General features: G+C 31.8%; 12 protein-coding genes and 3 non-coding genes across 22 annotated transcripts; 9 read left to right on the forward strand and 6 right to left on the reverse strand.

The window, feature by feature from the left end:
- The first annotated feature begins 25,364 nt into the window (after positions 1–25,364).
- On the forward strand, positions 25,365–29,865 carry LOC107916460 (hydroxyproline O-galactosyltransferase GALT2). Its single transcript, XM_016845764.2, has 7 exons — positions 25,365–26,822; positions 27,440–27,672; positions 27,790–28,080; positions 28,356–28,484; positions 28,632–28,805; positions 29,190–29,297; positions 29,376–29,865. Exons 1-7 carry the CDS (start codon positions 25,916–25,918, stop codon positions 29,580–29,582), a joined length of 2,049 nt encoding a protein of 682 aa, XP_016701253.2. The 5' UTR covers positions 25,365–25,915; the 3' UTR covers positions 29,583–29,865.
- A 90-nt stretch (positions 29,866–29,955) lies between these two features.
- LOC107916461 (phospholipase A1-Igamma1, chloroplastic) lies at positions 29,956–31,924 on the reverse strand. The gene has a single exon (XM_016845766.2). It carries the CDS (start codon positions 31,707–31,709, stop codon positions 30,123–30,125), a length of 1,587 nt encoding a protein of 528 aa, XP_016701255.1. The 5' UTR covers positions 31,710–31,924; the 3' UTR covers positions 29,956–30,122.
- A 5,338-nt stretch (positions 31,925–37,262) lies between these two features.
- On the forward strand, positions 37,263–39,003 carry LOC107916458 (phospholipase A1-Igamma1, chloroplastic). The gene has a single exon (XM_016845762.2). It carries the CDS (start codon positions 37,427–37,429, stop codon positions 38,972–38,974), a length of 1,548 nt encoding a protein of 515 aa, XP_016701251.1. The 5' UTR covers positions 37,263–37,426; the 3' UTR covers positions 38,975–39,003.
- A 24-nt stretch (positions 39,004–39,027) lies between these two features.
- LOC107916457 (pentatricopeptide repeat-containing protein At2g35130) lies at positions 39,028–42,008 on the reverse strand. Its single transcript, XM_016845761.2, has 8 exons — positions 41,858–42,008; positions 41,453–41,643; positions 41,130–41,362; positions 40,789–41,038; positions 40,563–40,708; positions 40,237–40,442; positions 40,012–40,136; positions 39,028–39,774 (listed from the first exon to the last, which is right to left on the reverse strand). Coding segments are annotated over exons 1-8 (1,737 nt in total). The 5' UTR covers positions 41,860–42,008; the 3' UTR covers positions 39,028–39,190.
- A 343-nt stretch (positions 42,009–42,351) lies between these two features.
- Positions 42,352–46,041, reverse strand: LOC107916459 (proteasome subunit alpha type-2-A). Its single transcript, XM_016845763.2, has 11 exons — positions 45,783–46,041; positions 45,606–45,682; positions 45,393–45,457; positions 44,892–44,938; positions 44,614–44,689; positions 44,315–44,382; positions 43,733–43,802; positions 43,556–43,641; positions 43,105–43,167; positions 42,886–42,951; positions 42,352–42,581 (listed from the first exon to the last, which is right to left on the reverse strand). The coding sequence occupies exons 1-11, from the start codon at positions 45,821–45,823 to the stop codon at positions 42,533–42,535; spliced, it is 708 nt and encodes a 235-aa protein (XP_016701252.1). The 5' UTR covers positions 45,824–46,041; the 3' UTR covers positions 42,352–42,532.
- A 19,936-nt stretch (positions 46,042–65,977) lies between these two features.
- Positions 65,978–70,980, forward strand: LOC107916456 (uncharacterized). Its single transcript, XM_041102848.1, is given in 5 exon segments — positions 65,978–66,128; positions 66,232–67,409; positions 67,511–67,627; positions 67,721–68,796; positions 68,799–70,980. Coding segments are annotated over 4 exon segments (3,051 nt in total). The 5' UTR covers positions 65,978–66,128; positions 66,232–67,127; the 3' UTR covers positions 70,375–70,980.
- Positions 70,981–71,484: 504 nt separating this feature from the next.
- Positions 71,485–78,298, reverse strand: LOC107916454 (protein EXORDIUM-like 7). 8 transcript variants are annotated; one of them, XM_041102845.1, is made up of 4 exons: positions 78,105–78,297; positions 77,830–77,978; positions 76,443–76,525; positions 71,485–75,267 (listed from the first exon to the last, which is right to left on the reverse strand). In XM_041102845.1, the coding sequence occupies exon 4, from the start codon at positions 72,572–72,574 to the stop codon at positions 71,579–71,581; it is 996 nt and encodes a 331-aa protein (XP_040958779.1). In that variant the 5' UTR covers positions 72,575–75,267; positions 76,443–76,525; positions 77,830–77,978; positions 78,105–78,297; the 3' UTR covers positions 71,485–71,578. The 8 variants fall into 8 exon arrangements, with proteins under 8 accessions (XP_040958779.1, XP_016701244.1, XP_040958780.1 ...); XM_016845755.2 differs by having other exon boundaries at positions 71,485–71,868; positions 71,965–75,267; positions 76,443–78,298; XM_041102846.1 differs by having other exon boundaries at positions 76,443–77,952.
- Positions 78,299–81,637: 3,339 nt separating this feature from the next.
- On the forward strand, positions 81,638–86,555 carry LOC107916452 (lecithin-cholesterol acyltransferase-like 4). Its single transcript, XM_016845748.2, has 11 exons — positions 81,638–82,164; positions 82,448–82,539; positions 82,766–82,884; positions 83,002–83,137; positions 83,270–83,321; positions 83,970–84,070; positions 84,645–84,827; positions 85,057–85,214; positions 85,312–85,366; positions 85,839–85,892; positions 85,979–86,555. The coding sequence occupies exons 1-11, from the start codon at positions 81,927–81,929 to the stop codon at positions 86,390–86,392; spliced, it is 1,602 nt and encodes a 533-aa protein (XP_016701237.1). The 5' UTR covers positions 81,638–81,926; the 3' UTR covers positions 86,393–86,555.
- Positions 86,556–86,719: 164 nt separating this feature from the next.
- LOC107916453 (ubiquitin-40S ribosomal protein S27a) lies at positions 86,720–87,350 on the reverse strand. The gene has a single exon (XM_016845749.2). The coding sequence runs from the start codon at positions 87,348–87,350 to the stop codon at positions 86,880–86,882; it is 471 nt and encodes a 156-aa protein (XP_016701238.1). The 3' UTR covers positions 86,720–86,879.
- A 1,045-nt stretch (positions 87,351–88,395) lies between these two features.
- TRNAK-UUU (transfer RNA lysine (anticodon UUU)) lies at positions 88,396–88,468 on the forward strand. Its single transcript has one exon. It is a non-coding gene; the product is annotated as a tRNA-Lys (tRNA).
- Positions 88,469–88,560: 92 nt separating this feature from the next.
- Positions 88,561–88,633, forward strand: TRNAK-UUU (transfer RNA lysine (anticodon UUU)). Its single transcript has one exon. It is a non-coding gene; the product is annotated as a tRNA-Lys (tRNA).
- Positions 88,634–88,725: 92 nt separating this feature from the next.
- On the forward strand, positions 88,726–88,798 carry TRNAK-UUU (transfer RNA lysine (anticodon UUU)). Its single transcript has one exon. It is a non-coding gene; the product is annotated as a tRNA-Lys (tRNA).
- Positions 88,799–90,702: 1,904 nt separating this feature from the next.
- Positions 90,703–93,297, forward strand: LOC107916451 (vesicle-associated membrane protein 721). The gene is made up of 5 exons (XM_016845747.2): positions 90,703–91,261; positions 91,879–92,020; positions 92,110–92,230; positions 92,639–92,701; positions 92,923–93,297. The coding sequence occupies exons 1-5, from the start codon at positions 91,072–91,074 to the stop codon at positions 93,073–93,075; spliced, it is 669 nt and encodes a 222-aa protein (XP_016701236.1). The 5' UTR covers positions 90,703–91,071; the 3' UTR covers positions 93,076–93,297.
- Positions 93,152–94,708, reverse strand: LOC107916450 (transcription initiation factor TFIID subunit 8). The gene has a single exon (XM_016845745.2). It carries the CDS (start codon positions 94,618–94,620, stop codon positions 93,772–93,774), a length of 849 nt encoding a protein of 282 aa, XP_016701234.2. The 5' UTR covers positions 94,621–94,708; the 3' UTR covers positions 93,152–93,771.
- Positions 94,709–114,507: 19,799 nt separating this feature from the next.
- On the forward strand, positions 114,508–116,018 carry LOC107916449 (BOI-related E3 ubiquitin-protein ligase 1). The gene is made up of 3 exons (XM_016845744.2): positions 114,508–114,797; positions 114,888–115,200; positions 115,321–116,018. The coding sequence occupies exons 1-3, from the start codon at positions 114,742–114,744 to the stop codon at positions 115,897–115,899; spliced, it is 948 nt and encodes a 315-aa protein (XP_016701233.2). The 5' UTR covers positions 114,508–114,741; the 3' UTR covers positions 115,900–116,018.
- Positions 116,019–136,699: the final 20,681 nt, after the last annotated feature.

The raw sequence follows: 136,699 nt of genomic DNA on the forward strand, positions 1-136,699 counted from the left end.
GCATTGAGGTTACCTTTTCAACCAATGTTGGAAAAAGATTTATGATGATATTCCTCCCTCTAAAATGACTTAATTTAGGATTTTTAGAAAGCATTGAGGTTACCTTCTTGGGGTATCATAATTAAATCCCACTATAATCACATAATTTTTTATTATTATTTTGACTAAGTCACTCAAATACCAGCTTAACAACAACAAAGATGGTAAAATTGCAGCTTGAAAAACCATCAAATGAAGATAAAGTGGAGTACAATTTGACCCTATCTTCTTAATCATTGCTTTATAATTCAATTTATTATTTTTAATGTATTTATCATTATTATTTATTCTTAATCAAATATTGGTTAAATGATACTGTTGTAATTTTGAGATGTTGTATAAATCATTAGTAGGTTCTTAAAGTTTCACCATACCTCCATGGTTTGGATTTAAATACATTTTTGGTTATATTCATTTAAAGGGTTAATATTTGGTATCTAAATTTAATTTTAGTGTTTAATTTTGTACTTAATTTTTTGACCCAGTTTGGTAAATAAGTTCAACTCCAATATTCAATTTAGTACATGAGTTTTTTTTTATCTCAATTAAGTATTTGTGTTTTTTTTACTATAGCACATGTATTAAATATTCATTAGGTGGCATGATACCATTTAATTTGGGTACCAATTTAAACATTGAAATCAAATTTAGATATCAATTTGGAGCAAAAGAAACTCAGATATTAAATTAAATATCGAGACCAAACTTAGTTACTAAATGATATATTAATCCTATTTATAATTTTACATGTAGTTAAAACATTTGAGATATGCATATTTATATTCAATTTAATTTCAGAATTCATAGTTTCATGCTTTTTTTTAATTTTTATTATATTTATTTATAGATGCAAGATGAATTTATTAAGTTATATTTTGATGGATAAAAAATCGATGATATTGAATTTCATGTGATGATTTCATCACTTTAGATGTGGTCTGAGTTCAAATCGCGTTAATCGTATTTGTTGTTCGAGACTTTATTTTATTCTTGTAATTTACTAAAAAAATCGATGATGTTGAAATTCGAAACGTGTTATCCTTCCTAAACCACTAATTAATTATTAGGGTTTCAAGATTTTTCTCACAAGTGAGAATGAAATATAAGATAAGAAAAAGAAAAAGGTCCACTAAATGTCACAATGAAGATTAAATCTACTTGCTCTTCATGTAGGGCCGACATATAAACTTCAATCATGGAATCCATGGAACATGACATTGTTTGTTTAATACACGTAATCATAAGAATGTCATGTAGTTAGTATTTAACACAAAAAGTTTTATGTCATAAATAAAATTTAAATATGATCACATAAAATTTTTTATTATTATTTTATTGCATCCTAAAATTTGAAAAAGTTGTTTTATCCCTTTAATATATCAAAAATTATCTTTCCATTCATCATCTTTATTATCATTAATGTTCATTTATGATTTATATTCAGAATTTGTGACTATTTCTCATAGCAATGGCGCTTCCAAATTTGATACCAACTTTTTGACAAATATTATTAAAACATTCTTTTGTTAAAATATGTTTTAAGTCTTTGTATTATTTGTAAATTTGAAACTTAGTCCGACTGCTTTTTTTTTAGAATTTAATTTTTTTAAAATTTAAAATGCAAACCCAATTATTAACTTTATTAATATTCTTCTGTTAAATTCATGTATATTACAATGTAATTTTAGTGGTTATATAACTATTGAGTAAAAAAAATTTTAATGTCACATCAACGAATTTAGCATAATAAATTTAATAAATTTAAAAAAATAGAAAGACTAAATTCATAAAAATAAATAAATTCTAAATATATAAAATTACACATGGTTATTTTTTTTATTTACTTTGTTTTGGCATATTCAGGTTGTGAGTGGATTAATAATAAAAAAGTTTATCTTGTTTAATAAATGTTAAAAGAGAAAGTTAGGTAAAAAAATTTAGTTTGAAGATGAAAGGATTTAAATATTGTTAAATAAAATGTAATATTATTTTTAATCTATTTATCTATATTTATTATATTTAAAGTTTCGATAAAATTGATGTCACTCATTAATCAAGTCCTAACTCAGCTGTAAAGTTACCGAAAGCATTTTACTGTTACAAGGCAACAAATATTATTTCAAAGGTAATTTGTGTTTCTATACAAAATATAGAATGATTCAAACCCAAAAAAACATTATAATTTTTAACAACTCGATTTTACTATTTTAACCAAAATCATATTTAATTATTAAATTAATTTAAAAAAAGTTATTATATACAATTATTACTAATATCATGCCAATATTCTAGATATAAATTAAAATGATATAATTTGAATGGATAAAGAAAACAAACTTTATAATAAATAATATAAATACAGATGAAAGAGTGAGTCCATAATTTCCATCAATTTTTACACAAAATGTTAAAAAAGAAAAAGAAATCTCTTTGAGTGCAACGTTTGATGATTGAAGTTTTGAAAAGATTGTTCCAACTTTAAAAAATTATGGTTGAAACATAAGCATCAATACCACTCATGTTCTTGTTTTGGCTTGGAAATTTTCATGAAATTAAGAGTTTTTTTTTTTAAAGATATTATTGATTTGGACAAACTTCTATTAATTAATGTAAACTATTGAACTAATAATAGAATAATTTTATTGTTTGTCTTTCTTTCTTTCTTTTTTGTCAAATGTGTCAATCATATGGTAGTATCACTATCATCACGTTTTTTTTAACAATTTCATTATAAGTTCTAATTATATTTTTTTTTGACATAATATCTAGAACTACTCAGAGCCTCCCGACCCATAAATAGGTGGATAATATGCTTCAGCACACTCGAACCCACGTCTTCTTGCATTGACAACGATACTCATCTCAATAAAGTTAAGACTCATTCGGTTATTATTACCAAGTTTTAACTTTTAAATTTTTGAGGGATTATAGTAATCCTTTTTATTTTTTTTAATTATGACATTTTTAATTTGGATCCTACGAGCGAGACTAAACCTAATAATCATTTTAAGTCATTTTGAGTTGAATTTAAGTTTAAAATTTTCAATATCAAGATAGTTTAGCTCGTTTTATTGTTTAAAATTAATAGCAGAATTTATTCAAATTAACTTTATATTAATATTAACATATTTTATAATTATATTTAAATAATTTTAAATAGTAAAACGAGATGATAGGATGAGTTAAATTTGGCCGAGTTGGAGCCTAAATTCCTTTTGATACTGGAGCTTTGGTCTAGTTGGCCAATGAACATCTTTACCTAAAATTTAATAAAAAAAAGTTAAATTCGGTAATTTGTATTATATTTATATATTTTAGATATTATTGTATTGAAATAAATGATAGTTAATAATTTATTTTCTATAAAATATAACATGCTTATATTTATATTATTTTATGTTTTATAATTTGAATTTTTATATCAAATAATTATATCGTAGTCAAAAAGTAGCCGAATATCACGAACGTCGGCTATACGACTATATCTCAAATTTCATTCATATTAATTATTATTTACCAAATTTCAAAGGGTCGGCTTAGATATTTTATGCCTCCATTATGAGTTAACAACACCGACTGGGGCAACTCATGTAAATTCCATGCACATGAAGGCTAGGAGAAGAAGAAAGAAAAAGAATTCATTACCAACCAACCGTTATATAAATAGTATTTAATTTTAGGACAATTATTTGGTACATTGGATAAAAATTAAGGGTAATTATTTGGTACACATACGATGAAAATTTTTAACTTCACAAACAAGGTTAAAATTTTATCACATGTTTTATTTATTTTCTTTAATTTTTAAATACAATTTAGAAACTCATAAAAAGATCTTAACCCAAGTTAAGAATATAGAAAGTAAATAATATTGGTTGCAACACTAATTTTTTTATACAATGCCTACTTCTACCCATAACCCCTCATCAACTCTTAGATCAAATGAAAAATGCACTTAAACGTATTTAAACTCAACTCCCCCTGGTTGTTGCAAGAGCAACAATCCAACTGAGTTAAGGTTTAATCAACAATCACAACACTGAAGTTACACAAAATGTTTGATGGTACAGCAGGGTGGTTCACATTGCAAAGGACGCGAATAGTCACTAAGGTTAGGGGTTTGAGAGAACTTGAGGTTGAATCTCGATAGGTTTTGACTATGTCTCTTGCCTTATTTTATCCCAATGTTGAAGGGGTATTGATAAATGAAGATGGTTGGGCGTGGTTCCCAACCATTGAGTTTCCTATTTTATAGGTGTCATCGTAAGGTGGCTATTGTTAGTTTAGGGCACTATTGGAGTCTACCTGAAGGGACTAGATGAGGTATTTGCTGGATGTGATGGATTGATAAATGTTGTCAGGGGCCCTTCCTGATATATCATCTGCGTATTGTGTGGGCCTATTGGCTTGTGACATGGAAGCGTAGGCAAGTCCATGGAGTCAAGTTTTTTTTTTGGCAAAGCCATGGTAAGGTTGTTCATTGTCAAGTTTTTAGAGTGCTTAAATGTTTAGATGTGGGGGTTTAATATGAGGTGTAACATTTTCCCCTTGCCACTAGACGAAAAGGTAGATTATAAAATGGTCTAACTCAAGTCAATTTCATAGGCGAGGCTTACTAAAGTCGTTTGGTGAAGCTTCCAAAAGGTTCTATAACGTCATCATTATTCATTCAATCTTTGCGCCTTCGTATTTATTGTCTTTAGGTGAGTGGCCACCTTTGATTAGAGTTTTTTAGAATGCACCATATATTGTTGCAATCACTTTGTCCAGCATGCCACTTTGTTTTCCCGTCCAAATACCTATAAATATGTCATTTGCTAGATTCCAATAACAGTGTCCTGTATTTTTTCTTCCTGCCTGTAACCATATTTTATTGTTTTCTGTTACAAAAGTTGTCCTTTTATTTTCCTCGTCTTCTTTATTTGTTGTTTCTTTTCTAATATGTCTGACAATCTCTTAATAGATGATATTCTGGTGGAGAGTGAAAAGTTGTTATGTACAATTATTGCGAAGGAGATGATAGCTATGACTTCACTCATTCAATGTAAAGCCGATCAAATTACTGAAAAATTATACTTATAGTGCACCAACCTCAAACACGACAAACATAGCATGATTACCATATTCTGTGTGGTAGTGGTACATAGCAACTCTTCACCCTCCACCAAAATACCATCTATCAAGGGACTCTCTCATTTTAGCCAAAAAAAAAAACCAACAACAAACGAAGAAGGTTGAGATAAGGAAAATGTAACTTTGCGACAAGAAAAAAAAAGGTTAAAAAAAAGAAAAGATAAGACACTATTATTGGAATCCAGCAGATATCTAAAAAGTCCACACAATCTGCAAAAGATATATCTAGAAGGGTTGTAACACCCTATACTTGGTTCGATCATCGGACCCGACCTATAAGATGTTATGATAGTTAACTATATTTAAAACTTATGAATTCAACTTAAATAATCATCTAAACCATAAAGCATTCAATAATTCAATTATAATATGATTTATAGCCAAAATCGAGTTTTAGTCGAGCTTACAAGCTCTTAAGCCAACTTGAAATCAATTCATAACTAATTTGAAACTTTTACAAAAATATAGGTAAAAAGACAAAACATGGGTCACATGACCATGCGACAGACTGAAGTTGTATGGGATTGAAACATACAGTTGTGTAGCCCAACCGTACACAAGAAGTCAAATCGTGTATTATAGAGTCACACAGTCGTGTAACAAACTATGGCCATGTGTGTACCTAATTGTAAAGTATTGCAAATATTCACACGGTCGTGTGGCTGGACCGTGTGAGAGATTGTGACCATGTGCAACATTTATTACCCAAATCATACAGACCACACGACCGTGTCATATGCCCGTCACACGGCCGTGTGTCAGACCGTGTGTGACCAAGAGGTACCCTACAAGGCAAGTTACCATGCAACATACCATTACTCAACCTGTTCAAACACACCAAAAACATGGAAAAACACAATTTAAATCATCCATCCTAAGTGCCTAACCAATATGCCATAGTTGGTACCTCAATTTAACAAGACTAAAAGTAATCGTTCACTTGTAAGCATACCTTAACATCTATACATATACATTCATCATATCATCATCCTTTCTAAGTGTCAAAACTTATCAAGTAAAATACACCATATTGACCAAAACATATATGCAGCTTATGTTGCAAACCAACCAAAATAAGATCATCACTTTCAAATTACACTTATATCCACATCAAAATGAACCAAAACATAGGTTCCAATCTCATTCACATATGCATATCCATTAGCTTGAGTAAATCACGTTTCGAGTTGGCTATTCACTTGCCAATCACATATCTCATAATAATACCAAATCATCCTAAATCACCATAAATATCATTAAACCAAGATCATGAACATCCAAGTCAACTTAAACACAAATACAAGCTTATATACATGCCACATAACCAAATCTAAAATAAATAAAAGACTATTGAATTAGAGGTTGGATAGTGTGAGCTCCGAGTTGATCCGACCGATCCGTTCTACAAAATAACCTATTCTAAGATAGAAAAGAAAACAAGATAAACATTACGAATACTTAGTAAGCTCGTACGAAATTTACACAACATACATTGACCTTAAACTAAATTAAATTATTAAACAAAACTGGTAATTAATATGGCATCATTGTCTCCTCATACTTTCGTAACATTTCTACAAAAACAATCAATAGGTTAGTTTATTTATACATCAAGAAAAACTAATGCAAAATCATATTCGATCATGCTCAAATTGCAACACATAAAATATCCAATTCATACGTATAATATCCAATTCATCCTCAATTTATAAATACATATAATTGAGTTCTCTTTCACATCAGATTCGATCATGCTTGTTTTGCAACATTTCAATTTAATTCATTCACAAACAATTCATACGTATAACACTCAAGTTCACATTTAATCTTTCTATTCATTTCAGAATCAATTACTTATTGTTTACGCTCGGAGAACTATACCAAATTTACTTTGGATACTTAGGATAACTTTGCTCACACAAGTTGTCAATCGAGACATTAACCATTACTCGATGCTGCTCATACAAGCTGTCGAAAATCCACAACAAATGCTAGATTCTAGTCATTGGTATGGTATCCACCACCAGTAATTGTACCGATAAATTTATCCACCATCGGTGCATAGTAGTTGATAAATATAACATCGACACATAGTGCCTGATAGATATAACACTAGTACAAAGTACCTGATAATATGGTCACCGATACATAGTATATGATAATATAAACACCGACACGTAGTGCCTAATAATCCCTAAGGACATGTCATTTGTATCCTAACTATTCGCTAAGTTCACACTGACTTCCATATTTATATTCATTCATTCCAATCCTTTGAACATTTTCATATACATGTAATTCAACCATATACATTTTCATATTCATTCACATTTATTAACTTTATCTCATTCCAATACTGAAGTCGTTATTTTGCAATAACTTAATCACAAAAAAATATACATACAACCCAACATAAACAATATTTAATTGAAATAGACATCGTACATATATCATTGAATTATATAACAATTTCATAATCATCCAATACCACACATCTATGCATTTTATCATATATTTCTTTATTTTTTCGATTTAAACCATTTGATGCCAAACCTTCATATATATATATATTAAATTCCTAACTAACCTTAAAACAAAATATCACAATTGTATCAGAATTTAATAAAGTAAGTCCATACAAACTTACCAAACCAAACCATCAACAAATACGATATCGAAGACTATTTCACAATTTTTCCTTTTTTTACGATTAACCTCTGATTGATTCAATCCTTGATATATATGATAATTAAGTTCAATTTATCAATTTAAATACTTTACAACACTCAAATACATGCATATGACCTATTAATTTCATTTTATATTTTTTTCTTAAATTTTTATATTTTATTCAATTTAGTCCCTAAAAATGAAATAGCTATACCTTTAAATTTTACATTCAATTTTCAATATGATTTCAATTTCATTCCTGTATAGCCCTTTAAATTCAAAAATTACAAAATCAATTTTAAAATATTTTCATTTTAGTACCTAAGTTCAAAACTAACAAAATTCACTTTACAATTTAGTTCATAATCAAATCTATACTTATAACCAAGCTATTTAGCAACAAAACATTAAAAATCGTCAATTACAACATTTCAAAACTTTAATAGTTTTATAATTTAGTACTCAGACTAGCTAAATTGAGCTACAACGATATCAAAAATATAAAAGTTACGAAAAACGGACTAGAAAGAAAATACCCATGCAAAATTTGGAAACTTGACCAAATGGTTGAAGGTTAACCATGACTTCCTAATTCTCTTTCACACCCACGGTTGAAAAAGAAAGAAATACTTTTATTTGCTTAAATTATAACATATAATATAAAATTATAATTATAATATTAACATATTTTAACTTTTAAACATAACATTAACCGTCCAACTCACTTAAGTTTTGGCTAAATTGCTACTTAAATCCCTTTAGATTCATTAATTAAACCTTTTATAAGTTGAAATTCATTAATGATTAACTTTTATGTTTTTAACGATTTAGTCATTGTACCTTAATTAAACACTGAATCGGTAAAATTACTAATCCAAAATCACTGAGTTTTGGTATGCACCACTTGTACCTTGACTAATTAATCAATTAACAAAAATTATCATATCAAAATTCAATAAAACAGTATAATAAACTCTTAAATATTATTAAATAATATTTACTGACTCGATCATCAAAATACGAAAATTCAAAACTGCCATTTTCGATACCATTAAAAAACGAGTTGTTACAAGGGTCCTTGACAACGATAACCAATCCATCACATCCAACAAATGCTTCATCCATTTCCTTCAGGTAGATCCTTATACTGTCCTAAATTGATGATCATCACCCTATTACGACACTCATAGAATAGAGGACTTAATAATTGGGAACCATGCCCAACCATATTCCCTCTATAAATTCCTCTCAACATCCGGGGGAAGAATGGCAATAGATATAGTTAAAACCCTATCAAGACTCAATCCCAAGTTCCCTTAAACCCGCAACCTTAGCAATTCACCACACCATTTGTACCGCTTTCATTCAATAAGTTCTTTACACCCTTTTATGATGTGAACCACCTCACTATACCATCAAACATCTCGTATAACTTTAGGTTACAACAATATTTAAATATATATATATATATATATTTGTGAGAGTTCTACTTGTTAATGTTTTGTAGTTTTTGTGGCATTAATTACTAAAACAAGAACAATTTAATTTTCTTTAAAAAACTATTAATGAAAAGTTTCATTTAATTTTAAGAATAAAAATAGAATAATTTAAATTTAAAAAAGAAAAAAAATACTACTTGAATTCATAACTTCTAAGATAAAAAAAAATCATGGAATAAATATGGTTGCATTTGAACTAACTGCGCAATATGTTTAAAGTTCATTAAATCATATAATATATATTTATGTAATTTATATAATTTTAAAGATACTTTTTATTATCCGTTAAATAAAAAAAGGTTTATATTTTGTAATAATTAAATTTTTATCATTTAACTTTTGCTTAAAGGTTAAATTTTATAATCTACATATAAAAAATATATTATTAAAGGAATTCCATGCTCTTAAATTATAAAATATTTTATTTTGATACACTAAAATTGCGTTAATATATTTTAAATTAACATATATAAATTAATTAAATAGGATACAATAAATAAATTGCTAAATAAAATATATTTATATATAGGTTAATTTCAAAGGTTAACAATGATTAACATAAATATATTACTTAAAAATTTAATTATATCAAATAATATTAAAATATAATATATTAAACTATATATTAAAAAATTATTAATTTTAAAACTAGAATAAATTGTTTTCAGTTTTGTAACAATTTAATGTTAAATTTTAAAAATTCAACATATTGATGATAACACATTTTTTAATACAGAAATTTCTCTTCCATATTTATGTTTATCCTTTGCCTGTATCACAGGTTGCAGATCAAAACCTGTGATGAATTCACGTATGGAGAAATTTATCTATTTGAAGTTTTAATGGCTCAATAAAACACTCTATTAAATTAGAGTTACCAAGTTAATTATTATAAGTCATAAGGGATAAAATTGTATAAAGTTTAAATCTCTTAAAACCCTCATCTTGTAGATAGACACTAATCTCAGCCGTTGATGTAATTCAATTTGTATCGTCAGATCTGAGGAAGCTTAATTATAAATAGAGGCATATTCGCTTTTGAGATACTTTATTTTTGGCGTCTTACAAAATTTTCGGTAGATTTGAAGAAAAAAAATTATTATTTCATGTTGTGGTCAATCTGGTGTCGATAGTGGAGATGAATGAAGAAATATTTTCGATTTAAAGGCTTAATCTAAAGGGTTTGGTGTGTTTTGTTTTGTTTTTCGTTTTTTTTTTAAATCAAAAGGCATATTGGAGAATAAGAGGCGGATAGGAACATTTCGGTATGTCTGCGGTGCGAGAAGACCACCGATCATGGCAGCAACGGCGCGGAACAACTAAGGGGCTAAGAATGAGACCGAGGTAATTTTTTTAAGAGAAAATAGAATAAAAATAATGAAAAAAAATATTTTTAAATTTGAATTGGTGCCAGAGGTTTTTAACATGTATGTGGTTATTGGGATAATTTCGTATTTACATCCTCTTAAATATGAAATGTTTTTATTTAAGTCAATTTTTATTTTATTTCTTTGATTTTTGATATGTCATTGAACTTCAATTTTGTTTTATTATTTTTGGGTGCAATTTTAATTTTTACTTAACTTTAACTATGAAATTAATTTTGACATTTATTTGATTTTGAGTCAATAAAAATTTTATTTTAATTTTAATTCATGTTAATCATTTTTCGATGTGTCATATTTTACTTGAAATATTTTAAAAATATTTTGAACTTCATAAATAATAATAGTATTTAAAATTCTCAATTATATTTACTTAGATAATAATTAGGTTAAAAATGGAAGCCCTAAAATATACAAGAGTATTTTAAGTACTTCTAAATAATTCAAAATTCTAAATAATTAGGTTAAATTTAACAATAAAAATAAAAATTTTAAAAATAGAATATAATTACTACCGTGATACAATAAATTATAAATTTTTAAAAAATATAATTAATAACCATAAATTTATCGGAAATTTATAAAATAATTATGGAAATAAAATAACCATAAATTTATAAATATTTTTATTTTTTTCTTCCAAGTTTTATTCTCATAAACAATTAAATTACCATAATTTTCTGAATATATTGTTATTATTATAAACCTTTTTTAATATTTATACACCATTACCGTATGTAAAAATATCATTTAAAAATTTTAAAAAATCAAAAACAAGATTTTTTATGAACTAATATGCCTAATTTATTTTCACATTATTAATTAAATTTTTTAAAAAATTAAATTAATTAATATATTTTAATTCATGTATACAACTAAATAATAAATAAAGAAATTCCATAAATAATTGTTTTAAAAGATGTTAATGGTATTTTGTTTTCCTCACTTTCTTTTTCGTACAAAAGCAACAGCTCACCTCTTAGATTTGTGGGGTCCATCCACTTTCGCCATCTAGATTTGGTGGTCCCCACCTTTCCCCACGTCGCCACTCCAACTAACCCGGCTTCCCTGCCTCAACAGCTTGGCTCGGCTCGGCTCTAGCCATGTATATGCAATACGTACCATACTATTACTACAAGTCATGCACAAATATAATAAAAATTAATAAATACTATTTTCTTAATATATATATACAGTAAAAAAGTTGAATTCCTAATTTTAGTATTTATGAATTAAAAATATATTTCTTACGTTAGGAAATATTATTTATTCAAAAATAATTGGAAATAGAAATTTCAAATTTTGTTTTCCGAAATTTCAAAGTTTTTTTTTAAAGCTGCATTTATTTGCATGTTATTAGGGACCCACTTGACAGGATCTGAACAAATGGGTCCTGTTTACAAAAGGATCCATTTTCTATGATATATTGTTTAACAATTTAAATTTATTGCATAAAAAAAACAAATTTTAGGCGTTAACAGCTTAGCATTATAAATTAAATTTTTTTTTGAAATTTATATAATTTTTACAAATTAAAAAATAATTTACGATCAATTTAATAATAGTAATGTGTTTTATCATTTAATAGTAGGGTTCATCGAAAAAGCTTTAGCCCATGCTCAAATGTTCGGCTCCTAATATCTCAGCCCATCTAGCATGCTACATGCGTTGTTAATAAAAAGGTCAAATCCTGTTATTAGTCCATGTATTGTGTGTAAGTTATGAATTTAGTCTTAATGTTTTAATTTGATTCATTTTAGTTCTTGTATTTTTTGATTTGATAAATTTTCGTCCTTGTGTTTTTTCGAATATTGAGATTTCAGTATTGACACAAATGAAAACCATTAAATTAATTAACTATTTTTCTTTTGAGCAATTTGAAAATAGCAACGTTCCAACATGTTAGCTAATCAATTACGATAAATTCGATCGGATTTTGTAGTTTTTTCTTCTGCAATACCTCAACGTGACATGAGCATGAAAGGGGTTCAAGAATCAATTTTCTTTTTATAAGGGCTAAGATAATTTATTTTTGCTTTTTGACACCATATTATAGGGTGGATCTCGAAAGATATGAAAGATCTCCCTCCAAGTTGTACATACGACTTTCATCGAATATGGTTTTCCACAAAATTCCTTATGCATCTATGAGATCGAGTTTGAAATTCTGTTTGCTCACTCTAAATTGAGTATCCGTTTCCCTCCCTTTCCTGCTAGGATTAGAAATCATGTATTTTACATATCCATACGATTAAGTCATTCGGTTTCTAAAATAATGTAAAAAGAAGTGCTTCGAATCATTGCTATTTGACCCGGACCTGTTCTAAAAGAGTCCATAAGATTTTAAAAATAGCATAACCTAACTTAATGAATCTAATAGCTATCGTTTTGTGAAGACTAAAATTATAATTTTTTTTAAAAAACAGTACAATAACTAAAAATGACCATATCAAAGTATATAACTTAAATCCATAACTTAACCATAATATAGAGACAAAACAACATAGTCTAACCTAATGAAAAAGATTGAAAAAACACTAAAATATAGCAATTATTCAAATTAAAGCACCGATTTTTTTTCTCCTAACCCCAATAAATGAGATCTTAAATCCAATTTCAGCAAAATTAGGGCAGTGTGCTTAGCTTGATTCCTAAGCAATTTTAGATTCAGTGCACCTAAAAACTTATTATTAAAATTTAAAAGAATAATTACGGTTTTTTTATCAAAATATTACAAAAAAAGTAAAAAATACCAAAATAATATAAAAAATTATTTACCTAAATAATAAAAAAAACAAAGACGGCTGAATGGAGGGCCTGCCACAGGCGGCACCAATGGTGCCACTGCCACAAGCGGCACCCCTATTTGTTCGTATTTCAGCCATTTGTTCGTATTTTTTTCCTCGAATTTTATTACTTTTAAAAAATATACTATTCTCTAATTTATTATTTTACATTATTTTAGTACATTATGCTTGAAATGTATTCATTTAGTGTGTTTTTTTATTGAAAGTAATAAAATCCGGAGAACAAATACGAACAAAGGGCCGAAATAAGGGTTTTTTTTAAAATTTATTTAAAAAACACACTAAATGAATACATTTCAAACATAATGTACTAAAATAATGTAAAATAATAAATTTAGAAAATAGTATATTTTTTAAAGTAATAAAATTCGGGGAAAAACACGAACAAAGATGTTAGGGGCGGTTTGGTATGAAGGGAAATTTGGGGGGTTTAGGGGGCGAAGAGGAGCGCTGACAATGTGATATTTTCTTGTCTTTGCCCATTTCTCAGGGTGGAGCTTTCTGGCAGAACTTGAGGGGGCGGCGTCGATCGGATTCCGAGATGGAAACCAGTGTGAAATTAGACAACAACAAAATTAAAAACTAAACTATATTACCACTATAATAGGGATTTCCCTATCATAGTAGAACTCTAAATTAAAAAAATAGTATATTTTTTAAAAGTAATAAAATCCGGGAAAATAAATACGAACATAGGGCCAAAATAAGGGTTTTTTAAATTTATTTAAAAAGCACACTAAATTAATACATTTCAAATATAATATACTAAAATAATGTAAAATTAAAAAATAGTATATTTTTTAAAAGTAATAAAATCCGAGAAAAAAATACGAACATAGGGCCGAAATAAGGGTTTTTTTAAAAATTTATTTAAAAAACACACTAAATTAATACATTTCAAATGTAATATACTAAAATAATATAAAATTAAAAAATAATATATTTTTTAAAAGTAATAAAATCGGGGGAAAAATATGAACATAGGGCCGAAATAAGGGTTTTTTTAAAATTTATTTAAAAACTCATTAAATTAATACATTTCAAATATAATGTATTAAAATAATGTAAAATAAAAAATAAAAAAGTATATTTTTTAAAAATAATAAAATTTGAAGAAAAAATACGAACAAAGGGGGTGCCGCCTGTGGCAGGCCCTCCTTCAGTATGTTTTTTTAACTATTTTTTTGTATTATTTTGATAAATAATAAAAAAAATTTGTAATATTTTGGTATTTTTTATTTTTTTGTAATATTTTAGTAAAAATCCAGATAATTACTAAGTAAATTATTATGTATTTAAAAATATTTAACGTTAATGCATGAAATAATTATCCAATTATTAACTATTATAAACTAGAAAGCATTCGCAATGAATTTTTAAAACTATCTTAAAAAGTTCAATAGGTAACTTATGTGAAGTATAATAAAAAAAATTACTAAAAAATATGTGTCAATATTTGAAGCTTTTTTTTTAACAAATTCATTATAGATTTTGACAATGTCTATTTTTTGTTATATAACGTCTAGAATCATTCATAGTTGATAGTTTCTCCTTAACTCATAAATAGAAAGATACGTTTCAGTGCATGCTTATGCTAATTGAGTTAAAACTCAATTGTACAATATTTGAAATTAAAATACTGAATATCGTAATATAAAGGGTTTTTACAATGATAAATTGAAATAATATTTCGTAATTAATTTTAACGTTGTTCAATTTTCTTTTAATGATGTTGTTTCACTATTTGAAGCATGCTTGCCGACCCTTTTAGAAACATCTAAGTAGGCAGACAGAAAGAAATTAAGGTTTTGATGGGGTTATTTATTTATTTATGTTTTTTTAGGATAAAGTAACATTTAGTCTTTGAATTATGTAATTTTTTTTAGTTTAGTCCTTGAACTTGGTTTGGTTTAAATATATATATATATATATATATAACATAAACAATTATAAAAAGTTATCATAAAATATATATTGAAAATTTTATGTCTCTTTTTTAAATTCAAGTGATAATGTAATAGAATATCAAAGTACCACAACATCAAACCTTGACGGAATCAAACTTTAAGGACCAAATTCAGGGGCGAAGCCAAAATTTTTTTATAGGGGGTCAAAATAAAATTGTAATTTTACGACAGTAAAAATTCAATTTCATCATTTTAATAGCCTCTGTCTTTATAATTTTTAAAATATTAAATCAAAATTTTATCATTTTCAAGGGAGTAAAAGTGTAATTTTAATTTTACTAATTTAAAAATTTTAAATTTTCAAATGGCCTAAATTAAAAAAATTCCATTTTAGGAGAGACCGGAGCCCCTGCCAGCCCCCTAGTTTCTCTCCTGACCAAATTTAAAAACTGCTAAATTCCAAAACTAACATGAAAAAAAAGGGTTTAGGGACCAATATGAAAATTTTACGAAGTTTGAGGACTAAATATTATTTTATTTTATTTTCAAGTAAGTTAACCTTTACTTTTTCTCATATGGTACTGTTGGTGTATAGTGCAATATATGCTTTTTAGGGTGAGTTTGGATGGGCGATTGGGTACGGTGCGTTTAGCTTATTTTTTGTCTCATGCTACAGTATCGCTACAGTATATAATCTCACTGCCACCGCTGTTTTTATACTAATCGCAGATAAACGCACCACCCATCCAAACTCACCCTTAATGTTGTTTTACTTTTACAGTATCATCAAACAAAAGCAGTTTTGAGGTTGTTAATTACTTCTTCTTCTCTTTTTTTTTTTTTGAAAACTGCTTTTTTTGACCTTATAACAGACAAAAAGCATATAATTTGAAGTATTAATTAAGAAAAGTAAGATGCCCAATCCAAGAAACACCCATGAATATATACATATATATATATGTGCTTATGTAATGGCCAAAATTGGAACTTAGTGAAGTATTAGGTTGACATAATTAAGACAAAAATATATGGTTGTTGTCCATAATCACCCTGTCTGTTTTCAAAAAGATTTCTTAATCCTTAATTTCCCCAAAACATTGAACTTAAAAGTGTGTTTTGTAATAGCCTTTAATTGATATGTATAAGACAAGGGTCATCAACAAAAATGGACTACTAATGGGAGGCCAACATGAATAACATTAATTGTGTTTTAATCATGTTTAAATGGTCTAGTCACAACAACATCACTAATTGATGTTGAAACTTTGAAATCCATCATTAACCAATGATTAAATTGATAATTAATCATATTAATAATCCAAGAGGGGGGCAAGATGGAGACCAAACAAATCCTAGGATCTTTTCTTGATCATGTTTTGGGTGACAAAGAGTCTCCAAAAAAAGAAAACAACAGTAACTTAATTACCTTATTTTCGTTAATCCTGATGTTTGTTGACCATCCTCCTATGTAGTCTAATTGTGGTTTTAGTCCCTTTGTTATGCTGAAATTTGAAATTTTATCCCTCTACTTTTATAATCTTGTTATTATTAGTAGGTTTAAATCAAAGTGAACATCCAAATTAACATAAATTATTATTTTCTCAACCTTGAAAAACAAATTAGTAGAAAATAATGATAATCAACTTCAGGTAGCCCTATTTTTTTATATTTTTAATTTAACCCCCATTTATGGGAATACTAAAATTTGCTATCTGCTCTGCCAAACTGGATTTGAATAATTTGAAGAACATATAGATATTCTAACATTGACCATAGATTATTATTGTTGGGTAAATTATTATTATTATACAATGGGACCACTTTTATTTTTATTTTGAAGCACTTACATTAAATTAGCTGCACAAAAGCATGGGTCAGTTCTTAAAATAATCTGGGTTTCAGATGCAGATCTTCTTATGGAATTTTTAATTAAATGTTGAACAATTAAAATTGTTGAATCGAGTTTTAATTCGACCGGTATGAATATTGTTATTAATGCAAGAGAAAATGGGTTCGAGTATGTTGAAACGCATTATTCTCTTATTTATGAGTTAGAGAAAGGCTATTTGCGGAAATTTTAATATTTATCTATGTTTATTTTTTATGAAAATAATTTAATTAATGAAAACTGAATTTTGGTTTTTTTTTTCAGAAAAAAAAGCAACTTTGAAAAAATATCAATCAATAAGGATTGATTTCTTTTGGTCTAAAACATATTGGTTCCCACTTATAGCAATAGACCCCTTAACAATAAAAGATGCTAAATATATATATATATATATATATAATATTTGATATAATAAAATCATTTAAATAATGATTAATACATTTAAAAAATGTTTTTCTTTCAAAAAAAAATCCAATGGATTTTAAATGTTTGGATTTCTACATGGATGATAATCTAGAATACACATTTCTTCAATGTTGAAATAAATAATGTAAAGCATTGTTTGAGGTGTTGAAAAGGCATCAATGTACATTATAGTGTGGGACAGTGGGGGAATAAATTAAGGTACAAGGGGCACAGCTTAGGTAACATGAATCCCTAGACATTATTTGAGGAAATTTATTTTTTCTCTTTACTTTGGTAGGTTTCAAAATAATGTGTGGGAAAATGTTTCTTTTATAAAGATAATTATATTTTCATAGATGACGTGGATGATAAAAGAACAGGGAGGGAGCAGGCGGGATGTTCTCATCTCATTCATCCTTACTTTATATTTGTATGGATGTTAAAAGTTTCACCCATTTGTATTGTTAAAACCTGACATGGTTGACGGAATACTTAGACAATAACACATGGAGTGCCATGTTCACCTCATACTGATGTACAATGACTAGTTTTAACAGTAGAAATTGATGAAAATTTTAACAAAAAAACCAGTTTGCTCTTTGAGCTAATGTACAGAAACTAATTTACTTTTTTTTAAAAATAAAAGAAACAAAATACAATCTAATTCCTATTACAAATTCCTCTACTATACTTTTACCCACTCGTTTTTGCCTAAGGGAGGTGCAAATTCAATCATGAATGGGATAGGAAATGGAATTAATGGTGTAGGAACCAAAACCATTGACATGTGAGTGAAAGAAACCATGTATGGGCTACCTCACTTCCTCCACTTTTTTCCACCAACTTCCAATTTTGGCCTACCTTTATATATATATATACACACACATAAAAGGCAGGCTTTTGACCAGATCAGTGCTTGAATTGAAGGGCCTCAAATCATTGTGTTTTTTTGGCTGTTCTATTTTATATTCATTTTTAAACTTTGGGTGAGTTATATAGGACCTGTTAATTTTTATTTTTGCCCCCATCAAATTGCTAAAGAAAGGGAAAATATGTTTGGAGTTTTGAGAAATTTAGTAAAATTAGATTGGACACCCTCAAAAGCAAACCCAATAACAAGAGCTTCAAAAATCAACAATTGGGAGATTTCACTTTTTAGCCCAGTTTAGAATGGGTGCTATCATTTTTAGCCCAATTTAGATGCCCCCTTATATCCAAATTAATTAACTCCAAAATCTATACAGGCCTTTTTCAAGAAATTGGGCCAGATTTAGTAAATAACTTAAAATAGTTTCAAGTTTTCCCTTTATAAACAAATACATCTAATTATATTTAAAGTGGAATCCAACTTTTTTTATATAAAATATTTAAAATTACTCATAACCATTTTTTAAATATTTAAATAGGAGGATAAATAGGATGACAATCGAACTAGGGCAGGTTTGGATGGGCGGTATGTTTATCTATATTTAGTGTAAAAATATCGATGGCGATGAAATATACCGTAACGTGAGACAAAATAAACTAAACGCACCACATCACACCTAATCACTCGTCCAAATCCACCCTAACACTAGATCTACATGGTGCTGATATTCAATACTTTGTATTTTAATTCATTTAACTTGTTACAATCCTAAACAAAATTTTAACTTTACCATTTTGAGCCAAATTTGTCAAAATAATTACTTAACGAAAATTGAATAAATAACTTATTTTATTAATGATAGAAGCTCAGTGATATTATATGATGAAAATTTAAAGTTTTCATAATTCTCAATTTCTAAAGTGAAAACATTAAGCACTAAACCCACGTCCTTTAATTTTTTTATTCAATATTTAAACTATACATAACTTCAAATTTTAAAAAATAACTTTTGGGTAATGTTGAATGTTGAGCATAAAGATTGAGGGCTTATCCCAATATATTCCACCATTGTTAAGGCAAGGGATTCTTCACTTTTTGGAATCAAGAAATGGACAAGATGACCAACTTTGTTGTTTACATTCATATCCAACTTCTTTGTCTTTTTTAAGATTCTATCTGCTAAAACGAGATATTGTGATGAGAAATCTTTAGGATATTTCATTACGTTCTCAACATTTCACTTTGTTGATATTGTATATAATGAGAGAAGAGTATAAAAAAGAGGGTAGTGATTATTATGAAGGCCGGTTCACCCAATCAGAGTTAAGAGTTAGAGGTTATGACGTAAATGTTAAGGGCTGAAAGAGTGTAGGCTTAGTATTTTTGAAGGGTTGATAATTTTCTTCATCGTTCCTAAAAATATTTATAGGTAGAGGTCTCATGTAAGACACTGTTAACGTGTGGGATTTGTCATCTAGCTATCATTATGGAGTGCATAGAAGGGATGTCTTTAATGGGACGAGAATGTCTATGATAAGACAAATCTTGTCATTCAATATTCTAACTCTAACGAGATAAAACAGTTGAGCCCATGTGGTGTTTGATCCACCAACATATTTATATTCCTGGTAGAGATTAGATTAATCGTTGTATGAATAGCTATGCCGGAAGAATAAACTTACATGTGACATTCCAATTATCTAATGGCAAACTTACTATTTAAACATTTTCTTGAATTATCACGTTTCCTATCAGGGTTAGAAATATAACATACCAAAAACTGATTCTCATATAATCAAATGCTTAAAACTAAACCAAACAAAAACATGCACCAATAATTTTGGTCTACTTCATATGTCAATTTCATGTTTTCTTTTTATCATCGTTACGGGGAGTTTAGTAACATACGAAGTGTGCCCTAAATCTAATTAAAATGGACCAATTTAGTTTTAGTCCTTCTATTTCTCGACAAAATGGTTTTTTCCCCTTTCATAGCATAACCAGCGAAACAACATATATATATAAAAGGTAAATCATAAACAGCGTCAATACAAATTCGTTCTATTGGCTCAATACTTATTAGTTATAGTATTTTTTATTAAAATTTTAAAAAAACTGTGGAAATAATGAGATTTTTTTAAAATTTTAGGAAAGTGCAATTAATTTTTTTTTTAAAAATTAAAAAGCATAATGAAAATTTTCAAAAAATTAAGAAAACTTAACTAAAGTTTTCAAAAAATTTAGAGGGCCCACCATTATCTTCCCTCCTGGTGATCTCATTGTATATTCTAACCTTAAATTGGATCGTCTCACCTAAACTTTTTCAATGAGGCTTTCATTTAATGACAATATCAATGTCTTAGTAATTTTGTAATGATGTTCAAATTCCATCTTATATAAATAATATGTATATTTATATTTATTTAAATTTATTGTTGGGCTAATATTCTCTTAGCCTAATGGTAAGAACATTATATTGTAGGTATGAGAGTTTAAGTTCGATCCCAAATAATCTCATTCCTTTTTCTCAATTATAAAAAAATATATATACATTATTGTAAATGCATCAGGGGTGTTTTAGATACCCCTTATTCAGGGTTTATTTATGGAGAGATTCTTTATGTAATTTGAGGTATTTGGGGAGGGTGATTTGTAATAATTAGAGTTGGTGTTGGGGTTGCAATTAATTTCGTGTGTAAGGGTAGATTATCGGGCTTAAGCTAATAGGCGATTCAAACAATTGTTGAATAAAATCATTCTTTGAGCGAGGCTCCACATATGTAGGATTGGGAAATTCAAATTGCGTTAACAAATATCATGCGTTGATTCTCTCTTTACTTATTTCTTTGACTCATTTATGTTTTTGGACTGATTGTTCAAACTCTCGAGTTTTGTCCAGCTTTTGTTCTAACAGAAGTTAGAACAAAATTATTATCCTAAAAATAAGTCAAATATCAAGTTTTGTTTAAATGGTTGTAAACTAAATTTTATTTTTCTACCAATAGGTCAAATATCATAGTTGAAAGTGCAAACCGAAGACTTTTTCAACTCTTAGCATATGCAAACATGATTTATGTATTTGCTTTATAGTGTTGTTGCAAAATTGCATGCAATAAAAGGTCAAACACCATGGAAGGTTATTGTGCGATCGTGAATTCAATTAAATAATTTGATGTGCCTATTTTTTAAGTATGTATCAGTATGGAATGTATACATATTTTTTTTGGTCGAGTTAGACAAATATTATACATTTTCTTCTTCTTTTTTAAGTGTGTAAAAAATGTCCCAACTATACAAAAGAATATCAAGGTATACATGTTATGTCATCACATTAAAAAATGATCATATCAAATTATTAACATAATTAATGAAAAAATTAGCCTCGAGATTGACAATGCAATTTTCAAAATATCGAGGGATTAGAAAATATGAAATTATAATATAAAAACTAAATATGTAAAAAAAAACACACGAGTTAATTGGTATTTTTAAAAAAATCTTCAAAAATTATCTAAAAAGTAAAGAGACGAGAGAAAAATTAGACATTTTTATTTATAGTGATCTGGCCTAATTACCTACATATCTATAGTACTTTAACTTTTCACCACAAGATTTCTCACTCTATATTTCTCATAAGACTTAGAATCTTTCCTCCCAAAATTTTCGTCGCTAAATTAAAACCCTCTAATTTTTGTGGCTTGTTAGTAACTCTCCAATTACAAATTTATATAAAGATAAAGTAAACAAATACCCCTCTTGGAAGGTTTGCATTTACAAAGTTTGGTTTACAAAATAAATAAATAAATGAGAATAACAAAATATATTACAATAAAAGCTTTGAGACTATTCTTTTGCTTTTGATGTTTGGACATGTGTCTCTTGTGTCTTATAGTGTTTTTTTACTTGTATTTATATTAATGAATAAATTTGTGAATATTTGGAGCGGTTGGGGTGAAATAGAGTAGTTGAAACAATTAATTTCAAGCCCGAAAAAATATTCTTGCAACTCAGGTATCAACACTTACCAAGGGTTATCGATGCTTGGCTAAAAAGAACCTGTTTGTAGTCATTATAAAGGTACGTCTCAATACTTTTAAGGCAAGTATAGATACTATCAAGTTAAGTCTTGATACTATGCCTTCCAAATGAGTTCTCGGGCTATTGACTTACAATGTATTGTAGACCCCTAGTATTGATACTTAGTAACCAAAATGCCTTCCAAATGAGTTCTAGGGCTATTGAGTTGCAATGTACTAAGACCTAGATCCCTAGTGTCGATATTTAGCTATTATAATGCTTTAAAAACATTTTAAACATTGAAACACTTTGGTATTGACTCAAAAATATTTGGATAAGTTGAAATACATTTGAAGAATGTTTTGAAATATTTTGCAAGTCTCGAAAATGTTTAAACACTAATGTTATATTTAGTAGAAGTAATATTTTTTTACTCATGTTTTAGTATATAGGTTAGCAGTAAACTCATTCAATTGATAATCTTTAGCCGCTTCCATGACTTATTTTTAGCAAAGAGAAATATACGGTAGACTAATTGATATTTCTATCAGTTAATGAAAGAGCCTAATGCAAAAAAAAAAAAAGGAAAAACAAAGCATGTTGGGTCTTTGAAATAGGCCGAATCATTTTGATAATAATCAATTCGATCTGTTTTACTGAGGAAGTCTACAGTTATAACCCTATATTATTTTAATTTTCTATTTTATTAATTTTAAATATTCATTAAATTTATTAAATTAATAAAAATGAAATGAAAATAATATTCTTAAAACTAAAGCAAATTAAAAAAGAATATCCAAATACAGCTAAAAATAAAAAAGTTGTATAGTTTTTTTCCTAATTGAAAAAATTATTACTTATTTTTTATATAAGTTATTACTCATCTTTTTAATTTTAAGTTTAAATTTGTACTAATTATTATTTATTTTATATCTAACTATTGCAATACATATGTAATAAATAAAACTTTTCCTCATATTATTTCATTAGTAACCAAACGAGGTATAAATGATTTAGTGTGGGTTTGGATGGACTGTGTGATGCGGTGCGTTTAGCTTACTTTTTGTCTTACGTTACAATATCGCTACAGTATCTAATCTCACAGTCACCGCTGTTTTTACACTAACTGTAGGTAAACACATCGCTCATCAAAACTCACCCTTAGTCGTAAAGTTCATTTTAAATATTGTTATTTCAAAAGCTTGGGATATCAAAATTAACAACACATAGTATAGTATAAGAACTTACATAGAATTTGACCATAAATGATTGTATTACCCATAAGAATTAATTGCAACAAATATCCTCAAATTATGACTTTCATTTTAAATTGGTTTGCAAATTTTAAAACTTTTTAATTATATTCCTAAATTATTGTGTTTGTATCAATCAAAATTTTTTATTAATAAAATATTTAATTTAACCATTAAATAACACGTCAATTTTTAAAAATAATAACAAAAAACAAAGTAGATAGAGAAAGAGGGACTTTTGTAAATGTTTTTAAAACCTTAGAACTAGCATTGTCATAAATATTTAAACATAAAAGTTTATTAATTTATACTTTTTAAAATAAAAATATATATTGTGAAGCTCCATTGTAGTATGTTCTTTTCTTTGTGTTTTTATTTTATTATAAATTAGAAAAAAAAGAGAGTCAAAAATAGATAGTTGATGGGCATAAAGCCTTTCATAACAATTAAAACAAAATTTATTGGCGTTGAAAATGATCATGACATGGTCCGCACCAAATGTGGATATTGTTACATAATCATCATTTTAATAAAACCATTAAAATACCATAAAAACAATAGTAATAGTGATTATGGGTTGGGTCAAATCGGGTTTGGATTGAGTTTAAGCATGATATTAATATATTTTATGTTTGTCTAAGCTCGGCCCATCCCGAAAAATGAGTTTAAAATTTTGTCTAAATCTATCCATATTTATAAAAGTCTAACCTAAGCCTATTTTAGGTCCGTTTATATTTTTTTTAAAATTTTAAAAAATATTTATATTATATTATATTAATATTTAATAATTTTTATTTATTGAAAATTTTTATATAGTCATATTAATATTATTTTAATGTTTAGATTAAAGTAGTATTATATATTTAGTATATGTTTATTTTTTTAATATGTTCTAAATTACATAATATAAAATATTATAAACTTAAAACCGGACCGGACTTAGACCTTGAATGTTCAACGGGTCTAATTTTTTTGCCCAAACCTATTTTTCGAACATAATATTTTTACACAAACCCTCTTAAATTTCAGGCAGACTTTCGAACCTAGGCGGGTGATCCGGCCCATAAACAAGTCTAATCACAATATTGTCTTTACATCTTAATATATAATTTAATATAGGTTTATTTTTGCACTCTCAGTCCATTTACTTCTCAAACTCTTGAAATATAGTCTTTTTTACTTCTGATTTTAAGAATTTAATTTTTTTTACTTTATTTTAATTTGTCTTTCTTTTAAAAATTGAATATATGACGTTCTAATATTCAAAAATTAAAATTTTAATCGATAACAAATATTCAAATTTAAGGTAAGTCAAATTAGCCATGATATAATTTTTAATTTAATTTAATTTATGAAATTAAAAGTATTGAGATTAAAAATTAAAATTACAAAGAGTATAAGGACTGAGGGAAGAATTAGTCCTTAAATAAAAAGCATAAAACTTTGATCCCCATCCACTTCAAATATATTTCAAATGCTTTGTTTTGCAGTTAAGTCCTTCAACTTTCACTTATTCCCGTTTAGCAGTTTCCAATTTACGCTTTCCGCACGTTAAAGATCTCTCTAATTTCTCTGTTAATTTTTTTTGTGGTTTTGTTCTTTGGTCATTTTTTGGTCTTTTGAAAGTCTCTTATTAACAGACAATCTCAATAAATTTACATTTCTCTTTACAATATAATCTCTAAATATTAGGCTCCTCCTTTCTCGAGATCGAACCCCATTTCAAGAATGCCGGTGAAATATTGAGGGAGGTTGGCTTCCACGTTAAAAAAAAAAGGATCAAATTTTGGTTCCCACGCGTTGTTTAATTCCGACATTGCCTGATTTGGAGGAATAAGGTTTGATTTTTCTTTGCTTTCTTTGTTTGTAAAAAGATTAGGGTTTTATTGATCTGAGTTGGTAAATGTGTGGAATTTTCAAGGCTTGGGTGAATCTAGATTTTGCTATTTTTTTATGGGTTTTTTTGTCTGGTTAAGGAATTTAGTGGAATTTTTTTGAGTTTGATGAAGTTTATTTTGTGGGTTTGCTTGTTGGGTATTGTAAGATGAAGAGGGTAAAATGTGAAATCCCCACTGGGAGGAGATTCAAGTTGTCTCATTTCTTGTTGGGTTTAGGAGGATTATACTTAATCTTCATAGCTTTTAAGTTTCCATATTTTTTGGAGATAGCAGCAGTTTTGAGTGGAGAGGATAGCTATGATGGATGGAATGGGAAAGTGGTTGGGGATGTTAATGATGGAGATTTGAGTAAACCCTTGGTTAATTCTGTTTATAAAGATATGTTTCACCGGAAATTAGAGGATGAGCTAACGCAGGATGCACCTATGAGGCCTACTGAGGAACCTTTAGAGGAAGGGAGAGATGGAGTACAGCCTATTAAGCCACTTAAGCATCTATATGGTCGAATAACAGGTGAGGTTATGCGGCGAATGAATAAAACTAGTGAATTGTCAGTGCTCGAGAGAATGGCTGATGAGGCTTGGACTTTGGGATTAAAGGCATGGGAAGAAGTTGATGAGTTTGATGGAAAGGAGATTGGACAGAGTTCTTTGTTTGATGGGAAGCCCGAGTCATGTCCTTCATGGTTATCTGTCAATGGAGAAGATTTGGCAAGTGGGGACAGGCTAATGTTCCTTCCATGTGGTCTAAAAGCAGGTTCTTCAATTACAGTCGTTGGCACTCCTCGATATGCTCATCAGGAGTACGTACCCCAGCTTGCAAAAACGAGGGGTGGTAATGGCCTAGTGATGGTTTCACAGTTTATGGTTGAGTTGCAAGGATTGCAGTCTGTGGATGGGGAAGCTCCACCAAAGATTTTACATTTGAATCCTCGATTGAAAGGAGATTGGAGCCGCAAGCCAGTCATTGAGCATAATACATGTTATAGAATGCATTGGGGTACGGCTCAAAGATGTGATGGTTTGCCATCCAAGGACGATGAAGACATGCTCGGTAAAATTTTATCAAGCATCACCAGTTTTCAGTTTTTTGCTTCTTTTCTTATTTATTTTTCCTTTTAAATACTGAAATTAATCATGCGTTTATTTGGAGGGAATAAAAGGACTACGAAGTTATAACTGGTTGAACATAAGCCATCTTATGCCAATTTTATGTTTGATGAGAACTAAATTTGTGGTCAAGAAACAAGAACATTATTGAAATTTCTGAATCATATTGGTTTACAGGATGCATTCAATTACCTTGATGTATCAATGACAATGGGATGGAATTATCTTGAAAAACTTCTTATTTTTTCTTAAATGCTTTAATGGTATTTCTATAGGAAGATTACTGCTTGCTATGAGTATTAGAGGAAGGCTTTAAGCTGCTAATTTCCACAGAAGTAGTTTCCGGTTGAAACAATTTGTTGTGCTTATGTTTGCATGTGATTAGACACTAAAATAATAGGAGGGAGGGACATGTTACGAGTGTGGTATTTTGCATGTGGATGAGAGAACTTTCAAGTAGTATTTTTGTGACTTTGTTCACTTTTTGTCTTCTATTTTTGTTTGCGTTTTGGAAAATTCTAAGGACATTTATCAAGTACCTAATACCTATACTTTTGGCAGTTGATGGATATCGAAGATGTGAAAAATGGATCCGGAATGATGTTGTAGACTCGAAAGAGTCCAAGACAACTTCTTGGTTTGGACGGTTCATTGGAAGGGCACAGAAACCAGAAGTTACCTGGCCATTTCCTTTTGCAGAGGGCAGGCTTTTTATCCTGACTCTGCGTGCTGGTGTTGATGGATACCATATCATTGTTGGGGGTCGACATGTGACTTCATTTGCATATCGTACGGTATGCTTATCTTAAGTAAAAAACTGATGTTTGTGCTTTCCAGCATCTCTATCAATGCATCTATATAGCCTTGGAAATCTCATACTATGATTGATCACATAAAAACTCTATTTTCAGGGTTTTTCACTTGAAGATGCAACAGGGCTGGCCATAAAAGGAGATGTGGACATTCATTCTGTTTATGCAACCTCTCTTCCCACCTCTCATCCAAGTTTTTCCCCCCAAAGAGTACTGGAAATGTCACCAAAATGGAAAGCTTCTCCCTTGCCTAAGAGATCTATTCGACTTTTTATTGGGATTCTCTCTGCTACTAATCACTTTGCAGAACGCATGGCAGTTAGACAAACTTGGATGCAATCTTCAGCCATCAAGTCTTTAGATGTAGTGGTCCGTTTCTTTGTTGCGCTGGTAAGGTCATTAAACCTTTCTATAGATTTTACGATCGTGTTAAGTACCTAATTGTTATGCATCCTAATATTTCAATTTGTCTCACAAATATCAACATGAGATTTTGGAAAAATAAGTGTTGGAATGTCTGTTGGCCAGTATGCCTTTTATCTATTCATATACTCTTTATGGCTCTTAAGTAGCTGTTCTTTCTGGACATTCTTCTCCACCTATCAATGTGTAAATTGTTTGTATCACTTATTCTTGTCTTTACTTATTTATGTAATAAATTGCAGAATCCTAGGAAGGAGGTGAATGCAGTGCTGAAGAAGGAGGCAGCTTATTTTGGTGATATTGTAATTTTGCCATTTATGGACCGCTATGAGCTTGTGGTTCTTAAAACTATTGCAATTTGTGAATTTGGGGTGAGTTCATGGTGTATCTTTCTTCTATTTCATTTCCAGAAAGGCTGTTCCTACTTTCTAACCCATGTTTCATTTCATTTTGTGGTGTTTCTCTGAGTTGAATTTCTTTTAAATGTGATTCTGAATCTCCAAATTTTGTCAATACAGGTGCAGAATGTGACTGCTGCTTACATCATGAAATGTGATGATGACACATTTGTTAGAGTTGACAGTGTCTTGAAACAAATTGATCGTATCTCTCCTAAAAGGTCACTTTATATGGGCAATCTCAACCTTCTGCACCGCCCTTTGAGAAATGGAAAGTGGGCCGTTACCTATGAGGTATGTCAGTATATATACATATATACGAGTTTTTCTACCTTTTATGATTTTCCATTCATTTGTCTTCTTCATTTTATAAGGTCGCATTTGCTTCATTTTATTTTAGATTTCTCAGTTACAAAACACAAAGTTGGTGTCTGAAATTGAAATTGTTTACTTTTGTTGTGTAATCATAAGAAGCTGCAAAACGATATTGCTTGCTGTGGTTTCTCATATTTAACATCTAAAATGTCTAAAATGTCTTTACTATTGACTTTGTTGTATTAGAAGCATTTTTGGTAGTTAAAAGCAAGTATGCTCATTGTCTCAGAATTCGGATATGTTGCTTCGATAGTTAAATTAGATACTGTGCATTCCTTAATGTATTATTGTCTGATATAACAGGAGTGGCCAGAAGAAGTTTATCCTCCCTATGCCAATGGACCTGGATACATTATTTCCAGTGATATTGCCAAGTTTATTGTCTCACAACATGCCGATCAAAAATTAAGGGTTAGTTTTAAAAATTCCTGTTTTTTTTCCCATCTACTGCTTCAGTTTTATCAGCTCCATTATTTTATATATTGACAGCTTTTCAAGATGGAGGATGTGAGTATGGGAATGTGGGTCGAACAATTTAACCAGTCGACGACTGTCCAATACTCCCATAGTTGGAAGTTCTGTCAATACGGATGCATGGTAGACTATTATACTGCACATTACCAATCCCCTAGGCAGATGATTTGTCTTTGGGACAAACTTTCTAGAGGTCAGGCACGCTGTTGCAACTTCAGATGACAACCGTCAACTCCTGCCGTTTGTTAGAACGACTTTATGTACGTTACCTTCCTCCGCCCTGTATTTTCGCCACGTTCTACCCATTTTTGTGCAATCAAGTGAGCTCCAGAGGGTTTTAAGTGTTGAGTTACAACCTTCTGTTGCCAAGATACAGATTGTTCTGTGATAACATCGGACAAGTAGGTTCATTTAGCTTGAATTGTATACGCATTTATGATACTCAGGTTGTTGGAACACTTGGTACTAAACCCCCTTTGCCTTTCAAGTTCTTCTCTTGCTTTCATGTTTTGGTTTCTTTAACCTGTTCTCTGAATTGAATTTGCAATTCTTACCTTTATCATTAATTGTAAGGCTGATGGAAAAAAGGCGAATATTGCACATTATATTGCTCAAATTTTATATCAGTTATTTTTAACTATACTATGAATTCAAATCTCATTGTTAAACACATTAATGAATCTTGGATGAATATCAACAGAAAAGAAAAGAAGAAAAAAAAAACCCTCAAAATTTGTATCAGTCTCAAATCAACATTTGTATCTAAAATGGAGGCGGCTCTTGGCAGGATTCAATACGAAGTGGGGAAGGAATGTGCTCAGCTTGTCTTCCTGGTTTAACCCATCTTCCGTATTGGTTCAGCACAAGGCCCTTGAACGGTCTTTCGTACCAACACTCCGGGATTTTTAATTCCGTTATCAGCATATTAGTTGACTTGTTCACCAAGGCAACGTCTCGTCTCGCATTCCAACGGAACTTTGATGTCTTGCTAACATATCCATCTAACAAATGGAGGTATATCTCCAAGTTATGACACCCTGTATAATCAGGATCGCGTCTTAAATAGGGGGAATGGAGCATGTTGAGCTTTAATTGTGTGCCGACGTGCCTGTAAATCCATTTCAATCTCCCGGTGATAGCAGTGAATTTGTTGAGAATGGTGTTGAGTATGAATCCTGGTAATTTTGGGACTATATCTTGCTTGACGACAACTCTTAGCGTCTTGACTCCTAGTTCATTGAGCTTTTCTTTGAAGTGTATGTTCCCAACTCTTGGTGCAGCGTAGGAGATGACGCTGATGAAGAGGTCAGGGAAGTAAGTTGCGGCGTCGTAGGCATTGAGGAGTGCCAAGGCACCACCGAGACTATGGCCACAGAGCGTTAAGCTCACTTCCTCGCCTCTGTCTCGGAAAAACGTTATGAGCCTTCGGATTTCTTCCATGACTTGTTCGGATGCACTCAACTTGTTGTACCTAGTGAACTCACCTTTGGAGCAGTAGACGCCGAGGAATCCACTTTGGACCTTGATATTGGTCTTGCCAAGACGTTGCAGGCTTGTTTTTAAGTCACTATACCACTCGGTTGGAGCCACCGTGCCCCGCCAAGCCACGAGGATATCTCGCCTCCCTATTCTCGTGGTTTCAGCATCACCACTAACCGCAACGTACCCCATCCAGTTCGAATCCTTGCTCCAAGTACAATGTGACCTCTCGAACCATTCGGGAACATCGACATGGGACATAGCATAAATGTACTTGGTAACCTTGTAACCATGTTTAGTAAGTCCTAGTTCTTCAAACAGTTTATTCGGGTTGTACCTACAGCTTCCACAAAACTCCGATAATGGATCGAAATCAAAAGCATCGTAAGTCGCCTCAACGAACTCTCCGTACTTGACAACCTCCCGTCTCAACCAAGGATGGAGTGGCTCAATAAGCCCCTCCCAGTTATGCAAACCGTGAAGCTCACGCCATCTCGTGGATATATTCTCGACAGGTGACTTAGTAGGCGTCATAGCATCCCCTCGGTCGACGAAATCAGCCGCTGTGTACGGCAACTGAATGAGCTTCTCCAACGGCATCGTGGGACGGATCGGCTTCTTCTTTTTCATCACGTGTTGGATCGGCCTAATGATGGCAAGATCATGGTGGTTGATTTTCAAGGTTGGGAGCTTGTTAAGATTGGAAGCAAGATGAACACGAAGACGGTTCCTCAGACCAGATTTCAAGGCCTTCTTCATACGCTGCCATGTAACGTTGAGCTTCAATCTCCACACCCTTTTAGTTCTTCTTGGCTTTTCTGGCTTCTGTTTAGCCATATTTCTCATTGGTGACAATTCCATTTTCTCCATAGAAAAAAAAAAGAACAAGCTTCTAATATCTATATGTATGTATGAATTTATATATATATATACAGTTTATATGCAGAAAACTGAACCTTCTGTTTTTCTTTTTTTGGTGCAAATGCCATGGAAGGGTAGGGTTTATATACACGAAATCTGATATCAGAACAGCCATAGTTTTGTTCTAGGAAGTTTCTGAGTTTCATAGCTGCCTTACTGACAAGTCAATAAGGGACTGAATTAAACAAGTAGGAATTTATTACAAGCGTTAACGTGAAGATGGTTACGGGTTGTTAACCATTCGGGGCTGCGTCTTTGGATAAGAACATAATAGAGGTTTAATTTACTATTTGGTACCTGACTTTAATGTTTAATTTGGAATTTGAGGTTTTTTATCCAATTTAAGTACTTGATTTTAGTTTCAATTTTCAATTCGGTACTTAGGTTTTTTTCTTATCCCATTCAACCGATTGATAAATCCCTAACTTTAGGTCTTTTTTAAATTGAATTAATTTTAAAAAAAATCATGATATGCGTATCTAAGGAATAGTTACTCCAAAATCAAAGTGAATTCTCCCTAGATACATTTATTTAATTTTGGTCCTAATCTATGGATTGTGCTAAAGGTTCAAGATTCATTGGATTAAAAATTTTGGTAAATCAATTTCGAAATGCCTTTTCTACTTTTTTTCTAGAATGCCCAATATTTGTTTTACTACCTAAATTGTCAAATATTCATTGGGATAATGAGTACCAAATTGAATACTTAAATTAAATTCAAGTACCAAATAATATATTAACTCATGATGTGACCAGTAATGGCAGTTAAAGTAACCTTAGTTAAGAAAAATTCTGCATTGGGATGGGGTTGGTTGGGATTTGGTGAGTCAAATTAATGCTAAAAAAAGAAGGGGTCAGGCCAAGCTAACCTCCATGGACCTAAGATCTTTCTTTGGTCAATTTTAAGAAAAAAGAAAACATGTGAGGCGTCCGTTTGCAAGTTGGCCATATTTCAAGACGATATATTCTGCCTATTAATAATATTATACGATTTTCAAAGTAGAGCATGTAATGTTTTAAATTAAGTGCAATTATTACGAGAGATAATATATATAAAAAATATAAAAAATAATATAATTAAATTTGTGAAATGGACTGCAACACTTAAAACCAAATACATTTTCCTTTTTATAAAAGAGACCAAGAGCTACATTTTGTGAATTATATATTTATGAATTATCTATATATTAATAATTAACTTTATATTAAGCTTTTGATGAATTTTAATTTTTTTATCATAATCAATATACTTTTACGTATAATGTAATATTTAATTATTTTTATATTATTTAATTGTATAATGTTTGAAATGATTAGATTTAGTAAGAGTTATGTTAGATGTGCTCATAAGTTGGGTCGAGTCCATGCAAAATATTTAGATTAATTTTTAAGTATGGGCTTAGTCTGGTTTGAAAAATGGGTTTATTTTTTTTATTCAAACCCAACTCAATTTAAGAAAGATAAATTCATGCTCAATCCCACCCGCCCATATTTTATTTTTTTAGATTATTTTTTATTTAAAAAATATAATATATTGATTGTACTAAAAATGCTAAAATAAAAGTTTTCTAACACATTAAAAAATATTTATATTATAAAACACAAATAAATATAACAAATATTTTATTGTATTAAATATAATTTTTAAAATTTTATATTTTAGATTGGTTATTTAGTTGCATAAGTGTTTTTTTTTTAAGTTTTGAATAGTAAGTTTAATTGTTATTGAGTTAGTGATTTAATATAAATATATATAATTATTATTTAACATATATAATTAATCTAATTATCTTTATAACATAATATATTTGGGTTAGGCTGGGCTTGAGCTAGAAATCTTGCCCAAGGCTCGGCCCATATAGAAATGGGCCTTAAATTTTATCCAAATCCATTTTTTGGATCTTACATTTTTGTTCAAACCCTCTTATTTTTCGAACAAGCCTTTAAGTCTGGACGAGTGACCTAGCACACAAGCAGATCTAAGTTAAACCCATATTCTTGTATAATTATTTTTGACCTAATTCTACCCTCAAGCCCTATATTCTTAAAATTTTTTAGATTTAGTTATCCTACTTCGATTTAAGAATTTTAGTCTCTTCACTTGTAAATCCATTTAAAAAATACTACTAATGAACTTCTATTAAATTTAAATATTTTATATTTTATTAATAATTTAAAATTACTGATGTGATAATTTAATATATTAAAAATATACAAATTCATATACAATCAATAAACAATAAAATATAACTTATTGAAAATACAATATACATATATATATATATATATTTAATTTGGGTAATGTTTTTAAATCCACTTAGTAATTGGATTTTGAGTGTTTGGATAACTATTATAATTACACAATGGTTGCATGTAAGAGAATGATGCTGGACACGAGCACTATTGACAGCTATATTTCTTATGTTATACTAATGTGATGTTATTAATATGAGAAATATTTTTTAGAAACCAAATGTCTTCTCAACCACATTACGAAATATTGAATGTGTTCAAATTAAAGAGTTTGCGAGCTGTCAATAGTGCTCGTGTCCAGCATCATTCTCTTAAATGATACCATACCCCATGGTATGATGTAAGAAAACATTTTATTGTTTATTGACTGTATATGAATTATAATAATTATCCAAACACTCAAAATCCAATTACATGCAACCATTGTGTAATTATAATAGATGTCCTATAGCAACATTTCTTTATCTTCATTTTTCTTGAAGTACCAACATCCGACATCCATATCCGATGCATATCCGGACATAGGTAGGGGGGTATGATCTTACTTTGCACAAGTCAGAGCAGCAGGATGCGGACTTAGTATCTCAATTCCCTTGGGAGGATTTCATTTGAATAAAAATAATTAAATTTAAATAAAATTATTTATTATATTATATTTCAAACCAAGCGGATCGACCAAAACTAAAGAAAACCCATCTTAAGCTTAACCAAAATTAGACCCTCCGAGTCTAGTGAGTAGCCTAACGTCCAACCATGATCTTCATTCTTTCGCCAATGATATACATTTTTAATGGTTATGAATGATTGATAGTTAAACGACAATTAAGTTTACGATCGTGAATTACAGCTTGCGATTCTATTTTTCCTTTTACAAAGAAAAACATCAAACGATTACCCTTCTATTTGAGCTACGACTTCGTTCTTGAAAATAAATGTATATAAACTCGGAAACGAAGTTACCGAGGCTAGTGAAAAGTAAAGAGAAGTTTATGTTTTGTCCACAGCCTTTTTAACTGCCTAAGATTGAGAACCGCAGCCACAATATTTTTTAGAACATTAAACAACACATTAAATCTCTTACCCCAGATGAGTCTGGTTTTTGATTTACAAATGAAATCCTCCCAAGGGAATTGAGTTACTGAGTCCGCATCCTGCTGCCCTGACTTGTGCAAAGTAAGATCATACCCCCCTACCTATGTCCGGATATGCATCGGTTATGGATGTCGAGTGTTGGTACTTCAAGAAAAATGAAGATAAAGAAATATTGCTATACGACATCTATTATAATTACACAACGGTTGCATGTAATTGGATTTTGAGTGTTTGGATAACTATTATAATTCATATACAGTCAATAAACAATAAAATGTTTTCTTACATCATATCATGGGGTATGGTATCATTCAAGAGAATGATGCTGGACACGAGCACTATTGACAGCTCGCAAACTCTTTAATTTGAACACATTTAATGTTTCGTAATGTGGTTGAGAAGACATTTGGTTTCTAAAAAATATTTCTCATATTAATAATATCACATTAGTATAACATAAGAAATAAAGTGGATTGTACCAACATGTTGTATATTTTATAACTTCAATCATACGTGAGCTTGATATAATCCATATACTTCGAAGAGTATATAGAAGAAAAAGATTCTAATTATCTTAATGATGTAAATTCAAATTAAGATGATGATGAGCTCGGTCAAGGACTGATAGATGATGATAAGAAACATATGTTAAATATTAAATATGAAATTACCTAACAAATATGCATTAGAGCAATTAGATAAAGTTACATATGATGATGTTTATTTTTCTTGTTATTTTTATTAATAATCGTATTATCATATACTTTTTTAGACTAACAGAATACATATGATGATTTGATTTTAATTTTTGTTACTTGTTTAGAAATTATTTTTTATTATACTAATAAATTTTATAGTAATTAATATTTTTAAAAAAATATGAATTATGTAGCTATGTAATTACAATTTGTACTACCAAATATAACATAGGGAATTACGATGTAATTACACATTGTCAGCCAAACTTGTTTAAGAAATTACAATTTTTTGTAATTACAAAAGAGTGTAATTACTACCCAAATAATTACACTTTTCAAGCAAACCTTAATAACTTTTAAAAGTATTAATTTTTTGATAAAAAATTTAAAGTTATTAATTAATTAAATTAAGATGTGTTTCTATTATACTTCGAGTAGCAAACCTTGTGGACTTTATAATGTATCCATAAAGAAACTTGTCATGTGTCTCTCAATGGAACCAACGATACTATAAACCCAAAGTTAATCCACAAAATCTAAAGCTAGTTTGCAAACCTCAACTAGGCGAACTAAGACATCTCCACTAAAACTAGGTGAAAACTATAAGGAGAGCTAATTGCCATGCAAACTGCTCACTCACGTTCATGTATTCACTCCTTTTTCCTAAACTCTCGACTCTTCCACAAAGAATCTCTTTCTCAACTTCCACCCAACCTTCCTCCGTGTAACCACCGTCCTCCTCCCTTGTTGACCTAACTGCTTAACAATTTCTATATAATTCATCGGCACGATTTCTAACTTATATTTCGTCACTACCTCACTGTCCTCACTCAATTTCATTATTTGAATAGAGACAATTTAAATTAAAAAAAAAAGAGAGCCTAATATAACTATATATTATGAAATTGATGCATGGGACATACCTTTGAAACGTGATTGGTTAAAATAATAAAAATTGAGAATATTAAAGTAACATCACGCGTTGAATGTCAAACTTCTACCTCAACATTTGCTCTTTCTATTAACATAAATTTTTATTATTAACATAAATTTTAGTTATAAATTTCATCTTTATTTTATAAAAATTAAAAAATATTAATATTTTTATTTCAAATTAATTTTTTATAAAATAATTCAAAAAAATTCGATAATGATAATTAATATTCAACAAATTAATAAAAATCAATCCTTTAAGTTCATAAACTAGATTTTCAAGTTTCGTATAGTAAAATGGAATGATGCAATTTTATAATTATATTTAATTTCAATTATATCGGATACAAATATTTAAATTAAAAAAGAAATTCTCCCATTATCCAATGAAAAAAAGTTGACGTGTAAGTAACATGTTTTTCAACAAGTTAACGTGTAGATAGACTAAAGGAAGATGTCAAGTTGTGATCAAAACAGATGGCCTAAAATGTACGGTCACCCTTTAGCTTGTCAGTTCACGTGTGAAAAGTTCAATAACTTTATAATATTTTTCCATAGTCAATACCAAACACGTAACGAGTTTTCAAAACCTCTGCCTTTTCTATATATAGGCTGCTGTTAATCAGTTGATATTGCACTTTGCACACCAAGCATCCAACGGCGACTTCTAGGCTTACTGTTCCATCAATAATGGCCCTTTCAACAATGATCCATACCCATCTCCCACCAGCCCTCAGCGGTGGTGGGATGAATCGGATTTCTGCTGTTTTTGTTCATCAAGGAGTTGCTTCCGATACCAAACTCAATAGGGGTGCTCGACGTTTAGCTGAATCGTTGACTACCCTTCTTAATCTCAATATCGAACCTCTTTGTTCGAGGAAAAATCTTCAATATTCCAATTGGGATTCGTTTGATGATGAGAAACATAACACCCCAACGACGTCTCCCAAGGAGATGATTGCCGATAAGTGGCGTGAGCTTCATGGTTCTTCGGATTGGGAGAAGCTTTTAGACCCACTTCATCCATGGCTACGGCGAGAAATCGTTAAGTACGGCGAGTTTGCTCAAGCGACTTACGATGCTTTCGACTTTGATTCTTTCTCGGAGTATTGTGGGAGTTGCAGGTATAATCGTAACAAGTTGTTTGAGAAACTGGGGCTGAGTAAAAATGGTTACAAGGTGACTAAGTACATCTACGCTATGTCCGCCATTGAAATGCCACAGTGGTTGGAAAGGTCACGGTTGATGGACACATGGAGCAAAGATTCCAACTGGATGGGTTACGTGGCCGTTAGCGACGACGAGGAGACACGTAGGATCGGACGGAGGGATATCGTGGTGGCGTGGCGAGGGACGGTGGCGCCGTCTGAATGGTACGAGGATTTTCAAAGGAACTTGGAACCGATAGGGATCGGAGATGCTAAGGTTGAGCATGGATTCCTAAGCATTTACACTTCCAAGAATGAATTCACAAGGTACAATAAGTCAAGTGCTTCAGAGCAAGTTATGAAAGAAGTGACCAAGTTGGTGCAATTCTATCAAGGACAAGGAGAAGAAGTGAGTTTAACGATAACCGGGCACAGCTTAGGCGGTGCATTGGCACTGCTCAATGCCTATGAAGCCGCCGTGAATTTCCCGGGCCTCGCGGTTAGTGTGGTTTCCTTCGGTGCACCTAGAGTGGGCAACAGCGCCTTTCGAGCCGAGCTCGATGATTTAGGAGTTAAAACTTTGAGAGTGGTAGTTAAGCAAGATTTAGTCCCTAGAATGCCAGGGATTGTTTTCAATGAGAGTTTACAGAGGTTTGATGATATAACAGGAACATTAGAATGGGTTTATACACATGTAGGAGCTGAATTGAAGCTTGATGTTAGTTCATCACCTTACCTTAAACGTGGATTCAATCCGTTGGGATTTCATAGCCTCGAGACGTACCTTCATCTTGTCGATGGGTACCTTAGTGCCGAGTCTGCATTTCGGTCCAGTGCTCGTAGGGATGTTACCTTGGTGAACAAGGCATGTGATATGTTGGTGGATGAACTAAGGATCCCTCAATGCTGGTACCAATTGGCTAACAAAGGGTTGGTATGTAATAAACATGGCAGATGGGTTAAACCAAGAAGAGAACCTGAAGACATTCCTTCACCAACCGGAGAACAAGCACATGACCTTAGTCTCAGAATTGAGATGCAAGAAAGTTATAAATGTTGTATGCAAGCTAAAAACTTAGCTATATGTTGATCAAGAAATGAAAAGCATTTTTTGAAAAATTCTCTCTTGAACTCTATGCCATCTTACTAAAAACTTGGCTATATGTTAGCTATATGCAGGCAATGTCTATCTGCTACTTACACATTGCATGAAAATCTAATTTCAGTTTGTTACACATATATACAACAATTTACTCCACAGTCAAACACATATATGGGTGTGATCTCCTTACAAGGAAGTATCTGGTCAAATCGGCAAGACGGTCTTCATGTCCTTATGCATTGTTCTAATCACGGTCGTGACCTGCTCAATTTGATCTTCACTAGAACATGCAGAGAGAAGTACCTTGGCAGTTCCTCCATCAGGGTAACAGCCAGCGTCGATCATTTCCTCAAAAATTTCTAAGCATCTTTGATATAGTTTCTTCCTAGAGTAGGCTCCGAGCCGTGAAGTCCAGGTTACCACATCAGGTGTCAAATTCTTGGCAGGAAGTGACTGGAACAACTCTTCCATTCTGTTGAAATATCCTGCCCGGCCGTAAACATTGATCAAAATGTTGTATGTACTAATGTCAGCTTCATAAGGTCCTTTTTCCATTGCAACCAAAACTTTCTCCATGTTTTCGAATTGACCTAACTTGCCATACAGATTTAACATACTGTTTAGGACAAAGGTGTCCGGTTGAAGTCCAGATTCCTGTATTTGGTTCACAATATTCTCGCACTTAGCTATATTCCCGACTCTAGAGTAGGCAGAGAGAAGTAGCATGTGAGATTTCATTGTCGGCGTTATTCCTAGCTTCTTCATCTCTTCAAATACCGATTCAGCATCTGAAATATATATATGGTGAGATATTTACAGTCAAGCTGCATTGAGGTGATATTATGTTGGACAAGAGAAATATCATATGCTAACTAATATGACTCCAATAGTTCTTGAAAAGCATGCAAGTGATGATGATATATGTTTTCTTGGGAAAAAAACTTCCCCAGTTTGGTCCGATAACACTAATAACAATAGTTATTTCTGCATATCGGAATGCAAGGTAACTCCTTAGAAATATTTACCCTCGTAAAGGCCAGCTCTACCATAGGCATCAACCATGATATTAAATGAAGCTCTGTCTGGTTCACATCCCATGTGTTGCATGAGTGAAAATACTTCTGCCGCACCATAAGGATAACCTGCACGACTGTTAGGGACAAGAGAGTCAACAAAGCTCTGCATGGACCTGGAACAGAAGCACTATAAAATTATTGATAGGGAAGTATATAATGATAAGGGATTTGAACCTGTAAGCTTCCATGAGCGCATTGTAAGCATACACGTCAGGCTCATGACCGGCTTCTTGAAGCTGCTCGAAAATCTCTTCAGCCTTTTCGCAGAGTCCCTCCCTAGCAAAAGCATTCACCAGAGCAGTGTATGTGCATATATTTGGTTTACACTTTTGACTTCTCATTTCATCAAATAATTTCAAGGCCATATAGGATTTACTTGCCTGCACAGCAAATTAGCATGTATGAACCTTCAAATTAAGTTTCAGCAACAAATCATCCAAGTGAGGGCAATGATTATCAAAGAACCCCAATAGTTTGGGATCGGGATAAATTTAATTCACCTTCCCATATAAGTTGATCATCAGTGTGTAAGTTTCGGTATTCAGTTGGCATCCGTCTCTCTTCATCCTCTGAAAAACTTCTATAGCCTTTTGGGAGTTTCCTCCCTTCATCAACCCGTCAATATAAGCATTGTAAACAGTTGCACCTGAACAGAAAATCTTTTATGTAACACTACTCAACATCAAAGATTACACTTTGATAAGACTATAAGAGAGGCAGACATACTTGGGGAGAGACCATACTTTCTCATCTCGGCAAACACAGCCTCAGCTTTTTGTTTTAGCCCGGCTGTACAGTAGGCCTTGACAAGAAGGGCATAAGTATCTTCAGTTGGTACGCATCGAGCTTCGAGAAGTTCCAAGTACTTAGATTCCACCTTCTTGTATAAAGATTTCTGTCCATAAGCATCTATGAGCAAATTGAAGCACATAACATCCAGCTGAAAGGAACTCCTCTGCAATATCCACTCACAAAGCTGTAGAAACAATAGCAAATCAGCAAATAAATGGCGTACAAGTTGAATTATCATACATTCATCGATAAGGCTAATGGTAATTGTTTCTAACCAGCACAATAGGATCCCATTTTTTGTTTAACCGAAGTTGAACAGCTACATTGATAAGATCATCCCAAGTAGAATGAGAGGGAGAAAGATTATCAAGTGAACCCCAAACTCTATCAGCATCAACCTCCTGTTGAAGAAAATCCAGAATCTGTTGAGCAATGGGGCTCAAAACAGGGAAAACTCCATCCACAAAACCAGAACCATACTTCCATCCTTGTCCTCTTAAAGAACCACCTATAAACGAACAAGATTGAAGCCATAAAAGCTATTCAAAAACTGACAGATTCTACTACTATAAAGCACATATAAAATATGACTATTTACATCGTTTCCTGGACAGTTTTTTGTGATGAAAGGTCCTCAATTTTCCACGTTTGTCGATATAAACACCATCACGTTTCCACTTCTCAATAGCTACATCACTTGAAGAAGAATTCTTTGCCATCCATTTGAAACTCGGCTTATTGCTTCTTGGTTGAATGTAAACATGGTTGAGCGTGTTTCCAACAACAAACCTAAAAAAGGGTATTGTTCCTTACTTACGTTAGTGTAATATAATGGTAATTGAAAGTTGAAAACCCCAGTTTGGAAAAGAAAACAAAGGCCTCACAAACCAGTAACTTTTAGAGATAATTCGAAAACAGTAATATGAAAAACTGCCCCCAGAAAGTCAGAAATTGATATAAAAATGGAAATGCCAGTTTGGTAAAGCTAAGAATTGAACTTAACATGAATTCGACGAGGAGGAGCTTGCAGTTTGAAAGATTGAGAGTTGAGAATTTCCTTCAAGAAGATAACGTGGCAGAGAGAATGACAAATAATAATACAGACAAAGATATTAAAAATATCTTGCAATAAGGCACTGAATGACTGCTAAAGGTGGTCCAGGAACACCAAACTGTAAAGACCGGCATCAATAGAAGAGTTTTAAACTCTATTAACGGTAAATTAAATAATTTTATTCCTTTCAGTAATTTCTGACATTGTTCCATGTTCTTAGGGTGCCTTCCTTTTGATACAACTCTAAAGAAATTAATGACAATCAAAGAGAAATTTGTGTAAAAAAAATTTAATTCAGCGACAGACAGGATGAAAATTCTTTTTCTCATTGGATATCATTTTTTCTCTTTTATCGTACAGGCTAAAAACCTAAAAAAAAAAAGAGAAAAAAGGTTCGCATAAATTCAAAGTTAAATTATCTCGAAAGTGATTGTATAGACCAATTGAAGTAAACCCAAATTTTATAACTCATTCGATTACAGTTCTAGCATCATGCAGACATTGGTGAAGTTTTGTGTTCAATTCCAGTGATGAACTAACAACATTTGACCGAATTGGAAAGTCTCAAAACAAATGTTACATAAAAATAAACACTTGTAGATAAGTCTGGAATAAGAAGACAAGTTACTCCACTTCAGCCAAATAATCATCAATTTCAGCTGGGGTAAGCACCCTGCAAGACAACATGCACAACAAGAGTCATTCAGCCGCCAGAAAACCAACAATTTCATGATTAAAAAAAGAAGCAGAAACAATCATTTTTTAAAATCAGAAATAAAACTGAATGGACAAAAACTGTAATTGCAACATGCAAGATATTGGTGCTGATTGCAAGTAAAACAGCGCCGCTTTCAGAATTGCATTTCACAAGGAACACTTTTGGCACTTCCTAAAGCCAAAAGGTCATTTTTCGCATCAGCATAACGCCACCATAAAGTTTAAGTGAGAAGGGTGAAAGGGTTAAAGCAGGAGCTTGCCTGAATTTTCTGTCAGTTCCAATAATCCCAATTTCAATATTTTTCCCTGAGATTTGTCCTTCAAATCTGCAAAATTGAGAAACGGTTTGTAAGATTAGTATAGATGCACCACACAATAGACTACCTTAGACCAACATTTTCTTCCAAGGTTCTAAACATACAGATTATAGATCTTCCTGAACTGATAAGCAGGTGGAAGAAATTTAAAAATTGACTTACCCCTCTTTGAGAGTCAAAATAGCAGTATGCACAGCATCATCAAGTTCCATATCATCAGTGTATCTACAAAAAAGGACAATAATCGATTGCATTTGCAGTGTTTCAACGGCAATGAAATGTAAAGTAAAAGAAAGTCCAACTCAATTCTCGAAATGATGCATAGCTATAGTACAGTCCTTTGCTGAATAAAATGTCGTGCTAGCTATACCATTCCCTAATCATGCAATGATTGCCTGTCATCTAAAAGGAAGACTCCCATTATAAACTCATTGAGCATCAGTGACAAAATTGAATGCCGTAACCATCTATATGAAGGTTACAAGAAAAGTTAAGACTACTACTAATGGTTATACCACCATCAGTTCCATCACTGGTAGAATATAACATAAGGGAGGACACTTCAGTTGATTTAGTTCTGAATACTATAAACACTAGAATCAATGGCAGGTACCTCTTTTCAAGAAATGTTTTTGCATTAGAGACATTCTTCCCCATTGCTGAGGCTTTCCATGAGAAATACGAGCCAGATGGATCCACCTAGCAAAAAGTTACAGATTCATACCGATGAAAGCACATAAAACATTCTATGCAATGCCTCAAAGAATCCAATATTAGCTATGAGCAATACCTGATACAATTGTGGACCATTGTCGTCATATCCAGCAACTAGTAGAGATACACCAAAAGGCCTTACACCACTACAAAGAAAATGATGCGTCAAAGTTAACTATTAAGTCCAAGGGATTGCAAGAGTTTCAGTTTCAGTTTTTTATCTAATTCAAATCAAACCAAAATGTAGCACCAAGGTATGCAAAAAAGGTAATGAACTATAACGTGCTATTTTCTCAAAAAAAACTTCATTCAAATCTTTCACTTTCAGCCCATACATGAGGCAGAATCATAAGGCCAAAATTAAATTTGAAGGAAACTTGATCTCAAAGGACAACAGTTTTAAGGAGAAGAAATTATATTAGACTCGAGCTACTTTCTTTTTGGCCAAATAAAACTACTTTTCCCCCTAACCACTAGCTAACATGAAGAAAAACACAGCCTGAATTTGACCGAAAAGAGACTACCAAACAACTCAAGCTCTTTGATATAATTCTGAAAGGAGAAGTAAAAAGGTATGGATTATAGTTTTTATGTTTATGTTTATTTTATTATTACTTTTTTTTTTTTTTGTGCATGTGTGGAAGGACATATTTCTTACCCAGACTGAGTGAACTCCTGCATAACAGCTGCAGTTTCCCTTACAAGTTGTGTTACTGGAATTGGTTCCTGCAAACAAAATTGGCACATATTAGAAAACCAGGCAAGGTAGAAGAACACATAAATTTTTATGTTGAAACTAGGAAGTAAAGTTATTGAATAAAATTTATAAAGACTAATGTGACCAACAGATCATGATTGCAAGTTTACAACCATAATGTGATTTGATATTAATTTTTCCTAGATGCGAGGTGAAGTAGTACAATAAGTAAATTAATTATTATTAAGAGCCAAACATACCTTATACAACCTATGGTATTGTTCTGCTTGCTTCCTACTTTTCCGAACCAAAACTCGAAAATCAGGACCCATGCCACTGAAGAACAGTAACACAATATAAGGATGAAAAAGATGTAAGTGTCAAAAAATAGACAAGTTACATCAGCAGAAACTAACAAGATTAAAAGTTTAAAACACATAAGTTATATCAGCAATCTGTGAATCAGATTCTATATAACCCATACCAAAAGAACTAATGAAATTAGCTTTCAATATGATTGAAGACATGAAAAGCAAACCTGTAAACAACTCCAATATTTGGAGTCAGACACTGTATTTTCTGAACCTGAAATCAAACAGCAAACAACCACATTTCGCATTGATTAATAACCGTTCATCAGCTTGGAAGCAGCACTACAAAAATGGTTGAGGCAATATAGTTGTCGGTCATTTTCTTTTGGTATGACCAATGTATCATTCTTGTCTGTTTTACAGTCCATGAAGACTAATACTTTTGAGATTCATGATTGCTCCTCCCAACAACAATTTTATCTCCAGGGTTTGAACTTGAGTTCTCTCCCTAGAGTGCAATATGCCTTACTATTACACCCACGCACCCAACTCTTGGCGGTAGTTGTCAGTCATTTTCATTCTTCAATTAACATGCAAAGTTACTCTCTCATATTTTCTAAAAGGTAATAGATTAAAACAGCAAAAATGAAGTTGTCTAAAAATCCAAAAGTAAAGAAAAAAAATACAGATGGAAAGGCCAAGTATATTGTAAGAAACAAACTACTCACAGATGTTTCATCAACCAAGATTGAAGGCAACTTCTTCTCGGTAGCAATTACAACCCCATTAGCAGCTGTAATTTAAAACCCATCGTCAAATTAAGCCCAATGTATTAATTTACAAGCATAAATATTTAACCAGTTAGCCACTATTTCACTAGTTGTAAAACCCTAAACCGATCACTTAAAAAACAAAAAATAAATAAATTTGAAAAAAAAAACCTTTGATTCCAAGAGATGTTTGACCCGAACCGACAGCCGTCAAGGCGTGCTCGATCTGAACTAGCTTTCCCGAAGGACTGTTCGAAAGCACAAAAGAGAAAAAAAATTGTTAATTCAAAAATTAGTTCTAAATTCAATTCATTAATGAAGTTAGTACGATAAGGAAGGGATTATTACCTGAAAGTTGTGAGAGAAAATGAATACTGACTGTCACCCATGGTATGAGAACTTCAAAAATCTGAACAAATGAAGATTGTAAAGAAAGAAAAGTGATATACTTTGGGGGTGTTTGTGAATGGAACGAAACAAAGGACAGCTTCTTGTGTATTTGTTTGAAGATGGTATATAGATCGAAAAAGGTTTCTTGTTGGGGAAGAAGGTTAGGCTTTAGAGAGATGGGTTGGGCTTAGCTAACTGAAATAAAGATTTGAGCCATGGAAGGCCGTTGGATCAACCCAATGCCTTTTTAAAACAGAACTAAAAAGAAAAGAGTAAACTACGTAGTTGCCCACTTCACTTTTAGAGTGCTTTCAATTTGGTCACTCAAAATGAAATCCTTACAATTTCGACATCCAAATTTTAAGATACTTTCATTTTAGTCACTCGAGTGTTAAATCTATAATGTCAGTTAACTATATATGCCACATCATGTTTACACTTTCATTTTAATCACCCAACTTCTATTTCGTTTTTATTTTGGTCACATAAAAATATCTTTTTTAAGTATTGATATGGGGTAAAAAAATCAAGGACTAAAGTGAAAAAATAATAGAAACTAAAAATGTACAAATTTTTTCAAATTGTACCTATTTATCCCATTACCAAAAAATCTATTTTTTTATATTGAAAATTTAAATTTCAAAACATTAAAATAAATTAAATAGATTTTTGAAAAAAAGTATCCCTTTATAATACCAACTGATTTGTTATTATAAATTTGAAATTAATTAATTTAATCTTCTCCTAAATTTTAAATTTTAAATTTATGTTTCTAAATTATCTTTAATGAAATTAACTCAAATAATTCATATTTAATGTTTCAAAATGAAAGCACTCTAAAAATTAAGTACTAACTAAATAATTTACTCAAAAAAAACCTACATGCTATTTTTTTTACACGTAGGGTGTTGAGTAAATCGATGAAATATGCTAAATTCTTTTAGTATTTAAGTAAATATTTTTTTTATATTTACCAGGATATGTTATTTTTTAAGAGAGAAATAAAAACATGCCATATAATTTTCAAGACAACGGTAATTTTCCCCCACCGATCATAATTTCAATGGCTATACTCCAACAGCCATATTTTTTTTTACTATATAAATCCCTCCAAACTTCATTCTTTTCAATTCAAACTTATTTCTATTATCTCAATTCCCAATTCTCTCGATAATTTCGTTTTAAATCTTTCTCTGAATCCTATTCTCTTTGATTTTATTTTATTCCTTATCATTTGTAAAATGGTAAATCAATTTATTTATTTGGATGACAAGCACATCTCCGGCGTAATAAGAAAATATTATTTAATTATTTAATTTTAATTAGTTAATTATTATGTTGTTAACATTATTAATTTTTTATATTTATATACTCAGGTCGAATATCAAATTTTGGAGATATGCATACACAGTTTAAGTGTGAGTGCATCGGCTGTCATTCATAAACACTTGCGAGATGCGATATTCCTATATGTGGCTCGCATGCTTAGGGGGACTAAATTGGATCCTTTACTTATTAGTGTTTTGGTGGAATGATGGAGACTAAAGACACACACATTTCATCTTCCCCCACTTATCGGTTATATGTTGACAACCTCTGCCGGCCAATTCGTATTTCATCTTTTCTACACCGCACAACAACTCCTTCTCGCTGGAAATCTTGTTGCTCCCAACTCTGCCACAGGTTATAGTAACGAGCTCATCATCTTTGGTGGAGACAAATAAAACGAATTACTTGATTATACTGGAATGCTCTTGTGTTTTTTGCTATGACTATTATCTTAAACTTCTATATGAGTTTTATAAAGCATCCTCCTCTGATGAGGTGAAACTCATTGTTGCATAATCACTACCAACTGGGCATCCGGTTATACTTCATCCCTTGACAACATAACCTTTGTAAACTTAAAGCCCTAGATACACTTCAACTCGTGACCGTATAATCAGTGTCAACTAGGACATTGAGTTGCAATGCAATCCCAACTTCTCGGGTGATAGCTCCATCCTTAGGTGGCAGATAAAATTTGTAGGTTACCGTGCTCCATGGCATCACCGTATATTCAAACATACCTTAATCATGTCTATCTCAAACATAAACAAAAATAAATATATAAAGTTCTAATTTCCGACCACAAAATAATAATAATTTTTAACAAAGTAAAAGCCAGTCTTCAACTCTCTTTCTAAAAACAATGTATCCCGATAAATATAAAAAAATAACTTATTTACTTAAATATTAAAAAAATTCAACGTATTCCATTAATTTACTCGAGGGTGTCACGAGCAAACAATTGTTTTTCTATGTTTTGGTTGGTTTTTTTTTCAATTTAATCCATCATAATTTAAAATAATTAATTCTGTCAACTTTTAAAGTACAAAGTTACCTATTCAAACCAACCTAACATTGGGCAGTTTAGTTGATTAGGTTAATTAACAAATTTATTTGGAATATTTAAATATATGAGACATGTAACACCCTTATACCATGTTTGACTTAAGGAACCTGATATAAGAATATTATATTTGGTGTCAAATTAATTCTTGGCTAATTACTAATATATTTGAATATAAAAATGGACACTTGGAACATGCTTAATATTTTTCCTAAGTACATGTCATTCTATTCAAATTTTGAAAACATACATTGTTGTTGCTTAAAGATGTGATGAGATGAAAGCTTGCAATCTCAAATTCAACTCTTCAAAAAAATTTTATGTATCTAATCTGCGCACGGAAACAAACCGTACACTAAGTATACACCCAGTGGTATTACTATAATTCAAATACTTAAGGTAAAAACAATATATATATACACATTAAATCTTACCACTATTTTACCTTTAATAAATCATTAATGCATTTAAACTTTAATTTTATTTTAATAATATGTATTTTAAATAGCTTCTCTTCATTTTAACTTATATATCTTCTTACTATACCAATATCCATTTCATACATTTCATCAATAACCATTTCATAAAATCATTATTTCATATATTTCATTTTCACATCTCAATTCAATGTCTCATTTCAAATCAATTTAGTTCAATTCAAATCGCTTTTAATTTCCAATCAATATACCTTCAAATATTCACATAATTCATAATTCAATATCATTTCTTACTTCAATTCTTTTATTTTCCCCCTATTAACATAACTCGGACTTTGGCGGATACACGGATCCAACCAAACACACCAGTACGGCACCCAGTGCCTCATCAGATAGTTCGAAGCAATAATTGACACCTAGTATCTCATCGGCCAAGCCAAAGTAAGTTGGTACCCAGTACCTCATCGAATCTATCCGAAGTAACAGTATGACACCCAATGTCTCATCAACTCAAGGTCGAAGTATCCCTGAACACTTCCAATCATATGGCATGCCAACTATATCCGACTCAGCCCGACTAGTTAATAGGGTATTCAAATCTTTTTTCTATTTCAAATTCATTTTCTATTCAATCACAATTCAATTCAAATTCACTTTCCACTTTCTAATCAATACACAATTCAATACCAATACATATTTCAGATATTCACATATAATCATACTGCGATTCAATTCAAACCACTTTTCAATCAATACACAATTCACATATTCACACATAATCATAATTTAATTCACTTTTATTCAATTCATACTTTTAATTCATTTTCCAATCAAATTCAAATCACTAATTATTTTTCAATCAATATACATTTCAAATACTCACGTATTTTCTTCATTCAAATCAATTTGATTCAATTCAAATCACTTTTAATTTCCAATTTGTTCACATTCAACTTCAATAGCCATAAACATTTTTGAATCAATTTCATTTAAATCAATATTATCATTTCAATTGCTTACCTAATTTTACTTACCATGTATTTTAATTAAAATATAACAATTAATAATAAATAGATTTGAATTATAGTAATACAAACCGTGATTCTCGTGTCTACTCCTCGTCCACTTTTTCTTTTCCTTTCTTCGTGGATGCCTCGGGTGCGATATTAGCTACGAAAAATTAGGATAATTTTCATAATCATTAATAAAATATTAATTTATGTCTAATATTTAAATTTTCCTATTCAATTTCTACCGTAAATTCAATTTGGTCCTAATTAAATTCACTTACTTTCCTATCTTAATTCATACTTTATTTCTACTCAAATTTCAACCAAACTTAGACATAACTATCTAAATTTCATCATAAATACCTAATTTCGAAATTCTTGAAATTTAGTCCCTACTATGCAAAACTTATAGCTTACTTTACAATTTACTCCTTTAGTCAATTCTAACTAAAATTTTTATCAATTAAACCACTAATTCATCAATTTGTTCAACATGAATTATATTCAAAAACCTAAAAATTTCCAAAACTTTAACTTGATTTCAACAAAACTTTGTTCCAAAGCTTCTAAAACATCAAAATTAAGTAAAAAGGACTTAATTAACTTACTAATTAAAGCTTTAAGCTTCAAAACCCTAATTTTTCCTTTTCTTTTCTTCTTTCCTTTCCCCTGTTTCGAATTGCTCTCTGTTTCTTTTCTTCTTTGTTTTGTTTCTTTCTTCTTCTTCTTTTTTTATCTCATATATATATTAGTTAACAATAATAATATAATATAATATAATATAATAAATATCTATTTACTTAAAAAGTAAATAAATAAATATATTACAAATGTACAAATACTATTATTACATTTGTATATTTTTATCACCATACACTTGACTTTAATTTAATCCAATTCATAATATGAGATTTATAATAAATTAATTTAGTAATAAATATCTTTAGTTTAAAATATAAGTAAATAAATAATTATACTACAAATGTTTACATATATTTATTATACATGTGTTTTATCATCATCATACACTTGTCTTTATTTTATTAATTATAATATAATTATTATAATTTAACATAATTAAATTTATAACTAATTTATTTTTTTATATTAATTAAACAAATAAAAATATTAGATTTTTGTTTTGTTTGCCGCCTCAACTAATGTAAAATGGCTTATTTGTCATTTTGGTCCTTTTTATTTTCTTTTAATCTATAGTTTAGTTTTTACCCTTTATTCACTTTAGTCCTTTTTACTAATTACTCTTAATTAAGCTAAAGTCACCTAATTAGAACCTAATTAGGCACACCACTAGTCTCATAAATATTTCTAATAATTATTTAGGAACTCATTTCACTAATTCGGAGGCCCGATATTGCACTTTTCTGATGCCCGTGAATTTTGAGTCATTACAAGACATCTTTATAGTTATTGGAAATTTGAAATTAGTTTTTTTTAATCTTGAGATAATTAATTTTTATATTCTTTATTTAAAATTTTTGATCCATTCATGTGGCAATTATTAAAAAAGGTAAATTAATTTTTTTATCCCTCAACGTTTATAATTATTGTTAATTTGGTTTTTACTATTTAAAAGTATATAAAAATTGTTTAAATTTCTTTAAAAAGATTAGAACCAAAATCAAATTAACACGATGTGTAAATGTAAAGAGCTAAATTTTTTTATATAATGACAAATTTAGCTTATAACATTTACCTTTTTTGCCATCAAGGGATTACTTTGGCCCTTAGCCTTCAAAATTTAGTCAATCTGTTTTTTACAGAAAAAGTTAATTGAATTGTTAGAATTTTAATGGCATAGACATGATAGTATGCATGACAGTTCACATGTACTTCATCGCTGACATTGATAATTAAAAAAAAACCTTTTATGAGCTTCTTTAAAATTTTAAATGTTTTTATGTTTTTATGTTTTTTTTTTAATTTTTATGGAGTACATGTGGACTACCATTGAGTTGCCACATTAGTACTGTTAAAAATTCAACATTTCAATCAACTTTTTCATTAAAAAAAAGTTATTTAACTAGAATTTAAAAGTTGAGGGCTAAAGTGACAAAATGGGTAAATGTTAAGGACTAAATTTATCATTATGCCTAAACTGATTAGAGTCAGGACTAAATTGACATAATGTATAAACATTGTTAACTAAATTTATTGTTGTTGATATGGAGTTGATTGATTCACCCCCCCCCCCCGTTTAGGATAGGACAAACAATCAATGATTTTGGTTGCCAGATCATGGAGAAAGTAAGGTATGGGGGATAAGATTGATGGCCCCTCTGATGAGAAATTTTTATATTTGTATATGTATAACAATTATCCCTAGTCGAAGAAAAGATTATAAAGTGACTTTATCCAAGACAAAAGTATAAGCGAAGAAGCCTATGTGTTGTATTCTAATTTTTTTTTTTAGAAAAAAATTATGCACATTCCTTAAGAGTCTAGCAACGATTTTGCTATTAACTTATTAAGTAATATCCACTTTGGGGTGTCTACTTTATAACTTTGTAAAATTTAACTGAGTGCATTGAGAGGCTAGTAGTTTTTCTGCTATTGACTTGATGAATAGTTTCTACTTTAGAGTGTTTGCTTTATAACTTTGTAAAATTTAGCTAAGTGCCTTAAAAGGCTAGTAATGTTTTAGCTATGGACTTAGCGAACAATTTTCACTTTGAGGTGTTTACTTTATAACTTTGTAAATTTTAGCTAAGTACCTCAAGTGGTTAACAATTTTTTTGCTATTAACGTAACAAGCAATTTTCACTTTGGAATGTCTTTTTTTTATAACTTTGTAAAACATAGCTAAGTGCCTTAAGAGGTTAGCAATTTTCTACTATTAACTTAGCGAGCTTGAGAGGTGATGTCAAGCTAAAAAAGGCAATATTGAGCATGAAAAGGCAATGTTGAGCTTGATACCCCAAAATCTTATTAGGAGGCCCATTGATCACATCCCCATATCGTATGCCTTCTAAACAATTACGTAATCATTATTAGAGACCTATATGAATAGATAATAAAAAAAAGAGAGGAAGGGGGGTTCTTCAACTTTTTATTCTCATGTGCATCTTTCTCCTATCTTCTTTATGAGAGAACAAAATTTCTCTATGGTCTGAAAACTAAAATCATTAGTTTTTCGACCTATCTTAAACAAGTTGAATCGATCAATTTCGCTACCAACTAAACCTTGCATAAACAATTTTTTTTGGTAAAAGAAAAACCACAGGTTACATGGACATATTCATAGCTAGATTATCTCTAGCGTTTCCTTCTTATAAAATTCCTTGGATATCTATAGGGGTTTCATCAAACATGAGCAATTCTTCATCATACGAGAGTGCCATTTTTGCTAATGCATCAACAAACTTGTTATCTTCCTTAGGGACATATCTTAGCAACCACTTTTCTTCCTTAGCTAGGACCAGTTGAATTCTCTTGATTAACTTAGAGGTCAGGCCTTCAAGCTTTCTATCGCTTATGGCTATAACGATCTCTAGGTTTTCAAATTGGATGACGACTTTATCATATCCTTGTTTTTGCAGTATAAGTTTTTCGTCCAATATACTCTAAAGCTCAACAACAATGACCGAACACTTTCCCAAGAAGCGGTTGTAGCCCAATACCCAATTTCCTTTCCCATCACATATAACTCCCCCTACAACAGAAAAAACCAGAACCAGAATTAACAGCACCATCAATATTAAGGGAAAAACACATACCTGATTCCGCACTTCCAGATGTTTATTGCATTCACATTATCAAAGCTTCACTATGGATAGAAGAATGTTGTTTCGCCCAACAATAAGAGACCTTAATAATTTCCTCCGGTCTCATTGATTTCCCTTGGAATATGAATAAGTTGCGGTTCTTCCAAATGCGTCGCAGAATTAAACCAAAGAAGCAAGCCCAAGTTGAATCATTTATGTTATTATCCGAATGATCTTTCAAATTTGAAAGTAACCACTCCACATTATTTCCCTCAAAGAATCGTCTAATTTGATTAAGAGGAATGACTTGAGTCTAAATGTAACACCCCTAACCCAAATCTGTTACCAGAACAGGGTTACAGAGCATTACCAAAATTTACAGATTGATTTTCAAACGTTTCATTTCATCAGGCATTCATATTTGAAACCAATCAAAATTAAAACATTAATGAGCCAATGTTGGCCAAAATTAACTTATACATGCCATTATAACTAGAATCAAATCATCCAAAATTACCGGTAGAACCAATGGATAGTGTGATATATCTCTGACAATCTTCCAACCCAATTGAGCTTTCGATAATTTGTAAGGTAAATAACAAAAATACGTAAGCAATGGATGCTTAGTAAGCTCGTGTAGTCTTTAATCATATTAGTTCATTTAAAATATGAAATCTATACATATCAAGAATAATCCAATTATTAATACCATAGTACTCATGAAGCTATATTCATCAACTCACAAGGTGAATAAATTCACAGTATCACTTACATATTATCCCAAGCTTAGTAGGACTTTATATAACTTTAACTATTCATAATTTCTTTATTTTTCATTTTCATTTCTTTACTTTCCACACTTATTCCATATGCGTGATACACAAGTCATAAACATATCATTCAATCATAGTCACAAGCTAGTGCATTTAACTAAAGCCTTTTCCAAATTGATCACATGATAAGTCATTTCATAAGAAATTGCATAATTTAAACCATACCACTTTTTCATGAACACTAGCATATTTTCCTTCAAATACTTATCAATTCAATGTTTCCATTAAATAATCATATTACTATTCAACCAATAGCTTGGCACTTGCCTAAGCATGAAGCAATAACACTGGCTAGTGTACTTGCACACATTACATATAAACTCATCATGCATAATTTTCTTGTATCAATATATTAAAGATAATCATACATTTACATGTCATGATACATATCATTCTATTATCGTTTCTTTATAGGTATATATCATTCATTTTATTATTTTGATATTTCATGTACCATCATTTTCATGAATTTCATGTACATACCGGTAATAGTTCATTTCAAACTCATGTTATCTCACTTCAGAACTTTACCCGTTATATCATTTAAATATTAATGGTTACATTTATTTTAGATCAATACCAATAATAATCTATAAATCTTTCAATTCAACCACATAAGGCTTTTACCATTTCTTTCTGTATCGAAAAACGACTTACGGATATGAGTACATCGTTTTCAGAAGCCCGAAGGCTGAACTTAAGCTTATGAGAGCTAAACAGTTAGTAAACACGAAAGTCCGCAATAAATGCTGAACTTCGGTTTACTTGGGTAATTTTCTGTCAATTCATCCTTTACATTTGTAATGCCATAACCCAGTTATGGTCTTATCCGTCAATTCATCCTTTTGCACAGAACGATTGTACTCAATCCCGCGTTCAATCCAAACTGGGTATTAAATTTGATAATATATTTCCAATAATAATTCAATTCCATGTTTTCTATTACCTTTATTATTTTCCATATTTATCCAGTTGAATTTCTCAAAAATTCGATAGATTTTTAGAGGTACACTTTTAGTGTACAAATTCGGGTCCGCCAATTCATATGCATGTGCACACATTTCCATTTCAGAGAGCACACTCCCGCGAACCTTATCCTTACAGCGAGATTACCAGTCCAGGCTAAATCCCCTATAATATAAACTCATAAAGTATTGTCGGGATTACCAGTCCAGGCTAAATCCCCTGCAATGACAATTGCTCTAATGAGCTTGGATCTGAATTACCAGTCCAAGCTAAATTCAGACCCTAATTCGGATTACCTGTCCAGGCTAAATCCATTTTCCACATATTCTTCGGGAGGGCTATATCAGGATAGGATCACCCGTCCGGGCTGGATCATTTTTACCGTCAATTCCTTTTTAGAGATCCATCGAATTTTCCTTCCATTCAATCGGGATTTATTTTCTCTTTTCATCAAGAATATCCATACTTCATCAATTATCATGCAATAAACATCCAAATCATATTCACATCAAGAAAAATATATTTCAAGCATTTAAGAATATAATTCAAGTTACATGAACTTACCGGGCTAAATTGTAGAAATACCAAAATTTAGGGACATTTTGGTAATTTTCCATTTTCCTCGAATTTTCACCCAATCTTGATCTAAATTAATATTTCACTCAATTTATAATAAAATAATTCATTTCATACAATTTGGTCATTTTTGACATTTTTACAAAATTACCCTTAAAATTTCACTTTTATTCAATTTAGTCCCCGAATCTAAAACATGTAAATTAGCTATTTTAAAATAAACTCATATCAGCTGAATATTCACATATATTTTTCCTCCTACTCCACTCTATTCCACATCCTTGATATATACATAATACCACTATTTACTTGTTTACTCATAACAAGCTGTTCACTTGAGTCATAGTCACTAAATTAATTATATATTAAGCTAAAAAACTTCAAATTGAGATCCAAAATTTTTTCTGAAATTAGACTCACATATATTATTACCATAAAATTTTCAGAATTTTTGGTTTAGCCAATAAGTACAGTTTATTCTTTAAAATTTCCCATGTTTCACTGTTTGACAGTTTCGACCCCTCTTCACTAAAAATTAATTATCTCTTGGTACAGAATTCAGAAGATGTTACCATTTATTTATATTGAAAATAGACTCATTAATTATTTTAAAAATATAAATTTAAGCCTCTAATTATTTTTATTAAATTTTTTATGATTTTCCAAAGTCAGAACAGGGGAACTCGAATTCATTCTGACCTTGTCTCACAAAATTTATTATATCTCATGATTTACAACTTTATTGCTTACACCGTTTCTTCTATGAGAAACTAGACTCAATATGATTTAATTTCGTGTTTTATTAATCCTCTAATTCAATTTCCACAATTTATGGTGATTTTTCAAATTTAATCTACTGCTGCTGTCCAAAACTGTTTTAATGCAAAATATTGATTACTAAGTTTATAACACTTTTTATTCCCTTTCTCTATAATATTTCCCATCACTTTCTCTTATTTTCCTTCACTAATATATCAAAAACATAAGACCTTATATAAGAAAACTCTACTATAACATCATTTCCATACTTTTTCAATAATATCACACTTAAAAAAATATGTTGAAATCTTGATGTTCTTACCTTGTCCTATTGGTTTCAACCTTTAACTTGATTTTCTCTCTCCTCCAGCTTCTATTACTTGAATCTAACTTGATATTCTAGCTCCCCATAGCCTTCTTGTTATTTTTCTCTCTTGATGGCTAAGGAAATTCTTTTGATTTCTAGGTGAAAATGATAAATTTTTGGTGGAATGACCAAATTGTAAAGAAAGCAAAACTTTCTTTCTTTCACTCTTCTTCTCACGTTAATGCATGGAAAAATGGTGGGATGGTGGCTTTTCATATTTCTTTCCACATATATATACTATATAATAAAATAATAAAATATCATTTAAAAATCAAATTAAACTAATATTTATTTATTTAATTAATCTAAAATATCTCCAACATCATCATTATCTTCTAGATTTCTCCCTCTTCTGAATGACCATTTTGCCCTTTATTATTTTTTAAAATTCTATCATTGAGTCATCACTCAATTTGGTAAAATTACAATTTAGTCCCTCATAATTCTTCACCTATCCAATTTGGTCCTAATTCATCCATTTTCCTTAGTTTCTAGATTATTCCACCCTTAAAATATTTACACATTTGGTCCTTTAACTTTTTCATATTTACACTTTAACCCTTAAAATTTTGAATATTTACTCTTAGGCAACAAAACTTTTCTCACTTTTGCGATTTAATTCTTTCTTGAATTAATATGTCATAATATACTTCCCAATGTTGACATAACTCAAAATTACCTTTTTTATCACTTTATTTTCTTATTTTACTATGTCAGTGATATTATCTTACTTTCCTTACTGTAGAAATTTTTAGGTATTACACCAAATATCCCTTGCCCAAGGGCAATCCCTAAGCATAAGTATCCTCAGTGTTATGCACACAAAGTTGACATGATTCATCTTGTACAATTCCCCTTCGAGCCCTTTCAGAGTTAGTTAGCAATCTCTGTTTCAAAATTAACGAAATGAATTGTCTAACTCTTTGAGGGCCAGGTAGTTTCCAAACGATATTTCAATTAGCATCATTCGAATGCCAGGACTCCTCCTTGAGCATCCGATGAGCGCTTTTAACTGAGAAGGTTCTTGTCGTCATCCTAGACCAAGAAAGAGTATCCAAACCTGCTGAGTCCATGGGAGGGGGAACGCTTGTAATACACTAGACGATTTCTTCTGGTAACCAAACTTGAAATATATCCAGGTTTCAAGCACCAGTCCCCAATACTATCTCATGCACTTTACAACCAGTACAAATATTCACATGTCCAGGAACATAGTTAAGCAAAAGTCCTACATCAGGAACCCAAGAATCCTCCCAAACGCCTATTACCCATTGACCAAATCATATTGTTAAGCAATAAAGGCTAAACCTTGGCAACAAATTTCCATATAAATGAGCATATACTTCTCACAATACATTCCATCAAACCTTCACCAACTCCATACTTTGCTATGAGGATTTTGACCCATAAGGCTTTAGTTTTAATGATAAGACTATAGCCAATCTTTATTATAAAAGCTTTATTCTGATCACTCAAATGACAAAACCCGAGACCTCCATATGATCTAGGCTGAAAAATAGTATCCCAACTAACTAGAGTCATTTTCTTTCTCCAATCAAAAGCACCCCAGATGAACTGCATTGTAATTTTTTTGATTGAATCACAAATACCTTTTGTAACTAGAATAGACTGCATAAGATAATTCGGGATAGTTAGAAGAACAGTTTGAGCTAAAGTGACACTCCTTGCCAAAGAAAATTTTTTGGTATCCTAGCTAAATAAACGACTACAGACTCTTTCTACTAGAAAATCTAGAGTGCTTTTAATCACTTGTTTGTGAAAAAGAAGAACCCCTAGATATTGTCCTAGATCATTAACTTCTTGAAAGCCAATGATGTTATTGATACCTTCCCTTAAATCTTCCTTAACACTAGTAGAGAATAAAACGTTGGTATTTCTAATATTAACCTTGTGACCCGAGATCTTACAGAAATTACAGATAAAATTCTCGAGGAGACCACTGTGATTCAAATAAGCTTTACTGAAAATCACTAAGTCATCTACAAAAAATAAGTGAGAGAGATTCGGTCCTATACGCAACAAATGAATAAGGCTCTATTCTCATGAAAAAATAGTCGATTGGAAACAATGACCCAACCACTCCATGTAAAGGATAAAAAGGTAAGGGGATAGTGGACATCATTGTCGGGTTCCCTTTGTAGGCTTGAATTTCGAAGTTGGAACTCCATTCCACAATACCTATATGGTAGACATCGAACTAACATTTATAATAACTTGAATTAAATAGGAGGGAATACATGTTACTTTAAGTGATGCTTCTACAAAATCTCACCGCACTCTGTCATAGGCTTTCTCCAAGTTGATCTTGACCGCCATTCATTGGAGGTTCTTCCTTGTTCTCATAAAGTGTAAGACTTATTGTGCAGTAACAATATTATCAATGGTGCTCCTTCCTACAATGAATCTCGCTTGCTCTTGACCTATAATCTTTGGGAAAATACTTTTAAACCTGTTATCAATGACCTTCATGACTAGCTTATATAACACAGAGCAGAGGCTAATGGGTCTGAATTGCGATAAGTTTTCAGGATTGGAAACCTTGGAAATTAGGACAATAAGAGTATTTTTAACTCCGAGTCTATGGTCTCACTTTCAAATATCTTCCTAACCCATTCGCAAATAACTCTTCCTAAATTATCCCACTGATCCTCAAAGAACAAAGTATGAAAACTGTCGCTACCTGGGGCTTTCAGTGAAGCCATGTTAAAAAGAGTAGTTTTGATTTCTTCATTTGAAACAGCTCTCCCAAGGAAATCAATATCTTTAGAATCATGTCGTGGAAAGCCATTAGGAGGAAATTTTCCAACAGCTCTAGAACCTCTCTATACAGATTCTGAAAGAACTTAACTGCTTTGGATTTAAGAATCTCAAGCTAAAAAATCCACTCACTGCTTGAATTACACAGAACAGTTATCCTATTGAGGTTTCGTCTTTGGATAGTGCGTTTGTGAAAGAATTTGGTATTGCGATCCCCAAAATTTAGCCACTCACATCTCTATTTCTGTCTCCATAGCATCTTTTCGTGATGCATAATATTTTCAATCTCTTCCCTGACCTCCAATTCACACTGAACCAAAAGATTGAGATCCAGAGTTGTCCATGACATGTTGAATGCTAGAGAGCTTATAAATTGAATGTCTTTTCTGTTAACCACTATGTCCATAAACGCATTTATTCCACTCCTTAAGCTTATCAGTGAAACTGTAAACCGTTCTAGACATATCTCCATCAAAGCTCCAATTATCTTTTACAAATTCTGAGAAGTTCGGGTGTTTCAACCATCCAACCAAGAAACGAAAAGGTCGGGCCATTGAGGGATTGGATTTCTGCTATTAAATGCAGTAGAAGTGGCCTATGATCCAAGTTAAATCTTGAAAGATGAATTACCAAACAATTTGGGAAAGACTCCATCCATGATTTATCACCCAAGGCTATCTAGTCTCTCAGAGAGAAATCCCCGATGCCAATTAAAAGGTGGACCCTAAAAGCCCAAATCATAGAGTTGAGCCTTATCCATGAAGTCACCCAAAAAAGGGCATCTACGTCCTTTCACGTGACCTCCTTTCTTATCTTCCAAGGAGATGATGACATTAAAATCACCAATGGCCAATCAAGGACAGTGACCAGACGGAAGTGATAAACTCAAATCTCTCCACAAGTGCTTACTTTTCTATTTATCTAAACTACCATAAGTTAGGGATGAAGAATGGAGCGGATTCGCACCTGAATAAATTGAGGGTGATTACCAACCACCTCAAGATCAATCAGATTTGGCCCCACTGAGTCTTGGCTCAAGAAGACTAAAAGTATCTGACTTGTATTGATTACTATATTCATGAAATATTTGTGGAAATTTAACGTATGCACACCCTTATGTCACGGGCCAAAGTGCAAAGCCCGTAACCATGCCGCAAGAAGCGCTCCATGGAGGTCTATCGATTAGATAGGGGACATTCAGCCCACAAGAACTGGCCCGATTCAGAGAGCTACTAAAGAAGCCTATCAGAATGAAGCCTGGTTGGCCCAATGATGAAGACATGGCAACTTAGGCAATTTTAGTAACTAATCTTAGAAGATAGAATAAAATCATATCTTGTAAGATTAGATTAGATTTGATATGGTAAATCTTGTAAATCCCTAAAATCAAGGGATATAGTGAATCTCATCCATCGATGTACATGTATCTTGACCGTCGATTTTGGGGGAGCTCAGCTATAAATAGAGAGCCTCCCCCTCATTTGTAGATCATCCATTGTAACTTGAATTCTTAAGAGTAATAGAATTCTTGAGCATTTACTCAAACACTTTGTGTGCTTTCTTTCTTTAGCTTTCTGTTGTTCTCTTGTGGCTTCTTTTGGCACAATCGCTTCCGCTATATAAATTGGTGTCTTGGAGGAGTTCTAAAAGAATCCTCTCTTTTGGGAGATAAGGCTGACTTGGGCGAGTTTGGACGAACGGATCACCTAAGGCCGCACGGATTGCGAGACGAAAGGTCTAGCCCCGCAACAAGTGGTATCCGAGCCAAGTTTTGAACCAAGTTATTCGAGTGGTTCGAAGGCACTGTTGGGATGTCGAAAGAAGTCGTTGGTCAGAGTGAGCCAATAGAGACCCGTGGGAGGGCTAGGAAATCCAGTCGCTCGAGGGAAATGCTGACAGCTTTGGAAAATCGAGTGGTCAATCTCGAGGAATCCGTAGAGAACGTGAAAGAGACGCTTGAATTGGTCGAGGGACGAACAGATGGGTTAGACTCAATGGAGGAGCAACTCAGAGATTTTGTGTTGGATTCTCTCGGTGCAAATAGGGAAAAGATAACGGAATTACTTGAGTCCACTTAGGTAAAGCTGGTAGAGAGGGATGAAGCTCTCGAGGATATGGTGCTAGCCATGCAGAAAGAAATGGAGGAGCTCAAAGGGGAGCTCGCGATTTACAAAGCCGCTTTGAGTAATGGGATGTTGTCTTCAAGGCCGAAGCAACATGCAATGGATGTTCCCAAACCGGAGAAGTTTAAGGGTGCACGATCCGCAAGGGATGTGGACAACTTCTTGTGGGAAATGGAGCAATACTTCCGAGCGATAGGCATCGAGAATGATGCCATTAAGGTAAACACTGCTTCGATTTACTTTTTTGATGTTGCTCTCTTGTGGTGGCAACGTAGGTCCACGGATGAGAAACGTAGAGGAACGGCTATTGGAACTTGAGAGGAGTTTCAAGGAGAGTTGAAGAAGCAGTTTTACCCTCAGTTTGCCGAGAAGGAGGCTCGAGCAAAGTTGCGTCGTCTCACGCAACAAGGCACTGTTCGGGAGTATGTTCAGACATTTAGCGAGTTGATGCTTCAAATCTCCGACTTGAGCGAGAAAGAAGCATTCTATTGGTTCGAGGATAGGTTAAAGCCGTAGGCATAACAGGAGTTGCGAAGGCAAGGAATCACCGAACTTACTGTAGCCATGGCCGAAGCAGAGTCCTTTGTTGAGCTTGATCCGGCGGGAGACAAGCTTGAGGCATCTAAGCCCAATGGAATGGGCAATGGTGAGAGAAACCATGAAGAAGATGAGAGGGGACATAGCGATGGGGGCAACAGTACTGATAGCACAAGTGGCAATGGGAAACCACGAGATGCGAAGTGGGGATTAGACAACCCAAGGGACAAGAGGAAGAAGATGAAATGCTTCATTTGTCAAGGACCACACATGGCGCGTAAATGTCCAAATAAAGTGATGATTTCGGCAAAGAAGGATGAGCCGAATGAGGAGGCGAAGCCTACCGAGGGAAACACATCGAAAGTCAATTCGATGGTGCTCATTCCTAGGAAGAGGAATGAAAATGGGTTGATGTTTGTAGACATCAACATTGCGGGTCAGAAGCGGAGTGCTCTTATTGATACGGGAGCATCAGACTTGTTCATGTCGGAAAAGGCTGCGAAGAAGCTTGGTCTGTCGATTAGGAAATCGAATAAGAAGATCAAGGTAGCAACTTCTGAGAAAGCCCCAACTGTAGGAGTAGTTCGTGATGTGGAACTACAAATCGGCGAATGGAAGAGCAAGGAAGAATTCGAGTAATCCAATTAGGTGATTACGATTTTGTGCTTGGCTTAAACTTCCTTGTTAGGATTCAGGCAACTCTGCAACTAGGGGCCGATCAAATCCATATTGCCACCGGTCCATCAACAAAGAGTATTATGCCGGTGCATCAGGATGTGAAAGTTGGGACTAAGGTGTTATCGTCAATCCAACTAGTCGAAGATGTTTCGTATGGGAGAAACATTAAATCGGCAAAATGGAATGCTACGAAAGCCTCTTCAGAAGTGTTAGTGGCGCAAGGGACCGATATGAAGCCTGCGGGATCGACTGTGGAACTGACACCTTTGGGAAAGGTGGGTTGTGCATCGGGCTTCAAGGGAAAAGGAGCGATGCAAGGACAGTCGAGACGAGTAAATGCTACGAGTAAGGTACATTGCAAACACTCTGATAGTGTTTTGAATTCTGACTTGTTGGCTTGGCAAGGTCGTAGGGGCCCTTTCAAAGTTCATAAGCAAGGAGGCCAAGGAACTGTGGGTGGTACGAAGCCGAGGTATGAGAATCGAAGGGATTCCAACAGAAATAAGTCAAAATTGGGGCAAGTTAAAGCGGAGACTACTTGCCAACAGAATGTACCAACGAGTGGAACGGTTCAAGATAAGAGGCGACAGAAGTCGAGGCATAAGTTCCGAAGGAAGGGACAACCTGATCGCAAGACGAGTCGGGAAGAAGCCGAGGCAACGAGAGAGTTTCACAGTAAATCAAGTCAGTGTCATCCAGAAAACGCAACGAGGGCGTTGCGAGATTGGGTGGGGGAGAATGTCACGGGCCAAAGTGCAAAGCCCGTGACCATGCCGCAAGAAGCGCCCCATGGAGGTCTATCGATTAGATAGGGGACATTCAGCCCACAAGAACTGGCCCGATTCAGAGAGCTACTAAAGAAGCCTATCAGAATGAAGCCTGGTTGGCCCAATGATGAAGACATGGCAACTTAGGCAATTTTGGTAACTAATCTTAGAAGATAGAATAGAATCATATCTTGTAAGATTAGATTAGATTTGATATGGTAAATCTTGTAAATCCCTAAAATCAAGGGATATAGTGAATCTCATCCGTCGATGTACATGTATCTTGACCGTCGATTTTGGGGGAGCTCAGCTATAAATAGAGAGCCTCCCCCTCATTTGTAGATCATCCATTGTAACTTGAATTCTTAAGAGTAATAGAATTCTTGAGCATTTACTCAAACACTTTGTGTGCTTTCTTTCTTTAGCTTTCTGTTGTTCTCTTGTGGCTTCTTTTGGCACAATCGCTTCCGCTATATAAATTGGTGCCTTGGAGGAGTTCTAAAAGAATCTTCTCTTTTGGGAGATAAGGCTGACTTGGGCGAGTTTGGACGAACGGATCGCCTAAGGCCGCACAGATTGCGAGACGAAAGGTCTAGCCCCGTGACACTTACACATTCTAGGATAAGATAGACAAATTTATGATAAAACAATTATTATGTGAATTTAAAAAACCACATAATCCTTTTATCAACCATTTAACATTTAAGTAATAAAACAACACAAATAATTAAATAAAAAATTTATAACTTTTTTATAATTTGATTTAAAAATAAAAAACCTACTTATAATTCAATCACCAACAATATAGTTTTACCCTATCGTGAATAAAAACAAATAATTTAAAATGTTTCTTTTACACCTTGTGACATGGTAAGGTTACGAAAAGATAAAAAAATTAAAAATTAAATTCAATGAATAGCATTAAATACTTTCTATGTATAAAAAATATTAATTTTGGTAAAAAAAACCATTAAATAGTTTTCAATGTTAATTAACCAAAAAAAAAAAAGAGAATACTCGCCACAAATTGAATTCCCGACCTCACAGGGAGAAAAGCAAAAAGGCACAACAAACAATGTGTTAAATTATTTATTTTATTATTATATAAATCACATTATAAAGATTTAATCTTAACTCTATTGATATAAATGTTATTATCAATATTGAAGAATGTGAGTTTAAGTCCGTTGATATTTTACTATTTATAGGTTAGGAAATGATTGTAAATAATTCTAAATATTATATCAAAAAGAACAAATATAATCAGAATAATAAAAATCTTAAAAGAAAATTTTTTATTTTGTATAGTTTTGGCTACCAAAAATGAACAGAGGAGGGCATGGACAGAAACCGATTGCTTACTGCCGGTGGTGGATTCCCAGCACCAAATGAAAGAAATAAAGGGAGGGAGGAAGAAAGAGAATGCCCCCACCATGAAAGGGATCAAGGGCGGTGGTCGCCACTCACAAAGCAAAGGCTTTCTCGTTTCTAGCGATTGAAGTTTAGAGAGAGAAGAAAGCAATATACCAAAAAAAATACATAGTACTGAAATAGTTAACTATTCCAAATGGCATTATAAATTAGAAAAAATATTTTATCTCGAATTAAAATATAAATATTAAAATTTAATAATTATTATTGCAATATTTAAGAATATATGAATTTGTATATTTTCCCTAAAACTAAACATTGTAAGAAAAAGATTAAATAATTTTTTGAGGTTTGAACTTATTAGCTACTCTTGTATTGGGGTTTAATTTTTTTAGTTTAAACTGATCTCTAAACTTGATAATTATTCTCATGTTGGGACTTAAACTTTTTGATCCAAGGTAATGCCTAATATTTCTTTGAAAATCCTAAAATTCAGGTTCTAATATGGGAATAATTGTCAAGTTTATGGGCTAATTTGAAAAAAAAGTTCAGGCCCCAACGTGGGAACAATTGTCTAGTTCTGGCTTCAATATGGGAATAATTATCAAGTTTTGGGATTAACTTGAACCAAAAAAAAGTTCAGGCGTCGATGTGGGAGTTATTTCCAAGTTTAGGCCTCAAATAGTGATTTAATCCAAAGAAATAGAGACTAACTCTCAAATTTAAAGCATAAATGAGGGATCAAAACCAAGATTTTACCATTTTTATTTAATTTAAGGGTTGCAACAGAAAAGCTCAAAACCGCCACCTCTACTCAAGCACATATATAAATACCATACCCACCCCAGCGCAGAGAAAGGTTTTATTTTCTTCGCTTTCTCTCCGCAACATAGCGACGTCTTTGTTTTCAAAACTTCCGTTTAAACTTTTAAAAACGCCATTTTCCGGCCCTTTATCTACTCTACCAAACTCCTTTTCTCCCGTCTAGGTAACTTCCTCTTTTTTCTTTTTTTTTCTTTTAATATGCAAATCTTCTATTTTTTATTTTTTATTTTTAAAAAAAACTGTAATGAAATTTTAATTTTCCTAAGGCTTAATATCAATGCGGCGTGGTTTTGATCTTTCATTTTCGATATTCTGAAATCGCCGATTACCAACTCTTCAGTCTTTCGCTTTATTTCAGGTTTTGATCTCATTTTATTTTTCTATTATTGATTTTATTTTGTTTCTTTTTTTCTATTGTAATCTTCTCCTTGCTGAGTTTATTTTTTGCTGATCGATTTTCTCCGGAAAATAATTATGAGAAATTGGTAAGCTTTGTTGATTTATGTATTTTTGGTGGTGCATGTAGTGGTTTCCCGTTCATTTCACTTTTAAGATTTTAGTCTTTATATTGTTATTATATTGCTTAGATTACAGATTAAGATAAGTAGGTTTTGATTGTTGAAATAACTGTGGTTTATGTATATTTTATTTTTTGTGTTGTTAATTCTCATTGGATTGCTGTGTTGGCTTTGGTAATTAGTAGAACTTATTTAACTTTAATTCTAATTATTCATCCCTTTCGTGTGTTTCCTTGTAATAATCAGTGAAATTCAGCTATCTGTTTTTAAGTTAGGGAATTGGTAAATCAGACAATTATAACTTGCTGGTGATTAGATCGAAATATATAATACTTGGTTGCTTGTGCCTGCTCTCTTTGCTTAGTATAGTAAGTTTAATTCAGGTACTTTGGTTATGAGTTATTTTTCCAGTAAAGAAGTTGCTTTCTTGCTTAGGGGAAACAAGAGGTAGGGGGGAAGTAAGGGGAAGGGGTATGTTGTTGGTTGAAGATGCTTAAAGAACTTGGCTACAATATATAGGTTCAGCTTCTGCAATGACTCTGTTTTTAATTTACTCTTTAAGCAATTAAGTTCGACATATACACCTTCATTTGGTTGCTATTATTGTCATTATTATTGAATGACAGTGCTTCTTTGTGAGCAAAATGGGTGATGCAATGAAGAATAGTTTTCCTGGAGGTTGTCCTGAGTTTGGCGCAATCTTCATGTCGAACAATGCAACGAAAAGAGAATGTTTAAGAAGAAAAGTTTTTGCCCTCCCATATTCGCAGTACCACTTTGTGAAACAGGTTAAAGCCGGGATGATTCTTTTCCTGTTTGAATTTGAGAGGAGAGAACTGCATGGTGTGTTTCAAGCATGCTCTGATGGTGAAATGAATATTCTGCCTCATGCATTCAGTTCATCAGGGAAGCAATACCCTGCACAGGTATGGGTATATTTATGTGTTTTATTCTTCTTCCCTCTCTCAGAGAAGGATGGGAAGAATGAATTTCTGGAGTTGGTGTTAATCTTTACAATTTTTTCCAGGTAAAATTCATCTTTATGTGGAACTGCCATCCACTTTCTGAAAATGAATTCCGTGATGCTATCAGGGAAAACTATTTCTCCAAAAACAAGTTTAACTTTGGACTGTCCGAAGATCAGGTCTTCCCTTTTGCTATCAAAATCCAGTTTTTTAAATTGAAATGCCACCTTTTAGAAACATTATAATTTTGTCTCTTTGTTTAAAATGTGCAGGTCCGAAGGCTTCTATCATTGTTCAATTTGAAGAGGATGAAAGATCAGGCACCTCAGAGGTGGTTGACTGGAAGTAAAGTTGCAAGGCCAAGTGGGTACTCTACAAGTAAAACTAGAAGACTAGTTGATAACTCTCCAATGAATAATCAGATGCCACGTGAATGTGGTGTGGACAACCATCATGGACTAGATATTTCCACCATGCACCAAGGGGACTCTTTCTATGATGATGACAGACAAACTGGCGATGGCAGATTTGGAACATACACGGATGTTGAATATGAGCATAAAGCAAGCGCCTTCTTAAATGAGTGTTTTCGGGATCTTATGGGTAAAGTTGAAGGGAACATGGTTTCTGGTGAATATTGCAGAAGTGACAGGGTGGACACTGAATGGAAAACTGGTATGGAGCTACAACCAGCAGTTTCAGCTGGGTATTCTTCAGGTAATTTCAGAAGCATTTCCAAAGATGTTAGGTTTGCAAAGAGTGATAGAACTGAAACAAAATGTTACAAGGATGATGGTTTTGCACCAACCATCTCAACCGCTTATCCTACTTCTTTTCAATCTAAAGTTAATCCACTGGTGTATTCTAGCAAACATGTTCTAGAAACGGGTTCATTTATTGATGATCCAATTAGACCATCCTCAGCTTTCCTTCCCTCAATGGAGATGCAAAACTCTAATGTTAGTTATCCAATGAATTTTGAAGATTCAATTGTTACTAATAGTCTTCCTTATGAACCTGATGTCCCTACTATGAATCATTGGGGCTCCTCATATTCGGGGTTCAGTCAGGAGCATGCTTCATTGCAAGAATATGCTAATCATGATAGTTGTGTTGGTCATGTCATTGGTACTTCTAAAAAACAATCGTTTCCGTCATTGTTAGAGACTAGGAGGACAGTCATAACCTCTGATGTCAACTCTGGTTCTGGGGGCTTTATTCCATTGCCTTATTCTAATTCATATGAATGCTCCAGCAGGACTAGCCTGCAAAGGCCTGACTATTTAGATGACCTAGCAGCTGAATACTCTAAAAAGAATGCTGTGGAGATCTCTCCCTTCTGAAGCCCTCTTTAGCACATGTTACTTCTGAAATTAGAAATAATGTCAGGATCAGTGAGCATTCATCGTCTTATAGAACCAGTCCTAGCAAGTTTCCATCTCTTACCTTTTCTGACAGGTATCCTACATCCATACAAGACAGATATGATTTTCAAGTGCCAGAGCGTGAAAGTGATAATGAATTTGGTAATGTTGGTTTTATGTTTAAAGAGTGCCAGCCCCACGGTGAATATTTTTATAATGATAACAGAACCATTGAGGATGGGAGATCTGCAATATACAAGAAGGTGGAAAATGAGAACAAAGAGGGCCAGCAGCATATTCATGAACCAGTAAACGTGGACTACCATGAAGTTACTTCATTGTGTCCTTCTCCATATCAGAATTCTAATCGCCAGAAGAAAAGGAGCGTGTTCTCTCGCTTGGCTTTGCCTCGTAAGAGACGTGAACCAGAAAATAACACCCCTCTTAGGACTGCTGACATTGATAGGCATTCTTCAGTTGATGAAGTCATGGACATTCTGCATCGAAGCCGTAAATATTGGGTGAAGACAAGTTGTAAGCAGTTACTTAAGCACAATGATGATGCTGACAACTTTAGGGATAAAAAACAGGTCACCAGGAAAGAGGGCTCAGCTATGATGTCAAAGGAGATGAATGTGAAGTCTGCATCATTCAGCAAGGAGAATAGCAACCAAAAACAGGTCACCCGGAAAGAGGGCTCAGCTATGATCTCAAAGGAGATAAATGTGAAGTCTACATCATCCAGCAAGGGGAATAGCTGCCAAAAACAGGTCACCAGGAAAGAGGGCTCAGCTATGAGCTCAAAGGAGATAAATGTGAAGTCTACATCATTCAGCAAGGGGAATAGCAGCCAAAGACCTGGAGAGTCAACTTTTGTTGATTTTAAACGTCGTAGTGCAGTGAGAAAGAACCTTGAAGATGGTAAGATTAAGACCTATTGTGAAACTATGAAGGAAAAGAGTGCACCAGCCGCCCAATGTAAAAAGAGAAAACTGATTAGGCCAGACTTCCGTGAGAATGAGTCATCTGATCTGGGCGTATCAGTTGATGCTCCCGAACTTGTAATAGTGGCTTCAGCAGATTGTTCTGTCAACAAAAATGCTGAAAGTATTAGGATTTCTGTTGTCGATGTAAATGAAAAGGATTTATTGCAAAATGTTAAATTGCCAAATGCTGTCTGCCAGACTGCTGTTAAAGGCAGCAACGACATGGAGGGAAGTAGCTCTAACTCAGAGCAGTTCAGTGCAGAAAGCTTTCTTGCTTCAGGAAGTGCTGATGAAGGTGGAAAAGAATCATTGAAAAATCATTGCACCTCAAGTATGACTTCAATCTCTTGTGGGGTCATGCATGTTGATATTAAGCAAGCTATGACTGCTATAGGGATAGATGGATTTTCTCAAGACCGTAATTATGCAAGCCATTCTACTTTTGAGTCTTCTCCAAAACTCTGTGAACACAATGATGGTGATGGAGCTGCAAAGAGCGAGTTTGTTTACAGTATTGAACAGATGAACGACTTGACTCCTGTTGGTGGTGAGATATCCGTCAGCACTCTGAACTAAAGGCGTGATCTGAGCGCCAAATGAGAAAGGCCCTCCTGTGGAGGCTCGTATTAATGTACATATCTTTGCAGAAATGGGACTCTCCTGACATCAAGTAAAAAGCCATCTTTTGGATTTTTGGTAATAGAGAATGTGTCAAACTTTTGGAAGCCACCAACTGCTTCAACATGCAAGAGTAATGGCATGAAATGCATGATAAAATGTTAAATGTGGAAGTACTTTCTACAATCATTTAAGGGTGAAAGCTGCAGAAACGCAGCGACAAGTTTTTTCGCAGCAGCCATAACATGATCATCATCAGGTAACAAAACTCTGAAGTCATATATCATGAGTATGTGCTTCCATCTGTGAGAATCATGAGAAACAAACAAAGCTTTACGGTTCATGCCATTTAGTTACTCTTTTTAATCTTTGGGATTTTGATCAAACATGCTAACAAAGATTGTGAATTTTTGTTTGAAGACAATGCTGACTATTACTTGGGAAAGTTTTCTCCTTTTTGTTTGGTGGAAGTAGTTTGTTTTGTAAGAGAACATTGGTGGCAACCATGACATGTTTTCATTTCGTTATAGGAAAATGTCTATTCCATAGGACCGATTGCTATTATATTGTGTCTTTGTTTACTTGCATCACCATTATCAGTACATAGGATGGTTAATGAATCATCCATGTGTTCCATTATTTGACTATAACCATAGCTTACATCATTGATGTATGTGAGATCACAATGATAAGGATGCTGCAAATTTGAATACATTGCCTAATGATTTCAAGATCTTAAATCGGATTGGTGTTCGGGTCAGACTATTGTTGGGTTAATCAGTACAACAGTTCAAAATTTAAAAAGAAATCAGAAAATTGGGAAAAAAATTAGAAAAAATTATGAAAATAAATATTATTTGGATCAAATATTTTAAATTCAATTGAAGTAAACAACATTCAATTAATAAAAAATATTATTTGGATTAAGTCTTGTTTTAAATGATTTATTTAAAATATGATTCGAGGCCTAACTAATCACTAGACCACTAAACACTTGTTTTCTTGCATCTCTATACGAAAAATGAGATTCAAGAAGCAAAGGATCATAAGTTTATAAAATATACAATATTTATCAAAAAGGCCAATAACCCCGTTTTGATAGGCGTTAATAATAACTTAGATCGCAAGAAACAGTGTTAAAGCTTAATACATGGTACACATTCTAGTCCAGGGCATTTGGCCCAAAGCATCTTCTTTTCACAGGATTCCACACCCATTGAACCAAAAATCGCCTTCCTTTAACTCCATGTACATTGTAGCCATTTCCCCAAGCATCTTTGTAAACTTTACCCATGTACCCACCGCCACCACCCGAGCCATATAAACCTAAACACAAGTCCGCAATTTCGGTTGGTGCGGTTGGATCTTCTCCGGCATACCATGCATTAATCAATGGATTACTCGACACTTCCGCTAACTCATGAGCGATAACACTGATCATCCCATCTACCCCTGCATCCCCATTCGGCGCATGTGTTATGTCATTACCTCCAGTCGGGGGTGGCTTCCCCGAGTACTTAGGCCATGCAAATGGATAAGCACACATACCTGGACATTGAGTTCCACTATAACCAACCCAAGCATAAGGAACCGTTACACCAACAAGGATAGGGAAAGTGAAGTAATGAAACCCACACACTGCTCTGCAGAAATCCTCAACCTGAACATCTTGTGAAGTTAGCACCAAATAAAGTCCATTGTGAGGATTGAGAGGCAATGGCCTCGAATGAGATGTAACCGCAGCTTTGATGATCGATTGCATCGATAAACGACTTAAGTAAACACCATGGGAGTACCCAGAATCATAAAACTCACCCGAAATGGAAATGGTAGCTGTAATGTTTGATCCTGTTTGGTCAGTGTAGAGCCTCACAGTGTCCCACCAATCAGCAACTGAAGGGTAAGGAACTGAAGAAGAAGAAGATAAGGAATCCAGGAAGTCCCTTATAGTAGCTTGATGTGTTGGATTCCATTGACCATACCAGATTATATACAAATTTATAGCTGATGCAAGGACTGGTCCCATGTGGTATTCAAGGTTAATAAGGTCTGAAGAACCCTCATAATTCTCACCTTGGTTGAATTGACTCCATGAAAAAGCTTGAAAGAAACAAAGCAAGAACAATAGCAAGACAACATGACAAGTAAACTTCTGCATCTTTTTTTCTTTCAATGGTAAGGGAAGAAGAGGATGTAAAATATACAATGGAGGGTGGTTGAGAGAGTCCTATTTCTTTAGTACTTTCCTTTGTGATGACCACTACATTGTTTCAATTCTCCATCATGGTTTACTTTTTAATGATAACAATGTTGTTCCCTCTTTTGTTTAATCTTAAATTGTATATAATTTTGCTTCCTCAATCAGGTAATTCGAGGATACTGAGATCAACAAAAAAAAACCATTTTTTTAATGCTTAAAGTCAATAATCGCAGAATATTGGGATTGTTATACCTCACATGGCTGATCTCAATAGAGCTCGACAGGTGTCTTCAAGGCGAAATTAACATCCTAGTGGATTATGTATCGCTAACTTATCAATCGATAAACTTTAAATTAATTTGCGAATCTTAACCCACGAGCCTTGAAGACTCTATTAAAACTATACGAGGTCCACATGAAAACATAGTGTCTTCCAATACCAGTCATCCTAAGCGTAGCATCATCATCAATGCCAAAAGTATGAAATTAGAATTCCAAGTCAATAGCCATATGACTAAATTTATCTCCCACTATAAAAAAAAATTATGCAAATACATTTCCTCTCCTTCAACCCCAAACTCTCCTATAAGAAAACCTCCTTCCTCACCTTCACCCATGGGTTTACCACTTATTTCCACTTGTTAATCCAACGGTTAAAAGGGATCAACAAGAAAACTAAATATATATATATATTGGTACATATAACAGTTGTTTGCATCTTTTAACTTTTCATTCTTGTTTCTTAATTATGACTTCAGATATCAGGTTTTCATATCTCTATATGTTTCTGGCACTGGTTAAACATTGATTTCTTGGATGATATTTTTCATATTATTTGTTTAATTACAAACAGATAGTTTAAGTTTTCATAAATAAATACCATATAGTAATTGATTTCCTCTCTCTCTAGATTGATAGATATATTGAAAAGATGCCCTTGACTAAGTTGAGATTAGCATGAATTTGGGTAGTATTAAATTAAAGAAAATGGTTTGGGGGAGTCAAAACCAGAGAGTAAAAAGCAAGCATGATCTTTCTGCCCCTTTAACACCTCTTTTCCTTCAGTAATTTTGACTCACTGTATATTTTGGGAACAACTTTTTTTTTTCAGACATATAAATACTATTGAAAATACGCAAAGATTAATTCACATACCTGCTTCGATTAATTGATTGTTCTGTTATACACAAGATTTTACTTGAAAATGAGGTTCACCAAATTAAGTCATTTCGTTCACTAGCAAGATTTGTCTTATGTCCCTTAGGGGACATATATATCAATATAAAACTCATGGACACATGTTCAAACTTGAGACACATACAAATACTGTTTTTAAAATTAGATTGATTGGTTGGTCGGACTGGATTGTAAACTAATTAAGGTATTACTCCAAAATAAGGGTTGGATCTATGAACTTGCGAAACGGCTAGATTGATTGAATCGTTTAACTGAACCAATCTACCACCAACTCGGATCTCCACACAGACTCTACTTCTCCACGGTGTCATCCTTTCCACAAACAAATTTCACAACTTTGACGCTATTTCTTTCCGCGATTGTATAGTTATAAATCCAAAAGAAAAAAAAGAGAGAAATATATATATATCCCATGTGAATTTCCTCGAAGAAAGTTTAAATACTTTTGGGACAGAAGTAAGGAAATAGGTAGCATACTCCAGTAGATTAAACAGAAATGGAGTGACTAAATTGCTTTGGGATGAATTAATTAATTACATTTAATATGTGGGGTTAGAAAACCATAGAGATCAAAGAAGAACCATGTGACACTTAATTTTAAGAAGAAAAAAAAGCTGCAATCATGCAAAAGTTAGGAGATGCATGTGAAAGCATCTTCAACTTCCCATGGCCTTGATTATAGGGGGATGATTGATTTCTAAACAAGGGAAACTCCATAGCCCCCACCTAATCATTAAAAAAAAGGGGGGTTTTTAAAGTGGTCAACACTAATTATGAGTTCAGACTAATTGATTCATTCAACAAAATTCTTATGCCATTTTTGAGTTTTCTTTCTCTTGATATTTTTTTGTCTGTAAGATTGGCGATGATGAAGGAGCAATCCAATGAAACAAAAGTAAAGGTATTGAAGGGTGGAGTGTCAACTTTATGTCAGGTCGCCTTTTGTTTCTGACATCAATTTCACATGCTCTGCAACTTCATAAATGAGATAGGGGTACTGGCGAATTATTCGAGTTCAATTTGAAAAAAATTTAAACTTGATTGGGTAATTATCAAGTTGAGCTCGAATTATTTATGATCAAGTTGAATTCGAACTTAATAATACTCGGCTCAAATGACTTGCAAGTCTTATTGAGTTTTTTTATTCTAATATACTATTAACTTTAAATTTAATTATCGAGTTGAGCTCGAGCTCAATATAGATTTTGATTATATTTGTTCTTTTTGACACAATGCCTAAAACCATACATAGCCCCTTCTCAATCCATAAATAGGAGGATAATGCACTATAGCATGCTTAAATTCATGTCCTCTTGCATTGACAATAATATTCATACAAATCAAATTAAGACTTATATCATTGAATTGAAAGACATAGCAAAGAAACCTGCTTTGGAGCTTTAATCCTGCAGCCCAAACTGATGATAGGTATGGAAATAAACCATTGATGGGCTCTGCAAATGTAAAGCAAGAGCCTTCTAAGTTACAGTGATGTATTTTTATGGGCCTATTATCTTCAATGTAGTGTTGGAGTTGTTGGTTACACGAAGCTTTGAACCAATGTGAAGAGATAGTTTCCAATCAGCATTCAGCACTATATATTGTGAGGGTTAGTCTAAGGGGTTCATTTTGATGGTAGGTGAGTTGGATTGAAAATAGTGTTGATGGTGAAATTAATTATTATGGCAATAAGATTCAATATTATAATCATGAGATTAAAAGTAATGGTGAAACAGGGGTATTAAAATAAAAAAAGTTAAACTAAAGCTCATTAGTATCTTTTGGTGAACGTTTGATCAAATTAAGTGAATTTTTTTTTGAATTAAATGAGTTAATGAGTTTTATTTTATCTTCCTGACTAGATTTAAAATTTTTTCAAATTGAATCAAGTAGAATCGAGTGATATTGTTCGAGTTAAATTAAAAAATTAAACATGTCAAATTAAAATCTTGTTACAATATAACTAATTCCATATTAGAACACATCAATTTGAAACCAACTATATTTGAAAACTTTTTCAAAGCAATTTTTTTAAAAAAAAAAGATACTTTAGAATAATAAACTTGAATCATTAATTAACTTATTTAGGTCCCAAAATTATTATTTTAGAACTTTTAAAAAAATTTAACTTTCTTTATATATTCTTTGGAATTTTTTTTAATTTAAAAAAATTATAAATTAAGAAATTTTTATAAATATTTTGAATTTTAAAAATTATTTTGTAATTTTTGTTGAGGGATAGATCAATTTGTTCATTTTCAAAATTGTCAAAGACCAAAAGGATGTTTACATCAATTTGTTATTCGAATTGTAAAATTCAACTCGATTCGAAACTTGAATTAGTTATTCGAGTAATAACTCGATTCAATTAATTCGAAATTCAAAAAAGTTTTCGATTGTTTCGAATCGAATCGAATTTTGCTCACCCCTATTTGTAGTTACAATCAAAACAAAGGTAATTAATAAGCAAAATTTCACAGTATTGAGTGAGTAGTGAAAAACAAACATGGATCTTAATTTCTAACCAAAATTACAAATTAGGAGCTCAAGCCATCAATCATTTCCTTAGATGTACTACCATTATTCGTTCTTTTTTGGTTCTTTTCAAGTGTCAATTAGCTTTGCTTACCCTCATTTATGACTTCCTGTTCCACCCCAACAACAACATTGTACTAATTGTAATAAGACCTCATCAATTATTGTCACATACACCTGTCCAAAAATGGTGGAGTCATACATAATATAACATATATATGTCATAGATCCTTGTAATATTTATGATAGTGAAGGTTTAAGATACTCCCTTTGATATCTTCTCTCAAATAATATATATGTCCATAGATGTTCTCTATGTAATAAATCTTGGGCACAACCTCAACTTTATGTAGCAGCTAGACCCCCCCCCCCCAAAAAAAAAATTGAGAATGCATATAGATATATTGAATGCATGATATCAGCTATAGCAACCAGGCCATCCAAGTAGCTGTCAGATTGATTAAGGTGGGGTTGGTGAATATGGATTATTTTTCCATTTAAGTACATAAAGAAGTTAAAACAACTAAAAAAATGGGGTTGTGCTAATTAAAATGATTATTCATCAATTACCTTTCATATATACATATATATATATAGTAGCCATGTAGGGATCCTTACTTGTAAATTACAAACCTTGAGACAATAAAACCCTAAAAGTGAAACTTTGACCCACCCAAATAGAAAAAAGAAGACAAAGGTACAAAAAAGAGAAACTATTACAATACTTATTAGCATGTAAGTAGTTTTTTGAGTGGTTCAATTTCATGGAACAGACTAGAATATAACAAAGCCTGCCTAACAACTTTAGGGACATATAGTAGATGTCCATAAATGTTTTTTGTCTGATCCATACAAATTAAAATGTTACCTACTTTTGTCCCAAAATCATGTGCTAATGTTCATGTGAAGAATATGAACACACAAAAAAAAAACCCTCACAGAAGCCACAGTAATTCCAATTAATATTTAAGAGTAACACTTAATCAGCTATCATGTTCCTATGAAATGGTTTCTGCTATATATATTGAAATGAAGTGTATTAACTATGAAACTGGTCCCCTAACATGTATAGCTGCAAATTTTTATTTGTGCTGATACACTACTATCCCAATATTATAAAACTGGCATTGTCTGATTAGCAATCATGTGGGTCTTGTGTAATGGGATTTTGTTTTACTTGTTGGTTGTGGAAAATACCACTAGGGAAACTAAAACACATATAGGCATGCAAAACAACACAAGCAAAGCAACTGAGGCTACATGACAATACTAAATAAGAGGTGTCTAACATGCATAAGGATAATAAAGCTGAAATTGTTTTATGATATTAATTTGATTCTGACAGGACAGATTTATGCATGTGGCTTTCATGTGTGTATGAACACATTCAGAAAGTACTGCAATTTCTCACCAGATCAATCAAGGAAAAAGTTCATTAAGTTCTAGGGAAAATTTTGAGTAAAGAATAGAAGAATTTATACCTGGAATGAAGGCGTGGAGCCAAAATCACAACTGTATCCATAAATAGCTAGATAAAAAAGAGTTGTCTTTTGTTGGTGAGTGAGTGATTGAAGCTGCAAGATGATCTGATGTTGAAACCATACCTATGAAGCTATAAAGTTCAAGCAGGCTGAAAATAACTCAAGAAATTTAATCCAAAACTGGTCTTTCAATCTGCATATATACCACTAAAGAGGCAGAAAAAACATACATAAAAAGGGAGGAAAAAAGAAAAAGTGATAGCTAGGTTAATCACCAGATCATGCTGGCAGCTTCAACCTCTCAAACCAACATATATATATATACCAGAAAGACAATAACAATAGATGAACCGAAATATTGAATTAGGGTTCTTTTTTTTTTTTGCCTTTGCTGGAAATTTTTTAAGCTTATATATAGGCAAGAAAAGAGCTTAAGCTTTTTTTTTTTTTGATACACTAGAGATAGTCATGCATGCTTTTAGCTACTATTTAATGGAGGTTTTTGGTCCCTCCCTTACAGCTATTGAGACTTTAACTTCTTGTCTCTTCCTCCTCTCTCTTGAGAGTTAACGCTTAACATGACTAACGTATAGGACCACGGGATCACGAGTGAAGACAAAATATATATATATAAAAATTAGTATGTTGGGAATTAAATTATAATTTCTGTTGAAAATTTAAATATAATTTTATTATGTATTAATTTATAATTTTATTATTTTAGAAGGGTTCCAACATAATTTTTTTTTGAGGATATGGCTTCAGATTGCCCCTAGATTTGCCTCAACATGTTCTTTTTTAATTGAATGTTGTGAATGAAAATTATCTAATCTTCATTTTAGTCATTCTAGTATATCGAATGTTGAGATTTAATCCATCTTAATATCGCATAACTTAGTTTCTATTTATGTCCAAGTTAATAATACTGTTAATTGCTACTGTTAAAGCAATGACAAGTTTTTTTATTTTTTTATTCAAGCACACAATCAAAATCACATAAAAATTCAATAAATCATGTTTAATTAATAATAAACTTATACGACAGTAGAACATTTAAATTATTTCTAAAATATTCCACGATACCACTTTAATTAACAAAAGTAATTAATGATGTTTTCGATTTAGACTTACTAATAACATTATAAAAGTAGATAATCAAATAAAATTAGATGGCTTAAACCTTAATTTCCAACTTAATAGAGGGATTAAAACCAAATGCAAATCCATTAAAATCTCTTAAAACTTGTGGCAAGCTTAAAGACAGAAGGGATGATAGAAGCAAATTAAGCATGCATATGCTTTTGGGCAAAAAAACAAATAAAAAAGGCATGCATAATTGAATATATATGCTTTTTTTTCACGTCATGTAAAACGTCATAGACCTAGCCAAACAGCAGTTTGTAGATGGATGTTTGGCATGTGGTTAGTGACCATTTGCTGCCTTCCAAATAAACAAATAATCATTAATTATTTTATGTGAAGGTCGTGTAATGTAGAGGGAGGGGGTTATGGCCTTTTTGTCTTTAGCTTTGGGTGGGTTCTTTGGAGGGGGATTTCCATGGACATAGTGAGAAAGCTGTAATGAAAGGAGTAAATTAAGGAGCACACACCCTTTTCTTTAATATAGTTTATTATTATGGATAGGGTCACATGGTTTTTGGTTTGTAATTTAGCCTCAAAGAGTTTGAATCTATTTTGATTAAGGTAGGGTGCTGATGTGGTTGTTTCATATACAAGACTTAAATTTAATTAGGGTTTTCTTGGGGTTTTTTTCATTATTTTTTTGGCCTCACTTGATTTGATAATATAGATTATTATGCTTCTCTCAATATGTATTTTCAAGTGTTTTCACATCTCACAATGGCATGGAAGCACTTTTATAGAATTTTGTACAAAGAATTACATGTTATTATTATTCTTTTCCAAATGATAGAATGACAAATCATATTTTTCCTTCTGATTTTTAGTTTTTTTAGTTGAATTTGATTTTTTTTAAGGAGAAAAAATCTGATTTGTCATTTTCCCATTGGAAAGGGATAATGTTGACGTGGAATTACAGGGATTGTATGACAAATCAGATTTTTCCACCCAATTTTTAGCATTTTTAGTTGGATTTGAATTTTTTCAAGAGGAAAAACCTGAAAATTAGGAAAAAAATCTGATTTGTCATTCTCCCATTAAAAATAAATAAAGATGACGTAGAATCACAATTTCATACAAATTTTTTTCATGGCGGATTAAAGTTTCAAATACTGTTACTATTTCTGCCAAATCTCCCACCCCCATTATCCATGCTTAGGTTATTAGCCTGCTGCATCCACAACCACCTAGATGTATAGGATTATTTAGCCAAGTCCCTATAATTATTAAATTAGTCTTTATATTAGTAAATCAATTTATTCCTTGTAATATTAAAAATTGAATAAATTTAAATTATATTAAAGTTATTATTTGTTTTAGAAAAATTACATGATTTTTTTAAATTTTAATTTCGAACAAAATTAATAAAAGTGTTTGAAATATTAATTCTGTTAAATAAAATTGATAGTTTTTTTAAACAACAAATGTAATATGAATATTGGATAGAATCATAATTGTCCCACCTTATTCTATATTTTATTAATTATTTCTAATAACTTGGAATGAAAGAATGATCTATAAATATCCAACTTAAATTAAATATTTTAAGATTGTCAGAAAATTATAATAAAATAACTAATAACCCGACTTGAAAATTCATGATTAACCCATGGTTTAAACAACTCAAAATGTTCCGTGAGAGGATCAAGACCTATTTTCTGATTTATTTCCGGCTCTGCTTCTTCACTCTCTCCCTCCTCTATTGATACCGTGTATCAACAAAGATTAAGTTGCAATGTGGATTAAGATTTCAAGTTTTGCAAAAACATCAAATTTTAATTGATTCAATCATAATTATTTTCTTTTTTGGTTGAACGAATAAAAAAATACTAAAAATCTTGTACAAGATCTCTGACCTGCCGTTTTCAATTAAAAAAAAAACCAATAAAATTATATAATACGACGCATACCTAAGTTGCTTGCCGAAAACTTTAAGTAAATGAATTGATTTCAAATTTTAAATTTTTTTCTTACTTTGATTCAACAAAAGTATAAAAGTTTTGAATTAAATAAATTATAAATATAAATACATATTCCATTAAAAATATATTTGGAATAATTTTTTTAAATGATATTTAAATTAGTATATTTAATTTTACCTAAAATAAACTAAAATAATACAAAAAATTAAAATTAAGAATAAATCATTTTCAAAAATCAATATTTACATATTCAATATTTAATTATTACGAATTTATCAAATAATTTTTAATGTAAAGTTGATGAAAAAAGTTCTAACACTGAATTTTAATTTATCGTTAGCAGCAACTTAATTAATTTTTTTATAAAATAACTGAATTAAAATACTTATTTAAATAACTTCTCATTATTAAAAAAACCTATCTACTCTATTATTTTTTAAAATATAAAATTTATGTGGGTGTGATAATAAAATTTTAAATTTTAAATAATAAATCTTAGATCATAAATTTTAAATAGTAAACTTAAATTTTAAAAGATTATCTTATATTTTTTTTAACAATTCTTTTTGATAAAATACTTAGAAGTATTCATAACTCCTTTTCAATCTATAAGAAAACAATAGATTTCAGTATAGTTTAATTCCGTTTTTCTACATTGACAATAATATTTATACCAATAGAGTTAATGTAGAATTGACATGTATTTTATATTTTATGTTTTATTTGTCAGTTTTTGAATTTTGATTAGGCAACGAAGTGGTGTGAAAAGTCAGACCAATAATAACAACTATGATAGGAATAATAAAATCGTATTTTTTGTAATTATTTTGTTCGTCAATGAGCACACATGTCCTTTTTTGCAGTGGTAGACAGTAGTTTCCCCAAATTTCCCAATCCCTAAAACAAAAAAGAAACAAAAAACGTTTAATTTCCCAATTCCCATCCTAATTTCACACTTTAAATAGTGTAAAAAAAGAGAGAGAGAGAAATTGCATCAATTACCTTTTTATATTGGAAAAATAGTTTTGATTGGATATGGCGATGTTGGGAGACATTGTTCAATCTGTGGAGATGTGGTTGAAGTTGATAAGGAAACCACAACCCTACATTGACCCGGATCTCGACCCGGTTTTACTAGTTCCAGGTATTGCCGGCTCGATTTTGAAAGCTGTAGATCATCAGAATGGGAATGAAGAGCGGGTTTGGGTTCGGATTCTCGAGGCCGATTCTAAGTTCTGTTCCAAGCTCTGGTCTCGCTTTGATCCTTCCACTGGTAATTCTTTTTTTTTTTTGGTATTCGTCCGAAAGAAATTTAGTGGAACTGTAGTATTATGGAGAATTTAAGAAATTTTATATTCATTAGTCATTCAAATCAACTAAGCCGTTTTAACCTGTAACTAATATTTTGTAGAATTTGATGAAAGAATGAGCTCACTTGACTTGGGTGTAAACAGTTCAAAAGAGATTTTTCTTTATTATAGTGAATTTTGCTATTTTTTGTGTTTGAAATTTTGTGGAGTGATTATGATATTGTTGGTTCATTGGTTGTGGAACAGGTAAAACTGTGTCCTTAGATCCAAGCACAAGTATTACAGTTCCCGAAGAAAGATATGGATTGTACGCCATTGATGTCTTGGATCCTGACTTGGTACGCTTCTTTGTATTTCTTACTATTTAATGATTGATTAAGGAAGTTTTTTGGATATTACCTTAACCAAAAGTTAGATTAGACTATCTTGTTTGAAGTACCTTGTTGGTAAAAGTGAGGCTCATAGATACTGAAATGCTAAGAGAACCAATATCTAAGTCTCTCCTTAAGCTTAAGAGTATGAACTAATGATTGGTTTTGGTGAAACTCTTATGTTTTCTTTCAGATCATCGGACAGGAGAGCGTTTACTATTTCCATGATATGATTGTTGAAATGATAAAGTGGGGTTTTCAAGAAGGGAAAACACTTTTTGGTTTCGGTTATGATTTTCGCCAAAGTAACAGGTATAATCATATTATTGATTATTTTTTAATTATTTTCCTTCTAATTAAGGGTGGTGGCCTGTCGTTCCTTGCAATTTATAGATTTTTTTCTAGTGGTTGATTCTAGCTTTCTTTTAGGTTGCAAGACACATTGGATCGCCTGGCAGCAAAACTAGAGTCAGTGTATAAAGCATCAGGGGGGAAAAAGATAAATATCATAAGTCATTCTATGGGGGGTCTTCTGGTAAAATGTTTCATGGGCCTTCACAGTGATGTAAGCTATCTATTGCATCTCCTATCTCCTCCTTTTTCTGCTTTACTGTGCTCTTTATCCTTGTTTTTTCCCACACGAGTTATAGTTTCGTGTTCTATCTCTTTGTGATGTAATGCTTCTTTTCTTGTACAGGTTTTCGAGAAATATGTGAAGAACTGGATTGCGATTGCTGCACCTTTTCGGGGTAAATGGTCTTTATAACTTGAGTATCATGCAAGATGATAGTTTCAGATCATTTGTTGCCCAAAAGGAAGCTGCAAAATAATACAACAATACCTGAATTAAACAAATTCTATTTTAAAGGTCACATAAGTGATAAGACATATTAGAATATTTTCTTTGAACCATACGATGTTGAATTTTTTCCATTGCATTTCTTGATCAACTAAAATCTGAAAATTGGTCAAAATATTGGGTTTATAGGGGAAATTACTGTACAGACTATAGAGTAATGAATTCTAGGATGAGCTTTTTTCTTTTTTTAACAAAAATTACAAAATATATATTTGTTCAAGCACCCGCAGGCATTTCCAAGTGAGGATTACCTCTGATATGTTTCATTAGAAGCTATCTTAAGATTAGTCACGAAAAGTCTAGGACAATGCAGTTCTATCAAACAATGGCATGCAGTTCCCTTGATGTTCATCTTTTTCCTTATATATGTTCCAAGGTGATTTCTTATAAGCAGGTTTTGAAATATATAAGTGTCTCCAATTAATAGTATGCTGGAACTGTCTGTCAGTTGAATCACTTCAAAAGAACTTCATATGCTCAATAGCTGGTTTTATTGAGTCAAGTTGCTTATTGAGTTGCGATTGAAATGTTTCAACAGGTGCACCTGGATATATTGCTTCTACCTTCCTAAATGGAGTGTCATTTGTTGAAGGGTGGGAACAGAACTTTTTCATTTCAAAGTGGAGCATGCATCAATTAGTACGTGATTATGTTCTAATTACTTTTTTCATTTTCAGCATTTCTACTTAGATGCCAACGAGGGCATGGATTGTCTGTTGACATGTCCATTATTTATGAATGTTTTTGAAAAATCAATTTCTCGTTGAACTTTTTTCTTCTTTTGGGGTCTGTTAAAATGTCGCGCTCTCACTTCATTCTGCAACCTTAATTCCTTCTTGTGTTTATGTGCTTATTTAATTTTTTTTTAGACTCCAGTAGCGGAAATCTGCTTCTAGCAGTTAGCGGCTTCTGACTCTAGCTCTGAACTTGAATCTAAGAGTGGTTATCTTTAGGCCAAAACTTGAAATTACTCAAGTGTAAAGACTTATGAGAGTGCTTCTTTTCCAGTTTGTTGTTCATGAATAACTTCTAATTAAGTTTGATATGTAGTTCAATGGTCGAAACCAATAGATGGAAGATTATGTTTGTCTTATGGTTCATAGTCTGTAGATGCATCCTGCAATCTTGTTGCAATGTTTACTTGGCTTTTGTTTTGCCTCTTGTTTCGTCATTGTTATTTTTGAGGTATTTATTTCTGTGCTGCATCATTCAGCTCATTGAGTGCCCATCAATCTATGAGTTAATGGCTTGTCCATATTTCCATTGGGAACATATGCCACTTCTTGAGATCTGGAGGGAGAAAGAAGGTTGTAATGGAATTCCTCAGACTATTCTGGAGTCCTATCGTCCTGGAGAAAGCATTGATATTTTTAAGGAGTCTCTTTCAGGCAACTCGGTAAGCTATGAACTTTGCTTATGTAAGGAAGTAGTTGATCTTAGGTTGAGTCAATGGCTGAAAATAAATACATAGAAAATAGAAAGTTTCAGTGTTAAGTACCAGATGTTAACATAAGGAGTTTGTCTTTAATTAATGGTTCTAAGCAATTTAATTAGTAGTTTTATAAATGGTTTAAGATATTTGTTTTTACTCAACTGCATTTCGATTTTATGCATTTTATATTCAGATCGACTATGGTGGAGAGAATATTCCACTTCCATTCAATTTGGAGATCTTGAAATGGGCTAAAGAGACACACAAGGTGTTGTCTGAAGCTAAGGTTCCATCTGGAGTTAAATTCTACAATATATATGGGATCAATCTTGAGACACCACATAGCGTCTGGTAATACCACTTTTGGTTGTTTCGTTGAAAGTACTGATTCACTTACAAACATATCATAATATATAAATATATATGACTATTTTTGACAATTTTGCAGCTACGGAAGTGAGGAGGCACCTATCACAGATATCCGAGACTTGCGGTTTTCTGAGGTAATTTTTGTTGTAGGCTGCTCTTATTTTCTTGCTGTAGTTCTAGGGCCACTTCAAGAAAATTCGGTAGAAGCATCATTGAAGGCTCTTACACTAGAAATCTGACTGCATTTTACCCCTCTACTAAAAAAAACAAATTAATTATTGTACATTAAATCAAAAAACAAACTAAAATTCCTTCCATTTCTACTGTTAAAAACTAATCATTATACATTAACATGAGTTAAATGTGGCACGCTACATGTCACTATTTGATTATTCTATTTAAAACTACAAATTGATGAAATTTTTAATAGAAAAAATCATTTTGCTTTATTCTAATGTATATAGCTCATTTTTTGAATAGGATTGAGAAAATGTAATCTGACTCTTAGTATAAAGATCCATGATACATCTGCCAGAAAATTCTTTTGGTATGTTTCATACGTTTCATGGATTTGGTTGCTAATGCTGACTTTCTTCTGCATATCAGCCCACTTATGTATTTGTTGATGGTGATGGAACAGTTCCAGTAGAATCAGCTAAGGTTAGCTGACTCCTATTCTTACAACCTTCCATGATTTTATAGGCATATTGTGATTTCAAACTCGTTCTAATTCCGGTTATTTTCAGGCTGATGGACTCAATGCAGAAGCAAGGGTTGGAATCCCCGGTGAGCACCGAGGAATTCTTTGTGAACCTCATTTATATCGAATTCTCAAGCATTGGTTGAAGGCAGGCAATCCAGATCCTTTCTACAACCCTATAAATGATTACGTAATATTACCAACGGCATTTGAAATGGAAAGCCTCCATGAGAAAGGCATGCAAGTTACATCGCTCAAAGAGGAATGGGAAATCATTACAGAAGATCAAGGCAATCAAGACGCTAATAAAAACTCACTTGTTAGCTCCATATCTGTTTCTCAAGGGCCAAGTAAGCAATCCTCAAGGTCTGAAGCTCATGCAACTGTCATTGTTCATCCACAAAACGAGGGTAAACAACATGTCGAGCTAAATGCCATAAGTGTATCCATTGATACTTAGAGTTGAATTGTTTATAAACTCAATGAAACCTAGCAAAGCACTCGTGTGTATAAAGCTATCTGTATATTAAAAGCTCATGGCTTCGAACTCAGACAATGGGAACTAAAGTATATATGCATTTGTACATAGTAATGAAATAATAAAACTGTTGTATATTATTGAAGTTTGTTGTCAATGGTGTTCGAAATAGTTTTGCAATGACATGGACAGATCAGATCAAACTGATCTTGAGTGTCCATTTCGATCAATTTCAATTTCGGTTTTGAATTCAACAAGTTTGAATTGTTGTTTTTTCATGATCAAATTAGAAATCAGAGCAAATCATCATAAAGAAGAAGAAAACTTCACAAGATTTGATTCAAACATTTAAATTAGCAACCAAAATTCCAAAATAGAAACCCCAAAATTATAACATACTAAAACAAACAAAAATAAGAACATGACAATACGATTATTTGAAAACAACTAAAAATCCATCTTATCCCACTCAATCCCCACCAGCCTTCTGGTAAACATAAGTGAGCCCACACTTACCGCAATAATGCCTATCAAAATGGTTAGCCATGAAGGTTCCAGCACCACACTCGGCATTGGGACACTCTTTTCTCAGCCTCTGAACCTTACCCGACTCGTCCACCTTGTAAAACTGGAGCACGGCGAGCTTGACCTTCTTCTTCTTGTGCTTGATCTTCTTGGGCTTGGTGTAGGTCTTCTTCTTCCTCTTCTTGGCACCACCTCGGAGGCGGAGGACGAGGTGAAGAGTGGATTCCTTCTGGATATTGTAGTCGGCTAAGGTGCGGCCGTCTTCAAGCTGCTTCCCGGCGAAGATAAGGCGTTGTTGATCGGGAGGGATGCCTTCCTTGTCTTGGATCTTGGCTTTGACATTGTCGATGGTGTCAGAAGACTCGACCTCAAGGGTTATGGTTTTCCCCGTTAGGGTTTTGACGAAGATCTGCATCTTGACGCCGCAAGGGTTTCAAAAAATGGGAGAAATTTTTTAGTGTTGGGTTTTCATATATAGGAGAGGGAGGGTGGAGTTTAGGGTTAACCTTCGAAATTACATATTTGCCCTTACATTTTTATTTTATTGAAGGTTCAAGAAAAGGTTTTGGGCTTCTGGTGAGGACTAAATTGGGTCATTGATATATAATAAGGAACCCAGTAGTTAAAATGAAAATTGAATCTCCCTTCTTCTGTTCAATGATTAGATGCTTGAATAAATTTTAAAATTATACATCAATTTCGATTTAATGTGTAATTATATATATAAATTTTAATTTAATCGTACATATTTAAAAATAAATAAATATATTAATTTATTTTTATATTAGATAAATATAATTATTTATGTACACAATATATAAGTATAAAATGATGTTATATCAATAATTGTATTAATAATTTACAAGAATCGGACGAAATCAAAATTTCATGTACAAAATTACACAAAATCGAAGCTCATATATACAATTGCATATTAAACCATAGTTAATGTATAGTTTTGAGATTTACTCCAAAAAATTATTGAACAATACATATAATTAGGAAATAAGAAAGGTTGTATCTCTTGTTATATTTTGCACTTTTAATCCTTCTATAAATTAAAAAAACACACACATTACAACTTTCTAAATTTGCTTGTGAAAATGGGTGATTTTTTTTTATCAAAATATGATGTGAATCAGAATTTTATTTCAATGAAAATATTTTATTGTTACGTGGTAGACTTGATTTTAATGATTTATTTTATTGACAATGTATATAATAATTACTTTTAAAATAATATATTGATATTTTGTAAGTCACTAATATCTAATGAATTGAATGATCAAAACCTTTAAATACATTTTCAAAAATCAGTTTTGTGAACATTCTATTAATAAAAATAGGGCACACTTTGTTTTCATAATTACATAATTCCAGCTCGAACGAAGCACAAGATTTAGTTTGTGAATTGTGATTATATCTACAATTAGTTTAACGAGGATGGCTTGTCATTAGTAGCCGTCTTAGCTCAGCCGGTAGAGCGCGTGGCTTTTAACCACGTGGTCGTGGGTTCGATTCCCACAGACGGCGTCGATTTTTGTAACCTCTACTTTTACATTTTTGTTTACCGAAGAGAAGATGGAGAATCCGATGATCCACCACTATGTCACTGTCCATCAGTAGCCGTCTTAGCTCAGCCGGTAGAGCGCGTGGCTTTTAACCACGTGGTCGTGGGTTCGATTCCCACAGACGGCGTTGAGTTTTGTTGTTACTATTTTACATTTTTGTTTACCGAAGAGAAGAGGGAGAACACTGATGAGTCAGCACTATGCCACTGTCTATCAATAGCCGTCTTAGCTCAGCCGGTAGAGCGCGTGGCTTTTAACCACGTGGTCGTGGGTTCGATTCCCACAGACGGCGTTGAGTTTTGTTGTTTCTATTTTACATTTTTGTTTACCGAAGAGAAGAGGGAGAACACCGGTGATCCACCGCTATACTACTGTGCATCATTAATCCGGCGCCATCTACCCCCAACTTAACTGCTACAGAGTTTAGTTTATACCTGAATATTACCACTTCATAAAAAGGAGAGCCTTGGTTAAATGCCTACAGTAGTAGGGAAGGGAAGGGTGGCACTTTCATCATCATTCATTCATTATTATGACCTGAAAATGTCGTCTACTTTCATCCACCTTAACCAATAACTTCTTTATTAAAGGTTAGATTGAATTTTAATCTAAGAATGTTAGCATCATCATGTGAATTAGGTCAGGTTATGGTTATATTGGATTTATTCAGTCTTTCCTAATTAAAACAAAAATAAATATGTTACAAAGAATTAAATTGAAAATACTCATTCATCTGAAAATCTGATCAATCTAAAAAATATATAGATAGAAATCTTAATTTAGATTTGAGGAATATTTATAAGATTTATTTTTTTAAGGGAGTTTAAACCCATTTATGGGTGATTTTTAGGAGAGAAAAATTAACATAGATCTTAAGTATTAATTAGAAAATGAATAATATTTAGCATACTATAAGTGAAATTTATTCTACAAGCAGGATTAAATAGTTAATAAGTATTCGACAATATAATAAAATATTAAAAAAAGAGACAGATGACAAAAATAAAGACTACTTATGAAATAAAAGTACACACTCTATTATAATAAATATAAACCCATAAAAGAAAAAGTATACGTAGGTTCATCTGCTTGATTAGTTAACTTGAATTTACACGACTACATGCACGTATGTATCCATGACATCTATAATGTGTTACATCTTAATTCAAGAACTCTTAGTCTACAAGTTTTCAATGTATTAACTCCTAATTATACCTGCCAAACAAATTATAGAATAATTATTCTAAAAGGATTAAAATATTATTCAAATTGCTCCAAAATCTAAATAATTAGAGATAAGCACAAGTGCATATTATTTTCTTTGTTTTCAACCAAATTTATATATAATACAAAATCAAATATTTGTGCAATTTGATCCACACAATAGGGACAATCCCAATGCCATTGGGACCCTTCACTTTCAGCTTTTTCAAAGAAAATCATCAAAGTTATCAAAATATCAATGGGATTTTCTAAGTTCAAAATTCTTGTTCTTGGACTATATTCTCTTCACCTTTCCTAAATATTGCTTTTCATTTCCAATTTTAATATATAAAAATTTAAAAGAATCTTCTTCATGAAGAGTGTCTTAGTGTTTATCAGCTTTTTTTTTGTTAAATAATTTAAATTTAAAAGCAAAAAAAGAAAAAGAAAAAGGTTTTAGTTTACCTAATTTTTAAAAATAGGTGAAATATTGAAACCATTTACATAACACTTTTAATATATGATAATTAATGTCGATTAAGTTTTAGTTCGATTGGTATTGTTGTCAGTGTAGGAGGATGTGAGTTTGAGTGTGTTGAAGCACATTATCTTCCTATTTAAGGGTTGGGAGAGAAATTATGGGTAATTTTAATTATTATATAATAAAAAGAACAGAAATTAATGCGCGCTCTCTTTTTTTTACCAAAATGTCCTATTTCGATAGTCATGGAATTCTTAAAATAAAAATACTAAAATTAAATTTTTCAAAATTGATATGTCATGATTTTTAGTGTTAAAAGAAATAAGTATTAAAAAAGTTCAATTATAATTATTTATAAATTGTTGGATTATTAATTTTCAAGATAATAATTTAAGGATAAATTTTGTAAAATAGAAATTTGACCATTAAAGAACAATATGAGACATTTGGAAAATAAAGGAAAAATGAAACGGCCTTGACTTATTTAAAAATATATTATCTTTTAATTATTTGTGAAACTTTAAAGTTCTCTCCAAACACACTGTTTAAGAATTTAAAAGTCCCAACTTTAAATATGAAAGGGCAGAAATTTATTTAATGCAAACCAGAAATAATCATTTTTTTTCAAGAAAAAAAAACAATTATTTACCCAAAAAACCTTTCAAGTTTCAATTTTTAAACCTTATTGACCCTTTTTTCACTTACCTTTTTTACTTCTTGTTTCTAGATATATCAAAAAAGTCCAACAAAAGAGTAATTGTGAAGAGAAACCAAGGGGAAAAAAAGCAATAGAAAAGAGCAAGCAAGCTTCAAATCCCAGATCTCTCTTTGTTTTCTCTTTGAAACCCAAATTTTCCCATATAAGAAAAGATTCTGAGAAAATGGTGCCCAAATCATTGATCTATGCATTTGTATCTCGTGGAGGAGTTATATTAGCTGAGTATACTGAATACAGTGGGAATTTCAATTCCATAGCTCTTCAATGCCTCCAAAAGCTTCCTTCTTCAAACAACAAGTTCACTTACAACTGTGATGGCCATACCTTCAATTATCTTGTTGACAATGGATACAGTTAGGTTTTTTTTGTTTTTTTTTGTACTTTTAATTTTCATATTTTTAAATTGTTGGTTCCTTGATTTTAGAAGTTTGGGTTTTTTGGGAAGTGAGTGGAAAATCAAAATGAAATAGAAGAGAATTTTGGAGTTCTTTTTTTATTCCTTTCAGATATAATCTGATCTCTTGAACAGAAATGGGATTTGGGATCTAGAGGGAAAGTTTGGATATTGGTTTCTCCCATAAGATTATTTATGAGAAAATTGCTTAACTTTGTGCTTTATGCTGCCGTTTCTTCATGTTAATAGTTTATCTCTGTGTTTAATATGCATTATAGTATTTGAAACTACACAAATTGACTGCTTAGTAAATGGAGATTTATGATGAGATCCCTTTTTTTAACTTAAAATTTTGCCTGTATATAGTGTATTGAGTTCATGTAAGATGCAGGTTGTTGAAGGCCATGTGCAAATGTGGATAGTCTGAAAGATGATTGGAACATATTGTTTCAATGAATTCTAATTGAACTCCTTGTTGAAAGAACCTTATTACTGTGTTATTATTTGCATTCTCATTGTCAGCTCTTTTGTTTATCTATATATGTTGGTAGATTGGCTGACTCTTGGATGTTGCAGCTTATTGCGTTGTTGCAGATGAATCAGCTGGAAGGCAAGTGCCGATTGCTTTTTTGGAGCGTATCAAGGATGATTTCGTGTCGAAATATGATAACGGGAAGGCTGCTACAGCTCCTGCCAACAGCCTGAACAAGGAATTTGGGTATCTATCTCTTTAAAATCCTGAAAATACTTAACAGGGGAGATCTTTTCGTATTACCAGAGCAAATATAACATGCTATTAAATTGCAGACCAAAACTGAAAGAACATATGCAATACTGTATGGAGCATCCTGAAGAAATAAGCAAGCTGGCTAAGGTCAAAGCTCAGGTTTCTGAAGTTAAAGGTGTTATGATGGAGAATATCGAAAAGGTAGTATATGTGCTTTGTTAGCTTCTACTTTGTTATGCTCCTGTTGCTATGTCAGCAATTTTTACCTGTCATTTACTATTAGGGTGATATTCCTTTATTTTCTACTGAAGTTCCTTGTTTAAATCTTAAAGGGTCTTTGTGAATTTGTCTGGGATTGAATTTTTCAAGTAGTTCTAATTGTTTGCCGGGTTTTTCCAAACGTCTATACATGTCCTATACCTCCATGGAACTATCTGGTTTAGCTTCTTAAATATCACATTTTCCGGTAGGATTAGGGTTGATGTTGCCATCCTGCAATACTTGAGGCAAATTGAATTCTCCAACATTAAACTATGATAAGATGACAGTACCTAACCGTCATATCAGAAACATGCTTTTGGTAGTTGGTACTGAATTTCCTACCTGCAGGTGTTAGATAGAGGGGAAAAGATAGAGCTGCTAGTGGATAAGACCGAGAATCTTCATAATCAGGTCAGTGACTCTCTCTGTCGCCTCTTTCATGCATAGATCTGGGTATACATAAAAATATAGACACGTCTTAACTTAAACAACTTTATATTGTTTCTATTGATGTCATGCGAGAGTTGAGTAGCGCCTTAGATGTTAGTTGAGTATGCTAGAGAGCTGCAGAACTTGATAAAACATCATGCAAGGAGACATAATTTTAACTTGTTTTCACTGTTTCATTGCAGGCTCAAGACTTTCGAAGTACAGGGACAAAAATCCGAAGAAAAATGTGGCTACAAAACATGAAGATCAAGCTGATTGTTCTAGGAATACTTATTGCCTTGATCCTTATCATTGTCCTCTCTGTTTGCCATGGTTTCAACTGTGGCAAAAAATAAATGCTATTCTTAGAAGGCTTTATTAGCTTTCACCACAGCTTTTGTGATATAATATTGTGAGGGAAAGTTTAAAATACATGCATATATATTATATATACTTTATATGTCATAAAAGACTTTAACATTTAGCAATCACCAGGTGACTGGTGCAAGTTATTTTTTTTTTGTGAACAAAACCCTATAATTTTTTATTTGGTTAAATGAATATGCTGCTTGCAACCATTGAAGCTTCAGTCAGTAGGCAAAGTTTTGTATGATGTTCTTCTATCGTTTAACTCAATCTTGTTGGCCATTGATTGCCTGTTTGAAGATCCCAAAACATGTTGAAATGCTTCTTTTAGTCCCACAAAGTTTTGCACCAATCAACACCAGCTAATGCACAATTCTAAACAAGGAAAACAGATTGCATGTAGTAGAATCATATAAACTTCAATAAACAATTTCTAAACATCATAGTTCAGTAAATAATTTTGTTGTAGCCTAGTAGAAGCACAGCCTTTCTTTTTTTCAACATTTTAGTCATTTAAAATCTACTATATCAGTTCCTGGGTTCAACTATTGAGGGGCCAACCAAAAATATTGCCATAATATATAAACCCAGGCTTTTTCCTATTAAAAAGCTTAGAAATTTCCTGCCAGTGCCAATCAAAAACTCAACTTTCTGGCAAAATCCCAAATGCTCAAAATCTTAAGAAACTAACAACGCTTCTTCCTTCTCTTATACACAAGAATATGCTTCTCTTCAGACTTAACAGATTTCTCACACACTGCTACTGGTTCTGCCTCTTCTTCATCTTTACATTGACCAAACACATTATTGCAACTTATACCATTCAAACCCACCCTTGTCCCTCCACCATTATTAACCCTGAACTTAATCCTTGATCTCCCTTTTGGTAATTTACCAACATTGTTACTCCCACATCTTTTCTCTTCAAAACCATCAATTTGACACCCCAAAACCGAGCTGGAATTCTCCCACAATTGTTCCCCATAAACCCTTTTATCACAGTTCTCGTTAGTACCACCTACATCAGGAAACCTTGGTAACCATTCTGGGATATGACCACCTCTTTCTTGAAAACTCCCTGGAACAGCATTCACCTCTTCACTTTCCCTTTCTTTTGCTCTTTCAATGGGCTTGGCAAAAGGTATTTCATTGGTGGAGCTGACAAAATCCGACAAGCTTTCCAACACACTGGACTTCAACAAACAGTTGTTGTTGTGGTCATAGAGAGTGGATGCACCCATGAAACCCACCTGTAAGGACATGTCGTGGAGGGCATTGGTAAGGTCGAGGATGTTGGATTGGGTACGGCTGGCAGCATTGGAGAATGATGCAGCGGACTTGACCAGGGTTTCCAGGTACTTGGTGGCTACCAAGGTAAGGGTTTCAAGGGCTGAAACACGGCTGCGCCTAAACCCAACTGATTTGCAGATTTGAGACACTGCTACTTTGGTGATCATGAATTGGAAATCCCTTGGATTTATTGTTGGTTGTTGCAGGTGGATATTTGATTTTCGTTTTGATCTTGATTTTCTCATATTTTGGGTGGGTGGGGTGACTCGATTGATCTTACAGAGAGGAGAGAAATATGGAATTATTTGCAAAAACCCTAAATATTTTCTTTTTTCGTTTTAAATTTGCTTTGTAGGGCATGACAGTAATTTTGGTTATAAATATTTATTTATTTAGTTTTGCTTGTGTTCGGTTTTGAACCCAGGTTAACACCAAATCAATTAGGCCATGCCTATGGAATCCAAGCAATTTTCATAAAAAAATTTGCAATCAAAATTACCAATTTAATTTTCAAACAATTTAGTTCCGATCGGAGTTTAATTTCAGTGCGGTGCATTTAAGTTTTTTTGTCACACGTTACTGTATTTAATTTCACCACCATCGTTATTTTTACATTAATTGCAGGTAAATACACTGTTAATCCAAAAGAGCCTTTAGCTAGAGGTGAATCCAGAGGGGTTGGCAGGGACCACTCACTAGCATGGAAAATTGTTGTTTTGGCCTTTTAGAAAATTTTGAAATCTTAAATTAGTAAAGGTAAAATTACACTTTAGTCCCCTCTAAAATTATAAATATTTAATTTAATCCTTTAAAAATTATAAAGATATAAACTATTAAAAATTAAATTTTCATTTCGACCCCCCTAAAAAAAATTTTTGGCTTCGCCCCTGCCCTTAGCCTTTTTACTTTTCGAATTTCAAAATTCAACTGTTAACATTGTCAACCTTTTTTGAGTTAATTTTATTGTTGTGACATTTTAAAAGTAAAAATAAAAATAAAAATTACTCATCGATTATAATATTTTTTGTTAAATATAATGATTAATTCTATGTATGTTATTTATACTTATAATTAGGGGTGAGTGTTCGATCGAACCGAATGAAAAAATTTCGAGTTAATCGAGTTGACGAATCATATTTTATCATCCTAATTTGATTTGAAATTTTCTCGAATTGAGTCTAGTGAGATGGAATTCGAATCAAATCGAATTGAATATATTTGTTTAAGTTAAATTTTAAAAAATAATTTTGGGTCCTTGTAACCACTGCTACCAACCGTAATAAAATTTGTCCACCGTAATCAAATTTTTTATTAACTTTCATCACCTCATAATTTATTTATTAATCTTTTATATACGGGTTAGCTTCTTTGCTTGCCTAGTTGTTTCAATTATCTTCAGATTCTTGTCAATATGTATTTTGGAATTAAAAATATATTAAATGTAAAAATGTGATTTTTTAATAAAAGTTATTTTAAAGATAAAATGTGAAATTGATACCAATATAAAATTTTAACACGAATATTTTATGGCATCATTAATAATTCAATTTTAATATAAATATTCAATATGACTAAACAATTCAATAATATAAATAATATAAAATGTAAAATTTAATTTAATAATATAAATAGCATATATAAATAAAATTATTACTATTTATGTTTAGGGATTTTTTGGATAATTCTGATTTTTTATTTGGGAGTAAAGGGTGAGAAATAAAAGTTTAGGGGAAAAATAAAAAATTTTTGGGAGAAAAAGTTTGAGGGAAAGTAAATAGGAGGAGTAAAATTTTGGAGGGAAAATATTAAAAGAAATTGGGGGGGAGGGGTTTGGGGTAGAGGTGCTCATGGGCCGGGCCGGGTTCGGGCCGGACCCGTAAAAAATTTCAGCCCGTTTCCTAGGCGCCCGGCCCGGCCAGAAATATGGGCATGATATTTTGCCCAGGCCCGGCCCGTGAAAAATATGAAGCCCGGGCCCGGCCCGTTTTTTTTACTTAAAAGTTAAAACTAATTGTTATTAAAAGTAATTGTTATTGAATTTATATCAAATATCAAATTGTAATTTTTTTGTATATAATGAAAAAAAATATAAAATAAGATTACTTATTTGAATTTAATTACAAACAATTAATTTAAATTTAATTACAAACAATCAAATCTTAAAAATAAAAAATGATTATACAAGTAATTACAAACAATTAACTAAGAATTTAATTACTTTTAACTTTTTAACTTAAATATTTTAAAGTTTATCATATCATTACTAAAATTAATGTGTTACAAATTAAATGTATATTTATAACAGTATACTAAAATTTAAAAGTTAAAAAATTATATTAAAACAATATAATTATAACAGTATATTAAAACAATATATTTATAATAGTATATTAAAACATTATATTATAAATTTTATAACAATATATTATTAAAACAGTATATTACATTAAAAATTATTGTTTTAATCAAAAAATTAACAATATTAATTATTTAGTTAACATTATAAAAATATAAGCACCATTTTATGTTAAAAAATAAAATATAGAAACTAAAATTTAATGTGTTAGAAATTAATGTGTTACAAATTAAATGTATATTTATAACAGTATACTAAAATTTAAAAGTTAAAACATTATATTAAAACAATATAATTATAACAGTATATTAAAACAATATATTAAAACAATATATTAAAAAAGTATATTAAAACAATATAACCGAACTCATATATATTAAAACAAATATAAGCTTCTCGCCATTTCCAACATGTTGCAGAGGCTATCACAACATCTCGGGCACCTCCAAGCCGAGACAAAATGTTTCCAATGACTTCAACTGGTAGGTGCTCCATTGTCAATAAAGATAAAAAGAGCCTCAAATCTACAAATTGGGTTTTCTGAAGATACTCAGCTAGATATAATCAAACACAAATTCTTCACAAATCACAACTCAACAAAATAAAGTTGACATGGAATTGAATTATTGAAATCATTGCCCAAGTATTCTTTCCCAGTAGTGAAAAAAGTTCTGTGATAAAACAAACAAAAAAAACAAAAAAATCACTCAAAAACATGAGTTTTAGTTAGATCTTCAAACAGATTTCACATCCAAATAAAGCAAAATTTATGCGTCAAATAGAAGAGAAAAAAGGGTTTGCAAGGGAGATTTAAGCAACACAATCTCTCAAGTTTCCAACTAAATAAAGATCTAAAATGAATCTTCAAGTAAAGGATCAAAGTCAAAATCAAGCACTATCCCGGTTCTTAAAAATATATGCTTTTTAGGAGCTAAAATCAATTCAGTGATTCAGAAAGTAGAATAATCCCAGAATTGAAAGTACCTAACTACCTATAAATCCAAAGCCAAAAAATAATAATAATAATAAAATCAAAATTGAAGTTTTAGCATCTGGGCTTTCAACAAATATCTGAAATTATACATCAAATGAAAAATAATCCAACCAAAATCCGCAAGCTAACCTATGACATCCAATAGTAGAGACAGAAAGAAGGATAGCTACTGAAGCATAGGAGAACCAATATTGATAAGAACATCACTTAAGCTATTTCTGTAATAGCGATAATAGTATGTAGACAGAAGAATTCCTACTAGAAAAGCAGGTCACAAGCAAGAAAAGAACAGATACATCAAATGAAATTATACATCTACGGTCACAAGCAAGTGAGGGAACTGATTCGAATAAAAATGAAAATCAAAAAGCACAAAGCAAAAAACAAATTCAAAGGTTAACAGCAAACTCACCTTTGAGAAGACGAAGAAGGCTAGAAGCAGTGAAGCACCGTGGAGTCATGGACGTGGAGTCGTGAATCGGTGGAGGTGGAGTTGGATCCGATTTGGGGGAAAAAAAAGGAGGGAAGGGGTTAGGGATTTATCTGGGGTCGGGGGGAAATGGGGAAGGGAAGGGAAATGGGAAATGTATTAATGACAAAATAAAAAAAATAAAAAAAATTATATTAATTAAATTCGGGCCGACAGGGCCGGGCCCGAGCCAAAAATTTTTTATCGAGGCCCGGCCCGTTTTTAAAATGGGCCTAATTTCTTATCCAAACCCATATTTTGGGCCTATATTTTTACCCGAACCCTCTCATATTTTGGGCGGGCCGTCGGGCCGGGCCGGGCCGCCCGGCCCATGAGCACCTTTAGTTTGGGGTAGATGGAGGGTGGGATGGGAAGGGAGAAGTTTTAGGGGGAAATGGGAGGGAGTAAAAATTTTGGGAGAAAATAAAAAGTTTTGAGGGTTTTTGAGAGTAAAATTTTGAGGAAAAGTAATGGGAGAGTAAAATTTTGGTGGGAAATGAATTTTGGGTAGATGGGGGGTTCGGATGGGAGGAGAGTAAAAGTTTTGGGGAAAAAGTGAGAATGAATAAAAGTTTTGGGAAAAAATAAAAAGGTTTAGGAGTTTGGGGTAAAATGTAAAATATTATAGTTTGATATTCGATTTATTCGAATTATTCGAGTTTTTCGAATTCGAAAACTTAACTCGATTCGAACTCAAAATTCGAAAAAAATTCGAGTTGACTCGAATAACTCAATTCGCTTAACTCAATTTTCAAATTTTTTTTGTTTTTTTCAAGTCGTATTGAGTTTTACTCACTCTACTTATAATTAATAAAAATGTAACCATATTAAAATAATTATTCAAATAAACTGATTGTATTGGCAGATGTTGTATTTCAAATATGCACTTGTTTTAGCATGAGTTTGGAGATGGATTTAAGTGCTCTCGAGTTTTTATAAGACAAAAGTACATTATGGGATATCGAGGTTTATATTTTGAGACACTCTTTAAGGTTTAAAACAACAAGGGAGTTTGGTGATAAAGAATATATAATTCATTTTGGAATTTACTTGGTTAAAACTTAAAACTTTTCATTTTGGGATTTTAAAAAAATATATTATTCAATAATTGTATATATTTTTAAAGATTTTTAATAATTGTTATAGAATTTTAAATTTTTTGGATATATATTTATAAAATTTTTGAAAAAATATTTTTATAAATATTTTGAAGATTTTTTTTGTAATTTTTAAGAGGGACTACATTGCACATTTACAAAACTGTCAGGGGTCCAATGTGTTTTACATTAATTTGTTATTCAAGTTATTTAAATTATAGAATTCAACTCGATTCGAATTCAAAATGCCAAATTACTTATCCGAGTTGATTTGAAAAAACGGAATAACTCAATTCAATTAACTTAAAAATTTAAAAAAAATCGATATTTTCGAATCAAATCGAATTTTGTTCGCCCCTAACTAAAATCCAAAATACTATGAACCTATAAGGACTGGGAATGCAGCCTCAAAGTTATAACAATGCAAACTCAAAATAATTAAGCCTAAAATTGACCTAATTAAAATAATTCAAAATTTTTAAAAAAAAATCTAAAACTTAACCCCTCCAACTAAGCGTGTGTAACTTCAATCACTACAGTGTGACCCACATTATGAGCCTGCTAGGCTGCTAATTGTTCTTATGAATTTTTTTAAAAGCTACCTACAAAGCCTTTCAGGCCCTGTTTCTGAACATGAGCTGGCTTGCATTCTGTCTTTGAATATGGTTGTCCAAATACAATGGGTTTGGGCTTTAGTTTACCCTTTTCTTATGGCTTCATTATTTATCTAGTCAATGCCGTTGCTAATTAATTTGTTCTTAAAGTTGTACTACTACACAATAATACTAGGGTTAGCGTTTGATCGAATTGAATCAAATCGAATCGAGTAAAAAAATTTCGTATTAATCGAGTTGACGGGTCCTATTTTATCATCTTAACTCGATTTGAAATTTTCGATTCGATTCGAATCGAGTGAAATTGTTCAAGTTAAATTAACAAATTAAACATGTTACGGTATAACTAATTCCATGTTATAGTACATAAATTTGAAACCATATATATTTGAAAACTTTTTCAAAGCAAAAAAAAAAAAGATACTTTAGTATGATAAACTTTAATCATTAATGAACTTATTTAGGTTCTTAAAATTATTATACTAGAAAATTTTAAATTTTGGAATTTTTATAAAAATTTGAATTTTTAAAAATTATTTTGATTTTTTTGTGGAGAGACCAATTTACTCATTTTCAAAATTGACAGGGACCAAAGGAGTATTTAAACAAATATGTTATTCAAATTGTAAAATTCAACTCAAAACTTGAATTACTTATTCAAATTAACTTAAATAACTCGATACAGTTAACTCAAAATTTGAATTTTTTTCCGAATCTCTCACTCCTGACATAGTAAATTCAAACCATTCACAATTTGGTTTCGCTTTACATCATTAATAGCGTGAAAAAGGGTCTATGAGAACACTTATTTACAAATCTTCCGAGTTACAAGATAAGGATTGAACAAAAAACGAGTGGATGGTTAGGAACACCAAAATACATAAAGGATTGGTAATGAAGATTATGTAAATTATATAAAAAAAGGCTTCTAGATAACATAAAAAGAATACTAACTGGGGCTTTAAATTCGAAGAAATGACTAGGCAGTACTCCCCATGATTCCGGTCTAGAGTATCCTCCTATCTGCCGATTAAAATAATGACTATCAGGAACGAAATAATCCTTTACTATTTTTTAGTTTAAGCCCCATTCGTGGTTTTATCATATCCGAAAGCAAAATAGGAATGAAAAAAAAACAACAAAGAATAAAAAAGAAATCTTCTTTTTTATTCTTTCTTTCATAGATATAGAGAGATCTAATCCGTGTCATGATTTATCAGCTAATGGAATGTTTTGTTTTTTTCGTAATAGAAAATAATGGGTTGAAATAACTATTGATATTCTACAGGAAGTATTTTATTGAAGGCTTAAGTTATTACTCAACAAATCAAAATTGAAATTATGAACGGGCGAGATCAATTCAGAAGCCCCAACCAGTTTTCTTCATTTTTGAATAAAAAGGAGAAGACTACTTCGGTTTGTTTGAATGAAAATAACACAATCAAACATGATATACAACTTGTTTTTACTAGCATTAACTTGACCATGGTCAATGAGGATTGAATAATCCACAAACAAAAATGCAAATTTCAATGGTTGCTTATAACTTTTGACTAAAAGGTATCTCCCAACTTGTAAGACCAGACCAAGCAATATAAGAAAGATGAATACAGCCACCCACCAACCCACAATGAAGAAAGGGTTTACCAAATGAAAGGAAATTACGTTTGCATTAACAAGGTATCCACCCACCAACCAAAGGGGGGATTAATGACTTGACCTGGGATTTTTCTTGGATCCACTGCCTTGACTTGGCCTCAAATCTCTCATTAATTCACAACCATGTAAAAGTGGCCATGGCTGAATCATATTAAAGTCTTATGGGCCACAGATGTTAGCTTTTGTCCCCATTATTGCCCTCTTCATTTCTTGCACCATCTCTATTTAGTCACTTATTAACACAAATCTCTCTCTCAAACTTGTCTTCCACTCCACTCCATTCCTTTTTTTTTTCATTTATAATTTTAGGCATCAAAATCCTTTCACAACATTCTTTCCCTATCAAGGGACCCATTCAGGAAAAAAGAAATTGTCACTGAAACCAACAATAAAACCAAAAAAACCCAAATCAATCTCTGGGTAGCTTCCTGCTCCCATTTGCCTTATTCAACACAATTACAAAATCTAAGGAATCTTGGTGTCATTGCTATTAATAATTTTGCCCCTCAAAAAACTTCTTTATAAAAAAAGAATAAAGTGATAATGCATGTGCTTTGCCTCTCTGTCCACTTCATTAAATTCTGCAAAAAAATCAACTGCTGCTTCTGCTATTTTTCCCTGTCCTGCAAAAGCTCAGATATTGGGTCAAACAGCAATCAAATAACTTGGAATATTTATATAAACATCTCTCTTCTTCAAACAGTGCATCTCTGCTGCATGTGAGATGAGTTGATTCTTTGTCCTATATATATATATATATATTAAGGTCTAGATTATATTTTATTTCTTTACTAAAACATAAGTTTTTACTGTAAAAATTGGTTATTATATTTTAATACAAGATACCCATGACATATCATAGGTAAATGTTTAATTATTCTGTCAGCTACATAAATTTTTAACAGAAAGTATTTGTTTATTTTTTAATCTAATGTACAGGAATTAATTTACATGTACCTATATTTATCATATATATTATATTTAACTTTTTTTTTCTTAACTACTTTCACATGAAAGAATATACGTATATAAATATATTGGGTGAAGATATTTAATAGCATACGATCATTTTAAATTCATGAAATTCGATTCACCTGCAAGGACATTATCTCCAATAAACTATTTCATAATTTTAATCGATTTTCTGTATTTCAGATTTCCCCAGAATACTAAATTAACTTCAATTAATTAACACATTAAATTTTAATTTTTTTTATTCGTTTTAGTATATCTCACAAATATTCCAACACAATTATCATATTTAATTATTTACAAATGCTCAAATTCTTTCAAAATTATAAGAAAATTACTATTATCTTCGATTTTAGTCACTACCCTGATTTTAAAATAATGGAAAAAAGAACAAGTAAATTGATTAATACCCATCAACATACGTTCGCTCCCGCTTCGTCTACTCCCGCTCACGCAGGTGCTTTCCCCTAAGGCGAAATACTCTCCTACTGATGCATTTTTACATCTCACAGCTTCGACAAATCGTTTAGCCCCGTTCATCTTCGGCGCAAGAGCGCTCGATCAGTGAACTATTATACACTCTTTCAAGGTTGGCTGCTTCTAGGCAAACCTTCTGGCTGTCTCTACACCCCTACCTCCTTTATGACTAAGCGGTCATTTAGGGGCCTTAGTTGGTAATCTGGGTTTTTTCCCTCTTGACGATGAAGCTTATCCCCTATCGTCTTACTGGTCGACCTCAACCCTGTTATTTTGAGGTCATATCTAGTATTCAGAGTTTGCCTCGATTTAGTACCTCTCTCGCGGCCCACACCGAAACAGTGTTTTACCTCTAGATGTCTAGTCAACTATTGCGCCTCAATGCATTTTGAGGAGAACTAACTAGCTTTGGGTTCGAATAGAATTTCACCCCTAACCACAACTCATCCGCTGATTCTTCAACATCAGTCGGTTCGGACCTCCACTTAGTTTCACCTAAGCTTCATCTTGGTCATGGATAGACCACCTAGGTTTGGGTCCATAAACAGTGACAATTGCCTAATGAATACTCGCTTTCGCTACGGCTCTAGTGAGTTCCCTTAACTAAGCCACTGCCTATGAGTCATCGGCTCATTCTTCAACAGGCACGCGGTTATGGCCCTTGGCTCCTCCCACTGCTTGAGAGTTTACGGTTTCATGTTCTATTTCACTCCCCAACAAGGGTTCTTTTCACCCTTCCCTCACAATACTACTTCGCTATCTGTCACCTAGGAGTATTTAGCCTTGCAAGGTGGTCCTTGTTGATTCACACAAGATTCCACATGCCCCATGCTACTCGGGTCTGAGCGTAAGCTAGTGATGCTTTCGGCTACTGGACTATTGCCATCTAGGGTTTGTCATTTCACCGTTTTGCCTAGCAGCACGACGCTTTATTGCTCTCCCACAACCCCATTTTCACAATTTAGGTTGCTCCCGTTTCGCTCGCCGCTACTACAGGAATCACTTTTGCTTTCTTTTCCTTCGGCTACTAAGATGTTTCAGTTCGCCAGGTTGTCTCTTGTCTGCCTATGGATTCAACAGCAATTCAAGAGGTTGACCTATTCGGGAATCTCCGGATCTACGCTTATTTTCAACTCCCTGAAGCATTTTGTCGCTTATTACACCCTTCCTCATCTTTAGGTGCTTAGGTATTCACCGTAAGCCTTTCCTTGTTTGCACCTTGCCCTTAACTTTACTTTCCTTTAATTTAAGGCTATGCCATCTTAAGGTGCTACTATATGAAATGGAAGGATCTTATCAATGTCCATGAATGATAAATCAATGTCCAAACAAAGCTTATAACTTTCATCGTACTGTATTCTCCAAAGAGCAACTCTTCTCAAAACCTCAAAAGGTGTTGAGTTGAGCAATTTGGAAGTTGTTTGTTCTAACATATTACATCTTCAAATGTATTAAAGTTTATATTGTTAAGAATATACGCAGTAATAACACAAAAATATTGTTTTTTTCGAGTGTCTCAAAAGTTTTGCGTACTATCTTAATGTTATGGATCGAAAAATACGACTTGAATTATGAAACACTTCCCTTAAAACCTTAAAAGATATAAGAACTAATCACAGAAAACAAACTACACAAGATTATAAGAACATCATATATAAACCTTTTACTTTACATATTTTTTAGCAATGTGGGATTTTTCAACATTGCAAACTATCAACAGCAATAATTTAAAACGCCTCCTTAAATTTTTTTTTTAAAAATTGAATATATAAACTTAAACATGTATCGATTTTTCAACAATATTAAAAAAAAACAATATATTTGCATTATCAATATAAATATAAAACATATTAAATTGAGAATGAATTTGTTAGATGTGTGGACATTATTGTCTGAATATTGTCGTGTTATACAGGCAACATCGCAACGAGGTTTTCGTTTCACCAAACACTGCTTTGTTTTTCTTGTCTGAATATTGTCATAAAATTTCAATTTCAAGTACAGTAATCGACTTATCTCGTGATTTAGATAAGCTACCTAACTTGTATTTAGTTTTATTTTAACAATTGTATGCTTCGATTGATTGTTGTCTAAATTTGTAAGAAATGGAAGCCCCATTATTTATAAAATTTCATTAAAAATTAAAAAGAAAAAGTAAAGGGCATGTGTAGATGATTAAACCCATTATTGCAATTTCAGAATTAGGATTAAAAAATTATTTAGTTGACGGACTATTTTATAATTTCTTTATTTTATACCATAAGCTAATGATGGATGATGATGCTAATGTGGGGCTTTTAATGACCTAATTTTCCAAATCACCATGCTTTATGCTCTGTAATAAAATGTGGTAAATAAAAGCAAATATTAATCTACCAATTTATAATTCATTTGGTTTAATTTTAATTTCAGTCCCTTTAGTATGCGGAAATCTAAGATTTAATATTTCTATTTTAATTTGACATAAATTGGTTCCTCTACCTCTATCGTGGCAGGTGTAGCTAAGGAGGACGAAGCTGATGTGGTGGGTGTTGTGAGACGATGGCCAGTTTATTATTTTCTGGGCCATTTGTTGCAGTTGGGACTGAAATAGCAAAGGAAATCTAAAACGTGGTCGTTGTGGAATTTGTTAATAGGTATTAATCGTTGTATTATCCTAGGAAATAGAAAGAAAAAGAAAAGGAGAAAATTAAAAGCAAAAATAAAAATAAAAATGCGTGTGGAGATTTTTGGGAATCATTTGGGAGATTTGAATGATGAAGAGATTTATTACATTGAGGAGGAGTTATTTTCAAAGCTACACGACGGTCGGATCTTTAGATCCGGGTTAGAAAAGTTCAAAAATTTGGAGACATTTTCATGACTTTTGAAAAGCTTTTTAAGAGATCTAATTTGAACAATTGAAAGAGTGAATGGAGAGCTACACTTCGGTGCAATTTTCTGGCCGAAAAGGATGTCAATTGCCTACAGAGACAACAACTTCGGTTGATAGTGGAAGAAAAGGAAATTAATCACTCAGCCGGGGAAAAGTCGAAAGAAAAAATAAACCTTTCGACTTTGAAAGTTGAATTTTTTCTAACATAGTGCCAAGTAGGAACCTATTATTGGGTAACGTGACAAATTATGCCAGTATTTAACACCTATCATTGTACATTAAATTAAAAAGCATATTGACCCTTCTGTTAAAAATTTCATCTATTTTTACTGTTAAAAATGGGCATTTGTACATCAGCATGAGATAAACGTAGCACGTCATATGTTACTATCCGATTAATTTTTCAATCACGCCAGTTTTTAACAAAGCAATTGGATAAATTTTTTAATAGAAATGACCAATTTGTTCTTTGATAAAACGACAATGACTAATTTGCCCTTTTTTGAGTTGAGAGGGCAAAATGCAATTTAACTCCTAGTATAGGGGGCCTCCATGGTACTTTTACCTAACTTCATTTTATTAGCTTATAGTTTTATAATTTTTAAAGGGTTAAATTAATTCTTTTCATTTTAAGGGCCAAAGTGCAATTTTATCATTACCAACTTATAGTTTTATAAAACTTAAAAGGTCAGCTGTGATTGAATTTTTGTTTCCAATACAAGCAAATAATTACATTACGATAAAGGAATAGTTTTATAAACATAAAAATCGAACCTTGAACTTCTTGTCAATCGATTTGAAGCCTATATAAATTTTGTCTAGTGACACCAACGTGCTATGATTGAAATTGATTGGTACCTGTTAAAAAGATAAATTACAATTGATTGAGTTTTAATTCGATTGGCATCGACATTGTTATTAATGCAAGAGGACATGAATTCGAGTGCGTTGAAGCGCATTATCCTCCTATTTAAATGTTGATGAGGGACTGTGGGTAGTTCTAAACATTGTATAAAAAAATAGATATGATAAGAATCTATAATTAGATTAATGTTAGAAAAAAGATAAATTAAAATTTCTAAAATGATGTATAATCTTGCTGCATGCATGAAAGCTCATTTGGGTCAACTTTAGATAATTTTTCTTTACCATTGGAAAGTTGTTCAAAATTTAATTTTGTTAAATTCTAGACCATCAAATTTAATTCAATAGCGTGTCTCAACAAGGACGGCTAATTTTAATAGTACATACATATCCTGATCATGGTGCCCAAAAACAAGTGAATTACGTGTACATATTGCTTCCAAAAGATATTCATTTGGTCACCTTCAAGAAAGAACATTCAAAACTGCCGACCTTTGCATCATTAGCCTCTTAACAAATACTCAAAACTTAGAGTTTCTTATTCTAATCAAACTAAATTTTAATCACATCAATAATTATAAATACGGACAGAATAGTTAAGTCACTATGTAAACATGTAAAAATCATGGAGGCCCCTGTATTAAAAGTCGGATTGCATTTTGTCCACTTTAATGAAAATATGGGTAAATTAGTTCTTTTACGTTAGATCAAAGAGCAAATTGGCCATTCTGTGAAAAATTTCTTCCATTTCTATTGTTAAATATAGGTAAGATATGTCATGTGTTATTGTTTAGTTATTCTGTTAACTACGTCATTTTTTTTACAATACAAATGGATGAAATTTTTAATGAAAATGACCAATTTGCTCTTTGATTTAACGTATAGGAACTAATTTATCTATTTTTTAGTAGAGAGAGCAAAATACAATCTTAACTTCTAATATGGGAACTTTCATGATACTTTGACCGTGATTTACACAAATAAAACTCAAATTTAGAGTGACAGTTTTTCAAACCTCATTTTTACCGTTAAGCCAAAATCTAGTTCGTGGTCTAATTATTAGTTGTTGTTTTTTAAATATGGGACTAATTAAGTAAATTACGAGTCAATCATGTGTAACTAGGGTAGGATAGTAAGATTAATAATATAAATAGACGTGTTGGGCGGATCCTGTGTGTGCGAAGGCAACTGCATTTAAATATATAGATATTGTGTATCTTAGAGAGCTTATAATTAGTCAAAGAAAATGGCCTCCCCTCTAATTTAGGTAATAATTGTGATTAAAATGAAAACCGACTACAAATAAGCATTACATGTACCTACAATTTTATTATAGTTGTCCTACCGAAAAATTTATATGTTATGATTGTATCTATTTTTTTTATACAGTACTTAGAATTATTCATATATAGTCTCTCTCCAACCCATAAATAGGAGAAGAATTCGTTTCAGCGCACTCATACCGATGTCCTTTTACATTAACAACAATACTCATACTGATCGAGTTAAGACTCAATCGACAAACATTTTCTTTTATATATATTGAATTACAAGTAAAGCCAAAGTAACCCAACTTTTTAAGACAAAGACATATTTAGACTACATTATTATTACCAATCCACATCATTAAAAGATTGGTCCAAAATGGTGTTAACATTAATTTTGGTGAAGAACGTGGCTAATGACAACACACTCAAACAAAAGAAGAACAAACTTTCAGCAGCCTTTAAATGAAAAAAATTCTATCAAGAAAAAGACTTGATATCCCATCACCATCGTTAGGGTTACGGCAAAGTTTCAAAGTTGTTTGTCCCTTTTTCATGGTCGGAGATCAAGACATTAAGATAAACTCCAACGTACATAAATACATATATGTGTATATATAGAGGTGGACAAATTTTATGGAAAAGATGGGACGGTCGTATGCAATGCATATAACGTGTAGTTCGTACTTAGAAATTAAAATAATTCAGATTCGACTGGAAGCATAGGTTTAAGAATCCAAGTAAGTTACTATAGATGTGGTTGAACAATAAATATCTTACGATTTGGCAGTTTCTTAGAAGGGAGAATCTGAAAAGGACTACTGAAGGGAAATGTTAAAAAAGATGAAAAAGTAGTGGACCGCCTGCAAATTTAATGACTTCAAAGGAAATGCCTTTTAATTTTTAACCCCCTTTAATTATTATTTATTCAAATTAAACCATATAGAAGCAATATTCATTTGTCAGAAAATTGCAGCAACATCCAATGAACTTTGTCCCCACATATTGGTTTCCGTTGTTTCTTGGAAACCAAAACTTTAAATACCTATCTCCTCACATTAATTTTATCAAAAGGTGGGTGTGTGACAGTCCAAAATGATTAAAATAAAACATGCCAAAATCAATTACATCAGTAGGTGGTGCATATCTCTTCGGGGTACTTACTGACCAAATTTCATTAATTTAGGGTCAGTTTTTGAACTAATCAACGAAGTTAAAAAGTGAAACCAAGGGGCCACTGGTTGGAACTTATTTAGGGTAAATTCTGCATTATCAGATAGCCTTGGGTTTACTTTAAAGAATAGGGTAAATTATAAAAATAATTATTTTTATTTACCTCGAATTTATTTTAGTCATTTATGTTTAAAATGTTACGTTTTAGTCATTTATATTATTGTTTTGCTACGAAATGTCACTCTACCGTTAAGCTCTGTTGCCTCCCTAACGACAGTCCTACGTAGCAGTCCAAATTAAATTTATTTAATTAAAAACCCATTTCTATCCCAACAACTGGACATCCAAGTTGGCATTTAAAACCCATTTGGATTGCCACGTAGGACTGCTGTTAGGGAGGTAGCGGAGTTTAATGGTAGAGTGACCACTTCATAACAAAACGATAATGTAAGTGACTAAAACGTAACATTTCAAACATCAGTAACTAAAATATAATCAGAGGCAAATAAAAATCACAACTTTTTATAGTTTACCCTTAAAAGAATATGATTACTTGAACACTTTTTTTTTCTTTCAATTATGTGAATAATCACAGGCCAATTGCACATATCCAAAAATTATGGGGTTTTTTGGAGGACCCAGTTTTAGTTCATTTTCCATCTTACTAAAAAAGCATAAACACTTTATCAATGAATTTTCTTTTTCGTCCAATTTACTATCATTTAGTCACCCACTTTAAAAGGCTCTTCCCACACACTTGTGCTAAAGGGATGATCTGTTTCCATTTTCATGTCTCAAAGATTACATTTGAATTAGAAAATTAGGAGCATAAAGACCTAAAGAGAATAATAATAATTAAAAAAAACCCAATATAATTCAACCAAAATGGGTGGATGAGATGAGAGAGTAGACCTTCATTATTCTTCTTATTATTTTCTTCCATAAAAAACTGATGGCTCCACACACACATATTTTGAGAGCTTTTTGAATCATATGATGATTCATGGGATATCCCAGTGGTTGACATATAATGCATATAAAACCTACCTTCCAAGATATAATACAATGAAGAATAAAGAGGGCAGCCTAGCTTAGCTATTGTGGCTTTTGTTGCTGTAAACCCCACATGCGTGTACTTTTAAAGCTGAAAAAAAAAAAAACCTTTGGGTTTTCTAGGAATCCCCCTTGAAACTTCTGGGTACATACCATATATTATATAATCTATACTCATTTTCAAAATAAAACTATTTAATTGATTTATAATCCGGTTTAATTTATGTTCAATTTTGGTACCTTAGCTCTTTTAATTTTGGTACCATAAAAAAAATTTCGTTAAGTTAGAATTATGTGGCATTTTCAAAATACAAAGACTTAATCACGTGACTAATGGAAATTATGTAAACAAAAAGAAGTATCCACTTTCGTTATGCTTAAAATGAGATGATGTTGCAACCCTAGACTTTAACATTTTTATATGCTTATATGACTTTTCACGCGTGTAACATTAGCTATGTGATCGATCTTTTTTAATGTCATATAATCTACTTTAATAAAATTCCTTTTACATTAAATGATTAAATTGTTGAAAAAAGTACCATGAAAGCCTTTCTACTAGGAGTAAGATTAAAAAGCAATTTTGCCCTTCTGTTAAAAACTTGTCTCTGTATGTTAACAGTTTTACTATTTCATCGACCGCACCAATTTTTAAGAATAAAAATAAGTAGAATTTTTATCGGAAACAACTCCAATACACTTTTACAAATAATCAAGCGTAAAATAAGCATTTGATGGGACCAATCATGAATATAGCCCATCATTTCATCTTTCATTCTACATTGGTGTTATTTTATTTTTGGTGTACATCTCTTCTTGGTGGATGGTTAATTTTTTTATGTCATCTTTTAGAGGAGAGGGTTAAAAGTGAAAAATCCCAAACCAGACATGATGGAAGCCAATGCAATAATGCAATAAACGACCAAAAAAGAAAAGAACAAATAATGAAAGATGAGAAAGAGGGACGGTGGTAGTGGGATGTGGGGAACCCATCAAGCTTTATCTCTCTCTCTATATCTATCTTCGTTGGCGGTGGGTGACAATTAAGTCCCAATATTTTCTTTTTGATGCATCAATTTTTACACTTCTTTTGAAAGTGCGTGTGTGAGAGGGAATTCAAATAGATACATAGAGTGGTGGCATTGCGGGGGTGACTATGACTATTCTACTTATCTATATCCCGTTCCCATGCATATATACACATTGAATTGCATACATTTGGTCAACAGGCTCCCATGGTGATTATGGTTTGTATAAGATTATTTTCCCACTTTATTAATGTGGGGGGACCCTAAAGTTTGGTCGCTGCTGGGACTGGGAAGAATTTTGGATTTAATGCATCATCTTGACTTGTCTGTCACCTATTTAAATCAACTTTCATTGATTTCTTCACTGCCATAACTTTCATTTATTATTATATTTTTATTTCATCAATCCCAATACAATGAATTGCATGTGTCGTCTTGACCTTCTTTCCATATGTTTTTGACACAGTAACTTCATGGACATGTTTTAACGTTTAACCTTGATGGGGAATTATAAGGCCCGGTATGGCACCAACAAACTTGGGGCTGTTTGGAAAGCAAGAAAAGATAAAGGACATCATCCATGCTTTTATTACGTGAATTCAGCTTCTAAAAGGCATCGCAAAACACGAAAAAAGGCAGTGAAAATTAAAAACAAGTGGGAAGCATTTGTATATGTAGAGTCATCTCCATTATGAAATTCATCATAATTATAGCCTTTATTTGATTCCTTATCTCAATCCACAACCCTTATCAATTCTCACACTTAAAAAAAAATTGATTCTCAGCTTTAATAGGTATTATGGTTCTGTTTTCGATGCTAAATTATGATACATCTTAAATGGGTTGATTCTTCTAAACGATCGGGATTATGATGATGTCTTGATTCAAATTAATAATCTTGAGGTAAATAAAGTCATTCAGAAGAATTCTTTCGAGAGTTCCAATCCTACTTTGATAAGAAAAATTCATCAATTTTTGGTGCAATTTAGACATTGAAGTATATGCCACATATCTAGAGAAAATAACCAGGATGTTGATAGTTTGATCAGATTGATACAAGACATACGAAATGGTTTAAACTTGTTTGAGGTTTCTCTATTGGAGGGGACGGTTTAATTTTTTGTAGCTAGTTTATTTAATTTCTTTTTACACCAAAAAAATAAAATTACAACATGAGATTTAAATTTAGAATATTACAATTTTTATTACCTCTACTTTACAATTAAATTAATCCCACATTGATGAATTTTTGAAAATTATATAATGTTAACTAAAGATGGATACGTTTTAGTATTGTTGGCAAATGTTGAAGCTTGTTATATGTGAATCTCTAATCTTAACACGTAAGATTATCATATAATTTTTTTAATTAAATTTTGAATCTTTATCTATTTATAATTTGAATTAATTTGATTCGATTCTACCTTATATTCTCTCATACATATATATATTTCTAATTGTAGTATACTTAAAACTATCTAAAAGGTATGCTCAAAAAGAAAAGAAGAAGCCTATCCAAAAGGTCAAGATCCCGTGGATGATCTTTTTTATCCATTTTTTCTAAAGATTATCCATTACTTTTTTAAATTAAAAAAAAATCTTTTATCTGTTTAAAAAAATTTCTATAAAAAAAAAAAAGTAAAATCCTAACGGTAATGCGATTAGTGCAATTTAAATTCAAAATTCCGACTCAAATCTCTTTATCCATTAATTTTCAATACACGAATATCATCATTCACGTTTGTAATACTCATTCATCAATTATATAGGTTTTTTTTCCCGAAAGGATGGATTATATAAGTTAAACTTATAGTAATTAAATTCGTATCTAATAATAGGAAATAATGGAGAAAAACATTATTAAAAGTTAGGTAATTATATAATAAATATATTTATACAATTTTGATGGTAAAAAAAAGAGTTCGAATGAATTTATAAAATTAAGCATCGTATTTTATTTTAAATCAATTTTTGTAGATTTTACATAAAAATAAAAATGGTAAATACACCCACAAAATAATATTTATTACTTACTAAAAGGAGAGATTTTTAACTATTTTTCAACCTAATTAATGTTCAATTAACTCATAACACTAATTCAATCAAACATTTATTACATATAATATAAAAAGAAACTATTTCTTTTTCTTTTTTGAAAATTTCGTCTGGAATTAATTATATGAAATAAATAAAATTTATTTTAGTAGAGCAAACTCTTATGATTTGGACGGTAACGTTTTTGTTATTATTATTTTTCGTCATTTATTTATTAATTTATTAATATACATCATGCGTTTGGAACTGAAATTAAACTGAAAAAAAAATAAAATAAAATGCTGAGTAATTAAAAAAATAAAATAAAATAAAATCTCTTACGTTTCTAACTATGTCATGCCAAACCAGTTGAACTCCTAACCTGTCACACAAAATTGTCTACTTTTATATATATATTTTTATAAAAATTTAAATTATCCATAAATCTCTTAATTATCTAAAATAGGAATTTTTTTTGTAAAATAAAAGAAATAAAAATTGTGAGGGTCCCACAAGAGATGATTCACTCACTACAACCACTATTATTATGCCTAATTGTCCGTACACAGACACCGTCTTAAATAATTAATAAAGAACAGAGACACATACAAAAACAAAGGTAGCGAAACGGGAAACCGCAACTTCAGCTTGGCCCCACAAACGTAGACCAGAGGACTATCCTCTTTTTTTCTCTTAAATATATATTTTTTGAAATATTTAAATTTATTTAATTACTAAAACAAGAAAGATCCCACGCTTCACACATGCGGGAAGGTAGTGGGGTCCATTGTAGGGTCACGTTTTGACAACGGACCCTTCACCTTTTTTTTTTGATATTCTTGGACCGTAGTTACCGGCTTACGTGGCAAAGGCTGTTTATTGATGACACGTGGCGGATATGCCGCATGTCAGTTACTAGGATTAAAAAAATATGACAGCCCCGTATCAGTTTTTGGCTAAAAACACTAAATCCCACGTTTGCCAGAACCGAAAAGTGAAGGTTTAAATTCCTTGAATGCCCTTGTAACTTCCCTTTTACCGAGACAAACACGGGGGCAAGAAAAAAACCGAGTTAATTAATTAAAGAAAAAAAAGAGAAACTAATTATTTATTTTAAACAATATTATAATAATAAACCTAATCTAATCTAATCAAAACTCTTAAAAGGACAAAATCTGCCACTGCCTGCCACCCATGTTTTTTTTTCTTTTTTATTTTGTAAATTATAAAAAATAAAAAATAAAATGGAAAGTCTTTTTTGACTTTCTCTCTATTAAAACCCAAAGCAAAGGCCTGATAAATCTGTTGTTTTATTGTTGATCTCTTTTTGCTTGTTCTCTCCTCCTTCAAAGCCAAAGAACTCTCCTGATATCTCTCTTCCCTTTTTCTCTCACAAACTCTAAAACATCAAAGAGCGCTTAAACGCAAAAGAATCAATGGCAGTCGAAGCTCGTAATATGAATCTTTTCCCTCCTCAGTTAATCCCTAATGGGTGAGTATAGTTCAAAATATCCATCTCCATCACTGTATTGATCATAATGGGTTTTGATTTGTTTTTTGACATGTGGTTTTTTTTTTGCAGAGATTTTATGAAAGGTTATCAAGGGAGTGGAAATATACACAATACCCAGATGCAGCAAGAAGTTTCACAGATTTTTCCTACAGTTTATCAGTCGCTTGTACGTGATCCGATTTCAGCCAAAGCTGATAGTGGGGTTACTTATAATATGAATATCCCAGTCTCGGCCCCAAGGAAAAGGCCTAGGGATTCATATTCATACACAGTTGCTCGAAAGAACGAATTTTGTGGGGTTTCTTCTGTTCTTGACGATGATATCTTTTCCCAGATCCAAAAACAACAACAACAAGAAATCGACCGTTTCATTGCTCAACATGTAAGCCAAAGAAAAAACAAAAAAAACCCCTTCTTTTCTTTTTTCCTAATGCCTTAATGGTCGGTTAAGATGGTAATTTATTGATGTTGATGATTTTTTTTGTTGGTGCATTAATTGCAGACAGAAAAAGTGAGGTTGGAGGTTGAAGAAAGGAGGAAGAGGCAATCGAGGATGTTGATTACAGCGATCCAAGAAGGGGTTATGAAGAAACTGAAGGAAAAAGATGAAGAGATACAAAGAATGGGGAAACTGAACTGGGTTCTTCAAGAAAGAGTGAAAAGCCTGTATTTAGAGAACCAACTGTGGAGGGACTTGGCGCAAACGAACGAAGCCACCGCCAATTCCTTACGCACCAATCTAGAACAAGTCCTTGCCCACGTCGGCGAGGAACGTCACGCCAGCGGCGGAGGTGCGGCCGCGTTGGCCGACGACGTGGAATCTAGCTGTGGAAGCAGCGACGAAGGGTGGCGCAAGGTGGTGGTGCCGCCTACTCAGCCACAGGATACGACGGCAGCGGTGGTTGGGAACGGTAATAATAATGGAAGGAAGTGTAGCAAGTGTGGGGAGAAAGAGTCAAGTGTGCTGTTGCTGCCATGCAGGCATCTCTGTCTCTGTACAATGTGTGGGTCCACTCTGGTAGGCACTTGCCCTGTTTGTGACTCTGTCACCAATGCCAGTGTTCATGTTAACATGTCTTGAAACAAATTTTTTTTCTTTTTTCGATATTTTAGTGAAAACAAAACAGCCAAAAAGAAAAAGGAAAAGGAAAAGCAAATGCAAATATGTTTTTAAGAAATGGATCATAGAAAATTTCTTTATTTTTTCCAAATGTGAATGTTTATCTTTCACCATTGGGTTTTGTTTTTTATTGATTTTGGCAGAGAGAAAAAGGGTGGAATGTTCATAAATTAGGGTAAAAAGAAATTAAAAGAACCCACGCGGTGAAAAAGATATGGTTTTGTGAACACTGTGATGGACTGTGTGGGGGGTAGGGAATCTTTGATGACCAAACTGTAAAGTAAATATTTAAAGCTATCATTTTTCATGTAGTAAATGGCAAAAAATTATAAAATGTCATAAGAAATTTCGATCAAATCTGAAATCTAGCAGTGTTGGGTTATTTTGTTGGCCAAAAGTTTCAATCATTTTCACATTTCTCATATAAAGTGGTATTCTTTTTAAAAGGGCTATGATTTTTAGTTTGTACTTACTCCTCAATTGAATTTAGCTTTGAAAATTAGATGAAAAGAATGGATGATATGAGTTAGTACAGTTTTTTTTTCAATTTCATCCTCTCTTTTTTTCACCTTTTATAATGTCTTTTGTTTTTTAGTCCAAATTCCTTTGTTTTATAAACAGGGAAACGCAGACATATTTGAATGTGAAAGATATATGTTTGTTTTCCCCTTGTCAATTGTCATGTCCATTACTATTTTCATCTCCCACCAAAATGAGATTACTTTGATGTAATCTTATCACTAAGATAATTATTTTTCAAGGTCAAATTCTGCTCCCAGTCCTTGCAATTCAATCTCTTTCCTTTTAAGTCCAATTCATAAAAAACCCTAAAACCCCAATTTTAAAATTAGAAATGCCTAGTTATCCAATCTAATGGAAAGAGTTTAATGACCAAAAGCAGCATAATTAGACCTTCAAAATACCAACAAATTGCACTTACTAACATTATTTCAATTAAAATAATCATCAAATTGAATCTAAATTGCCTTTTGAAATGATCAAATTTGATATAGAAAACTGTCTCAGTTTGAATGAATGGTATTGAATGCCATATATATATAAACCCACTAGCTAGCTAAGGTTGCCTTAGTTTTGCCTAGGTACTTTACTTAGAGTACTTATTTGTGGGATTTATATTAATATATCTATCCAACTATCTAAGCCAGGTTTGGTTGATTAGCTTTGCTATCCTTGTCATTATTTGACTAATTACAGATAAAAAATTCATTTTTTAAAAATGTTTTTTTAACTAATAAGATAAGATTCTAAGTATTTTGTATTGTTAATTCTAATATGGGAGTAATGCATTAAAGGACAAGCTGACACGTCAGGCCCCTCCTGTGTAAATAAATTTATACAGATACAAAAAACAGCAAGAGTGTACAGCATTAATAATTGCTGTATGTGATGTGGGGTTGGGAAATCTGCATGGCAAATGGCTATGTCAAGTACCATAGAAAGTTATTGCAGCGTAAAATACAAGGCAGAAACAATCAAAGCAATTAAATAGGATATGGGTTCGAATAGTAAGGAGTTGGACTGTAATAAAATGAAACCCTAAATGCTTCATAAGTAATAAAATGTCTAAAAGATTTGTTTAATTGGTTGTTGATTATTATAAATATGTGTGTCAGCGTCTCTTTCTCTCAGTGTCAGCAGATGTATCATTTAACCCCAGAAAGAGATCTTTTTTTTTCTTTATTACTTATAATATGCGTGATGCAGGTGATCTCTCTTTTTCCTTTCCACATTGCCTCAAAATTAGCATCATTCACTTCCAATGTCATGTTCTTTTCTCTGTCTTATATCCATCCACTTGCATTTGTTTGTATTTGTACATGTTTTCCGATACCTAAAAACCTAGATGAGTGATCAATCTCATCCACAGTATCGTTTTCCAGCTATTAATTATTATATAAGATTGTATATGGATGGATGAGTCAATATCAATTGGCATATTTGGCACATATGTCGTGTTCATAGGACAACGTGTGGTGAGACATGGAATAAGGGCACTGTCCAAAGGGCAGGTCAGAAAAGAAAAGAAAAGAAAAGAACCCTAGAAACACGCCGAGGAAGTGCAGCAAAAGGTGTGGGGGCAAGGGGGGGTTTTGCCGTGAACTGTGAGTGAGCGAGCGTGATCGAAGATGATGGGGTCCAAGGCGTACGTTTTTTTTTCCCTTTCTTTCTGCTGCTGCACCAGACCTGCAGTGCAGTGATGGTCATAATAATATATGATAATGGGGTTATAATAATCAATGCAATGCAGCACTCAAATTTTTTTGTGTTGGGTTTTTTTGGCAGAGAGGTTTGATGCTAATCTTGGAGGTGCAAAGCCGACAAAAATCAGAGAAAGATTGAGAGAGATGGTGCTTGTATGTGTGCGTTGTGTAATGCTAACGCACGAAAACAAAAGACCCATAAAATAATAATGAAAAAGAAGACCCTTAAACCTGCTAATTTTGGCACTTTTGTGTGTGTGTGAGTTCAATTTCAAGTGTCCCCTCTCTTTGTGGTTTGAATAATGACAAAACAACCTTCATGGGAAGGGAGGGATCCACGTGAAATGACTTTGCTACTTTTGCTTTAGTTTTTTTCCCTTTCATGTCTCTCTTACTCTGGGTTTCTGACACGTACAATCTTTGCCATCCATGTTCATTGTTTCTTCCATATGTTAATGTTATGTCATGTTTTTCTGGACCCACACCTCCCCCTGTTTTGTTTTTATCAGTTTTCAGCTTGGTTACTTATTTGATTAGAATTGCTTTTCTTAGTGTTAGTAGTTAAAAGGGATATTTTACAAAAATAATACAAAAAATAATATAATAAAAAATTATTTATCAAAATGATACCACAAAAAAAACATAACCGTTAAAAAAAAAGGCTACAGAGGATGTGACCACCCTGGTAGAGGGGCTGCCACAGGCAGCACCAGTGGTGCCAGTGGTAGAGGCGGCACCGATGGTGCCATTGCCACTGGCGGCACCACCCCCCTTATAATAGGGGGACCATTCGGCTGGTGGATGGAGAAGAAAAGGAGAGGGAAAGGAGAAGAAAGAAAGAAAGAAAAAGAAAGAAAAGGAAAGGAGAAGAAAGAAAGAAAAGTAAAGGAGAAGAAAGAAAAAGAAAGGAAAGGAAAGGAGAAGAAGAAGACCAAAGGAAGGAAAAAGAAAGAAAAATAGAAGTAAAGGTAATTTGTTTTATTAATTTAATTTTTTTGTAATATTTGTGTAAAAAATTTATGTTATGTATATTTTATGTGTTTTATTATTTTATTTAGAATATATCTTTTATAAAATTTATTTAGCATGAAAAAATCAATGTTATGTACATTCTATGTTGATTAGAAATTTTTTATGAAATTTATTTAGCATGTTGTAATTAGTTTTTTTTTACAAAAATAGCATTAAAAATAAAATGATAAAAAAATATGTTTAAGAAAACATAAAATACGAAAAGAAAAAAAAACGAAAATTGTATATTCACCGAAAGTAATAAAATACGAACAAAGGGCCGAAATAAGGGTATTTACTAAATATTTTAAAAAAACAGAATTAATTAATACATTTCAAACATAATGTACTAAAATAATGTAAAATAATAAAATACAAAAATAATATATTTTTATTGAAAGTAATAAAATCCGGGAAAAAGCACGAGAAAAGGGCCAAAATAAGGGTTATTTTTCTAAATTTATTTAAAAACAAAATTAATTAATACATTTCAAACATAATGTACTAAAATAATATAAAATAATAAAATATGAAAATAATATATTTTTATTAAAAGTAATAAAATCCGGGAAAAAAATACGAGTAAAGGGCCGAAATAATGGTTTTTTAAAAAAATTTATTTAAAAAACACACTAAATTAATAAATTTCAAACATAATGTACTAAAATAATGTAAAATAATAAAATATGAAAATAATATATTTTATTGAAAATAATAAAATCCGGGAAAAAAATACGAGCAAAGAGCCGAAATAAAGGTTATTTTTCTAAATTTATTTAAAAAAACACACTGAATTAATGAATTTCAAACATAATGTACTAAAATAATGTAAAGTAATAAAATTAGAAAATAGTATATTTTTTTAAAGTAATAAAATCCGGGAAAAAAATACGAACAAAAGTCCGAAATAAGTGTTTTTTACTAAATTTTTTTTAAAGTTGCAGGCACCGCAATGGCTTCATTGATTAACAACGATACACACATATCTGATAGGCTAATAATATGGTAATATATTATTATTTGTTAATCACGAGTTCTATTAAAAAAGGATATACGTAATATATAGAAATAAATCATGTTATCCTAATATTGTTTTCTGTAATTTAACACTATCAGGGCTCGTACCGAGTAATAAGGGCCCGGGTGAATGGTTTAAGGTATCCCCCAGATTCACGATTGATGCCGTACTTGGAGCAAGCCGGATTTGGGTCAGCATCATTGATCCGGACTTTCGACTTGCGGTATGATTTATTATCTGGCTAGTGGAGCGGTGGCGCCCGAAGACCCACACTTTTCATTTTTCGTGTGGGGAGTGCACGGTGACCTTAGAGGATGTTGCACTGTAGCTTGGGCTCCCAATCGACAGGAGTTCCGTAACGAAAGTAACTGCATTTACTGAGTCGGCTGCACTATGTTATCAGCTATTAGGAGACTCGCCAGAAGATGATGAGACAAATTTTACGGGCTTGAAATTTACATGGCTGAAAGCCAAAGGATAGTTATCAGCGAATGCCACTAAAGGTGAGTTGATGTGCGCTGCTCGAGCGTACATCATGCATATTATAGGGGGAGTACTGATGCCCGATGCAAACAACAACAAGGTGCATATGATGTACTTACTCCTATTAGCTGATTTGACCAATGTTCGCTCGTATAGCTGGGGCTCCGCTATTCTAGCAGTGTTATATCGGGAGCTTTGTCGGACGACAAACCTTTTTGTTGTAGACATGGGCGGATGCCTTACATTGCTGCAGTCCTGGGCGCTTTATCGGATGCCATTTTTGGCATCAGTTACTCACCAACCATATGTTTATCCACTAGTGAACAAGTGATAAACTATAACTTGTTATTATTTGTAGTCATACTATATTGACTGATGTTACCAACCCTAAACCCTATATTTGTTTGTGTAGGTAGAGTATTTATCCGGGTATCGGGAGGTCGCACACTGTCCCGATATACCGATTGATGATCGAACAACATGCCGGGGAAGGGGTAAGCTATTCTAATATTCGTGACATCTTACTTTCTATATCTTACTCACATGTTATGACTAATTATAACCATGTTATTAATCAAGCAGTTTATATGGATGCCATATCGTAGCGCGAAAATTACAGCTGTGATACCCTCGTCTGCATACGTTCATTCTGAAATGTGGTGCACTAACGCACCTGTCGAAACCGTTTTTTTTGAAAGTAAAAATTTTAGGTTCGACTTAAAAATAAAAATAAAAACTGGAGTCGACACCGATCCTTTATTAAAGTGTGATCGGCCCACCTTAAAAAAATAATTTTGATTTGCGAAATTTGAGAAAACAGGTTCGGGAGTTAGTTACGCACGAGGAAGGATTAGCACCCTCATAACGCCCAACATTGGTACCAAATTGATTTTGTTAATGTCTTGGTGTCGAAAATTTGAAAAGATTTTAAAAGGAAACTCTTCATTTCATGAATAAAAAAAAAATAGTAAGACATTCATATTTCAAAGAAATAAAATACCACACCCAGTGAGTTAGGGCACAATGTTTTTAAATCTCCAAAATACCCGAATATTGCCTTTTGCTTTTGAAAATTCTTATCTCGAGAAGAAAATGTCATGACCAGTAAGTTAGGACCCAACATTTTGAATTCCCGAGAATAAGCTTTTATTAAAAATTTGTGAATTTGTTGCAAAACAAATACTTGGCTTTCTAAATTCATCGAAAAATAATTGCGATCCAGTAAGTTAGGACACGATCTTTCACGAGAATCATGAATGCCAAATATTTTGGAATTTATAAAATAGGACGATTTAAATACTTTGAGAAAATCAAAATAGATATTTTTAAAAGAGATGCTAAAAAGGGTTAAGGCATAACATGAAACAAATACTCTAATTTAAGACAAATATGAATAAATATTTACAAGTATATATACAAGTACACTATATAATTAAATTTACAAATATGTGTACACATGTATTTAACGCATATGTACAAAGATACACATAAAAGATGAAGTGGAGTATATCAATCAAAATATAATAAAAATGCATGTATGTATTTGGAAATCGTGAAAATAAAATAAACATAAAAGCATGTACATGTGTATATATTTACATAATAAAAATGTATATGTGTATGTATTGGTAAATCATGAAAATACGCATATGTATATTAAAACACCTATATATAATATAAGTACAAATAATGGTGTACATTTAGAATAAGAGAAATACTTAGAATAACTAAAAAAACGTATATATATATGTATAATATAAAAAAATGTATTTTGAATTGTAAAATACGAGGAACATGTGTGTTTAAAATGCGTATGTATACACATATATATGTGTTTCAAAAAAGGTGAAGAAAAAAAATCATAGGTATACGCATATTTATGAAAGTAAAAAAAAACTAAAATATAATAATATATATAGAGAGGTAAAAAAAAAACTGCACGAAATATATATATACAAGCACGTATATTACATTGAAATGCATGTATATATAATCATGCGTACTTTAGAAATATAGAAATAAGGATAAAAATAATAAAGGGAAAAAAATGGGCCAAATTGAATTAAAACCAAAAAACGAATTTAGAAAAATAAAAAAATAAAAAAAATAAAATCAGGACCAACTTAAATGCGCACGTAACAGTGGAGGACCAAAAGGGAAATTATCCCCTCCTTCCAAAACGCTGCGCAGCAAGGGGCCAAATTGAAACAAAAATAAAATGTGCGGCCCAATTTCTAAAAAAACAAAACAAGTTTAATTGTAATGCGCTGCAAACAGGAGGGGCCAATTGCGCAAATAGATCATGTGACGTCAGAGCGCGCGGATCCTCCCCTTCAGGTCGAGTCACCGCGCGGGTCGCACCTGGTTAAAACGGCGCCGTTTTGATTTGTTATTTAAAACAGATTTTTTCTCTAAAAAGCATTTACCTGATTGAAAAGGAAAAAAACCAAAAAGGAACTTCTATGGTGCTCTGTTAGGGTTTAATCCCTAGCGTCCTCGCGCCGCCGTTTAACCAGTGCCGGCGCTCCGATTGCGACGGAGACGACCACCGTTCGGCGTCTTCGACGAAAGAGGTTAGATTTCCCCTTTTCCTTTTTTGTGTTATCTTATTATTTTTTAAAAAAAAATGTAAAGAAAGAAAATAACGAAGAGGGAAAAAAAAGATTAGAAACCCGATTTCACCTTCAAAAGTGCTGTATTCTCAGTATTCTCCTTTTCCTCCCTTTTCTTTTACAGATTTTTCAAGGCTTTAAATAGCCGAAATGAAAAAGAAAAATGAACAAAATCAAAAAGAGATCTATTCTGTTATTGTTGGTATATTTGCCCGATTTTTGCTCTTCTGTTTTGAGTTTACTGTTGCAGGTATTGTTGGCGCATGGAGCGGTGCACGCTGGGGAGGGTCGTGGTGCGAGATTCGCGACGGTGTGCGAGGGTGGTACTGGAGACTGCTAGGGCTTGCGGCGTTGGGGCCAAAGCTGCTAGGGTTTTCGGTAGAAAATTTGGTTAGTGGGCTGTTGGGGTTTGTTTGGGCCTATTTATTTTCTTGGGCCCGGGCATATTTGGGCTTGTACAGCACCAATTATAAATTTCAATGTAGTCGAGTGGTACTATGGGAATTGGGTGCTATAAGAGTTTGGTTGCATCCAATATATCCCGGATCCGCCATGTGAGGTGGGGGCGATTCACAGCATCAACAAAAGAGGAAAACTGCAGTTGGATAGAGAGGTTAAGCACCGATAATTTGTTGCGCTGTGGAACGATCAGATGGGTCGAAGACCTCAGATGGTTATGGCTTCCGATTTGCAACCATCATTAGAGTACATACAATGGTATTATAGTTGCGGAACGCCATATATACTTGGAGGGCAGTCGACTGTAGTCCCCCACACATACAGTGACTTGGGGAATCGTACCCAGCAGCCCCGAAGGAGGCGGAGCCTGCGGCAGATCATGATCCCGAACCAGAGCCATAGCCGGAGCCCGAGCCAGATCCCGAGCAATCACATTTACATGGGGATTCCCATGGCTATCATCCGGATTTGGCGGGCAATACTATATTCCGAGCTTCTTAGGGGGCGAATACGCATACGAGTTTGATCTCTTTAGATCTTACCCGCCGCAGTACGGGTGTAATATTCAGATCAATACCGATCCCACCTATAGTCGATTCACTATCAACGTACGATATTGAAGCCACCATCCACGGTTCTTGAGCTCTGTGTTCTTCACCATATGCATTGACATCTTCATTTTGCTCCATACCAGCTAACTTAGCAAATAAGTGAATCGGAGCATTCTTGTCACTTCCATTTCCACAGTAAAGAGCGACCATTGTCTCCACGTCTTCGTCGTCTACAAGTTCCATTTCGGTGAATTTGATCGGATTTGTCGAAACTGAAAACTTGTAGAAAATTTTTTATATCTTTCTCCCACAACGTCTAACAATTTTTGCATTAATCCTTCCCTTCATATCATCCAACGAGACATTTCTATTAAATCTTATCGCTATTTGTTCCCGACATTCAAATATACATTCAACAATTGTTGTCAAGATGATTCCATCGAAATAAACGCAAACAAAAAACTTATCATCCATCTTCAATATTTAATCTGTCAAAAAATAAACAAAATCTCAAAAAACAATCTCGAACGGTAAATAAATTACTTAAATAAAAAAAATTAATATTTCAATATGCAATTTTTTCATCCTTAAGCTCATACTTTTTCAGTTATCATTTTGTACATAAACAACGTTTAACCACTAATCCTAATAACTAACACAATAACAATAATAATAGTTTTTTACTCAAAATAATACTAACTAACAATAATAATTAGGGTTTTACTAAAAATAATAACTAACAATAATATTTAGGGTTTTTACTATAATCCTAATAACTAACCATAATAATAATATTAGTTTTTTACTAACAATAATACTAGGTAACAATAATTATTAATAACTAAACCCTAAAAACTAACAATAATAATACTAACTAAAACCATCAATTTGAGTTTTTATTAATCTTAATAACTAACAATAATAACTAAACTAACAACAAAAAATAATAAAAATTATACAAAAAAAACATAATAACAAGCTAATCCATTATTTTTTTAAAAAGTACCTTATTTTTTCTATTTTTTTCTTCTCTTTCTCTCTTTTTCCGGCACCACCACCTCCTCCTCCTCCTTCTTCTTCTCCTTCAGCTGGACGGATGCTGGACTTATAATACAAGTGGTGCCGCCTGTGGCATCCCATTTTCTACTCTCTTTTTTTGTATCATTTTGGTAAATAATTTTTTATTATATTATTTTAGTTTTTATTTTTATTTTTTTGTATTATTTTTATAAAAGACCCTAGTTAAAGTTCCCTTGGGTAACCAATATATGGAATACATCCAAAAACAAAAGCAAAGTTACAATATATAAGTTAACCCAAATAAATCACCTAATTACACTCTCATCTTATTATTATTTCATATCTTTCATTATAATCTCATTAATTAAGGATATTCATCTTCATACAAGTTGTAAAAATGATCGATTAATGATATGTACATGTGATATAAGATAAACCACAACTGTTTTAAAAACAATTGTCAAAGCATTAATCCAATAATTGCGGGTCACTATCGCAATGCCATGCTTAGCTAAGTTTAGATGAACCTTCAATTGATTTGCTGTGACTAGAAAAAAAAATTCTAACATGTACGAAAGGGAAACAGATAAACACTATTTTGACGGGGTTTAAGTTTCAAAGTTACGTATGTTTTGTACGTTATTATAAAAGTAGGGAAAAAACAGATTACAAATCAAAGACTTGTCAATGTTACTTGATTATGATTTGAAAAGATTACAAATCAAAGACTTGTCAATGTTACTTGATTATGATTTGAAATTTTTCCTATAAATATATATTATATTACGACAAATTCACAATATATGAGTAATTTTTTAAAAATTTTATATGAAAAAGTTAAAATTACTTTCAAAATTGAAATCCAATTAATAAGTGATGTCAATTCCATTAAAATTTTGAATATAGTATAGATGTGTAAAACATTGAGACTTTATTAGGTTGATGACATAAGTGATAACCACCCTATACACATTGCTGACCATGCCCCATACTACCAACTTGCTTTGCCAATTCAATTGATTACCCTTTAAAAATTTTGGGTTTATTCGATGTAATATGTATAAAGTAAACGACTCTGTCTAAAGGGACAAAAAGTTTGAGAAACCCTAAATGGATGATTATCATATAAAACAAAGCAAAAGCATCACTAGTTTTCATCTAACCCACAAAGAGAGATCATTGTATTAATCATCATATCTATACATTCTTCATCCTTTTACACATATAAAATGTAGGTTCACTCAAGTAGGAAAAGTTTAGTGCAACCATAACTTTGTTATAATTATTTTGTTTTGGTCATATGTGTAGTTTTCAATGCTATGCACATCTAAGATTAGATACATATTGAAAAATCATGTTCAATTTTTTAATTAATTTTCAATAAAAAATGATGTTGGCTAAGGTTGAAGTTTTGGTATATTCTTATTTTTATATTGAAATAATTTTAGGTCTAATCGGGCATGTATTATTTATGATTATGCATATAATTATTTGTTAATCTCTAAATTTAAAAGTAAAATTAATCATTATTTTTGTGTTACTTTTGTTACTTTATGGCTTGTGGGGTTAAAATGTTTATATAACCTTAATCTACAAGATAAATTAAAAAAATTAGATATTAAATATTAAATAAAATTATATTGTTTGGTAAAAGTAAATTTTGTTAAATTATTAAGTTTATTTGGGTTTTATCCAATTCAAACAGGTTTTTATTAGCTTAACAGTTTTATGTCGATTAATTCTTTTTCTGATTTTTCAATATCGATTGAACAAGTTCAATGAACTGGATAACCACACATGATATAAAAATTAGCAAACATTTAAAAATATACAACATAATAATAATAATAATAATAATAATAAGATTTGGACTTTGATTCTTAGGGGTGGCGATGGAGGATTTAACCACTTCCTATCTATTATATTATATTATGTAGAATCATTAGTGTCAATAATAATACTTATATAAAATAATTAATGCATTTATCAGTGAGAGCATCACTTTTTGATAAAGATAAGAAATTAAAAAAATTAACTTATCCAATTAACAAATTAGTACATACTTATGGTTGAGAAAAAAAAGTAAGTACATACTTCGGGTCAATATATATCTATATATTGGCGGATTCAGAAATACGATTTAAGAAGCAGAAGTTATATTCAAAATTTTTTGGGGTTGGAATTAAATTATATATTATTATAATAGTAAAATATAATTTTGTTATCTTTAAAATTTTTATCATGTTAGGGGATTAAAGTATAATTTTACCATTTTAAAAAGAGTAAATAAATTTTTTTCATTTGAGGGGTCGAGGTCCTTGCCAACCCGTTAGATCTGCCCCTATACATATGGAGATTAAGTTAATTAGTGATAATATTATAGCTTAAATCACTTTGATAGTGATCAATAATATTTAATTTATATGCTTTGTTAATTAAATAATTAAAAGTAATTCTTTCCCTGGAATGGAAATAAATATTTTATTACTCTTAACAACCTAAAAAGAAGAAGTGCCCACAAATTTCATTTATTAATTTTCCATAGAAAGTGGGTTATATTATATAGGTCCCCCACCCAATTTTTATTTTACCAAAATAGATTACATGCTCTACACGTAAATTATGGTTTAATTTAAATTATCAAAAATAAAATAAGGTGTAATTTATGAATCTCCAAGGAATTATTAATTAAAGAGAAAGTTGACCTAATTTTTTATGACGACTTATTCAATTTCTTTTATAATTAGTACATACAATTTTTTTTAATTTTTTATTTTGCAAGTTTCTCCACAGAGTTCGATATTACATATGCTTGGTAATAGTAATTAATATACTAGAAACAAAGCTTGAGGGTGTTTTTGGGAGAAAAAAAATATCAAAATTATTTTGTAGTAATTAATATGATAACATTGAACCCCATGTGATGATCTGATTGTCAGGGTGTTCACCGCCCCAGATGTTATCTGGGTTTGAGTCACGCTAGTTGTGTTTGTTATATATATGATGACATTGCATCTTATACGAGAAAAGGTTCATTTTATACTCATTTTGGATTTTTTAAATTTTCTTGTACAAGATTTTGGCCTTCTTATAATATAATTTTTAATAGGTATAATGTTAAATTTGGATCTCAACGTTTATATCTTTTGTTAATTTGGTCATCATTCTCTTTTGAGTTTAATTTGGTCATTACTTTTCAAAAAGAATCAAACTATTATTTTTAATTAAAATATTGACAAAAACATTAATTCTTTTAATGATGATAACGCTGCAACTGCGTGATAGTCTATGTATACTTCATACTAACATGAAACCATTTACCTTAAATGTCATATCAGCAAGATTCAAAAAAATTAGCGTGGGGTACATGTGGATTGCCATCTTTTAAAATTTAATATTTTAGTAAACATTGACTACAACATATTAAGTGTCCATTGATTTAATTATTTTGAATGAGGGTGTTAAGTTAATGCATCAAAAAGTAATTATCATCAAATTAAATATACTTTAATGAGGTATTAATCGGTTATATATGGTGCACCAACTTGCCGCCCATGACGAGTCCCCCTGCATGATCTATCATCCATATCTTTTATTGACAATTTCTTTTATGTTATAATATAAATTCACACCCCCCCCCAACTAATATTTATTTCTCCTGTCATTGTGTATGCAAAGTTTTGTCAATATGACGAAAAATTATCATGGGCTTTTTTGAAAAAGGGTGTTTCAGCAATTTTTAAAATAATTGCGTGCTTCTCAATGGACTGTTTTGCTTGTTTTCTGATATATATATTAAATCATCTTTGATTGGAATGGTTAGGTTTTCGATTTAAAAGGTTAAAAGAAGTTATGGGTAATAGTAAATTGTACTATCCATGTATAGTTAAGTTGCAGATTTAACTATCACGACCTCCTGCATTGATAATAATACCAATACCAATTGAGTTAAGACTCAATTGGGTGTTATGCTTTAATCTTTAATTACAGTACTGTTTTTGGAGGTAAATGGAGGGGTAAGACATGTATGTATGTATTGTTACTTTCAGAAAAGCTGGTAGAGGCATTGCTTTGAGATCTTTGTCACAAAGAGGAGGAGGCTTATGCTTTTCTTTTTGTTTTTGGACAATAATGTAACACCCCTAACCCGTCTCCGTCGCCGAATCAGGGTTACGAGGCATTACGAAACCAAGCTCACATAAACATAACTTTAATATCTAATTCCAAATGCAAGTCCAATTCATGAACATATATAATCAAATTCAAGCATGGAAGTTAAACTCTTTTCGCATTGCTATTTACACAATAGGATTCAAAATTATCCAAAACATTATCAAGCCTATACATGCCATAAGATCGAGTTCAAATATTTAACAAAATACCAAAAGAAGTCGATAGTGTGATGGGCGGTGCTGATGATCCCCGAGCTCGTAACGCGTCTCTAAAAAAAATCTATAAAAACGAATGAACGAAAGCAAACAAAGTAAGCTTTTATAGCTTAGTAAGTCTACAGCATATCTAAAATACATATAAAAGAATCATATAATTCTTTAAGTAAATTTATTGAAATTACAATCATCAAATATGATTACTAATCAAACACTACTTTATTGAGTCATTTTGTTTAAGTCTAAAAGGATGTATATTTATCTAATACACATAAACGGACAAATGTATATACATTATATGCATATAATCAAGTTACTAGCATAATCCTTAACAGCATATACTGATTTCTAGAGTACTTATTGTTCGCACTTCATCGAATCCATTTAAATACAACTATTCAACTACATATATCAAAAGCCAAATTTTTATGCTTATCATCCACAAATGCCGAATGCACATATGCACCTATACCCATCTATGCCGAATGCATAGATACATACACTTATTTTCACCTATGCCGAATGCATACACATAAATATATCCACCTATGCCGAATGCAACATATATATATATACATATCTATCAATTGCTTAGACCAAATATATGTATATATATATGCTCATCAAGTTAATATGACTAAAATCATGTGATTGAACATTTATGTATACATCGATTTCATATAATCAAAATCATAGAGGTATCAATTGTATATTATCACATGCTTTAAACGGATTCACCGGCATTTAGCCTGCTAGGTTTTAAAACCTGATTCAATACACCGGCTCTTAGCCTGCTAGACTTATAGTCCGAAATGTGTCACCGGCATTAAGCCTGCTAGACTTATAGTCTGAAATGTGTCACCGGCATTAAGCCTGCTAGACTTATAGTCTGAAATGTGTCACCGGCATTAAGCCTGCTAGACTTATAGTCTGAATAATTTCACCGGCATTAAGCCTGCTAGACGTAAAGTCTGAATTATGTCACTAACGATAAACCGAATGATACTGAGCTTTAACAAAAGAATCTCAATTCATAGGAGTTGTATATCATAATGGTATATAGAATTCACATAAAAATTCAGCTCAATAATTTATAAACTATATCCTTAACCCACATCGGTATAAAAAGTTCAGTTATCAAATTCAACTCAATATCTAAATTATACATCCGAATATATATATATATATATATAACTTAACACATTGAAGCATACTATTAATATCGTACTTTCGAACACATTAAGATAATCCAAGCTAATAATTTCATCTCTTCAACCCCGTTCAAGAACCTTTACAAGAACATACATACCTAATCGAATCTCCCTTTTTCATATATAAGTTTCATACTTAAATTTATCACAAGAACATATACATGCATAGTTGCATAGTCGAACCCCTTATAAACTTGTATAAATGGCATACCTAAGTTCAATACGAGAACATATAGATGTAGATTTGCATAATATATATATAATTCACTCATACTTTTAATTATTTCAACTATCATATTTTTAATTATAATTCATCCAAAAACAGCTCATATACTTATTTATATACTGATTTTATGACATTAAATAGCTAATAGACTTACCTCGGATATCAGCAAACACGATCGACTATTCGATTACCTTCGACTTCCCCCGATCCAAATTCGTTTTCTTCGTTCCTTGATCTAAACATAGTCAAATTTAACCTTTTTATTCATCAAAACATTCATTTGAGTCCAACAATACATAAATGGGAAAATTACCATTTTGCCCCTAACATTTTGCACTTTTTGCAATTTAGTCCTTTTTGCACAAAACACAAAATACACAAAATTTGCCCATAACACACAAGGGCCGAATATTCATGGTTCTCATACAAGTCCACACATTGCATTTATTTCACATTTTAGTCCCTCAAAAATTTATTTTCACAATTTAGCCCTAAATACTCAAATTCATCAAAAATACCAATACAAAACATGTTAATCTAAGACATATCTTCCATTATTCATCATCAAACATCCCAAAACACAAATATTCATCAATGGCATAATTCAAAATATTCATCAATTCACAAAATTAAGACATGGGTTTTGAAGTATTCAAAGCAACGATCTCAAAAACGTAAAAATCATCAAAAACCGAAGCAAAAACATACCTTAATCAAGCAAAATAAGGGCCGAACCTAGCTTGCTATTCTTTTCTTCTTTTTCTTTTGTATATTCGGCAATGAGAAAGACAACATGCATGGCTTTTTTTTTATTTTTAAGTTTTATTATTTTCAATATATTATATCATTGTTATTTTACTTTTATAATTAATATATATATAATATATATAATAGCCATCATTGCCGTCCACTACCATTAATATTGGCTAAATTTCAACATGAAACCTCCAAATTATAAAGATAAAAATAATTAAGCACTTTCATACTTAGCCATCAAATTTTTATTTTATGCGATTAAGCCCTTTAATTAAATCGGACACTTAAACAACGAAATTAAAACACGAAAATTTCACACCATCGAATGCACACAAAATAAACACACAAAATAATATTAAAATATTTTTCTGATTCAGATTTGTGGTCCCGAAACCACTATTCTGATTAGGGTCAAAACCGGGTTGTTACAAATAACGTGGGCAATAGTAGTTGAAGAAAGAAAGAAATTATATAAGATGGTATTAAGACAACCTAGCTATTACTTCATCCCACATGTTTTGCCAACTCTCATGTCACCAAACAAGTAATGAAATTGACATTAATCCCACCCTGTGTGTTTATTTATTCATTTGGGTGCTGTTTTTTAAGTGTTTGGGACACAATATCTGACACAACTTGAATAGAGGATCTCATCAACTAGCTAGACCCATGCACGTCTTTGTCCCTAATCTTTTCATCTTTCAACTCTTTAACCTTAAGGTTACTCAATAAAAGTTTTTTTATAGTAATTAATTATACTATCTAATTATTAATTAAAATTTGAGTTAATATTGGGTGTTTAAGTTTTTTTTAATAAAGATATTTTTGATGATCAGATAAAAAGTTATAAATATAGCATAATTTTTAAGATTTAAAATTATGAAAGAAATGTAGTCGTTATAGGATCTTTATACAAGAGATAGGTTTTATAGGATTGTAAGGAGTTTGACGACACATCACGTGAAACATTGAAAATATAAAAAAAAGCTCAAGTTTAATGTTTGATCGTTGGGTTTTTTTTTAACTTTTTGAAATTTCTATGTTTATAATAATTTTTTATTCGCAAGCGTAGATTATTGAAACTGAACCACATTAAATATATTTTCTTAAAAAATAATAATCATAAAAAAATATAAGGAGAATAAGTGACATTTGGGTAAAAAGAGATGGAAAAGGGTGTCATAACATTCCATAGGGTCGGGTGGGGGATTTTGAAGGGGATGGAGTGCAAAAAACGAACATGAAATATGGACCCCAATTAAGAGCTACATAGAGACCCTAGATATGAACCTTAACATTAAATTTACATTTTATTTATTGTTTGGGTTAATTGTGGAATAGGGGGGGGGGGTACACTCCATCACATTAAAAGTGATGTTTTCTTCTTTTGTTCCCTCCACAACACATTTCCTCTTTATGACATCCCACTCACAAAGCAAGCTGAAAAGAGAAGGAAAATTTAGATATATTGATAAAAAAAGAAAGGTTCCCTTCCACAATGCATATCCCTTTATTTAGGATTTTTAAAGCTTGCCATGTGTTTACTTTTAAGGCATATTATGTATGGTTTTGGTAATGTTGTAGAAATAAAGCTAAGATATCATCATTATTCCATGGTTGAATCAATCAAAAACCCAATAAGGATGAATCAATAAAAAATGGAAAAGCAATGAAAAAAATAACTTCTTTTTTCTAGGGTGTGTAATGAAAGAATATGGAGTGAACACTTCACATTCTCTCCCATTAAGAATATTTATAGCAATGGTAAAAGTATCATGGCAGTCCTAATTTTAGGAATTAGATTGTATTTCGTCCACTCTATTTAAAAAATTGACAAATTAGTCTCTGTGCATTAGATCAAAGAGTAAATCGGTCGTTTCTATTAAAAATTTCATCTGTTTTTACTATTAAAAACTAACATGATTGATGGAAAAAATAGATAGCGACACGTGATATATCATGTATACCAAATGTTGACGTATGGAGAATAGTAAAATGCAATCTAACTCCTATTATAGGAACCTCTATGATATCTTTAGCTTTTTTACATTTGTGCTAAGCCTACACATTAACATTTTTTTAAGTCCTTTTCAATTCAATTAAGGGGGGGGGGGTATTTGAAGATTTTGCAGCATCTCAAAGCCGTTCATGAGTGCAAAGCAACCCAACACCCATATTGGGTATAGAATGATTATGTACTTCCTTTTTCTAGTTTTTTAAAAACCTTAAAAAAAAAAAGTCCTAGTGAGTAGTGACCAACAAAACTCAACTACCCAACCTTCATTGTTTTATAGTGGATGACTTTTTCATGTGGAGATATAATAATTTGAAACTTAGGATATATATATATAGGTAAAGTATCAAGATTACTACGCAAAGGCAACTAAATGTGCCCTTTTTTTTTTCTTTTTTTCCTAGTTGAAGTTTCACCTTTCTTCCATTTGATGAATGCATTATTGTTGTTGGTATATGGTGAGATGAGAAAAAAAAAGTTGACCATTGGTATTGACTTGCTTTTTTGGATCCAATGGCTTCAAACTATGAAACTAATCCATCAACTTTTAAAGATTCTTTGATGTCACAATGATAATGCATTTGCCACATGGAGAGAGAGAGAGAAAGAGGAAATCATGTGTGGCCCATCATTATAACAATTGGGTGTTATCGAGTGGGGGTGACTAGTTCCAAAGGAAAATGTGGTTGATTGGATGGACCACAATGAACTGCTCTCAAACTCGAATCTCAATGTGAGGTCAAGCTTGTGTGCTGTTAAGTCCAAAACCTTTGATGAAGTCAGAAATAAAGGTCTTTATTAAATACATTGTCCTTTGGGATAAGCATGCATGTAGATGTAGTAAAATCCAAGATGAAAAAAAAAACCAAGTTATAGTTCATGCAAGTGGGAAGGGAAGTAGCTTGCATGTGTTCATAGACAGATTCAACTGTGAGCTATAGCTAATTGTGTCAAGGTTTACTAGTCTTTTTGGTACTGACTAATGACCTTAGCTTTTGTTTATCAATTACCAAGAGAAATGAAGAATAGAGGAGTGGTCAAAACAAGTCTATACGGTGCTGGGTAAGGTTTATGCTTTGCACTTGCTTTTCAATTTTAATCCTTAAATTTGATTTCATCTGTTGAATCTAAATCTAAATTGACTTGAAACTAAATTAATTTTAATTTAAAATCGACCCAAACATGAAATAATCTGAATTAGAATTCTTTGAACAAATCATTTAAAAAAATTTAAACTTCCGAAAAATCCTAACCTCAAATTTGAATAACTTAAATAAAAAACAACCCGAACCCAAAATTGATCTAAACTTGAGATAGATTCAGAACTGAAATCACCCAAAATCTTTACAACCCAACTTAATTCCTTCTAAATTAACTTAATCGGAGATCAAATCCAACCGTCCAATTGAGAGGTATGTTTTGCAGACTATAGATAGAACTGCTCGATTCTTAATTTGTGTATTGAACGGTTTTCAGTGGGTTCATTGGCCCAAACAAAAAATGATTGAATATTGTGTATTTATATAGGAATTATAACCCAAATGTTTGCAGATGCACATCTCGATGGCTCATCTTGGGCTCTCAAAGCCTTGAATAAGATGGGATGCAGCAGGAGATGGGAATCGGGAGTCCAAGTCAATTGAGTTGGTTGAACTTGGCCCAAACTCAATGTGTATATCAAAATTACCAAGCTGCACACATTGAGTTCATTAAATTTCTCAAATAATCATTTTCACTGCTTCATCTATGCTTTAAATATCAATGGATATAACCGATTGAGTCTTAATTTGATTGGCAATGACATTATTTTCAGTGTAGGAGGATATAGTATGAACGCGCTAAGATGTATTTATTCTCCTATTTAGGAATTAGAAGAGAGTAACGAGTAGTTCTGAGTATTACATCTCAACTGCAAACATTATTCCATGAACGATGTTATTAAGAGAGGCTTCACTTGCCACAATTTAATTATAAATAATATATGTAAAATTAAATTAAAATTGAATTAATCAATTGAATCGAATTAATAAGGTCAATCAACCTGTTATTTAAAATTAATTCGTTTAGAAATCAATTAATTTTTAAAAATTTTAATTAATTTGATTCAAAAACAACCACTTAAACAAATTAATAATAATACATGTTGTATATAAGCCTAATGCACCCAAGAAGCTTGAATCCAAATTGTATATAACAATACATCAAAGAAAAAAAAATATTAATTTTTGAAATATAATACATAAAATATCTAATAATTAACAAAATAAAATTCAAAAGCTCAAAAACCTTAACACTATCATTGAAAATTGACTAAATTAATCAAAATTAGTTGAATTCAGTTAATTATTTTCATTAAAACTTTAATTTAGTTAACAGTTAAGCATTTTGAAATTTTGATTAGCTCAATTACTTATAGGTTGGTTTAATTAATAACCGAATTTATCATTTCGATACTAAATAAGATTAAATACAATTTTAACGATGCTTGTTAGACCGTTTAAAGTTTGGTTTGGTTTATTTTTGTGTCGTGAATCATTATTTTCATATTATTTTTTATTAAAATATAAAACATCAACGAAACATAATTTAGCTAAAAGAAATAAAAATTTATTTTTTAGTACCCATTTAAACTTTAGTTAAATTTAAAATCGAGTTGAGTTAAAATTTTAAATGAAAATAAAACTCTTTCAATTTTATTCTTCATCCCATAAAATTTAAATCTGAATTTTACTTTAAATGAAACATAAAAAAAAATGTTAATCTCTCCTTTCTTTTACATTTTTAGTGAGT

This window comes from Gossypium hirsutum, chromosome D10 (assembly GCF_007990345.1).
Source record: "Gossypium hirsutum isolate 1008001.06 chromosome D10, Gossypium_hirsutum_v2.1, whole genome shotgun sequence".
NCBI lineage: Eukaryota > Viridiplantae > Streptophyta > Magnoliopsida > Malvales > Malvaceae > Gossypium > Gossypium hirsutum.

Excerpts from the sequence above, each read along its gene's own strand:
- LOC107916460 (XM_016845764.2), top strand. The coding sequence starts at position 25,916 with ATGAAGAGGGTAAAATGTGAAATCCCCACTGGGAGGAGATTCAAGTTG. Across the intron at positions 27,673-27,789 it reads CTTCATTTGCATATCGTACG|GGTTTTTCACTTGAAGATGC; the intron begins GTATGCTTATCT and ends CTCTATTTTCAG. Across the intron at positions 28,081-28,355 it reads TCCGTTTCTTTGTTGCGCTG|AATCCTAGGAAGGAGGTGAA; the intron begins GTAAGGTCATTA and ends AATAAATTGCAG.
- LOC107916461 (XM_016845766.2), bottom strand. The coding sequence starts at position 31,709 with ATGGAGAAAATGGAATTGTCACCAATGAGAAATATGGCTAAACAGAAG.
- LOC107916458 (XM_016845762.2), top strand. The coding sequence starts at position 37,427 with ATGGCCCTTTCAACAATGATCCATACCCATCTCCCACCAGCCCTCAGC.
- LOC107916457 (XM_016845761.2), bottom strand. Across the intron at positions 41,363-41,452 it reads AAAACTGTCCAGGAAACGAT|GTGGTTCTTTAAGAGGACAA; the intron begins GTAAATAGTCAT and ends GTTCGTTTATAG. Across the intron at positions 41,039-41,129 it reads AATGGGATCCTATTGTGCTG|CTTTGTGAGTGGATATTGCA; the intron begins GTTAGAAACAAT and ends TTGTTTCTACAG.
- LOC107916459 (XM_016845763.2), bottom strand. The coding sequence starts at position 45,823 with ATGGGTGACAGTCAGTATTCATTTTCTCTCACAACTTTCAG. Across the intron at positions 43,803-44,314 it reads CAGGAGTTCACTCAGTCTGG|TGGTGTAAGGCCTTTTGGTG; the intron begins GTAAGAAATATG and ends TTTTCTTTGTAG. Across the intron at positions 43,168-43,555 it reads AAAACATTTCTTGAAAAGAG|ATACACTGATGATATGGAAC; the intron begins GTACCTGCCATT and ends CCTTTTTTGTAG.
- LOC107916454 (XM_041102846.1), bottom strand. The coding sequence starts at position 72,574 with ATGCAGAAGTTTACTTGTCATGTTGTCTTGCTATTGTTCTTGCTTTGT.
- LOC107916452 (XM_016845748.2), top strand. The coding sequence starts at position 81,927 with ATGGCGATGTTGGGAGACATTGTTCAATCTGTGGAGATGTGGTTGAAG. Across the intron at positions 85,367-85,838 it reads GAGACTTGCGGTTTTCTGAG|CCCACTTATGTATTTGTTGA; the intron begins GTAATTTTTGTT and ends TCTGCATATCAG. Across the intron at positions 85,893-85,978 it reads TTCCAGTAGAATCAGCTAAG|GCTGATGGACTCAATGCAGA; the intron begins GTTAGCTGACTC and ends GGTTATTTTCAG.
- LOC107916453 (XM_016845749.2), bottom strand. The coding sequence starts at position 87,350 with ATGCAGATCTTCGTCAAAACCCTAACGGGGAAAACCATAACCCTTGAG.
- LOC107916451 (XM_016845747.2), top strand. The coding sequence starts at position 91,072 with ATGGTGCCCAAATCATTGATCTATGCATTTGTATCTCGTGGAGGAGTT. Across the intron at positions 92,021-92,109 it reads AGCCTGAACAAGGAATTTGG|ACCAAAACTGAAAGAACATA; the intron begins GTATCTATCTCT and ends ATTAAATTGCAG. Across the intron at positions 92,231-92,638 it reads TGATGGAGAATATCGAAAAG|GTGTTAGATAGAGGGGAAAA; the intron begins GTAGTATATGTG and ends TCCTACCTGCAG.
- LOC107916450 (XM_016845745.2), bottom strand. The coding sequence starts at position 94,620 with ATGAGAAAATCAAGATCAAAACGAAAATCAAATATCCACCTGCAACAA.
- LOC107916449 (XM_016845744.2), top strand. The coding sequence starts at position 114,742 with ATGGCAGTCGAAGCTCGTAATATGAATCTTTTCCCTCCTCAGTTAATC. Across the intron at positions 114,798-114,887 it reads CCTCAGTTAATCCCTAATGG|AGATTTTATGAAAGGTTATC; the intron begins GTGAGTATAGTT and ends TTTTTTTTGCAG. Across the intron at positions 115,201-115,320 it reads ACCGTTTCATTGCTCAACAT|ACAGAAAAAGTGAGGTTGGA; the intron begins GTAAGCCAAAGA and ends CATTAATTGCAG.